Source organism: Theropithecus gelada, chromosome 7b (genome assembly GCF_003255815.1).
Source record: "Theropithecus gelada isolate Dixy chromosome 7b, Tgel_1.0, whole genome shotgun sequence".
NCBI lineage: Eukaryota > Metazoa > Chordata > Mammalia > Primates > Cercopithecidae > Theropithecus > Theropithecus gelada.
Genome location: NC_037675.1, coordinates 4,329,135 through 4,473,313, shown reverse-complemented (window position 1 = coordinate 4,473,313; position 144,179 = coordinate 4,329,135). Strand labels below are relative to the sequence as shown.

Genomic DNA, 144,179 nt, shown 5'->3' with positions numbered 1-144,179 from the left:
GAAACCCTGTGTCTACTAAAAATACAAAATTAGCCAGGCATGGTGGCACATGCCTGTAATCCCAGCTACTCGGGAGGCTGAGGCAGGAGAATCACTTGAATCCAGGAGGTAGAGGTTGCAGTGAGCTAAGATCACGCCACTGCACTCCAGCCTGGGCGACAAGAGCAAAACTCTGTCTCAAATATAAAATAATAATAAAAATAATACAAAATTTAAAAAATAAAAAATAAAGAAATCTGCTTCCTAGTCTCTGACTCCTCTCTCTTGGCCTGTCCAACTGCTTTATAAGCTGGATGTGGGTGATCAATACAGTGACTCAGAACTACCAGCTCTCAGACATTTCCCTCCCAGCCCTGCATAGGTGGTCTAGCATCCCACGCTGGGATCGGGAGGGGCTGCCCCGCCTGTCTGGGGCCTCAGCCAAGCCTGAGGCAGAAGGAGCCTGCTAACTACCATCCCGGTGCTCAATCGAAGCCCCTCTTCTCCTCCCCTCAGTATTCTTTCCCATTCCTATTTACTCAACCTCTCCCAACTAACTAGAACTTGCCCACTGACATTTAGACATATTTAAATCTCTCCTGAAATTAAAAAAAAAAAACAAAAAAAAAACAAACAAAAAAAAACTGCTTCGACCCCAAATCTCCTTGCAGCTACCTCCTAATTCTCTCCTCCCTTTCAAAGCCAAACTTGTGAAAAAGCTGTCTGCATCCACAATCTCCCTTTCCTCACCTCCCACGCATTCCAGTCTGGCTTCCCCCCTCATCAGTCCCCAGAAGCATCTCTTCCTGAGATGGTCAGCGATACTCAGAGTTCCAGGCTGAGCGTGGAGAGCAGTAAGCTGGCCTGGCCCGGGCAGGACCCTGGCCATGGGAGCAGCAGTAGGGGATAAAGTGGTTGGTGTTACCCAGGGTTGTCAATGGCAACTGCAGACGATAAACTAGAACTTCTGTGCAGTTCCAGAAAGAACATCTGGCCTTGAGTCCTTAGACTATGCCAACACCTACTTACCTTCATTGATTCATTCATTCATACATTCAATAACTCTTTACTGAGCACACTTGGGCCAGACCCTGAGGTAGGCACCTGTTATAAACTTGGTCTCTACCCTCATGGAGCTAACTGCCTGGGCATTGGTCAGAGTCATGAAAATACACAAAGATGATCGAGATGTTTGATGGAGAAGTACAGAGTGTATTACTGTGGGATCAGATCTGGCCTAAAAGGTCAAGAAGAGATTTTCAGGCTGGGATCTGGCCAATGAGTAGGAATTAGCTAGTCCAGGAGGAATGGGAAAAAATAGATGATAGGAGACTGGGGGAGAGGTCTCTTGGGGACAAAGAGGCCAGTGATTCCAGAATTGAAAAGGACCAGCAGGAAGCAAGTACAGAGGGGTGGGGAGAGCTGGATAGAAATTAGATTTTTCTCTTTTTTTTTTGAGATGGAGTCTTGCTCTGTCACCCCGGCTGAAATGCAGTGGCGCAATCTACACTCACTGCAACCTCCATCTCCGGGGTTCAAGCAATCCTCCCACCTCAGCCTCCTGAGTATCTGGGACTACAGGTGTGCACCACTACGCCCGACTAATTTTTTTGTACTTTTAGTAGAAACAAGGTCTCACCATGTTGGCCAGGCTGGTCTCGAACTCCCGACCTCAGGTGATCCACCTGCCTCAGCCTCCCAAAGTGTTGGGATTACAGGCGTGATCCCAACTGCACTCAGCTGAAATTAGGTTTTTCTCTCTGCCCCTCAGCCTTTGTGCCAAGCCTTTCTCCTGCCTCATTCTGAAGGACTTTAGCACCCTCCACTCCCTTGATGTGGTCGACCCTTTTATTTCCCTTTCTCCCAGGACTCTGTCATGCCCGAGCCCTTGCATGTCCCTCCTCTGACCTGAATGTGAATGTTCCACAGGAGCTCTACCCAGGCCTTACTCTCCTTCCCAACTCTTTTTCTTGACATTGTCTCCCACATTTATGGACTGTCACTTCTAACAGATCTCCAGTCCCAGAACTCTCAAGATCCAGGTTCAGAGATCTCCTTGCCCAGTGATCATCTTCACACAGATACCCTGCTCATTATCTTAAACACAGCAGATTGTAGAGTTAGAAAATGTTAAGTCTCACTTTTGCTGAGAAAATGTAGAAAGTAACATAAAGCAGCCAGGTGTAGTGGCACGCACCTGTAGTTCCAGCCACTTGGGAGTCTGAGGCAGGAGGATCACTTGAGCCCAGGAGTTTTGAGGCTGCATGGAGCTATGGTCACACCCTGCACTCCAGGCTGGGAGACAGAGTAAGATTCTGTCTCTTAAAAAAAAAAAAAAAAAAAAAATTAAAAATAACATAAAGCCTTTTTGTCCCCCAAAACTTGAATAGAAATAAATGAACTAAGACATAGAATCTTGAACAGAGCCTGAGCCTTCCACCTGAACCTATACACTTGACACAGATGGTGGGCTGTGAATAGCCTTTAGCCTTTCTTTTTTTTTTTTTTTTTTGAGACGGAGTCTGGCTCTGTCGCCCGGGCTGGAGTGCAGTGGCCCGATCTCAGCTCACTGCAAGCTCCGCCTCCCGGGTTTACGCCATTCTCCTGCCTCAGCCTCCCGAGTAGCTGGGACTACAGGCGCCCGCCACCTTGCCCGGCTAGTTTTTTGTATTTTTTAGTAGAGACGGGGTTTCACCGTGTTAGCCAGGATGGTCTCGATCTCCTGACCTCGTGATCCGCCCGTCTCGGCCTCCCAAAGTGCTAGGATTACAGGCTTGAGCCACCGCGCCCGGCCGCCTTTAGCCTTTCTTTATGCCGATAAGGAAACCGAAGTTAAACGAACCTTGATTAGTTGATTAATCAAGTTGAAACAAAGTCCCAGTAAAGCTAAATTTAACTGTAGCCTACCCTGGATTCCAAATTGCATGCTTCCTCTTTTACAGTTTTTGCCAACTCAGTGTAATTCGATTGTTGAGTCTGAGTAATGGGTATATGAAGAGTTCATTACACTTCTCTTTTGTGCACACTGAAATTTTTCATAATAAAAATCTAAAAGAAACAATGTCTCTCTCTTTTTTTCTTTTCTTTTCACCTGACTTGACTACTTGATTAGTGCTTGTCTACAATGTAACTCTTAAACTTACTGCTATGAGAGAATTGCCTGGACTCATGAAACATGCTTTTTGGAGGAAATTAGGTGATATGAGACATATAACTATACCCTGAAGTTGCAAATGACATCATTAGTGAATTAGTTTTCTTTTCGCTTTTCTTTGTTCTTCTAACCATATGTGTATGTAAATGTGTGTGTGTGTATACCCTGAGAATTTCTGCGCAGGGAGGAAGTGCTTCAATCTGCTTGTCTCTGAGCAGCCGTTGGCTTTTAGAATAAAGAAATGACTCTGCCTTGTTTCTGATTCAGATGCAACATGAGGCTTGCTTTCATCCATGAGGTCTAAATTTAAATGCCTGTCTTCTCCCCCTATAAAACTTAATCCTCTTTCCCCATAACATTGTAGAAAAAAAAAACCAAAACTTGGCTTTATGTGCTGTTTAGGTTAGATCTGTAAGAGGAGCTTAAGTTTTGATTACAAGAAACACTGAGAGAATGAAAACTAGTTTGGAAACCCGACGTAGCTCAGAAAACTCCATATGACAAAGATACCACACAGCTTATGTAGGCATCCAGGTCAGAAGGACAGGTGCATGGAAGCCTAATTTGTACAGGCCATTGTCATGTTGCATCTAAGGACTGACTCAGCCCTCCCATTCCTTCAACCATAACTTTTATTCCTTTCCACACCTCTCCCACTGCTGTCTTCATTTCAGCAGAAAAAGACAATCTCTCTTGACCAAAATATGAGGCCTACAATAGTATCATTTTGCACATTTCACCCACCTTGTTTAAATTTTTATTTTGATATACAGTCATCCCTGGATATCCGTAGTGGATCGGTTCCAGGGCCTCCCTCAGATACCAAAATCCATGGATGCTCAAGTCCCTGATATAAAATGGAGTAGTATTTGCATATAACCTATGGACATTTTCTCATATACAGAACGTTAAATCATCTCTACATTACTTATAATATCTAATAAAGTGTAAATGTTATGTAAATAGTTGTTATACTGTATTGTTTAGGGAACAATGACAAGAAAAAAAGTCTGCACATGTTCACTACAGACACAATAAAAAAATTTCTTTTGATTCGAGGTTGGTTGAGTCCACAGATGCAGAACCCATGGATATCGAGGGCTGACTGTTAAATTCAAACATAGAGAAATACCATCAGCACAGTGTAAGAAACCATCATATAGCCTTTACTCTGGCCCCACTTTTTTTTCTCTCCTTCTGTCTTTCTTTCTAAGTGCTGGAATTTATCAATTTTATTAATATTTTCGAAGAATGAAATTTTGTGAGCTTTTTGAAACAGGGTCATCTCCCACCTCAGCCTCCCGAGTAGCTGGGACTATAGGCATGCACCACCATGCCCAGCTAATTTTTGTATTTTTTATAGAGACAGTTTCACCACGTTACCCAGGCTGGTCTTGGACTCTTGATCTCAAGCAATCTGCCTGCCTCAGCCTCCCGAAGTGCTGGGATTACAGGCATGAGCCATCATGCCTGGCCTAACATATCTTTAAATTTCCTTTGTGATTTATTCTTTGACCTGTGAGTTACTTAGTAGTATGTTGTTTAATTTCCAATTACTGGGGGATTTTCTAGATTTGTTTTTGTTATTCTATCAAATATAATTCCATTGTGGGCAGAGAACATAATCTATAAGATGTCAGCCTCTTAGTATTTATTGACCTTATAGTCCAGCATATGGTCTATCATGGGGAATTTTTTATGTGTCCTTGAGAACAAGTGTATTCTGTAGTTATCTGGCATAGTGTTTTCTAAATGTCAGTTAGGCAAGGTTGGTTAATTGTGTCATTCAAGTCTTACACATACTTAGTGATTTTTGTTTTCTTGGTTAATCAGTGACTGACAGAGAGATATTAAAATCTCTAATCATAACTGTGTATTTGTCTAGTTATTGCTTTAGTTCTGTTAGCTTTTCCTTCATGTATTTTGAAGCCCCATTACTGTTATGGACTGAATTGTGTCCTCCCCCAAAATCTGTGTAAGTCTTAACTCCGAGTACCTCAGAACGTGACTGTAATTGGAGCTAGGGTCTTTACAGAGATGATTAAGTTAAAATGAGGTCATTAGGGTAGGCCCTAATCCAATATGACTGGTGTCCTTGTAAGAAGAGGAAATTTTGACACAGACACAGAAAGAGGGAAGATAATATGTAGACAAAGGGAGAAGATGGCCCTCAGAAGGAATCAACCCTGTCAACACCATTGTCTTGGATGTTTAACCTCCAGAACTGTGAGAAAATAAATTTTGATTGCTGACACCATCAGTCTGTGGTGGCTTTCTATGGCAGCCCTAGCAAACTAATAGTTACTAAGTGCACACATACAGGATTGTTAAATATTCTTGATGAATTGATTCTTTTTTTTTTTTTTTTTTGAGACGGAGTCTCGCGCTGTGTCACCCAGGCTGGAGTGCAGTGGCGCGATCTCGGCTCACTGCAAGCTCCGCCTCCCAGGTTCACGCCATTCTCCTGCCTCAGCCTCCGAGTAGCTGGGACTACAGGCGCCCGCCACCACGCCCGGCTAGTTTTTTGTATTTTTAGTAGAGACGGGGTTTCACCATGTTAGCCAGGATGGTCTCGATCTCCTGACCTCGTGATCCGCCCGTCTCGGCCTCCCAAAGTGCTGGGATTACAGGCTTGAGCCACCGCGCCCGGCTGAATTGATTCTTTTATGAAGTTTTTCTTCTTGTATCTGCTAGTACTCCTTATCTTGATGCCTACTTTGTTCAATATGAATATAACCATATCAGCTTTCTTATTTGTTCTTATTCTTGTTTATATTTCATCTTCTTACCTGTATTAAATATATATTTCTCCATCCTTTTACTTTCACTTTTTGGTCTCTATATATTCAAAGTGTGTCTCTTAAGACAGCATAGCCAGGTGTGGTGGCTCATGCCTATAATCCCAGCACTTTGGGAGGCCAAGATAGGCAGATCGCTTGAGTCCAGGAGTTTGAGACCAGTCTGGGTGACATGGTAAAACCCCACCTCTACAAAAAAATACAAAAATTAGCCAGACGTGGTGGTGCATGCCTGTCTGCATCCCAGCTACTCGGGAAGCTGAGGCAGGAGGATCACTTGAGCCCAAGAAGCAGAGGTTGCAGTGAGCTGTGATCATGCCACTGCATTCCAGCCTGGGCCACAGAATGTGCCCTCGTCTAAAAAAAAAAAAAAAAAAAAAAAAATCCCTGAAGCCAAAACAAAACAAAATAAAATCCAGCATAGATTCGGGTCATTTTTTACGCAGTTTGATAATATTTGCCTTTTTATTGAAGTGTTTAGTCCATTTATATTTAATGTAATGATTGCTAGGATTGTGTTTAAATCTACTGTATTGCTATTTGTTTTCTATTTGTGCCACCTGTTTTTCATTCTGTTCTCCTTGCCTGCCTTCAATTAATCAAATATTTTTATTAGTCCATTTTATTTCTTCTATTGGTTTCTAGCTCTACCTCTTTATATAATATTTTCAGTTTAACTCCAGGTGATTACAGTATGCTTTTTTAAAAAATTTATTTTTATTTTTTATTTTTTTTGAGACAGAGTCTCACTCATTCACTAGGCTAGAGTGCAGTGGCGCGATCTTGGCTCACTGCAACCTCCGTGTCCTGGGTTCAAGTGATTCTCCTGCCTCAGCCTCCCAAGTAGCTGGGACTAAAGGCGGCGCGTGCCACCACGTCCAGCTAATTTTTGTATTTTTAGTAGAGGCAGGGTTTCACCATGTTGGCCAGGATGGTCTCAATCTCTTGACCTTGAGATCTGCCTGCCTCAGCCTCCCAAAGTGTTGGGATTACAAGCATAAGCTGATTTATTACATTTTGCTTAGAATTAATTTATACCAATTTCCATAAAATGTATAACCTAAAGAGAGAATAATTTCATTTACCCTACCTGTCCTTCTGCTACTATTGTCATATATTTTACTTTTACATGTTTTATTTTTATTTTTAAGAGAGAGTCTCACTTTATTGCCCAGGCTGGTGTGCAATGGTACAATCATGGCTCATTGCAGCCTCAACTTCCCAGGCTCAGGTGATTCTCCCACCTCAGCCTCCTGGGTAGCTGAGACTGCAGGCACACACCACCAAGCCAGTCTAATTTTTTTTTATTTTTTGTAGAGAGGGAGTCTAACCATATTGCCCAGAGTGGTCTCAAATTCCTAGACTTAAGTGATTCTTCTGCCTCAATCTCCCAAAGTGCTGGTATTACAGGTGTGAGCCAGCCTGGCCTTACATGTTTTAAATATTATAATACATTATTTTTGTTTTTGTTTGTTTTTTAAAGAAGTTGTTTTTTAAAGAAATTATTCTTAAAATTCAAAAAATATAGGCTTTTATATTAGCCCATATAATATGTTCTTCATTCCTTTCTGTAGAATGTACCAACATTTATTTATCCATTCACCTACTGAAGGACATCTTGGTTGCTTCTAAGTTTTGGCAGTTATGAATAAAACTGCTATAAATATCTGTGCAGGGTTTTATGTGGACATAAGTTTTCAGCTCCTTTGGGTAAATACCAAGGAGTGTCGTCACTGGATATCTTTGCCTTTCAGCCTGATGAACAATCTTTAGCGCTTATTGTAGTGCAGGTCTGATGAAAATGAATTATCTCAGCTTTTGCTCATCTGAAATTGTCTATATTTCATGTTATGGCTTCCAGTAACTGTGAGTCCCATGTAAGCATAGCTGACAACAAAAGATACACAAGTTCTTGGCATGTTGCTGTGTCAAAGAATAGCATTGCTTTCTTAGTCTGGTGAGATGTTGAATGAGAAAATTATAGTTAAGCCAAGTGAGTGCCCAAGACTTCAGGAGGCAGTGAGTTTTTACAAACACGTTTGGATTGGTGAAGTATCTTTGTTTTGGGATTGCCAATTCCCTTCAACTGAAGAGGAAGTTAAAACAGAGATTCAAGGCCGGGCACTCAAGCTTGTAATCCCAGCACTTTGGGAGGCTGAGGTGGGCGGATTGCTTGAGGTCAGGAGTTCAAGACCAGCCTGGCCAACATGGCGAACCCTGTCTCTACTAAAAATAAGAAAATTAGCCGGGTGTGGTGGCAGGTGCCTATAATTCCAGCTACTAGGGAGGTTGAGGCAGGAGAATTACTTGAACCCAGGAGGCAGGGTTTGCAGTGAGCCGAGATCCCACCACTGCATTGTCCAGCCTGGGTGATAGCACAAGACTCTTAAGAAAAAAACAAACAAACAAACAAACAGACAGAGATCCAGGACCATTCCATAGCAAGAAGAACAGAATCACAACCAACAGCCCCTGGTGGCTGCTCCTCATGAAGCACAGATGATTGCAGTGGTTGTTTCCCTAGCAGCTCCTGTTTTTGTGTCAAGGGCAAAGCTCTAAGTAGCATTGCTCTGTCTCTTCACTCCCCTCCCTGCCTACATTACAGAAGTCTTTTTGCAGTTGTAGATTCAAGGCCAAAGGCCCCTATTAACAATGTTTCAGTGAAGTTTTTTTTCCTGGTGAACTTTGATGTGTATCCCAATTTTAGGCTGCACATGGCAGCATGGTTTATCAGGGATGGTTGGTTTCTTAGGTTGGGTTCCCGAAAACAAATTTTGAGACAGTAGCAATGTGCAAATGATTTATTAAGGAAGTGCTCCCAGAAGAAACAATTAAAGGAATGTAGAAAAGAAGTAAAGGAAGAGAAAGACGCCAAGCAAGGCTTTGATGCTGGCCATGTCCCAGCCTCAGCCTGATGCAGAGGTGAGTTCTGAAGGGGAAATTACACTTTAGAGTTTGTTCCACTGTAATGACGGAGCTGGGCTTTCACATCAGTGAAAGTGCAGGCTTTCCTGCACCAGTCAGTGGTTATGAACACAGGGAGGAAGGACACATAAACTCTCAAGCAACCCCAGCAGACCAGGTGTGATGCTCTCAGGTACAAGCCACTGGAAACAAAGGTCACAGAAGGTGGAGGATAACAGGACAGAAATGGTAAAAGGGATCCAGGGGGACATAGGTGAGGCACCAACAGCATCTGCCACAGTAGGACATGTGAAAAGAAGACCTTGACATGCTTTTTATAGAATGCTTTGTACTAATTTAGGAGGATATCATTTAATATATTATTGCTTTTAAGTGGGTTCCCCTGGGAGTATAGAGGGATGTATCATGGGCCAACCCATTAATATTTCAAGATGAGAACGTCTCTTTGATAACTGTGCGTCTTATACTTGCAAGAACTCTGGAACTATCTAGGCCATTTGAATCAGGTTTCTGCACACATCTTGACCAATTTAGTTTCTGAAATTCTATTTTGTCATTTTACACCCCCCCACCTGCTGATTCTATAGTGAAAGTCAGTAGTCAAGGTCTTGTTGCATCTGAAAGTCTTCACAGACTTCCTTTCCCATTTGACCTATAAAGTGTTTGTCTCACTGTATTAAAGGGCAAGGATATTTCTCTCTCCTTTTTTTTTTTTTTGAGATGAAGTCTCGCTCTTGTTCCCCAGGCTGGAGTGCAACGGCGTGATCTCGGCTCACTGCAACCTCCACCTCCCGGGTTCAAGTGATTCTCCTGCCTCAGCCCCCCGAGTAGCTGGGATTATAGGTGCCTGCTACCACACCCAGCTAATTTTTGTATTTTTAGTAGAGATGGGGTTTTACCATGTTGGCCGGGCTGGGCTAGAACTCCTGACCTCAGGTGATCCACATGCCTTGGCCTACCCAAAGTGCCGGGATTACAGGCATGAGCCATCGTGCCCAGACTCTTTTTTTTTTTTTTTTCTTTTTAAGAGATAGACTCTTACTTTGTTGCCCAGGCTGGAGTGAGTGGCGTGATCCTGACTCATTGTAACCTCAACCTCCCGGGCTCAAGTCATCCTCCCACCTCAGTCTCCTGAGTAGCTGGTATTACAGGTGCACACCACCACACCCGGCTAATTTTTAAATTTTTTTTTCTTTTTTTTTTTTTTGAGACGGAGCCTCGCTCTGTCGCCCAGGCTGAGTGCAGTGGCCGGATCTCAGCTCACTGCAAGCTCTGCCTCCCGGATTTATGCCATTCTCCTGCCTCAGCCTCCCCAGTAGCTGGGACTACAGGCGCCTGCCACCTCGCCCGGCTAGTTTTTTGTATTTTTTAGTAGAGACGGGGTTTCACCGTGTTAGCCAGGATGGTCTCGATCTCCTGACCTCGTGATCCACCCGTCTCGGCCTCCCAAAGTGCTGGGATTACAGGCTTGAGCCACCGTGCCCGGCCTAATTTTTTAATTTTTTAGTAGAGGCGCAGTCTCGCTATGTTGCCAAGGCTAGTCTCGAACTGCTGAGCTCGTTATCTGTCTGCCTCAGCCTCCCAAAGTGCTAGAATTACAGGTGTGAGCCACCACGCCTGGTAGATATTTCAAATTTGAGTAGGAAAACTTTTAACAACTCTTTGATGATGATAGTATATTTTGTATATGGTGATATTTCTACACTTCTCTAAACATACATTTCTATTTATGTGATCAGTATTTTTTCATCTGGATGAAATTAACAGAATAATACTGTTGTGAATCATGCCTTTCCATTATCTGCCAAAAAATGGCAGACACAGGCCAGGTGCAGTGGCTCATACCTATAATCCCAACACTTTGAGAGGCTGAGGCAGAAGGATTGCTCGAGTTCAAGAGTTCAAGACCAGCCAGGGCAACATAGTGAGACCCCCATCTCTACAAAAAAAAAAAAAAAAAGAAAAGAAAAAGGCAGACATGATAGTACTGTGGGCAACAATGGAACACACTGGAACACATCCGTAGCATCTAATGACTTTTTTTTTTTTTTTTTTTTTGAGACGGAGTCTTGCTCTGTTGCCCAGGCTGGAGTGCAGTGGCCGAATCCAGCTCACTGCAAGCTTCGCTTCCCGGGTTCACGCCATTCTCCTGCCTCAGCCTCCCGAGTAGCTGGGACTACAGGCGCCCGCCACCTCGCCCAGCTAGTTTTTTGTATTTTTTTTAGTAGAGACAGGGTTTCACCGTGTTAGCCAGGATGGTCTCGATCTCATGACCTCGTGATCCGCCCGTCTCGGCCTCCCAAAGTGCTGGGATTACAGGCTTCAGCCACCGCGCCCGGTGCATCTAATGACTTTTATCAAAAGTCCTTCATTCATCATACCCCCTCTATTTCATATGAGCCATTCCAGGAATCATGTGAACAAGAAGAAGATTCTTGGGTGCCATCAAGTGGCCATTTGGGGAAAACCAAAGGTGATCTGGGTGTAAGACCATCACCCTCTACATAATTTCCTCCCTGAATCTGGGGCCTGGTTTTGGAGCAGAGAAATGTTAAAAAAAAAAAAAAAAAAAAAAAAAAAAAAAAGTTGTCAGAGGAACCTAGTTGGAGGTTGAGGATGAAACCAAAGCCATGGCCTGAGAAGCGAGAAAATGGCTGAAGTAGCCAAAGATTATTTTTTTAAAGACTTTATTTTATTTTATTTTATTAGTTTTTTTGAGACAGAGTCTCACTCTGTTGCCCAGGCTGGAGTGCAGCAGTGTGATCTCAGCTCACTGCAAGTTCCGCCTCCTGGGTTCAAGCGATTCTCCTGCCTCAGCCTCCCAAGTACCTGGGATTATAGGCGTGTGCCACCGCACCCAGCTAATTTTTGTATTTTTAGTAGAGACAGGGTTTCATCATGTTGGCCAGGCTGATCTCGAAATCCTGACCTCAGGTGATCCGCCTGCCTAGGCTTCCCAAAGTGCTGAGATTACAGGTGTGAGCCACTGCGCCCGGCCAGATTTTATTTTTTTGAGAGCAGTTTTAGGTTCATAGCAAAATTAAGAGGAAGGCACTGAGATATCTCATATGTGCGCGCCCCCCCACATGCACAGTCTCCCCCATTATCAACCAGAGTGCTACATTTATTACAACTGATGAACCTACATTGACACACCATCACTTAAAGTGTATAGTTTATATTAAGGTTCATTTTTGGTGTTGTACAATCTATGGACAATGGAGAAATATATAGGACATGTGTCCACCATTATAGTATCATACAGAGTATTTTCACTGCCCTAAAACTCCTCCGTTCTCTGCCTATTCATCCCTTCCTGCCCTCAGCCCCTGGCAACCACTGATCTTTTTACCATCTCCACAGTTTTGTTTTTTCCAGAATGCCATAGAGTTGGAATAATACAGAGTATATAGCCTTTTCAGACTGGCTTCTTTCACTTAATATTATGGAATTAAGTTTTCTCCACATCTCTTTACGGCTTGGTAGCTCATTTCTTTTTAGTGCTGGGTAATATTCCATTGTCTGAATGTATCACGATTTATCCATTCACCTACTGAAGGACATTTTGGTTACTTCCAAGTTTTGGCAGTTATGAATAAAGCTGCTATAAATACCTGGGCAGGGTTTTGTGTGGACGTAAGTTTTCAACTCCTTTGGGTAAATACCAAAGAGTGCCGACATTGGATCATATGGCAAGAGTAGGTTTGGTTTTGTAATAAACTACCATACTGTCTTCCAAAGTGCCTGTGCCATTCTCCATTCCCATCAGCAATGAGAGTTCCTGTTGCTCCACATGCTTGCCAGCATTTGATGTTGTAAGTGTTCTGGATTTTGGCCATTCTAATAGGTATGCAATGACATCTTATTATTGTTTTATTTTGCATTTCCCTCATGAAAGGGAAATGTGGAACATCTTTTCATATGCTTATTTGCCATCTGTTTATCTGCTTTGTTAAGGTGTCTGTTAAGGTCTTTGGCATATTTTTGGGTTTGCTTTTGTATTTTGAGACAGGGTCTTGCTCTATTGCCTGGACTGGAGTGCAGTGGCACAATCATGGCTCACTGCAACCTCTGCCTCCTGGGCTCAAGCCATCCTCCCATTTCAGCCTAGCAAGTAGCTGAGACCACAGGCATGCACCACCACACCCAGCTAATTTATATTTTTTGCAGACACAAGGTCTCACTATATTGCCCAGGCTGGTATTGAATTTCTGGATTGAGGCAATCCTACTGCCTCAGCCTCCCAAAGTGTTAGGATTACAGGTGTGAGCCACCACACCAGGCCTTTGGCTCATTTTTAAATCAGGTTATTTGTTTTCTTATTGTCAAGTTTTGAGAATTCTTTGTATATTTTGGATAATGATCCATTATCAGATACATCTTTTGCAAACATTTTATTCTAGTCTATGTCTTGTCTTTTTGTTCTCTTAAGAGTGTCTTTTGTAGAGTAGAAAATTTTAGTTTTAATAAAGTCCAGCTTATTAATTCTGTCATGGATCATGCCTCTGGTGTTACATCTCAATAGTCATCATCAGCTAACTGCAACCTCCACCTCCCAGGTTCAAGCAATTCTCCTGCTTCAGCTGCCTGAGTAGCTGGGATTACAGGCATGCACCACCACGCCTGGCTAATTTTTGTATTTTCAGTAGAGACGGGGTTTCATCATGTTGCCCAGACTGGTCTCTAACTCCTGACCTCAGGTTATCTGCCCACCTCCAAAAGTACTGGGATTACAGGCATAAGCCACTATGCCCGGCTGGATCATCTCATAACACTTCTTCAGAAGATACTTGCAAGGCATGTAAAAATTATTAATCTAAAAACATTTGGTAATTTATTTCTCCTCATTGTTTTTCCATAAATGTGAACAACTCAAAAGTTATAGATGGGCCAGGAGCAGTGGTTCACGCCTGTAATCCCAGCACTTTGGAAGGCCAAGGCAGGCAGATTACTTGAGGTCAGGAGTTTGAGACCAGTGGCCAACATTGTGAAACCCCGTTGCTACTAAAAATATAAAAATTAGCCAGGTGTCATGGCGCACGCCTGTAATCCCAGCTACTCAGGAGGCTGAGGCAGGAGAATTGCTTCAACTTGGGAGGCAGAGGTTGCAGGGAGCCAAGATTGCACCACTGCACTCCAGCCTGGGTGACAGAGTGAGACTCCGTCTCAAAAAAATAAAAATAAAAAACAAAAGTTATAGGTGGAATCAAAAAATATTGATAGATTTATTAGAAGAGTAGATGTTTTGATAAAAACAATCACCTATCAGAATGTCAGACAAAAATAAAAATGGGCACATTATAACACTTCATGCTCTGAAACCAATGAACAAACTCACCTACATGAAAGATGATAGTAAAATGTCTTTAAAGACAGTAAGGGTTCATTCAGGTGAGCAGTAATTGCATCAGTTGCAAACCCAAGTATCAGTCAGGGTCCTAGTGGAAAAGAGTTGGCAAACTCATAAGAGGATTTTTTTTTCTTTTTCTGGGATGGAGTCTCACTCTGCTGCCCAGGCTGGAGTGCAGTGGCACGATCTCGGCTCACTGCAACCTCTGCCTCTCGGGTTCACACAATTCTCCTGCCTCAGCCTCCCAAGTAGCTGGGACTACAGATGCCCACCACCATGCCTGGCTAAGTTTTTGTATTTTTAGTAGAGACACGGTTTCACCATGTTAGCCAGGACGGTCTTGATCTCCTGACCTCGTGATCTGCCTGCCTCGAACTCTCAAAGTGCTGGGATTACAGGTGTGAGCCACTGCGCCCAGCCAAAAGAGGATATTTAAGAGATGCTAATGAAGAGATTACTTAGTAAAGTATAGGTAGGGTTCAGGGAACCACAAAGAATGAAACTAGCAACAGAAGGAAACCACCACTACACTTTTTAATTGAGAGGGCAAAAGGAAGGAGAGGGTCTTGAAATCTGATACATAGCTATAGCACAAAAGCCACCTGACAGGAGTTATGGCCTTGGGCAAAGGATGCAGCCATCAGTGAACCAGGGCCTGGCTCTGTACTCCCACCCTTTGATCTGCTGATACATGTCACAGGCCAAACCCAGCCTCCTGATTGACAGAGAGAAATAGGTCTGAAGGGCCAATCAAAAAAAGATCTAGTACATCCAACTTCAATAAGGCTTTAAAAAGTTAGGGCATTTTGGCTGGGCATGGTGGCTCATGACTGTCATCCCAGAGCTTTGGGAGGCTGAGGTGGGAGGACGGTTTGAGACCTGGAGTTTGAGGCTGCAGTAAGCTATGATGGCACTACTGCACTCCAGGCTGGGTGACAGAGCGCAACTCCATCTCAAAAAAAAAAAAAAAAAAAAAAAAAAAAAGCTTAGCATGGTGGCTCTCAAGTCTGTAATCCCAACACTTTAAAGAGGCCAAGGAAGGAGGATCATTTGAGTCTAGCATTTTGTGACCTGCCTGGGCAACGTGGTGAAACTCCATCTCTACAAAAATTACAAAACTTAAAAAGAAAAAAAAAAAAAAAAAATCAAAAACTAGCCAGGCAACACATACCTGTGGTTCTAGCTACTCTAGAAGCTGACGGGCGAGGATCATATGAGCCTGGGGAGGTTGAGGCTGCAGTGAGCACAGACTGTACCACTGCACTCCAGCCTGGGCCACAGAGTGAGACAATGTCTCAAAACAAAACAAAACAAACAAACAAAGAAAGTCGGGCTCTCCCTTGAGCCCAGGGGTTGAGGCTGGAGCAAGCCATGATGTGGCCACTGCACTCCAGCTTGGGCAACAGGGTGAGACACTGTCTCTGAAAAAAAAAAAAAAAAAAAAAAAAACTTAGGTAATTTTATTATTTCATTAAGAAGTAGGGCAGCTCAGCCACATGGTTGGTGGATTTGTTGATGTTGTGGAGGGCCCACAGTCTTTCTGTCTTTCTCTTCATTCCGTCCTGATCACAAGAAGGCTGCTGCAGCTCCAGATGCCACATTCAGCCTCAGCAAGAATTAGCAAAAGAGAATGAGTCTTCCCTGGGGTCTCTTTTAAAGAATGAGGAAACTTCTTGGAAGCCTCCCCATGAGATCGCTCTGTCTCATGGGCCAGAACTCCTTCACATGTCCACACTGGGCCAATCTTCATCCAGGGAAAAGGTGCCTAACTAATCAAGATTTGCCCTTGAGCTGGGGATGGTGTTGGTTGGCGGAGGGGAGCATAGATGTGCCTACAAAAACCAAGATTCGGTTGGGCGCAGTGGCTCACGCCTGTAATCCCAGCATTTTGGGAGGCTGAGGCGGGCAGATCACCTGAGGTCAGGAGTTCGAGACCAGCCTGGCCAACATGGTGAAACTTCGTCTTTACTAAAAATACAAAATAAACAAATAAATTAAATTAAATTAAATTAAATAGCTAGGTGTGGTGGCAGGCACCTGTAATTCCAGCTACTTGAGAGGCTGAGGCAGGAGAATCACTTGAACCCAGGAGGTGGAGGTTGCAGTGAGCTGAGATCGTACCATTGCACTCCAGCTTGGGTGACAGAGTGAGATGCCATCTCAAAAAATAAATAAATAAATAAAAATAAAAATTTTAAAAAACAAGATTCTGCTAACAGAAAACAGGGAAGAAAGGCTTTGTGAAGGCAAGGGTGTATGAAAAAGACTACAAGACAATTGTGAGGTTTTTAGTAGACTAGAGGTAGAATAAAGATGTTGGAGGCTGGGCACCGAAGCCCATGTCTGTAGTCCCAACACTTTGGGAGGCTGAGGTGGTAGGACTGATTGAGGCCAGGAGTTCAGAGACCAGCCTGGGAAACATAGACTCCATCCCTACAAAAAAACACAAGCAGGCGGCCGGGTGCAGTGGCTCACGCCTGTAATCCCAGCGCTTTGGGAGGCCGAGGCGGGTGGATCACGAGGTCAGGAGATCGAGACCATCCCAGCTAACATGGTGAAATCCCATCTCTACTAAAAATACAAAAAATTAGCTGGGCGTGGTGGCGGGCGCCTGTAGTTCCAGCTACTTGGGAGGCTGAGGCAGGAAAATGGCGTGAACCCGGGAGGCGGAGCTTGCAGTGAGCCGCGATCGCGCCACTGCACTCCAGCCTGGGTGACAGAGCGAAACTCTGTCTCAAAAAAAAAAAAAAAAAAAAAATACAAGCAGGCATGATGGCTCACACCTGTAATCCCAGCTCTTTTGGAGGTGTGTGAATCATCTGAGGTCAGGAGCTCAAGACCAGCCTGGCCAGCATGGAGAAACCCTGTCTCTACTAAAAATACAAAAATTAGCTGGGCGTGGTGGCGTGCACTTGTAATCCCACCTACTAGGGAGGCTGAGGCAGCAGAATTGCTTGAACCCAGGAGGCAGAGGTTGCAGTGAGCCAAAATCACACCACTGTACTCTAGCCTGGGTGACAGAGTGAGACTCTGTCTCAAAAATAAATAAAGAAATTAATTAATCTCTTTTGAGGGTAGGGTATGGTGGCTCATGCCTGTGATCCCAGCATTTTGGGAGGTGTGAAGATTGCTTGAGCCCAGGAGTTCAGGACCAGCCTGGGCAACAAAATGAGACTATGTCTCTATTAAAAAATAATTAAAAATTAGCTGGGCATGGTGATGCATGTCTGTAGTCCCAGCTACTCAGGAGGCTGAGGTGGGAGGATGGCTTGAGCCCTGCAGGTCGAGGCTGTAGTGAGCTATGATGGCATCACTGTACTCCAGTATAGGTAACAGAGCAAGGCCCTGCCAAAGGGAAGAAGAAAGAAGGAAGAAGAAGGAAGAAAGAAGAAGAAGAAGGAAGAAGAAGGAAGAAGAAGGAAGAAGAAGGAAGAAGAAGGAAGAAGAAGGAAGAAGAAGGAAGAAGAAGGAAGAAGAAGGAAGAAGAAGGAAGAAGAAGAAGAAGAAGAAGAAATCTCTTTGAGGCCCTTTAATGAGGGGGAGGCCAACAGAAGGCTGCTAACATATTGGATAAGAACACAATTTCCAGGCAACGTTCTGTTATTTAAATCACTCTTAAGAATTAGGAAGTACAGGAGCTCTGGGCTGAAATTGCAGATTAAACATGCTCATTTAGATCCATTTCCCCAAAAACCTACTATAGTAAAGCGACTGTATATATAGTAAAAACTACAGTAAGTCTACAAGAATGAGAACAGAAGAGATGACAGCAGGTCAGGCCAGGTGGCTCACACCTATAATCCCTGCACTTTGGAAGGCCAAAACAGGTGAATCACTTGAGCCCAGGAGTTCAAGACCAGCCTGGCCAACATGGTGAAACCTTGTCTCTACTAAAAATACAAAAAAAAAAGTAGCCAGGCATGGTGGGACACACTTGTAATCCCAGCTACTTGGGAGGCTGAGACAGAAAAATTGCTTGAACCTGTGAGGCAGAGGCTGCAATGATCCGAGATTGCACCACTGCACTCCAGCCTGGGCCACAGAGGGAGATTGTCTCAACAAAAACAAAACAAAACAAAAAAAACAAAAAAAGATTAGCCAAGCTTGGTGGCACATGCCTGTGGTCCCAGCTACTCGGGAGGCTGAGATCGGAGGATCACTTGAGCCTGGGAGACAGAGGTTGCCGTGAGTCAAGATGGCGCCACTGTATGCCAGCCTGGCCGGCAGAACAAAACGCTGTCTCAAAAAAGAAAAAAAAAAGAGAGAGAGAGGAGACAGAGAGACAACAGCAGCAAGTTTTTGGAACCCAGAAAGCAGAAGAGTGGTAACTGTCTTAGCTGACCTAAGAAGGAACCATTCTTGGGCCAGTAGTGGGCAGGGTTCTCCAGAGAAACAATAGGAGGCAATAAGGGGTGTATGTGTGTGTGTGTGTGTGTGCGCGCATATGTAGGAGAGACAGAAAGAAAGAGACAAAGAGAGTGAGAGAGAAAAGGAATCGGCTTGCATGATTATAGGCTGGTAAATCCAAAATCCATAGTGTGGATGAAGAGGTATTTTACAGCCTCTGGCTTGTAGCAAGACGGTCCTCACCAGAAGGCAAACTGCCTAGCACCATGACCTTGGACCTTCCAGCCCCCAGAACTGTGAGAAATGTTTCTGTTGTTTAACCAGCCTGTGTATGGTATTTTATTATAGAAGGCTGAGCAGACCAAGACAGAGAGCAATTGACTTCACTCAAGTCTACTGATTTCAATGCAAATTTTTTTATTTTGTTTTTGTAGAGACAGGGTCTTGCAGTGTTGCCCAGGTTGGTCTCAAACCCCGGGCCTCAAGTAATCCTCCCACCTTGGCCTCCCAAAATGCTGAGATTACAGGCATGAACCACCAGACCCCACCTAAATGCTAATTTCATCCAAAAACACCCTCACAGAAACACCCAGAATAATGTTTGTCCAAATTTCTGGGCACTTTGCCCAGTCAATTTGACATATATTAAGCATCACAGTATCCTAAAAAGGCACAGAAACTGACAGAACCAGGCATCTCTGGAACTGGGAGTGAAAGGACGTCCAAAATAATGAGAACTGGGTGAAAGCAGTTTGAGATGCAGCTAGATCTTGAGATCCCCTCACTCACTCCATACTTATTAGCAACTACCCCTCCCTTGTCTCCAAGAAGAGGCATTAGTACCTACAGATGGTAAAATAGAAGGTCTTTGGACTGAGGAAACCACTCATAGTTGAGGATATGAGTACTGCACCAAAAATAAGGGCTTAAGTGACTACTGCTATTGAATGTTAGATGCTGAGTCCAGCTCTATTCTCCCACTGGGCTCCCTAAGGTGGCAGCCACAGCATTACCAGGAGATTGGAACATTCAAAGAGGCTTCTCTGGGGAATCCAAGCAGCCTGAAACACCTAAATAAAGTGATCCTGGAGGTATCAACATAGGACCTCCTCAGAGCACATGATAGTGACAAGCAAAACCGTAAGCCCTACCTAACTTCCCATTGGCCTTTAGTCCCTCTCCTATAATGATAAGACAAGCAAATATATCCACATATTTGATATTGTTCCATGGATCTCTGAGGCTTGGTGTATTTTTCTTCAGTTCTTTTTCTCTCTGTTTTTCAGACTGGATCATTTTTCTTGATCTGTCTTTAAGTTGCCTATCTTTGTCTTCTGCCTTCTCTATAGAAAGTCAAGTCCTTCTTAAATAATTTTTGTTTCAGTTATTATACTTTTCAGTTCTAGAATTTCTAGACGGTACTTTGCTATAATTGACATTTATCTGCTTGGTAGTTTTTTTCTTTTCTTTTTTTATTTTTTGAGATGGAATCTCCTGCTCCTTTTTTTTTTTTTTTTCTTTTTTTTTTTTGAGAAAGAGTCTTGCTCTGTCACCTGTGCTGGAGTGCAGTGGCTCAATACCTGCTCACTGCAACCTCCACCTCCAAGGTTCAAGAGATACTCCTGCCTCAGCCTCAGTAGCCGGGATTATAGGCATGTGCCACCATGCCCGGCTAATTTTTGCATTTTTAGTAGAGACAGGGTTTCCATGTTGGCCAGGCTGGTCTCAAACTCCTGACCTCAAGTGATCTGCCCGCCTTGGCCTCCCAAGTACTGGGATTACAGGCGTGAGCCACCAACTTGTCTCCTTGGTTTTCTATTCATTCACTCATTAAGATCTTTCCTGGCTGAGTGTGGTGGCTCATGCCTGTAATTCCAACAGTTTGGGAGGCCGATGTGGGTGGACTGCTGGAGTCCAGGAGTTTGAGACCAGCCTGGGCAACAGGGTGAAACCTGTCTCTGCAAAAAAAAAAAAAAAAAAAAAATCCAAAAATTAGCTAGGCATGGTGGTGTGCACCTGTAGTCCCAGCTACTCGGGAGGCTGAGGTGGGAGGATCACTTGAGCCCTGGAGGTTGAGGCTGCAGTGAGCCAAGATCATGCCACCTGCACTCCAGCCTGGGTGTCAGAGTTAGAACCTGCCTCAAAAGAAAAGACCTTTCCTGCCAGGTGTGGGGGCGCATGCCTGTAGTCTCAGCTACGTGGAAGGCTGAAGCAAGAGGATCTCTTGAGCCCACGAGTTCAAGTTCAGCCTAGGCAATGTAGTGAGAACCTGTCTCTTAAAAAAAGAAAAAAAGACCATATTTTCCTTTTTTTTTTTTTAGAGACGGAATTTCACTCTTGTTGCCCAAGTTGGAGTACAATGGCATGATTTCGGCTCACTGTAACCTCCGCCTCCTGGGTTCAAGTGATACTCCTGCCTCAGCCTCCCGAGTAGCTGGGATTACAGGCACACACCACCACACCTGGCTAATTTTTTGTTTTCTTAGTAGAGACAGGGTTTCACCATGTTGGTCAGGCTGGTCTCAAACTCCTGACCTCAGGTGATCCACCTACCTCGGCCTCCCAAAGTGCTGGGATTAGAGGCTTGAGCCACTGCACCTGGCCTAATTATTTTAACATAGTTTTTTCTTTAATTCTTTAAACATATTTTCCTTTAGAATTCTGAACATATAATAATTTCCTTAAAGTCTTTGCTAAGTCCAACATCTGGACCATCTTGAGGTCAGCTTCTATTGATTGTTGTTTTTACTATGGGTCATATTTTTCTGTTTCCTTGCACGTTTAAGAATTTTAGATTGTGTAAAGGACACTGGATGATACATTGTAGAGGCTCTGGATTCTGTTATCAGACTGACTGTTTTGCTCTCAACTGGGTAGCAACCTCTTTCTGGTAACCCTCAGGTAGTCCTCCCCTACACATGTACATCCCAGTTTTCAGCCAAGAACTCATGAGAAAGCCGTGGCATGGATCTCTGCCTCCCATGTAAGCAGCTCCATTCTCTCCATGACTTACGGACTGCAGCGGTTTCGGCAGCCCTTCACTCTGATCGCTTCTCAACACAGCAGGGCATCCCTACTCTGCCAGAATTCCAGCTTGCTATGCTGCAATTGGAAAGCTGTCCCCAGCAGAGAGACAGAGAAATTGTGGGAAACATCTCATCAGTGATCTCAGGGATTACTGTCATGCACTGCCTGTTGTCTATTGTTTGAAAATGGTTGCTTATAGCTTTTGGGCAGTTTCATGGTTGTTTAAGGCACAAAAGCTAATCTGATAATAAAAATCTCATTATAGGCTGGGCCTAATGGCTCCCATCTGTAATCCCAACACTTTGGGAGGCTGAGGCAGGAGGACTCCTTGAGACCAGGAGCTCAGGACCAGCCTGTACAACATGGTGAAAGCTCGTCTCTACAAAAAATACAAAAATTAGCTGGGAGTGGTGGCACATGCCTGTGGTCCCAGCTACTTGGGAGGTTGAAGTGGAAGGATCACTTGAGCCCAGGAGGTCAAGGCTGCAGTGAGCTGAGATTGCGCCATTGCACTCCAGCCTGGGCAACAGAGTGAGATGCTGTCTTAAAAAGAAAAAAAAATTATATTATAGTTGGAACCCTTACCTAATATGTTTTTCTTTTCTTTCTTTCTTTTTTTTTTTTTTTCCTTTTTGAGACAAGGTCTTGCTCTGTGGCCCAGGCTAGAGTGCAGTGGCATGATCTCAGCTCACCACAGCCTTGACCTCCTGGGCTCAAGCAATCCTCCCACCTCAGCCTCCTGAGTAGCTGGGACTAACAGGTACACACCACCATGCCTGGCTAATTTTTGATTTTTTGTAGAGACAGGGTCTCCCTATGTTTCCCTGGCTGGTCTTGAACTCCTGGGCTCAAGTGATCTGCCTGCCTCAGGCTCCCAAAGTGCCAAGATTACAGCCATGAGCCACAGCGCTGGCCTTGTTTTTATTTTCTTCTTGTATCCTCCCTTCCCTGCTTCTTTAGCCATTTAAGCAATCTATGTGTCTATTGGCTCAGATGAGAGATGAAATGGTAACAAAAGTGGAAAACACTCCACAGCAATAGTTTCTGAAAGAAACTAAACCTATTCTTAATGATAGGTAATAATAGGTAAAGTTTTTTAGGGAGACCAGATTAAAAGCCCCTTAAGGCCGGGCGTGGTGGCTCAAGCCTGTAATCCCAGCACTTTGGGAGGCCGAGACGGGCGGATCATGAGGTCAGGAGATCGAGACCATCCTGGCTAACACGGTGAAACCCCGTCTCTACAAAAAATACAAAAAACTAGCTGGGTGAGGTGGCGGGCGCCTGTAGTTCCAGCTACTCAGGAGGCTGAGGCAGGAGAATGGCGTAAACCCAGGAGGCGGAGCTTGCAGTGAGCTGAGATCTGGCCACTGCACCCCAGCCTGGGTGACAGAGCCCGACTCCGTCTCAAAAAAACCAAAACAAAACACAAAAAAAAACCCCTTAAGGAGGGGGAGAGAGAAGTGAGGCACTGATATGACAGCAGTGACAAGGTGGCTCCAAGAAAGAAAGGCCTGAGGCCCTGACTCCTGGGCTGCATGCCAAGGAACAACATGACCCCAGAGATGGCACTGCATATAGGGTGTTTTGGTTGGCAGTGCCGCAGGCACTCTAAGATGTCCATGCCCTTGTTTGACACTGAAGCAACAGAAAGATTCCCATGGACCCCAGGCTGTAAATAGAAGTGGAGAGAGGATGCCCCAGACTTGAAGAAGGCATAGGCACAAGAACAGGTCACTTCTGTGTGACGTACGAAGAAAGATGATTATAAGGAACAAGTGCCCTCCAACTCACACCATCGCACAAGGTAAGACCCTAGAACCCACGCACCATCCAGCAGGAAGGAAAGAAAACTCCAAATTTTGGGCTGGGCATGGTGGCTTACGCCAGTCATCCCAACCCTTTGGGAGGCTGAGGCGGGAGGACAGCTTCAGGCCAAGAATTTGAGACCTGCCTGGGCAACACAGTGAGACCTCCGACTCTACAAAACAAACAAACAAATCTCACATATCTAAGATTAATTTGCTGTTATCTAGTAGACTGGGAACTCAAAACACAAGTGAAGTTGTTATGTTAAAATAGTTTGTTGCACACCTGATTTGGCAGACTGAGATTACGTCATTATAATAATAAAGGTCACCATTTACAAGGACTTTACTGAGAGAGTTACATCCATTGTCTCAATTAATCTCATCTCATTTAATGGGAGTCTATTCCCTCACACTCCCTGTGATGATTCCTGTGACATGGTAGATATGCATGCCTGAAGAAAAATTAATAATTTTTCATAGCTGGGTGCAGTGGCTCACATCTATAAACCCAGCACTTTGGGAGGCCAAGGCAGGAGGATTGCTTGAGGCCAGGAGTTCAAGACCAGCCCTGGCAACATAAAGAGAACTTGTCTCTGCAAAAACAATTTTTTTTTTTTTGAGACGGAGTCTCACTGTCTCCCAGGCTGGAGTGCAGTGGCGTGATCTCAGCTCACTGCAAGCTCTGCCTCCCGGGTTCACGCCATTCTCCTGCCTCAGCTTCCCGAGTAGCTGGGACTACAAGCGCCCACCACTGCGCCTGGCTAATTTTTTGAAGTTTTTAGTAGAGACAGGGTTTCACCGTGTTAGCCAGGATGGTCTCGATCTCCTGACCTCGTGATCCGCCCACCTCGGCCTCCCAAAGTGCTGGGATTACAGGCGTGAGCCACCACACCCAGCCAACATTTTTTTAAAATTAGCTGGACATGGTGGCATGTGCTTCTATTCCCAGCTAAACAAGAGGCTGAGGCAGGAGGATCACTTCAGCCTAGGAGTTCAAGACTACTGTGAGCCATGATTGTACCACTGCACTCCTGCATGGGTGACAGAATGAGACCCTGTCTCCAAAAGTAGTAATAGCAATAATAATGTATATTTACTCTGTACCAGGCATTATACCAAGGGCCTTATGTCACTTAATCTTCATACTAAACTTATGAGACATGTATTACTATTTCTATTTTACAAATGTAGAAACCAAAATTCAGAATTGTAAAGTAAGTGTGGTATTTAGATTCAAATCTGGTAGATGCTTTATTTTGTGTTACTTGCAATCTGTGAAGAAAAAACTAGATCCAGGATTCTAACAGGAATTTATATAATATGATTACAAAATGAGTTTATTTATAATTTAAATAAACAAATTCCCTTTTATTTTCTACAACAAACATGCTAAGATTATGTGAATAATCTTGGCTAAATATTGTATTCTAGGGAGACATTAAATAAGAACTTCGTAGTTAACATTGTTTTCTATTTTATCTTTCTGTCCTTATAGGTTTTCTTTCTTTTTTTTTGAGATGGAGTGTCGCTCTGTCACCTAGGCTGGAGTGCAGTGGCATGATCTCCGTTCACTGCAAACTCCACCTCCTGGGTTCAAGCGATTCTTCTGCCTCAGCCTCCTGAGTAGCTGGGAATACAGGTGTGTGCCACCACACCTAATTTTTGTATTTTTATTAGAGATGGGGTTTCACTATGTTGGCTAGGCTGGTCTTGAACTCCTGACCTCAAGTGATCCACCCGCCTCAGCCTCCCAAAGTGCTGGGATTACAGGTGTGAGCCATTGCACCCTGCCGACTAATACTTTTTTATTGTATGCCAAATATTGTGTATAAAAGAACCTTAAAGGTCGAAGTTAATAATATTTTCCTCTGAATGGTTGACTCTATTTTCTGTTAGCCAATGTAGCTCAAAAGAATGATAATTCTATCCAATCAGAAATCGAGCTGATTTCGGGAGAGTTGTGGCTTTACTTAGATGTCGTCCACCTCTGTTTTTAATTACCTTGAGAGTGAGACCTGTCATGTATTTGTTGCAGGCCTCTCCCTTCAGAGGGACTCCGTATTCCAAACAATGAGAGACTGCAGGAGACCTTACTCTGCCTTTCCAGTCTAGGTCCCGAGCTTAGCAGCCCTTGGCGTCCAGTCTACCCCAGTATTCTGCAAATATCCCATGGGGAAAAAAGCCTCTTATCTGGGCACCTTTAGACTCTAGTCTGTAACAATAGCCTGAGAGGCCATCAAAAGTTCACAGCAAACCACACTCAATCTTTGGCTTTGACAAATGCACCCAGGGAAAAAAATGACCAACAATCCCAGTTCACTTAGCAATGGGCCCTTCTTTCTCTGATCCCACTGCTCTCTGATGTTCTTATGTCTTTAAAAATGGGATTTGGGCCAGGTGCAGTGGCTCACACCTGTAATCCCAGCACTTTGGGAGGCCAAGGCAGTTTGAGACTAGCCTGGCCAACATGGTGAAACCCTGTCTCTACTAAAAACATAAAATTTAGCTGGGCATGGTGGCACACATCTATAGTCCCAGCTAGTTGGGAGGCTGAGGTGGGAGAGTTACTTGAACTCAGGAGGCAGAGGTTGCAGTGAGCTGAGATGGCGCCACTGCACTCCAGCCTAGGTGAGAGTGAGACTGTCTATAAATATATACATATATATGTGTGTGATTTGTATAATTTATCCTTTTTTTGTATGTGTGCATTTTTGTTTTTCTGGTTGTTGTAGCAGGAGTGACAACCTACTGATACCTACTACATCCTACTTGGAAGCAGAAGTTCCTTATGAATAACAACGTATATTCTCAGAAGAGCATGGTTCTTACCACTGAATATCTCAGACTGCTTCTAACATATTCTTAGAAAACATAACAAAAGGCAGACTATGTATAACTTTTAAGTTTAATTAAGATCTTTCTCCACCTACCTGGTCTCTTAACAGTGTTCTTTGTTTACTTTGCTCCTGAGTGGTTAGGAGTGTAAATATCTTACTAGCACAGTACATTGAAAATTCAATGTATTTGCTATAATAGGATTTGTTCTTCATAAGGGCTTTATAAAATAAACCTCAAGTTTTTTGTATTTTTAAAAGTCTGGGCTGGGCACGGTGGCTCACGCTTGTAATCCCAGCACTTTGGGAGGCTGAGGCAGGAGGACTGCTTGAGGCCAGGAGTTCAAGACTAACCTGGACAACAGCAAGACTCTGTCTCTACAAAAAATAAAAATAAAATATCTGTATTTCATATTATGAATAGGTAACATTCTCACATGTTCAAATGTCAAAAAATATGAAAGGGTATACAGTGAAGTATTTCTTTTCTTTTTTTTTTGAGACAGAGTCTTGCTGTCGCCCAGACTAGAGTTCAATGGCGCCATCTTGGCTCACTGCAATCTCTGCCTCCTGGTTCAAGCAACTCTCCCACCTCAGCCTCCTGACTAGCTGGGACTAGAGGTGCATGCCACCATGCCCAGCTAAGTTTTGTATTTTTAGTAGAGACGGGGTTTTGTCATGTTGGCCAGACTGGTCTCAAACTCCTGGCCTCAAGTGATCTGCCTGCCTCGGCCTCCCAAAATGTTGGGATTACAGGCGTAAGCCATCATGCCCGGCCACAGTAAAGTATTTCTACGACTCATTCCTCCATCTACCCAGTTCCCACTCCCAACAGGTATTCATGATTATTAGCTTCTTATTTATTAGAAAAGTTTAAATGAATATGCTAGCTGACACATATCTGAATCATTTTCCCTCTTGTTTTGTACATAAACATATCATTCTATGGCTACTGTTTTGCAGTTTGCCTTTTTTTTTTTAAGTATAAACAGGAATTAATTGGCTTATATGACTGCAAAGTCTAGGACGTGGCTGCCAGCACAGCAGGATCCAGGGCCTCAGACAATTAATTCTACCAAAACCCAACTTATCTCCTTATCTTGCCTGCACTCTCCTCTCCGGTGGCTTCATCCTCAGGCAGGCTCCCCTCCCAGTCCCACATCCAGGATGACATCTTAACAGTTTGGGAACTCCAACAGAAAGGGCACACCTATTACCACATTCCTGGTAAATTCTAGCCAAAGTCCTGGGGAGGGCTCTCATCGGCCCAGCTGGAGTCATCAGGCCAAGCCAGTAGGATACACTGATTGGCCAGGCTGAAGTCGCATGGCCACCCCTAGCGTTCCAGGCTTGAGAAGTCAGTCCCACATTGGCATGGGTTTCCTGGCTGAATTGAGAAAGGTGGCTCTCCAAAGCCATGTCAGGGTGCTGTAAGTAGATGATTTTCTCCAGGCAAAGATTACAGATGTCTACTGCAAAGGTAGTGTTTTTGATGTCTTTTTTTTTTTTTTCTTTTGGCTCTTTCATGCCTGGAAGCTGCTATTATGCCAAACGCATTTGTGGCTCAGGCCATACAGGACCAAATGAACAGCGAAAGTTGTTTACATCTTTCTTATGATCTTGCTTTTGTGGGCACCCAAAAAATTGTATTACAAACCCTCTAACTGGTCCCAAGTCCATACCTCTAACTACTCCCTTTATCTAACACAAAGCCAATACTTCCCCTGCCCTAAATTAACCCAAGGCTAGGTACTAGAGAACCCCTAGAGATACTGCTAATCTCCAAAACCTCCCAGAATTATTCAAACCAGCCAGTCCCCAACTTTCCCTGCACTGCCTTGCCTTTCCTGCTGAAATGCTAATAAAGGTTCTGGTTTAAGCTTTCCCTTCATTCCTTTCTGCCTCCTGACCAAACCTGGTGCTTCTTCTCCATGTGGCCCTGCATGGCGTGCTGTGCCCCTCCTCTCAGGAAATGTGGTAAATCATTCCTTCAAAGACACTAGTCTCTCTGTCATAATTCAGTTGCCTCTATAAATTAAAATCCCACAGGTACAACTGAGACAGGGCTGCTGCGACTGAGTTTTCAGTCCTGGAAAACCACACTTTCTTTTGTCTGTCTCTGCAAGGCTTTGGCAGTCTCTCCTCTCCACCCCTTTATTAATGCTGGCCTCTGTTCCACACGTACCTCTCTACCTGAGCAGGTGCAAATTGTCACTGATGGGGGAAACATGACACAAACTCAGATGCCTCCAGGGACACGTCAGAAGCCATGCTTGTTTCAGCCTATTGTTGGCTCAAGGGAATGTGGGCCCTGTAATGATGCTAGATCTTACTTTCTTTTCTTTCCTTCCTTCCTCTCTTCTTCCCTCTCTTCTTCCTTCCCTCTCTCCTTCCTTCTCTCCTTCCCTCCCTCCTTCCTTCCTTCTCTCCTTCCCTCCCACCCTCCCACCCTTTCTTCTTTCATCTTTTTTAAGAAAAACTGAAAATCTATTTCTGTTTTGACTGGGGCTTTCATGTGTGTGTAAAATATGTTGTGTTTTTTTTCACAGCAACTGCTTGTGTGTGTGGTAAAATATGTATGAAATAAACTGCCATTTTAACCTTTTTAAGTGTAGAACTCAATGGTATTAATTACATTCAAAATGCTGTACAGCCATTGCTACTATTTCTAACTTTTTCATCCCCCCAAATGGGAACTATGAACCCAGTAAGCAATAACTTCTCATTCTTCCCTCCCTCCTACTGTCAGTTCCTGAAACCTCTAATCTACTTTATCTCTATGAATTTGCCTATTCAAAATATTTCATATAAATGGAGTCAGATAGTATTTGTTCTTTTGTGTCTGGCATATTTGACTCAGAATGTTGAAGCATGTGTCAGAGCTTCACTCCTTTTCATGGCCGAATGATATTCCACTGTATGGATATACTACTATTTTTTTTTTGAGATGGAGCCTCTCTCTGTCACCCAGGCTGGAGTGCAGTGGCACAATCTTGGCTCACTACAACCTCCACCTGCCAGGTTCAAGCAATTCTCCTGCCTCAACCTCCCGAGTAGCTGGGGTTACAGGGGCATGCCACCAAGTCCGGCTAATTTTTTTGTAATTTTAGTAGAGACAAGGTTTCACTATGTTGGCCAGGCTGGTCTTGAACTCCTGACTTCAACTGATCCACCCACCTCAGCCTCCCCAAATGCTGGGATTACAGCTGTAAGCCACCACACCCAGCATATTAGATATACCACATTTTGTTTGTTCATTCATCTGTTAATGAACATGTGGGTGAAATATGTCAATTTTTACTTGTTGCAAAAACAAAACACATTATTATTATTATTTTTTTTTCGAGACAGAGTCTCACTCTGTCACCCACGCTGGAGTGCAGTGGCGCAATCTTGGCTCACTACAAACTCCGCCTCCCAGGTTCACACCATTCTCTGGCCTCAGCCTCCTGAGTAGCTGGGACTACAGGTGCACGCCGCCACGCCTGGCTAATTTTTTGTATTTTTAGCAGAGACGGGGTTTCACCGTGTTAGCCAGGATGGTCTTGATCTCCTGACCTTGTGATTCGCCTGCCTCGGCCTCCCAAAGTGCTAGGATTACCGGCATGAGCCACCGTGCCTGGCCAAAACACATCATTGTTAAATAACTCCTCAGGCTACCCTTCTCTATGGGAAAATGCAGAGTAAATCAAGCAGATTTTTAATAGCAAAATGGCCAAGGAAAAAGCAGGATAGAGACAACGCAAAGATACAAACAATCTACCAAATGAATAAAGCCACTAATGTTATTTAGGCTCAAACAGTATCCCCCAAAGTGAGAGGTTGGATACTCACAACTCAATGAAGGGTGACACTCAGTTAATATTGTTGCTGTCTCACATGGCCTTAATTATCTTATTGTTTTTGTCTTCACTGTTCTTCAATTTTGTGCCCTTCTCTAGTGCCAGCCATAGTGGTAGGCCCAGAAGAACACCCTCATGGAGAGCATATTCTGTAGAGGAAGACAGGCACACTAATAGTGTCAATACAACCAATACAAATGCTGACTCATGTTTTGGGAAAACCCAGGAGGGACACACAGGCAGATTTGGAGGATTAGGTAAGGCTTTCCAACTTCCCAACTTCTCCAACGACTTGCAGAAAAGTTGTCCTGAGACCTGAGATGAATGAGAGGTATGATTTGGAGGCAAAGGCCAGGAAACTGGAAAGACTATAAAACACCCTGAGGAAATGTCAGGAAAATGGGGATTAGGGACAGATGACACATGAGAGGAAGCAGGGACTCAATTGGAGTTTGGTCTTCACCTTGAAGGCAAATGGGAGCTGCTGGAAGGATTGTGTGTGTGTGTGTGTGTGTGTGCGTGTCTTTTTTTGTTTTTGAGATAGATTATTTTTGTCACCCAGGTTGGAGTGCAGTGGTGTGATCTCAGCTCACTGCAACCTTTACCTCCCATCTGGAAGGATTCTGTGGATGTTAGCGTAGGGTGATGAAAGGCTTGTGCACTCATATTAATCTTAAATACATACCTTGGCCAGGCAAGGTGGCTCACAGCTATAATTCCAGCACTTTTGGAGGCTGAGGCTGGCAGATCACTTAAGGCCAGGAGTTCGAGACCAGCCTGGGCAACATGGCAAAACCCCATTTCTACTAAAAATACAAAAATTAGCCAAGCGTGGTGGCATGTGTCTGAGGTCCCAGCTACTCAGGAGGCTGAGGTGGGTGAATTGCTTGAGCCTGGGAGGTGGAGGTTGAACTGAGTGAAGATGGTACCACTGCACTCTGGTCTGGGAAACAGAGCCAGACCCTGTCTCAAAAAATAAAAACAAATTTTAAAAAATTGAAAAAATACATATCTCAATGATTATATGTATATAATGATTTTTTATATAAATGATTTATATATTACTTTAAATATACTAAATGTCTATATAAGATAGATATGTAATTTCCAGCACTCCATAAGATTTCCTTGTGGAGCTTCCTAGTCTACCTCTGCCTCCAGAGGTAACCTGGTATGCACTATATACTCTTTTATCTGCCTCTTTTTGTGCTCAGCATAGTGTCTGAGCTTCACCTATATTGTATGTACCAGTAGTTTGTTCTCCTATTACTTTGTAATACAGAAAAAAACTGAGAAAAGCTTTGAAATGGTCTAAAAAAGATTACTGGGGCCAGGAATAGTGGCTCAAGCCTGTAATCCCAGCACTTTGGGAGGCCAAGGCAGGTAGATCACCTGAGGTCGGAAGTTCATGACCAGCCTGGCCAACATGGTGAAACCCCATCTCTACTAAAAATACAAGAAATTAGCCAGGCGTGGTGGCACGTACCTGTAGGCCCAGCTGCTCAGGAAGCTGGGGCAGGAGAATCGCTTGAACCCGGGAAGTGGAGGTTGCTGTGAGCTGAAATCACGCCACTGTACTCCAGCCTGGGTGACAGAGCAAGACTCCATCTAAAAACAAACAACAAAGAAATGATTACTGGGTGTCATTGAAAAACAAGGTGCCCAGCTGTCCAGCTTACCTTTCTAGGATGTCTGATTCTATGAGGACTGTAAACCTTTCACTGTCTTTGAGCTACAGAACAACTCGGAGGTTTTACAAACTATAGACACTTCTTGTCTATGGAAATGCAAATTGTTTTCAGTAGAATGCAATTGATTACTGAGCTGTGGATTTAATCAGTTCTGCCAGTTTTTGTATATATTTGTAGCTATTTCATTATTCCTCATTTGACTGTGTGTGAGGTACTTTGAATTTTCCATTGAAGCAGTTGTAATCTTTCTGGATCTCTCATTCATTAATGAGTTAGATAAAATGTCTAACATTTATTTTATATCTGTATGATTATATTTGATATTAAAATTACTCTTCAACAGTAGTATACAGTTATATGAATAAGCCGCAATGTATCTATTCATCTATTGGTGGACATCTGAGTTCTTTACCTTTGGCTATTATGAATAAAGCTGCTATAAGTCTTTTGGTGAACAAAGGCATTCATTTTTTGGGGTAAATATCTAGAAATGGGATTTCTGGGGTATAGGGTAGGAGTAAATTTAATTTCGGTAGAGACTGATGTTTCCAAAGTGGTTGTACCATTTTACACTTCCATCAACACTGTATGAGAGTCCCATTTCTGCATCTTTGCAACTAAGGGAATTGTCAGTTTTTTCATTTCAGTTATTCTATGCAGTGTTTAATAGCATCATATTTTGGTTTCAATTTACAATAGAAGATTTTCAGGAGGGTGGTAACTTGAACAGATTTTTACATTTTAGAAAAGTCTTTCTGCGTATTACGTGGAGAATGATTATTTGTATACCAAATTTCACAGCAGTATTATTCACAATAGCCAAAAGGTGGGAATAACCAAGCATCCATTTATATGGATGAATGGATAAACAAAATGTAGTATACATGTATAATGGACTATTATTAAGCCTCAAGAAGGAAGAAATTCTGATACATGCTACGACATAGATGCTCTTTGAAGACATAATGCTAAGTGAAATAACCCAATCAAAAAAGAGCAATTATTGTATGATTCAATTTATATGCGGTACCTAGCATTTACAGATAGAAAGTGCAATATTGACTATCGGGGTTGTGAGAAGCGGATAATGGGGAGATACTGTGTAATAGGCAGATTTTCTATTTGGGATAATGAAAAAGTTCTGGAGATGGATAGTGGTGATGGTTTCACAACAATGTGAATGTACTTAATGCCACTGAACTGTACACTTAAAAATGGTGAATTTTATGTTAGATACATTTTACCACACACACAAAGAGGAGGGAGGGCGGGAGGGAAGGAGAGAAGGAAGGAAGTAGAGAGGGGAGACGAGAGGAAGAAAGGAAAGAAAGTAAGATCTGGCACCACAGGGCCCACACTTCCGCGTGTCAGCAATAGGCTGAAACAGAAGCATGGCTTCTCACGTGTCCCTGGAGGCATCTGAGTGTGCGCTCCCTTTCCCGGTTCAATGACAATTTGCACCTGCTCGTGTAGAGGGGGTACGGGTGAAGAGACCAGCATTATTAAGGGGATGGAGAGGCAAGACCGCCAAAACCTCGCAGAGACACACCGTCGGAACCAAGAGACGGGGGTGAAGACGCCTGGCTTGGCCTGTGGGAACTGGCAAGTCTCGGCTCTCAGACGCCCGAGCTTTTCAACCCCGCCACAGCCGGGTTCTAGCTTCCTACTTCCTTTAAAGCCTTCACTGACTCTAAAACACCAAAAACAAAGACCCAATTAGCGCCGGAAGCCCGGGATGTAACCGTAGTCACCTGACCCTCCCGTCCGGACTCTGATTGGGGTTTGGAGATACGTTCCCCTCCCGGCGCCGCACGGCGACCCCGCCCCAGCAGCCTGCGGGGCGGGAACAGATGTGGGGGTACGACAGTATTGGTCGGTTTCCCCAGAAAGCAGCCAATCGGAATAGGCAGACTTCCGGCGCGAAGTGAGCGCGATCTCTGCGCGGCAGCCGTGGTCGCGCCGCGGGGAGTTTGGATCCTGGTTCCGCCCGCTTGGAGTCTGCGTGAGAGGTGAGTGCCGCGCGCGTAACTACGGGTCGATCCGCGCTGACCTAGCCCTGCTCTGGCTGTCCGGCCCAGAGCTGGAGGCCGCACGAGTTCTTCCGTTTCCTGCGCTGGTTCGCCTCGCCCCGCTGAGTCATCTAGTCTGGCGAACATCCTGGGAGGACAGCAGATACATAATACGTTCCCAGATGGGAAAACAGAGGCCCAGGGCAGGGGCGAACTCTGCCAAGGTCTCCCGGAGCGTCGGAGGCCGAGCATGGGCTAGGACCCGGCATGTTCTTGCCCATGTACTCCAGTGCCTAACATGATGCCCCGCACAGGGTAATCCCAGCCCAGACCTCTGGCACTATTACCTCCGTGTCCCTCCTGAGGAACAACGAAAACACTTTGTACTTTTTCTATGGCCTTCCATAATCACGAACTGGGCTACTCTTGTTTTTGAGTGTCTACTGTGTGCCGTGTTCCTGGCACCCATGATCTTACAACTGTAGCTTCACGATATCCCAGCAAAGCGAAGTGATTAAGAATACCGCATCAGATTGCTTGGGTTCGAATTCTAGCTCCTTCACGCTTAGCTGTGTCTACTGCACGTTACTGAAACACTACGTGTCTTGGTTTTCGTCTATCATATGGGGGAAATGGTCTCTTCTACTTCCTGGCGTTTTTGTTAGGATTAAACGACTTAATGTACGCAATAATAAATGCTTCGAAGACTACCTGTTACATAGTACACAGTAAGGGTTCTGTTATTATTACCCAGAGAAGCGGATGAAATTGTCCTCATTTTAGACATGGAGAATCTGAAGCATAAAGAGGTTGTCTCTGTACAGAAAGAGCATTTGGCGATTAAATGCTAGAGATACAGAATTTGAACTAAGAGCGCCTGATTTTAAATCATGTCCCACAACATCAGGCTTTCTCCATAATCCCAGTACTTTGGGAGACAGGCAGGCGGATCAGCTGAGGCCAGGAATTAGAGACTTGCCTGACCAACATGATGAAGCCCCCTCTCTGCAGTAAATACAAAAATTATCTGGGCGTGGTGGTGTGCGCCTGTGGTTCTAGCTACTGTGGAGGCTGAGGCACGAGAATCGCTTGAACCCAGGAGGCTGCAGTTAGCCAAGATTGCACCACTGCACTCCAGCCTGGGTGACAGAGTGAGATTCCTTCGTCAATCATTCTGAAATGTTTTATGCCTTTAAAAGAGAGGGAATAGGGCCCAATTTAACTTTTTAAATTTGGTTAGTGGGTACATGGGTGTAATTCTATTTTCTGTATCTTCATGTAAGAAATATTAAAAATTAAAAGATATATATATCTTTTAATTTACATATTTTTTTCTAAGATAAAAAATGGATCGAATAAAAGAGGTCCAAGATAATCGTAGAATAATCCTAGGACTTCAGTGCTGAAAGGCCGTGAGGGTCTCCATTACCTGTAGGATAAAATCTAAACTCCTTAGCATGATACTTGAGGCTTTTGAACATTCTGTTTCTCTAACACATACTATTCTACCTCAGCCTTTGTACCACTCATAGACTAGTCTTCTTCACAACCTCAGTCCTGTCTGTAAAGTTCCACTTGTCCTTCAAGATCCAATTCAGTGTTCTTTGAAAAGCTTCTCTATCTTTTGCCTGTTTTTCCTTAATCTGTGAAGCCATAGTCTTTTAAGAAAAGACTTGATTGTCGGACTTATCTCATTGCTTTGTAATTATTTGTTGACATGTCTATTTTCTGCTAGTCTATAAGCTCCTTGAAGGCAGTAATAATGACTTGCCCATCTCTGTACCTCAGTGCCTACCATGACTGGCACAGAGTAGTCACTGTAGATGTTAGCTGAATGAAAAATACAAGTCGAAGACCGAGAGTGAAAGTTCTTGGAGTTATGACGTACCGATTTTGTTCTCTGGAATGACAGGGAACTATTGAGTTTACTTTGTTTAAAAGTTCCTGTATTTTATTGAAACATATTCTCAATGTCAAGAAAAATATTCCGGTCATAATATTATCTTTCAAACACTTGAACTATTTTTATTTTCCATGAGTCCTTTCCAAATTTCAGCTATAAAATTAGTTATACAGATTTAGCTATACAGATTTCTTAGGTAGCTATAGCCTTAATGTATTCATAACTTAGTGTTTTTCTTTTTTCTTTCTTTTTTAACCTGACACTTGAGGAATTTTTTATTTTTATTTTATTTTTTAAGACAGGGCGCACTGCAGCTCCAACCTCCTGGGCTCAAGTGATCCTCCCACCTCAGCTGGGAGTACAGGGGTGTACCACCACGCCTGGCTAATTTTTGTATTTATTGTAGAGATGGGCTTTTGATTTTTTGTAGAGATAGGGTTTCGCCATGTTGTCCAGGCTGATCTCAAACTCATAGGCTCAAGCAGTTTGCCCACTTTGGCCTCTCAAAGTGCTGGGATTATAGGTGTGAGCCACCACGCCTGGCCTGCTTTTTTCAATATTAAATCATTTCTTGGCTGGGCGCGGTAGCTCATGCCTGTGATCCCAGCACTTTCGGAAGCCAAGGTAAGGGATTGCTTGAGCCCGGGAGTTCAAGACCAGCCTGGGCAACGTGGCAAAACTCCATGTCTACCAAAAAATAAAATAAAAATCTGAACAAATTATTTCTTTTAACAAATCAGTCTTCATGCGTGTCATTTATCTTATAAATTTTCGCAATATTCCTCTCTCTTTGGCTTAATAGGTATGAAATGATGCTCCATGTTATTAATTATTAGAAAAATTTGACAATTTTTTCATAAGTTTACTTAGTGTATATATATTCTGGTGAGCTGTTGTGTTTATATTCCCTGAACATTTGTTCATTGGAACTGGATATTCTTTATATGTTTTTAATACTAATTCTTTATCTGTTATTTGTTGCTAATTTTTCCTTTTTTTTTTGAGATGGAGTCTCATTCTGTTGCTCAGGCTGGAGTTCTGTGGCATGATCTCAGCTCCCTACAACCTCTGTCTCCTGGGTTGAAGCAATTCTCCTGCCTCAGCCTCCTGGGTAACTGGGATTATGGGCACACGCTACCGCGCCCAGCTGATTTTTATATTTTTGGTACAGATGGGGTTTCACCAAGTCAGGCTGGTCTCAAACTCCTGACCTCAGGTGATCTACCCACCTTGGCCTCCCAAAGTGCTGGAATTACAGGCATGAGCCACTGTGCCCAGCCTAATTTTTTTTTAATATATTTTTATTGGCCGGGCGGTGGCTCACGCCTGTAATCCCAGCACTTTGGGAGGCCTAGGCAGGCGGATCATGAAGTCAGGAGTTCAAGACCAGTGTGGCCAACATGGTGAAACCCCATCTCTACTAAAAACGTAAAAGTCAGCTGAGCATGGGGGCACACACCTGTAACCCCAGCTACTCGGGAGGCTGAGACAGGATAATCACTTGAACCCAGGAGGAAGAGATTGCAGTGAGCCGAGATTGCACCACTGCACTCCAGCCTGGCGACAGAGTGAGACTCCATTTCAAAAAAAAAAAAAAAAATTTATTATGAGACCAAGATACATTTGTAAAAATATACATAATTTGGCTGGAAACCAAGAGTTACAGTGGCTCACACCTGTAATCCCAGCACTTCAGGAGGCTGAGGCAGGTGGATCACTTAAGGGCAGGAGTTCGAGACCAGCCTGGCCAACATGGTGAAACCCCATCTCTACTAAAATACAAAAATTAACCGGCCATGGTGGCCCATGTCTGTAATCCCAGCTACTCGGGAGGCAGAGGCACGAGAATCGTTTGAACCTGGGCAGTGGAGGTTGCAGTGAGCCTAGATCACAATCATGCCATTGCACTCCAGCCTGGGCAACAGAGTGAGAATCTGTCTCAAAAAAATAAAATTAAAAAAAAAAAAAAACTTACATAATTTAAAGAATAGTTACAAAGAAATTATGAAGTTTAGTTATGCATAAAAATTATATTGTATCCATAGTAAACGTGAAGACTCAGTATAAAATTACAGTTATACATAATCATCATCTAGGTCAAGAAAGAAATAGAGTATTACCAGGATCCCAGGACCCCAGAAGTGTATCTTTCTCTTCATACCTCCTCCCTATGTTGGGGATAACTATTGTCCCAATTATTTATTTATTTATTTTGAGATGGAGTTTTGCTCCTGTTGCCCAGGCTGGAGTGCAGTGGCATGATCTTGGCTCACTGCAACCTTCACCTCCTGGGTTCAAGTGATTCTTCTGCCTCAGCCTCCTGAGTAGCTTGGATTACAGGCGCCTACCACCATACCCGGCTAATTTTTTCTATTTTTAGTAGAGATGGGGTTACACCATGTTGGCCAGGCTGGTCTCAAACTCCTGACCTTTGGTAATCCGCCCGCCTCAGCCTCCCAAAGCAGTGGAATTACAGGCATGAGCCACCGCGCCAGGTCCTATTGTCCCAATTTTTATGATAATGCTTTTCTTGTCTTCGTAGTTTGCCCTGATCTATGCATCTGTAAATAATACAGTTCAGTTTTGCATGGTTTTGAGCTCTATAAATGGGATGATACTATATGTATTCTACTGAGTCCTTTCTAGTTTGCATCATTATGTTTGTGAGATTCTTCCATGTTGTAGATATAGTTTTTCTTTTCTTTTTTTTTTAATAGTAATTTTGGCTGGGATGGTAGCTCACTTCTGTAACCCCAGCACTTTGGGAGGCTGAGGAAGAAAGATCTCTTGAGGCCGGGAGTTCAAGACCAGCCTGGCAACGACGGGAGACTTATCTCTACAAAAAATTTAAAAAAATTTGTCGAGCATGATGGCATGCACCTGTAGTTCCAGATTCTCCAGAGGCTGAGTCAGGAGAATCACTTGAGCCTAGGAGTTGGAGGCTGCAGTGAACTATAATTTTGCCACTGCACTCTAGCCTGGGTGACAGAGCGATACCTTGTCTCTAAAAAAATTTGTAATTGTTTTTCTTAACCTCTTAACAGAGTTTTACATGTATAGTACCACATAGCCACAGTGTTGTATGGCAGATCTCTAGAATGCATTACTGAAACTTTATACTTTTTGATTACCAACTTCCCATTTCCTGAAAGCCCCTACGCTGGCGACCACTGTGCCCCTCCTTGCTTCTATGAGTTTGCCTATTTTAGATACCTCATTGCAGTGGAATCTTGCAGTATTTGTCCTGTGACTGGTTTATTTCACTTTGCATAATGGCTTCAAGGTCCATCTCATGTTGCAGGATTTTTTTTTAAATTTATTATTTAATTGTATTTTATTATTTTTCAGACAGGGTCTTGCTCAGCTATACAGGGTGGAGTACAGTAGAATGATCATAGCTCACTGCAGCCTTGAACTCCTGGGCTCAAGTGATCCTTCTGCCTCAGCCTCCCAAGAAGGTGAGACTACAGGAGTGCACCACCATGCCTGGCTAACTTTTTTGTTTTTTGTAGATTCTGGGTCTCACTATATTTCCTAGGCTGGTCTTGAACTCCTGGGCTCAAGCAATACTCCTGCCTTGGCCTCCCAAAGTGCTGGGATTCAAGCATGAGCCACTGCATCTAGTCGATTTGTTTCTTTTTAAAGGCTGAATATTTCATTTTATGTGTATACCACTGTAAAGAAAACTCCATTTCCTCTGTACTCTGTACCCATATAATAATTCTTCACTTCTGTCACCAAATGTGTGGTGTTTTTTCCCCCACAATAGTTCAGTTCTTTAGCAGACACTGGGTGTCCTACATTTAGCTCAGTTCTGACTCTAACTGCCAGGAGTTAGTGCAGACCCCATATGTTAACTCCTCCCTGTCCACCCCCATTCCAGACCCCTCACTTCACACTACAATCACAAGTGGTAAGTCCTCCACATTCAGCTCACAGAACAGTTTCCTTACTAGATTATCAGCTTATTATAAACAACTCAGAAGCAGCCAGCTGCAAGAAATACACAGGACAAGGTATGTGGGAAGGGGTATGGCACTTCCATGCCTTCTCCAGGCACACCAGCCTCCCACCATCTCTACATGTTCTCACCAACCCAGAAGCTCCCTAAGCCCTATCCTTCTGGATTTTTATGTAGGCCTCCTTACCTAGACATGACTGATTAAATAATTGGCCATTGGTGATTAAGTCACTCCCCAGCCCCTTTGTCCTCCACAGAGGAAGTTTTGTTTTGTTTTTTGAGAAGGAGTCTCACTCTGTCACCCAGGCTGGAGTGCAGTGGTGTGATCTTGGCTCACTGCAACCTCTACCTGCTGGGTTCAAGAGATTCTCATGTCTCAGCTTCCTGAGTAGCTGGGATTGTAGGCGTGCACCATCATGCCTGGCTAATTTTTGTATTTTTAGTAGAGATAGGGTTTTGCCATGCTGGCCAGGATGGTCTGGAACTCCTGACCTCAGGTGATCTCCCTGCCTCGGCCTCCCTAAGTGCTGGGATTAGAGGCGTAAGCCACCATGCCCGGCCCCTAGAGGAAGTTTTTATTGAATTAATTACAAACTGATAGGTCAAAGAGTGTGTATGTTTTACCTTACTATGTAATACTAAATTGTTTTCAAAAGTGCTTGCACTCCCACCAGTGTATTAGATTTTCCATTGCTCTGCATGCTGGCTAATGCTTTATATTATATATATTTTTATTTTCCAATCTGGTATATTCACGTATAGTAGTATTTTTCTGGCAGCTTTAATTTCTCTGATTGTTAGTGAAGATGAGTACCTTGATGTGTTTATGGGCTATTTCCTCTTTTTTACTGTCCCTTTTTAAGTCTTCTGTCTTCTCTGTTGAGTTGTCTTTGTTTTATGTGTGTATAAATATATTTATATATAGTTATCTACATTTTTGTATGTACATACATACACATATGTATAGCAAATATCTTCTACTTTGGCTTTTTAAATGGATTTAACATAATTTTAGTCAATGATTTTTTTTCATTTTTACATTTCTTTAAATTGACATAATTGTACCCCAACAATTTATGGGGTTCATAGTGATATTTTGATACATATACTGTATAATGATCAGATCAGGGTAATTAGCATATCTGTCATCTTAAAACATTTATCATTTCTTTGTGTTGGGAGCATTCAGTATCCTCCTCCTAGCTATTTGAAACTGTATAGTACATTATTGTTAACTGTCATCCTGTAGTGCTACAGAACACCAGAACTTATTCTTCCCATCTAGCTGTAATTTTGTATTTTTTTTTTTTTTGAGATGGAGTTTCACTCTTGTTGCCCAGACTGGAGTGCAATGGTGCGTTCTCGGCTCACTGCAACCTCTGCCTCCTGGGTTCAAGCAATTTTCCTGCCTCAGCCTCCCAAGTAGCTGGGATTATAGGCATGTGCCACCACCCCTGGCTAATTTTGCATTTTGAGTAGAGACAGGGTTTCTCCATGTTGGTCAGGCTGGTCTCGAACTCCTGACTTCAGATCATCCACCCACCTCGGCCTCCCAAAGTGCTGGGATTACAGGCATGAGCCACCACACCCAACCAATTTTGTATTCTTTAACAAGTCTCCCCCTATGCCTTTCCCTCTACCCTTCCCAGCTTCTAGTGCCCTCTGTTCTACGTTTTACTTCTATGAGAGCAACAATTTTTAGGTTCCACATATGAGTGAGAACATGTGGTGTTTAACTTTCTGTTCTTTATTCCACCTAACATAATGTCTTCAGGTTCCATGTTGCTGTGAATAACAGGATTTTATTCTTTTTTATGGCTGAATAGTATTCTGTTGTGTATATGTACTATTTTTTTTTTTTTTAATTCATTCAGTGCTTGTTGAACACCTTGGTTGATTCCATATCTTGGCTATTGTGAATAGTGCTGCAGTAAGCATGGGGGTGCAAATGTCTCTTTGATATACTGACATCTTTTCCTTTGGATAAGTGCTCAGTAGTGGGATCGCTGCATCATATGGTAGGTCTATTTGTAGTTATTTGAGGAACTTCCATACCATTCTCCATAGTGGCTGTACTAGTTTATATTCCCACCAGCAGTGGAAGTGTAAGAGTTCTCTTTTCTCTGCATCCTCACCAGCATTTGTTATTTTCTGTCTTTTTGATAATAGCTATCTTAACTGGGGTAGGATGAGACTTCATTGTGGTTTTTTTGTTTGTTTGTTTTTTGTTTTTTTAATTTCTAAAATTTTTTGTAGAGACAGAGTCTTGCTGTGTTGCCCAGGCTGGTCCTGAGCTCCTGGTCTCAAGCAGTCCTCCTGCCTTAGCCTCCTAAAGTGCTAGGATTCAACGCATGAGCCACTGTGCCTGGCCCTAATTGTGTTTTTGATTTGCACTATTTTTTTTTAACATCTTTTATTGTGAATTGTTGTATGTTATATTTCATAGACATAACTTGTACATGAATGAGCTAATATAGTAGGCCTGAAACTGGTACCTTCAGAAAAGCCTGCTTGCACAATTGGTCCCTGGCTGTGTCTGGGAACTTGGCTTTCGAAACCTTTCCTACACTGATCAGGTTGTATTGCCCACTGTAGCTGCTAATACCTGTTTTCCTTGTGGGAGTCTGAAATTTTGGTGGGAGGAAGGTACCTAAGTGACCAGTCCTCAATAAAACCCCTAGATTCAGAGTCTCTACCCAGCTTCTTTGGGGCAGAAACAGTGCACACGCATAGCTGCATTTTCACTGAGAGAGCGTGCACTTTCTCAAGAGTTGGAGAGCATGGGAAGCCTGCACATGAATTCCTACAGACACTACCTGATGTGTTTTTTTTCCCTTGCTGATCTGGCTGTGTATCCTTAAAGTGTTTATGATATAATAAATGTTAGCTGTGAGTACAACTGTACGCTGAGTCCCATGAGTTCTTCTAGCAAAGTATTGAACTTAGCTATTAAGTTCCTCTAGGAAAAAAAAAGCTGGAATTTGGATTAGAAATGCATTAAGTTATAGATGAATTTGGGGAGAATTAGCATCTCAATATTGTCTTCCAATGTGAATATGGTTCATATGATTGTTTCCTCCCTCCTTGACTTCTCTTAACAACTTACAATTTTCTTTTCTTTTTTTTGAGACAGGGTCTTGCTCTCTCTCCTAGGCTAGAGTAAGTGGTGCAATCATAGCTTACTGGAGCCTCGACCTCCTAGGCTCAGGTGATCCTTCCACCTCAGCCTCCTAAGTAGCTAGGACCACAGGCACATGCCACCATGACAAACAAATTTTTGTATTTTTGTAGAGACAGGGTTTTGCTGTGTTGCCCAGGCTGCTCTCAAACTCCTGGACTCTAGTGATCCTCCCACCTTGGCCTCTCAAAGTGCTGGGATTATAGGCATGAGCCACTGTGCCCAGCCCAATTTTCTGAATAGATATCATGGACATAATTTGTTAGATGTATTTTTGGGTATATAATATTTAAAAAAAATTTTTTTGTTTTTTGAGACAGTGTCTCACTTTGTCGCCCAGACTGAAGTGCAGTGGCGTGATCTCAGCTCACTGCAACCACCACCTTCCAGGCTCAAGTGATTCTCCTGCCTCAGCCTCCCGGGTAGATGGGATTACAGGCACGTGCCACTACTGCCACCACGCTCAGCTAATTTTTGTGTTTTTAGTAGAGACAGGGTTTACCATGTTGGCCAGGCTGGTCTCAAACTCCTGACCTCAAATGACCCACCCAGTTTGGCCTCCCAAAGTGCTGAGATTACAGGCATGAGCCACCACACCCGGCTGGGTATTTAAATTTTTGATGTCATCGTAAATAAGTTTTCTGACATTTTATTTTTTGTTTATTGGTGTTATAGAAAAACAATTTATTTTTGTATATTGACCTTGTCTCCAGCAGTCTTCCTAAACTCACTGTATTAGTTTTCTATAGCTGCTGTGATAAATTACCATAAACTTAGTGGCTTAAAACAACATAGAGGCTGGGAACATTGGCTCATGCCTGCAATCCCAGCACTTTGGGAGGCCAAGGTGGGAGTATCACTGGAGCCCAGAAATTCGAGACCGGCCTGGGCAACACAGTGAGTCGCCATCTCTGTTTAAAAATAACAACACAAGGTGGCTCATGCCTATAATCCCAGCACTTTGAGAGGCTGAGGCAGGCAGATCACCTGAGGTCAGGAGTTTGAGACCAGCCTGGCCAACATGGCGAAGCTCCATCCCTACTGAAAATACAAAAATGAGCCAGGCATGGTGGTGCGCACTTGTAATCCCAGCTATTCAGGAGGCTGATGCAGGAGAATCGCTTGAGCACAGGAGACGGAGGTTGCAGTTTGCCGAGATCGTGCCACTGTACTCTAGCCTGGGCAACAAGAGTGAAACTCAGTTTCAAAATAAATAAATAAGATAAATAAAAACAACAACAACATAGATTTATTATCTTACAGTTGTGTAGTTCAGAAGTCTGAATGGGTTTCATTGAGCTAAAGTCAAGGTGTTGGCAGGCTGAGTTCCTTTCTGGAGGCTCAAGGGCAGAATCCATTTCCTTCCCCTTTTCAGCTTTTAGAGACTATTCATATTCCTTGACTCCTGGCTTTCCTCCTCCATTATCAAAGCCAGCAACTTTGAGTCCTCCTCAAGTTGCCATCTTTCTGGTCTGTCATCTTATTTTGTCTTCCACTTAAAAAGACACTTGTGATTACATTGGGTCCATCTGGTTAGTCCAGGATAATCTTCCTATTTAAGGTCGGCTTATTAGCAGTCTTAATTCCATATGACAGTAATTCACCTTTGTCATGTAACCAAGCATATTCACAACATCCAAGGATCAGGATATAGACATCTTTGGATGGGTGTGGGAGACGGGGATAGTGGTGGTGGTCACATTATTCTGCCTCCTGCACTCACTTAAGATTTTTTTTTTTTTTTTTTTTTTTTGAGACGGAGTCTTGCTATATCGCCCAGGCTGGAGTGCAGTGGCATTATCTTGGCTCACTGCAACTTCCGCCTCCCGGGTTCAAGCGATTCTCCTGCCTCAACCTCCCAAGTAGCTGGGACTACAGGCACGCACCATCATGCCCACCTAATTTTTTGTGTGTGTATGTGTTTTTAGTAGAGACGGGGTTTCACTATGTGACCAGGCTTATCTCGAACTACTGACCTCATGATCCACCCACCTTGGCCTCCCAAAGTGCTGGGATTACAGGCTTGAGCCACCGCTTCCGGCCAAGAATTTTAGTAATTTAATCTGAAGAGTCTTTTAGATGTTCCACACACAAAATTATAGCCTTTGTGAATATTAATGATTTTACATCTTTCCAGTTAACATGCCTTTTATTTATTGTTCATGCTCTGCTGCTCTGGCTTGTACTTCCAGTGTATATCAGGTAAAAGTGGTAATAGTGGCATTCTGGAATTGTCCCTGATCTAAAAAGAAAAGCTTCCTAAATTTCACCTTACTGTATTCTCTCTGTGAGGTTGTAGAAGTTCCTTTCTCTTCCTGTTTGATAAGAGTTGTGTGTTTTTTGTTTTTTGTGTTTTTTTTGAGATGGAGTCTTGCTCTGTCACCCAGGCTGGAGTGCTGTGGCGCAATCTCGGCCCACTGCAACCTCCACCTCCTGGGTTCAAGTGATTCTCCTGTCTCAGCCTCCCAAGTAGCTAAGACTAGAGGCTGTGCCACTGCGCCCAGCTAATTTTTGTATTTTAGGTAGAGACGGGGTTTCACCATATTGGCCAGACTGGTCTCGAACTCCTGACCTCGTGATTTGCCCGTCTCAGCCTCCCAAAGTGCTGGGATTACAGGCATGAGCCACCACACCCGGCGTGATAAGAGTTTTCATTGTGAATAGATTTCACTGTGAATGGATGTTTGATCTTATCATATGCTTATTCTGGACTTCTTGAGACAATGATATGATTGTTCAGCTTTAATGTTGTGGTGAGTTATATCAATTGATTTTTAAATGTTGAACCACTTCTGAGTCATTTTTGAGACAACACAACTTGGTCTTGGTATTTTTTATTTTATTTATTTATTTATCTTTCTAGACAGGGTCTCACTGTTACCCAGGCTGGAATGCAGTGGCATGACTTCAGCTCACTGCAGCTTCGATCTCCCAAGTCATCCTCCCATCTCAGCCTCCCAAGTAGCTGGGACTATAGGCAAGTGTCACCATGCCCAGTTAATTTTTATAAATTTTTGTAGAGATGAGATTTAATCACACTGACCAGTCTGGTCTCAAAATCCTGAGCTCAAGCAATCCTCCTGCCTCGGCCTCCAAAAGTGCTGGGATTACAGGTGTGAGTCACCATGCCCGTGGCTCTTGGTTTGTTTTATATGTGGCTAGATTTACTTTGCTAACATATTGTTTGGGACTTTTGCGTCTACATTTATGGATAAGAATTAGCCTGGAATTTTTCACTGATGAGCTGTCCTTGCAGGACTCAGTATCAGAGTTATGCTGGCCTCATAGAATGAGTTGGGGAGTTGTTTCTTTCTGTATTTTGGAATCGTTTATGTAAAATTGGAGTATTTTACTGCTATAAGTGCTCAGAAGAACTCACCTGCGACACTCTCTGGTCTTGATGCTTTGTAGGTGGATTTTTGACCATCAATAGGACTTCTTTAATGGCTATAAGACTATTAGGTTTTCTGTTTATTTTTGAGTGAGTTTTGATAAGTTAATTTTTAAGGAATGTGTCCATCTCATCTAAATTTTAAAATGTATTGATGCAAAGTTGTTCATAACAGCCTAATGTTATCTTTTAATGTCTATGGCATAGGTAGTTAAATCTCATCTTTCAATCTCTTCTTCTTTTTTTTTTTTTTCCACTGGAGACAGGAGGTTTTATTGATGCTGATGGGGGTAGGAAAGGCCCCCAGAAGCACGGGGGCTGAGTCAGTCAGCAAATGCATAAGGCCTGGGCACAGAGGAGCAGGTTAGGGCACATTCACCCTCTCAGGATTCTGTGGTTCCCTCACTGGAGAAGGGAGAGAGCATCTTGGGGGTGCAGTTCCAAGAGCAGCCAGGACAGAGGTTAGAGATGGCTGAGAGCCCCTAACCTGAGGAGTCACCACAATAGGCAAGCAACAACTGTGTGGAAAGCTGGATGAACTGGTCAGCAGCGGAAAATGGGAGGCAGCACTGGGTTGGCCTCTTGGGGAGGGGTCCAACCTTGGCTTGGATGAGTTCATGAGAATACCCAGTGTTCCCAACCAGAGAGGGGCAGAGCCCAAAGCTCCTTTCTCTGCAGGCCTCCTTAAGGGAAAAAGGCGCTCAGAGAAAAAAGCATTCAGGGAGCCCCCTGGAAAGGGGTGCCAGAATTAGTCCTTAAGGCACAGCTGGGGTGGACAAGGCACCAAGGTGCAACTGGTGGGGGAGGGCAGGGGCAGCCTCCAAGCCAAGTGCCAGGGTCACAAGAGGACGCAGGACCGCCCACACTTGATCGGCGTGGGGTTGAGCACAGCCGGGACAGCCTCGGCGAACACTTCCTTGACACCATCCTGTTGCAGGGCTGAGCATTCAAGGTAGCACACAGCGTGGATCTGCTTGACCAGTACCTGGCCCTGCTGCGGTGTGATGGGTGCCTGGCCCTGCTCCTTGAGGCGCTGTAGGGTGTAAGGCTGGGCTCTCAGGTCCTTCTTGGTGCCCACCAGCAGGATGGGTACATCAGGGCAGTGGTGGCACACCTCTGGAAGCCACTTGTGCCGCACTGTCTCATGGGAAGGCGGACTGGCAATGGAGAAACAGATGACGAAGACGTTGGTCTGAGGGTAGGAGAGTGTGGCGGCGGTCATACTCCTCCTGGCCCGCAGTGTCCCACAGGTTCAGGTTCACTGTGCGCCTGTCAACTGCGCTCTGCGCGCTGTAATTGTCGAACATAGTGGGGATGTACTCTTTGGGGAAAGCGTTAGTTGTGTAGCAGATGAGCAGGCACGTCTTACCCACAGCTCCATCACCCACCACCATGCACTTGATGCTCTGCATCGTGGGTGCAGTTGCTGTTGTGGAGGCAGTGCCTCCTCTCTCTTCCGGACCGCTCTGGCTGCAGTGACCTGGTGCCCTCCCCGAGCGACTCCGGGCTGGAGCTCAGTCTCTTCTTTTTATGTCTTTTCACAGAACAAACTTGGTTTATTGATCCTCTCTAGTCTATATTATTTTTTACTCTTAAATTTTTTAAAAATCTATTTATTTATTTATTTATTTTGAGACCGGTTTATGAAACTGGCTAATTTTTGTATTTTTGGTAGAGATGGGGTTTCACCATGTTGCCAAGGCTGGTCTTGAACTCCTGGGCTTAAGCGATCCACCTGCCTTGGCCTCCCAAAGTGCTGGGATTACAGGCATGAGCCACTGCGCCTGAGCCTCTTATCTTTACAACTTCCTCCTTTCTATTTTCATCAGGCTTATTTTTTCAGTTTCTTTCTTTTCTAGTAATTAGGATCATCCATTTTCTTTTTCTTTTTTTTTTTTTTTTTTTTTTTTGAGACGGAGCCTTACTCTGTCGCCCAGGCTGGAGTGCAGTAGAGGGATCTCGGCTCACTGCAAGCTCCTCCTCCCGGGTTCACGCCATTCTCCTGCCTCGGCTTCCCGAGTAGCTGGGACTACAGGCGCCTGCCACCACGCCCAGCTAGTTTTTTTTGTATTTTTAGTAGAGACGGGGTTTTCCCATGTTAGCCAGGATGGTCTCGATCTCTTGGCCTCGTGATCCGCCCGTCTCGGCCTCCCAAAGTGCTGGGATTACAGGTGTGAGCCACTGCGCCCGGCCTGGATCATCCATTTTCTTGTAACTACTTCTTTAGTTGCATGTTACATATTTTTATGTGTAGACTTACATTATACAGTTAAAAATATATTTGAATACTCACTATGATATCTTACTTGACGGATGGCTTATTCACAAGTATATTTCTTTATTTTCAATGCAAAGGGATTTTCTAGATCTCATTTATTTTGAAGTTTTAAAAATCTACAGGAAAAAAAACCCTACAGAAAAGTTGAAGAGTTAGTGTAGTATATCATCTTCCCAAGCAAACAATTTACATTCATAAAAATAGTTCATATATTAGGTCACAAGGAAGACATTAGTAATTTCATAAAGTAGAAATATTTTTTTTTTTTTTGAGACGGAGTCTCGCTGTGCTCCCAGGCTGGAGTGCAGTGGCGTGATCTCGGCTCACTGCAAGCTCCGCCTCCCGGGTTCACGCCATTCTCCCGCCTCAGCCTCCCAAGTAGCTGAGACTACAGGCGCCCGCCACCACGCCCGGCTAGTTTTTTGTATTTTTAGTAGAGACGGGGTTTCACCATGTTAGCCAGGATAGTCTCGATCTCCTGACCTCGTGATCCACCCGCCTCGGCCTCCCAAAGTGCTGGGATTACAGGCTTGAGCCACCGCGCCCGGCCATAAAGTAGAAATATTATAATTATGACCACCATGCAACAAAACTAGAAATTAAAAATGAAATTTATAAAAAAGCAGAAAGGCCCTTCCATCTGGAAAACTGAAAACAACTATTGGATGTAAGGAAAATAGAAACTGAAATAAAGGATTTCTGAAACTTAACGAAATGAAAGCACAGCATATCAGATTCTTAAAACAAAAAAAAGGTAAGGCACTAATCAGGGGAAAATTTATAATCTTCAGTACATATTATAAATGAAGAAAGGGAAATAAGTAAATTCCAAACTTAGAAAGTTAGAAAAAGAAAAACAAGTAAATCAAAGGAAAGCACAAGAGAATAAATAATAAAAAGAGAAATTAGTAAGAGAATAGAAAAACATCTGATTCAAAAATTAAGATTTTTATCTTGGCTGAGCGCCGTAGCTCACACCAGTAATCCCAACACTTTGGGAGGCCGAAGCAGGCAGATCACGAGGTCAGGAGATCAAGACCATTCTGTCTAACATGGTGAAACCCCATCTCTACTAAATACAAAAACTTAGCCGCGCATGGTGGCATGCGCCTGTAATCCCAGCTACTCGGGAGGCTGAGGCAGGAGAATTGCTTGAATCTGGAAGGCAGAGTTTGCAGTGAGCCGAGATCGTGCCACCGCACTCCAGCCTGGGCGACAGAGCAAGACTCTGTCTCAAAAAAAAAAAAAAAAGATGTGTATCTTGAATTGTTTAATGAAGCAAATAAATTAACCTAATAGAAATTACAAATATACAGAATAACAAATGATAAGTGGTAAGTAACCATTGACAAAGGGTAGTTTTTATAACAAGATTAATTTACATACCTTTACGTAAACAAATTTGAAAACTAAAATGAAATGGATAATTATGTGTGACAATATAGTTTACCAAAATTGACTCAAGTAGATATTGGAAGTTAAATAGCACAATTTCCATTGAATAAGTTTTTGAAGTTACGAAATAACTATCTCACTGAAAAATAAAAAACATGAAGTCCAAATGGTTTAACAGGAAAATTCTGCTACATTATGGAGTTCAAATAATCCTAATGCTAAATAAATTGTTTTAGAACATAGAAAAGAAGGAAAACTTCCAAATTATTTATTTTCTAAATGGCTTGGTATTGTAAATGCTGATTTAATTGTCTGTCTCCAGTTGTTGAAGGGCTAAAGTGAAATAAAGTAAAACATCTTAAAACACTTTTTAGTTCTTAGACCCTCTTTTTTTTAAAGTAGTTTTATTGATATAGACTGCACACATTTAAAGTATATAATTTGTGCAGTTTTGACATACATACATCATCACGATAATCCAGTTAATGAACATATCCATCACTCTCAAAAGCTTTCTGATGCCCATTTAATTCTGCCTTCTTGCTCTCTTCTTGCCAGACAACCGCTTATCTGGTTTCTGTCACTGTAGAATAATTAGCATGTTCTTGGACTTTTAATAAATGTAATAATACAGTATATATTCTTTTGTATCTCACTTCTTTTACACAGCATAATTATTTTATATCAGTTTTTATGAAGCAAGTATAAAACAAATATTTAACATACAAACTAAAGGGCCGGGCGCGGTGGCTCACGCCTGTAATCCCAGCACTTTGGGAGGCCGAGACGGGCGGATCACGAGGTCGGGAGACCGAGACCACCCTGGCTAACACGGTGAAACCCCGCTCTACTGAAAATACAAAAATTAGCCGGGCGCGGTGGCGGGCGCCTGTAGTCCCGGCTACTCTGGGGGCTGAGGCAGGAGAATGGCGTGAACCCGGGAGGCGGAGCTTGCGGTGAATGGAGATCGCACCACTGCACTCCAGCCTGGGCGACAGAGCGAGGTAGCACAAAGAAAATTACAGATGGATATTAGGATATTATATATAAAAATTATGTAAAAGTTCTAAATAAAATACCACCAAACAGAACAGAATCCAGCACTGTATTACAAAAATATTAGCTCATCACCAAGATGTATACTAGGAATGCAAAGATGGTATAACATTAGAATCATCAATGTAATTCACCATATTTAGCCTAAGGAGAACACTCATATATTTACTTTCATATATGCTGAAAAACCTTTGACAAGATTCAACACCAATATATAGTAAAAACTTAAGAAAGAAAGAAAAAAAAAAACTCTTAAGAAATTATATTATAATCAATACTTTTTTTTTTTTTTTTTTTTTTTTTTTGAGACGGAGTCTCACCCTGTCGCCCAGGCTGAAGTGCAGTAGCATGACCTCAGCTCACTGCAACCTCCACCTCCCAGGTTCAAGCCATTCTCCTGCCTTAGCCTCCCAAGTAGCTGGGATTACAGGCGCCCACCACCACTCCTGGCTAATTTTTGTATTTTTAGTAGAAATGGGGTTTCACCATCTTGGCCAGGCTGGTCTCAAACTCCCAACCTCAGGTGATCTGCCCACCTTGGCCTCCCAAAGTGCTGGGATTACAGATGTGAGCCACCATACCTGGCCAATCAGTACTTCTTAATGATGGTATTCGCTCGCTCTCTCTCTCACACACACACACCCCACCACATACACAGAGAGAGAAAGGGAGAGGGAGAGAGAAGAGAGAGAGACAGACAGAGACACTTTATTCCTAAATCTTGCATTTTATCTAATAGGAAAATACTGGAGGCATTTTTACTAAGATTGAGAAAAAGGCAGAGATACCAACTCCACTTGTATTTAACCTTGTACTGGGGGCTTAGGCAGTGCAGTTAGATAAATCAATTAGAGGCACAAGATTTGGAAAATAGAAAGTAATATTGTCCCTTCTTGCAGGTAATATGGTAGTGTATCTGGAATACTGCAGAAAATCAATAATGAAACTAAAACAAAAAAGGAATTTTATAAGAATATGCAAAAATCAGTGGTCTTCATATAGACAGATAACAAGTTTGAATATATAATGGAGGGTAAAATCCCATTTACAGCAACAAGAAAAAGAGAAAGTATTTAGAAGATTAAAAACATGTAAAACCTAGGTGAAGAAATCTTTAAAACACTTCTGAATAACAAAAGTAGCCTTAAACAAATGAAAAGAATCATTTATTCTAGGATAGGACAACAACATCATAAAAGTGCCAGTTATACCTAAGTTAATATATAAATTTAATGCAATCTCAATATAAATATCAACAGGGTTTTTTCTGGCACTAGACAAGTTGATTCTAAAGTTCATATAGAAAAATAAACATACAAGAATAGCTAGGAAAACAGAAGAACTACAAAGAGAAAGTAGACTTCCAGATATTGTAACATATTGCAAAGCTTCTATCATGAAAATATTGTGGTATAGACCAATGGTATAGAATAGAAAGTCAAGAAGTAGTCTCCTAAACACATAAATTTAGTGTATGATAAAGGTGGTTCTGAAATTATTAGGGCAGAGACGGACTTTTTAATAAATAGTGCGGGGACAACTTGTTAGCCACTTGAAAAAACAAAATTATATCTATACTTTATATCAGATACAGGAATAAACTCCAAATGAACCAGAAATCTAATTTTTTAAAAATTATCTACTAGAAGAATACATAGATGAGTTTTCTATAACCTGAATGTGGGGAAAGGCAATAAAAGAGGGGGGAAGAATTGGCTACATTGAAAAGCAAATTCTTGATTACAAAAATGAAAAACACCATAAGCAAATTTAAAAGATAGATGAGAAACCAGGAAAAAATATTTGCAAAATACGTTTTAAAGACCTACTATCCCTAGTCTAAATTGAGAGAAAAAAATACCAAAATTGGATTAAAAAGGCAGAATACATGAGCAGATACAATTTTTTAAAAATATTTAAAAATAGAATAAAGTGTCTCTGTTAAATATATGAAGAAAATATTCAATTTCACCTAAAATAGGTAGTATAAATTTAAAGCTGCACTGAAATACCACTTCTCACCTATCAGCTCTGCACTAATTAGAAAGCTTCACAAGAAGCCCCACTGGTGAGGCTGTGAGGAATGCAAACTTGTAAAACCCCCTTTGAGGGAGAATTTGGCAGTCCAGCAGACTACACATGCATTTGCCCTTTGACCCAGCCATTCCACTTGTAGGAATATTCCCTAAAGATACATTTTCTTTTCTTTCTTTCTTTCTTTTCTTTTCTTTTCTTTTCTTTTCTTTTCTTTTTCTTTTTTTTTTTTTTTTTTTTGAGACAGGGTCTTGCTCTGTTACCCAAACTGAAGTGCAGTAGTGTGATCTTGGCTCACTGCAGCCTCAGACTCCCAGGCTCAATTGATTCCACCTTGGCCTCTGGAGTAACTGGGACCACAAGTGCATGCCATCACGCCTTACTAATTTAAAAAAATTTTTATAGAGACAGAGTCTCACCATGTTGCCCAGGCTGGTCTTGAACTCCTGGACTCAAGCAATCCCGTTGCTGCCTTCCAAATTGCTGGGATGACAGGTGTGAGCCACCATGTCATCCCAGCCTTACGTTTTCAACAGTAGGGAAATATGAATGCACAAAGTTATTTGTTGCAGCATTATTTGTAATTGTAAAATATCGGCCTTACGTTTTCAACAGTAGGGAAATATGAATGCACAAAGTTATTTGTTGCAGCATTATTTGTAATTGTAAAATATCGGAGAATACTTCAAATGTCCATTCAGGAAATTTGTTGATAAATATCTACACAACGGAGTCCTGTACAGCTGTGAAGAAAAATGAGGAAAATCTTTACAAACGGGTATAGAGTGATTTCTAACATATGAATGGAAAGTGTACATACAGTGTGCTATTTTTTATGTAAGAAAGAAGGGAAAGAGACTAATATCTGCTTATTTTGCAAAAAGAAAAACAGGAAAGATAAATCAGAAATTATTGAAATCGATAACCCACAGGAGGTAGATGGCAAAGGATGGAGTGGGAAGAACACTTCTCTGTGGGAAAAACAGTCTTTTATGTAGTTTTAACTTTTAGAACTATGTAAATGTTTTATATATTCAAAAATCAAATCCACAAGAACAGTACAAACACAAACTAATGTATTTCAAATGATGAATGTAATCACCCTGAAGGTGAGGTGGGGATAACCAATCAAGTAACTTGAATATAGTACTTTAATTATGTACCCTTAATCTAAAGAAAGAAATGCAACTGCATTTTGAACTCTTTTTAGTAGGTTTGTTTTGTTTTGTTTTGTTTTGTTTTGTTTTGTTTGTTTTGTTTTGAGACGGAGTCTCACTCTGTCGCCCAGGCTGGAGTGCAGTAGCCGGATCTCAGCTCACTGCAAGCTCCGCCTGCCGGGTTTACGCCATTCTCCTGTCTCAGCCTCCCGAGTAGCTGGGACTACAGGCGCTCGCCACCTCGCCTGGCTAGTTTTTTATATTTTTTAGTAGAGACGGGGTTTCACCGGGTTAGCCAGGATGGTCTTGATCTCCTGACCTCGTGATCTGCCCGTCTCAGCCTCCCAAAGTGCTGGGATTACAGGCTTGAGCCACCGCGCCCGGCCTAGGTTTGTTTTTTTAGTGACAGGAGTGTAGCAATTTGAAATTACTTCCTGTAGTTTCAGATTAAATAAATGAATAAATATATGATGGTTTTTTTTCTATGAGTTTTAAGATAGATGGTTACATCAATGGATGTATAGATGTAGATACAGAAATAGATAGAAGTGTTTATATTTCCTAGATCTGTCTACTAAAAGGGCCTAGGAGCAATGATATGCAAGTAGCAGATCATATCTAATGGCCAGGTCTTAGATTTTAAATATTTTTCCTCATTAAAATAAATGAAGGCTATTTGGGGAAATGGTGATTCTATGGCTGAAGCAGGGAAAGTACAGGAAGACCATGAATGTTGTGCCAGGTAGTAAGAAAGTACCTGATGGGAAGGGCAGAGGAACCAATGGGTTAAAGAAGAAAACAAGAGACATTAGAGTATATCTTGAGACAAATGAAAACGAAAACACAACATGCCAAAACTCATGGAATACACTGAAAGCAGTACTAGGAAGGAAATTTATAGCTACAAATGCTTACATTAAAAAAGAAAGATCCGAAATCAACAACTTAACTTTACACTTAAAGGAACTGTAAAAAGAACAAACCAAACCCAAAGCTAGCAGAAACAAGAAAATAATAAATATTAGGGCAGAGATAAACAAAACAAGAATAGAAAAGCAGCAGAGAAATTGACAAAACAGAATTGATTCTTTGAAGTGATAAAAAAATTGATAAAACTTTAGCCAGATGGACTAAGAAAAAATAAGAAAAATTACTGAAATCAGAAGTGAACACGGGGACATTATAACTGATTTACAGAAGTAAAAAGATTTATAAGAGAATACTGTGAGCAAATGTATGCCAACAAATTTGATAACATAAAAGAAATGGATAAATTCCTCAAAATACATAACCACCAAGACAGAATCATGAAGAAACAGAAAATCTGAACAGACCTATAACTAGTAAGGAGATTCAGTTAGTAATCAGGAATCACCCAACAAAGAAAAGCTCAGGGCCAGATGGCCTCACTGGTCATTTCTAACCAATATTTAAAGAAGAATTAACCCCAGTTTTCCTCAAACTCTTCCAATTAATGATATATTTGATAAAGGGTTAATACCCAGAATATATAAAGAATTCTTCCTCAGCACTTTGGGAGGCTGCCAAGACAGGAGAATTTCTTGAGCCTAGAAGTTGGAGACCAGCCTAAGCAACATAGTGAAACCCTGTCTGTACAAAAAATTTAAAAATTTGCCAGGTGTGGTGGTACACTGCTGTGGTCCCAGCTACTCAGGAGGCTGAGGTGGGAGGATCACTTGAGCCCAGGAGGTCAAGGCAGCTATTAGCTGGTGCACTCCAGCCTGGGTGACAGAGTGAGACCCTGTCTCCAAAAAAAAAAAAAAAAAAAAACTCATACAGCTTGACAAATAACCCATTTAGAAAATGGAGAAAGGATTTGAATAGACACTTCCCCAAAGAAGATATACAAATGACCAATAAGCAAATGATGCCCATTATCACTAATCATTAGAGAAAGGCAAATCAAATCCAGGAGATAAGACCTCACACCTGTTAGAATGCCTGTTACAAAACAAAACAACCAGAAAATAACAAGTGTTGCTGAGGATGTGGAGAAATTAGGATGTGGAAAAATGGGAAGCCCTGTGCATTATTTATAGCAATGTGAAGTGGTGCAACCACTGTGGAAAACAGTATGGTGGTTCCTTAAAAATTAAAAATAAATTACCATATGATTCAGCAATTCTCAAAAATATATTTGTACACCCATGTTCATAACAGCATTATTCACAATAGCTAAAAGGTGGAAGCAACTCTAATGTCCTTGAATGGATAAGCAAATGTGGTATGTATCTACAGTTAGATATTATTCAGCCTTAGGAAGGAGCGGCCAGGCGCAGTGGCTCACACTTGTAATCCCAGCACTTTGGGAGGCCGAGACAGGTGGATCATGAGGTCACAAGTTCAAGACCAGTCTGGCCAACATGGTGAAACCCTGTCTCTACTAAAAATACAAAACAAAAATTATCTGGGCTTGATGGCAGGCACTTGTAATCCCAGCTATTCAGGAGGCTCAGGCAGGAGAATCACTTGAACCTGGGAGGCGGAGGTGGCAGTGAGCTGAGATTGCGCCACTGCACTCCAGCCTGGGCAATAGAGCAAGACTCCACCTCAAAAAATAATAATAATAATAAAAAAGGAAGGAGCCTCTCATGGTGACTCACACCTGTAATCCCAGCTACTCTGGAGGCAGAGGTAGGAGGATCATTAGAGCTCAGGAGTTTGAGGCTGCAGCGAGTTCTGATCTTGCCACTGCACAAAAAAGGAAGGAAATTCTGACACATGTCTCATAACACAGATGAAGCTTGAGGACATTGTGCTGAGTGAAATAAGCCAGTCCCAAAAAGGCATATACTGTGTGATTCCACTTACAGTGTGAATATAGTATGATTCCCATACTGTATGAGTCGGCTGATGACAAACTTGTTTTTTTGATAATCTGGAAGTGTCTTTATTTCTTGTTGCTTTTTAAATAACAGCTGTATTGTTTTTAAATTAGTATTTGTGATTTTTTTGAGACAGGGTCTTGCTCTGTTGCCCAGGCTAGAGTGTAGTGGTGCAATCACAGCTCACTGCAGCCTTGACCTCCTGATTGAGCTGTTCTCCTACCTCAGCTTCCCAAGTAGCTGGGTCAATAGGCATGCACCATCATTCCTGGCTAATCTTTTGTATTTTTGGTAGATGAGGGGTTTCACCATGTTGCCCAGGCTGCTCTCCAACTCCTGGGCTCAAGCGATCCCCCCACCTCAGCCTCCCAAAGGGCTGGGATTACAGGCATGAGCTACTGTGGCCTACCTGAATGACAGGTCTATTGAAGTACATTACACATATAAAATTCACCCATAAACTGTACAATCCAATGGCTTTGAGTATATTCAGTTATGCAGCCATCACCACAATCAATGTTAGAACATTTTCGTCAGTCCACAGAGAAACTTGCATACCCCTTGCCATCATCCCCAAATCCTCTCATCTTTCCCAACCTTAGGCAATCACTAATCTACACTATATCCATGGATATGCCTATTCTTATACATTTCATATAAATGGAATCATGTACTATTTCATCTTTTGTGACTGGATTCTTTCACTTAACATAATGGTTTCAAGGCTCATCATTTTTGTAGCATTTATCAGTACTATATTTTTTATATGACCAAATAATATTTTGTTGATATACACATTTTATTTATCCATTCATCACCTGATGGACATTTGAGTGGTTTCTGAACTTGGCTATTGTGAATAATGCTCCTGTAAACATCTGTGTACAAGTATTTATTTTGAATACCCATTTTTCACTCTTCATGCATATATAGCTAGGAGTGAAATTGCTGGGTTACGTGGTGATTCGGTTTGCCTGTGTCCCCACTGAAATCTCATCTTGAATTATAACTCCCATAATCCCCATGTGTCATGGGAAGGACCTCGTGGGAGGTAATTGAACGTGGGTTTTTCCCATGCTGTTCTTGTGAGAGTGAATAAGTCTCACGAGAGCTGGTAGTTTTATAAAGGGCAGTTCCCCTGCACACACTGTCTTGCCTGCCACCATGTAAGATGTGCCTTTGCCCCTCCTTTGCCTTCTGCCATGATTGTGAGGCCTCCCCCGCCATGTGGAACGGAGTCCATTAAACTTCTTTTTCTTTATAAATTACCCACTCTCAGTATTTCTTCATAGCAGTATGAAAATAGACTAGTACACATGGTGACTACGTTTTGCTTTTTGAGGTACTGCCTGACTGTTTTCCAAAGTCGCTGTGCCATTTTAGAATCCTACCAGCAGTGTATGAGGGTTCTGATTTCCCCACATCATTGCCAACACTTACCTGTTGCTGTTATTATAGCTACTTTTTAAAAATAACAACTTTATTGAGATATAATTCATATACCATGAAATTCACCTTTAAAAACCTAGTGTACAATTCACTGCCCTTGATTTGTAAAGGATATTTTTTCTGGGAAAATAATTCTGGGTTATTTTCTATCAGCACATTGAAGTTATCATTCCACCGTCTTTAGATTTTCATTTTTGCTAAAGAGAAATCAATTTTTTGTCCATATGGTACACAGTGATATATTTTGATGTGGATTTCTTTTTATCTCTGCTTGGAATTTTTTGGCTTTCTCAAATCTGAAGGTTAGTGTCTTTAATTAGTCCTGGGAAAGTCCCAGCTGTTATCTTTTCAAATATTAATTCTTCCCTATTTTCTCTTCTTTCTGGAACCCTGGCTAGATTTATGTTAGACTTTCTTACTCTGTCTTCGATGTCTCTTAACTTCTCATATTTTCCATCTATTTTCTCTCTCTCTCTCTCTCTGCATCTATTAAGTCAAAAACTATGAAGGGTCTGAAGTTTTACCCTACATTTATCCTACATTTATAGCTATATTTATCTTTAACCACTTTTCTGAAGTTCTAATTATCTATTGTTATGACTGATTTTCTTTGGATTGTTTTGGTATATAATCAGGTTGTCTACATGTAATGATAATCTCATCTCTTCTAGTATTTTCTTTTTCAAATATTTTTGCATTGGCAAGAGCATCCAATATAGGAGTGAAAATGAGAGAACAACATTGTTTTTGCTGTTGTTTTTAATGGATTCACCCCTAGTGTAAAATATATGGTATTTGTTGGTTCCAGATTTTAAATACTTGTAATTTTGTGTTTTAATGTGTTTGTTAGACATGGTTTGAGTTTTATTAGATGCCTTTTCAAAAATGCATTGATAATACATACTGTATGATTCTATATATATGAATCAAGAAGTTTGAGAAACAATGAACGAAGAGAACATATGACATAAAATTCTGTCAAAAATCTTTGTTTAGAAATTGTGTTTGATGTTTAATTTTATCAGAGAACAGAAAGTTGCTTGCCCTAGTTCCCCAGTTAAGATGAAGTTGAGGTTCATAAATACCTCAACTTCAAAAAATACAAAAATTAGATTTTTTTATTTTTCTTAGTTAGACTCACCACCTTTGCCCCAGGGAAAGTAACTCCTCCCCTTTGAACAGTCACTGAGTGAGGCTTACAGAGCGACGCTCTGTTTTTCAGGAACCACCCCCTAAAATCTCCACTTTTAGCAGAAGACTGGAAACAGAAACATCTAAATGTTACTTGGCACTGAATGTCTTAGAGTAGTCTTTTTGGCAGTCTATCCCTTGATAGACTGAAATAGCCATCTCTGACAACAAAATGAATAAAAAGTCAGGTTTGACCTAGTCTTAATTTTGATAGATCCCTAACCAGTAACTTTAGTGTCACTTATTTCAAAGAAAAGGCACTCTTTTTTTTCACTATGTTTTTCTCCATCCCATGTCTCTCTCTCTCTCTCTCTCTCTCTCTCTCTCTCTCTCTTTAAAGGTTTATTGTGTTTACTTTTATTCTTTTTTTATTTTTGGGACAGGGTCTCTGTTGCCCAGGCTGGAGTGCAGTGGGGTGATCATGGCTCACTGAAACCTCGACCTCCCGGGCTCAAATGATCCTTCCCACCTCAGCCTCCTGAGTAACTGGGACTACAGGCACGTGCCACCTCACCCAGCTAATTTTTGTATTTTTTGTAGAGACAGGTCTTACTTTGTTGCCCAGGCTGCTCCTCCAACTCTTGGGCTCAAGTGATCCTCCTGCTTTGGCTTCCTGAAGTGCTAGTATACCAAGTGTGAGCCACTGTGCCCAGCCTACTTGAAAAATTCTTTTTTTTTTTTTTTTTTTTTTTTTTTTTGAGACAGAGTCTCGCTCTGGCGCCCAGGCTGGAGTGCAGTGGCCGGATCTCAGCTCACTGCAAGCTCCGCCTCCTGGGTTTATGCCATTCTCCTGCCTCAGCCTCCCGAGTAGCTGGGACTACAGGCGCCCGCCACCTCGCCCGGCTAGTTTTTTATATTTTTTAGTAGAGACGGAGTTTCACCGTGTTAGCCAGGATGGTCTTGATCTCCTGACCTTGTGATCCGCCCATCTCGGCGAGGGATTACAGGCTTGAGCCACCGTGCCCAGCCGAAAAATTCTTAATAGCCAGTTTTAAAGGTAATGCTTGAAGCTTACATTTCCTGTGACTTTTTTTAAACACAGGGTCTCACTGTCACCCAGGCTGGAGCAGTGACACAGAATTACTCACTGCAGCCTCAAACTCCTGGGCTCAAGGGATCCTCCCGCCTCAGCCTCCCTGAGTAGCTGGGACTGTAGGTGTGTGCCACCGTGCCTGGCTAAAGACAGGATCTCCCTATGTTGCCCAGGCTTTTCTCAAACTCCTGGGCTCAAGCCATTCTCCCGCCTTAGCCTCCCAAAGTGCTGGGATTATAGGCGTGAGCCACCGCTCCTGGCCTGCTTATTTATATGCTTTTGTAATGGCATGATAGCTTCTTTCATATATGTAGGAGAAAATTTTAATCGTTTTCCAGATTGAACTTGTGATTTTTGTGGTCACTCTAATTCATAGGTTTATTTTTTTGGTTTCTGAGTGCTCATTGTACCCAGAAATTGTTCCTTTTTTTAATATTGTGAAACTTCATTAGCCTAAATTTATTTGTTTTCAGTTATTTTTTCTCCTTTATCACTGATCTTTGTTATTGTGAATGAACACTTTTTTTAAAGAGATGGGGTCTCACAGTGTTGCCCAGACTATAGTGCAGTGGCTGTTTACAGGTGCGATCATAGTGCACTACAGCCCTGAACTCCTGGGCTCATACAGTCCTCCTGCCGCAGTCTCCTGAGTAGCAGAGACTACAGGCATGTTGGTGAACAATTTTCTTTTTGTGTCAAACAATTGTATTGATATTTTAATGGACTATGTACAGAAGAGACACTCTTATAGTTCTTAGTACTCACCAACTTCTTAAAAGCATTCCCACTGAGGATTTTGAGTAAGAAAATTATGTACTCATTACCATACTTCAGAATGTGATTCTGCTGGAGGGTGCTACCTGGAGAGGAATAACCAAAGAGCTGTGCATATCAAAAGTAGGAAGAGGTCCTCTCAGAGTTAAGGTTGACTGCATGCTAGCTGTGAATCCATAGTGTAATCACTACAGTTGTAAAATAGTTAATCAAACAATTGTTCTCCTGGGATGGCTAAATAAACATAAAACCATGCTGTGCAGTAATGTAGGAAATCTCTGTTATTAGAATACCATGACTAGTTTTGATCCAAAAATAAATTAAGTTATGGAAGGAATGTGAGAAAAGGGTAAGTAATGATGCCATGGACCACTTTGTTCTGCTTAGTGTCATAAGACTGAAGATCTGTGTACCTCCGCCTCCTTGTCAGTAGTCTACTTTGTTGATGTTGAAATTCTGAGAAGGCAATAGTCTGACTTCACTCTTTATCACTTCACATCATTTATTAATGTGGGAAAGACTTCCACATTGTACAGCACCTTGGAGAGAGGACACCTTAACAAAAGATCAATAATTTTATTATTTATTTATTTATTTATTTATTGAGATGGAGTCTAGCTCTGTTGCCAGGCTGGATTGCAGTGGCGCAATCTTGGTTCACTGCATCCTCTGCCTCTCTGGTTCAAGCAGTTCTTCTGCCTCAGCTTCCCAAGTAACTGGGATTACAGGCACATGCCGCTATGCCCAACTAATTTTGGTATTTTTAGTAGAGATGGAGTTTCACCATATTGGCCAGGATGGTCTCAATCTCCTGACCTCGTGATCCACCCACCTCGTCCTCCCAAAGTGCTGGGATTACAGGAATAAGCCACTGTGCCCAGCCAAGATCAATACTTTTAAACTGGATTCCAAATGGTGAGGTGCCCTAGGAACTGCAGAGATCAAGGTCTTAAAATATTTTCCATTAAAAAGAATCAGGGAAGCCGGGTGCGGTGGCTCACACCTGCAATCCCAGCACTTTGGGAGGCCAAGGCAGGAGGATCCCTTGAGCACAGGAGTTCGAGGCTAGCCTGGGCAACATGGTGAAACCCCATCTCTACCAAAAATACAAAAAAATTAGCGGGGCATAGTGGTGTGCACCTGTGGTTCAGCTGTGTGGGAGGAACACTTGAGCTGGGGAGGCAGAGGCTACAGTGAGCCACCACTATACTCCAGCCTGGGCAACAAAGTGAGATCCTGTCTCAAAAAAAGAAAAAGAAAACAAGAATTAGGGATGCTTGAAGAAATGGCTGATTCCAAATCTGGTGCAAAAAAATGCACAAGGTAAGCCTGGAACATCTTTTCATGCCATATAGGAAGGAAGCTCTCAATGACTCATAAGGTTAAGTCATAAGGACTGAAGCGCCCACCTGAAAACTCCCACTGGCAAAACATGAATCAATTTGAGAATCAATAAGGATGATCACTGTATTGGATTGAAACACACCTAATATGTTTAATCCGTGAGTTCATAATGATACTGAAAAAAAAATTCACTATTTGAAGGTGGTGAAAGAATGAATATCATTTCTTATTTATTATTATTAATATATTTAAGGGATACAGGTGTAGACTTCTTTTTTGTTGTTTTTTTTTTTGAAACAGAGTCTTGCTCTGTTGCACAGGCTGGAGTGCGGTGGCACAATCTCGGCTCACTGCAACTCAAGCAACCCTCCCACCTCAACCTGCTGAGTAGCGGGGACCACAGGCCTGCACCATTATGCCAGGCTAATTTTTTTGTAGTTTTTGTAGAGACAGGGTTTTGCCATGTTGCCCAGCCTGGTCTCAAACTCCTGGGCTCAAGCAATCCGTCCACCTCAGCCTCCCAAAGTGCTGGGACTACAGGCATGAGCCGCTGCTGCCAGCCACGTGCATATACTGTATAGTAGTGAGGTATGGGCTTTTAGTGTACTGCATCATTATTTTGAAACTTATGATAAAAGTCTTATAGCTGGCTAGGCATGGCTCATACCTGTAATCCCAGCACTTTGGCAGGCTGAGGTGGGATAATGACTTGAGCGCAGGAGTTCAAGACCGGCCTGGGTGACATGGTGAGACCCTGTCTTTACTAAAAATTTAAAAATTAACTGGGTTGTGGTAGTGTACACCTGTAGTCCCAGATACTCAGGAAGCTGAGGTGGGAGGATCACTTGAGCCCAGGAGGTCGAGGCTGCGGTGAGCTGTGATTGAGCCAGTGTGCTCTATCCTGGGCAACAGATCAATACCCTGTCTCAGAAAGAAAACAAACAAACAAAAAGTATTCCTGCTAATGAATGAAAGAAGTAATAACAGAATCTAAATGTCACTATTTTGGGAGGTGGCCTTCCAAAATGGTGGAGTAAGGAACTCAGGGTGTATGTATAGCTGTAACAATATTGGATGAGTTGACAAGTGTTGAATCTGGGTGATAGGTATGTAGGGATTTATTCCTTCCATCTACTTTTTTTGGGGTAACAAGATATAATTCACATGCCAATGTGAATTATTCAATGTTTATTAAATAACTAGCTATATTACCTAAAGCAGGTTAAAGAGGAAAAAGCAGCAGAAATAATTCCTTCTGGAGAAGGTGGGACAAAAGCTGTATTATGATCATGCTTATAAACATGAAGATTTCTCAATTGAGTGTAACTTAGTTTCTTCTAAATTCTGCTTTTCACTGTTATCTAAAGTCAAGATGGTTGATAGATATAGGTTAATGAGTGGAACATGGCTTATGTGAAACTTCATATTTCTAGAAATATCATCTAGCGTTAACCCTGCCTCCTAAGATATATGCTATAAAATGATAAAAGTAGATGTCTGGTAAAGGTAGGGAAAAGGGTTTATGGGGTTATAACTATCAGCTAAAGTGAGGATTTTTTAATGCATGGATTACAGCTAGGATCTTCCTTTAGCCCCAGTAATTTTAAGGTGGTTAAGCCGAGGAGGGCTATAGCTCAGCATTACCACAGCTTGTTACACAGGGATATAAATGTGCTTGGTAAACGTATTCTTTCAGGTTGCAATTAGGTGATTATGAAGCATAGTATCTTGCTGGTAAACCTTTGCTCTCATTGGTGGTGGCGTTCCTCCTTTCCCCAATTTTGCCCTTGCACAGAATTCAGTTATTCATTTGTTCTTTGGGCTTTCTGTGTGCTTTGATCATTTCCTCCCATCTCGCTCCCTTCCAGCTTCCGTTTATCCTTCTAGGCCAGGTCTCATTTTTCTAAAAGCCCTTTCCTAATAATCCCCTCCCTAATGTCTTTTGTACTTATTTTAGTATTGTGGAGGAAGAGAGGGGGAACCTGGTTATTGCGTTATTCAAGTGAGCCTTCAGTTAGTTGAAGATTATATATTTCAAGTGTCACTAGTTGTAAATGTCAAAACAGTCTATTGACCCAAAAAAAACAACAAAGTCCTATTACTCTGGGCACACTTGGAACAATGCCTGTTTGAATCAAATCCTTCCTCCCTTCAATAAACATTGTGATTAATGCAAAATACCTAACTTCACTGAATTTTTTTCCCCTCACTTTTTAGGATTATGGCTGCTGTTCCTCAGAATAATCTACAGGAGCAACTAGAACGTCATTCAGCCAGAACACTTAATAATAAATTAAGTCTTTCAAAACCAAAATTTTCGTAAGTGTTTTTATTGGTTTGCTGTCACATAGGCACTAACTTACCACATTGTACACATGAGATATCTTCTCTTTAAACTCTGTCATTGTACAGATGAAGAAATGAAGCTGAGAGATTCATTGATCTTCCCACTTTGTCAATTAATGGTAGAGTATGTTTTAGTAGCACCAGGTGAGATTGTGTCTCACCTTTGCATGCTTCCTGGCACATAATATTTGCTCAATAAAGATTTGTTGAGTAAATGAATAATCTTGTAAATTTGGGCAGATAAGTGTTTTTTAAGTTTTGTGGGTTTTTTTGTTGTTTTTTTGTTTTTGTTTTTGTTTTGTTTTGTTTTTTGAGGCAGAGTCTTGCTGTGTGCCCAGGCTGGAGTGCAGTGGCGCGATCTCAACTCACTGCAAGCTCCGCCTCCCGGGTGCATGCCATTCTCCTGCCTCAGCCTCCCAAGTAGCTGGGACTACAGGTGCCCGCCACCACACCCAGCTAATTTTTTTTGTACTTTTTAGTAGAGACGGTTTCACTGTGTTAGCCAGGATGATCTCGATCTCCTGACCTCATGATCTGCCCACCTCGGCCTCCCAAAGTGCTGGGATTACATGCATGAGCCACCATGCTTGGCCTTTTTTTTTACTTTTTTGAGACGGAGTTTCACTCTTGTTGCCCAGGCTGGAGTGCAATGGCGCAATCTTGGCTCACCACAACCTCTGCCTTCCAGGTTCAAGCGATTCTTCTGCTTCAGCCTCCCCAGTAACTGGGATTACAGGCATGCGCCACCATGCCCGGCTAATTTCATATTTTTAGTAGAAATGGGGTTTCTCCATGTTGGGCAGGCTGGTCTCGAACTCCTGACTGCAAGTGATCTGCCCTCCTTGGCCTCCTAAAGTGCTGGTATTACAGGCATGAGCCACCACGCCTGGCCAAGTATTTTAATATAATTTTACATCCTTTCGAACAACAGTTTATAAGGAAACTACAGCTCTCCAGTTCTGCCTCTCCTCTGAGCTATCCTCCAGACTCCTAATGATATCTGATAATAATTTATATTATAAGTGATGCTTTTACTAGGTTGTAGACTCTGTCTGGGGTGCCTGGCTTTGAAGTCACCACTGACTTTTCAGATCATTAAATCCAGCAGACAGCCATGATTCCCGCCTCTTTTACTTATCCTGCAGATTTTAACAGAGTTAGCAGTTTTTAACTCTCTTTCCCCTTAAAATTCTTATCAGAGTAGCAAAAAGTAGCCACATTTGAATCTCCTCCCTTTTTCTTTTTCTTTCTCTCTCTCTTTTTTTTTTTTTTTTTTTTTTGGATACAGTCTTGCTCTGTCACCCAGGCCGGAATGCAGTGGCACAGTCTTGGCTCACTGCAACCTCCACCTCCTGGGTTCAAGCGATTCTCCTGCCTCAGCCTCCTGAGTAGCTAGGGCTTTAGGCATACATCGCTATGCCCGGCTAATTTTTTGTATTTTTATTAGAGATGGGGTTTCACCATGTTGGCCAGGCTGGTCTCGAACTCCTGACCTCAAGCAATCCACCTGCCTCAGCCTCCCAAAGTGCTCAGATTATAGGCATGAGCCACTGCGCCCGACCTCTTCCCTTTTTCATTTATGCTGTCAGCCCGCTCTGTAGATGCTATTGACTAAGGACTACTAGCCTGAGAAATAAAGTAGTGGGAATGGACTCTCAAAGCCAAATATAATTAGCCTCTGAATGGGAAGGACCAGAGAACAAATAGAATTTAAGTTACCTGATAAATTTAAAATCAGAGAGAGATGGATTCTTTGCTCAGTTGGAGTTGGGATACAATTAATGTAACCTGTGTGAATTAGTTTTAAAAATTACAGTTTTGTAGAGTTGGGGGGGTTGTTAATATGGATCTATCTAATCCAGTTTTTCCATTATTTTTCAGAGGTTTCACTTTTAAAAAGAAAACATCTTCAGATAACAATGTGTCTGTAACTAATGTGTCAGTAGCAAAAACACCTGTATTAAGAAATAAAGATGTTAATGTTACCGAAGACTTTTCCTTCAGTGAACCTCCACCTGACACCACAAATCAGCAGAGGGTCAAGGACTTCTTTAAAAATGCTCCAGCAGGACAGCAAACACAGAGAGTTGGCTCAAAACCATTATTGCCAGATTTCTTGCAGACTCCGAAGGAAGTTTTATGCACTACCCAAAACACACCAACTGTAAAGAAATCCCGGAATACTGCTCTCAATAAATTAGAATTTAGTTCTTCACCAGATTCTTTCAGAACCATCAATGATTGGGATGATATGGATGACTTTGATACTTCTGGGACTTCAAAAGCATTTGTTACACCACCCCAAAGTCACTTTGTAAGAGTAAGCACTGCTCAGAAATCAAAAAAGGCTAAGAGAAACTTTTTTAAAGCACAGCTTTATACAACAAACACAGTAAAGGCTGATTTGCCTCCATCCTTCTCTGAAAGCGAGCAAATAGATTTGACTAAGGAACAGAAGGATGACTCAGAATGGTTAAGCAGCGATGTGATTTGCATTGATGATGGCCCCATTGGTGAAGTGCATATAAATGAAGATGCTCAGGAAAGTGACTCTTTGAAAACTCATTTGGAAGATGAAAGAGGTAACAATTATTTTATCTTCATTTTAGTATGTTCATTGTACTTTCTTATTCAAAGCTAGCCATTAGGAATAGTCATGAATATACAGAGTTTTTGTCCTTAAGGTTGTTAGGGTCTTTAGTGGTGCTTTTTGAATAATCTGTTGGCCACATATCTAAGGCAGGACATACTGATGAAATGGAAGGTTTTACTCTGCTAATATAATTTCCAGGATAGCTCTGTGATTTTATACATGAAGAAAATGCAGTAGTTTCCCCTTGTCCACAGCTTTGCATTCTGAGGTTTCAGTTACCCGCAGCCAGCCGTGGTCTGAAAATACTGCATATCTTCTCTTGCGCTTTGGAACCATTATTAAGAAAACACAAGCCCTGCCATACCACGACAGTCAATCTGATAACTGAGACCACTACTAAGTGATTAACAGCAACTCAGGTGGACAGATCAGGTCGGGGCAAGATTTTATCACACTACTCAAAACAGCTTGAAACTGAAACTTTATGAATTAATTTATTTCTGGGATTTTCCATTTACATCACAATGCCTACATTATTCACCTCTCTTCATCTCATCATGTAGGCATTTTTTATCATCTTACATCTTTACAAGAGGAAGGGTGAGTACAGTACAGTAAGATATTTTGAGCGAGAGACCATAGTCACGTAATTTTTATTGCAGAATATTGTTATAATTGTGCTATTTCATTGTTCATCTTTTTGCTGTGCTTAATTCATAAATTAAACTCTATCATAGGTATGTATGTATAGGAAAACACACAGTACTTATAGGGTTTGATACTGTCCGAGATTTCAGGCATCCACCGGGGTCTTGTCACATATTTCCCGAGGAAAAGGGGGGTGCTGTTGTAAGATCCATAGAGGTTAAATAGTGGTCAGTGGTAAATTGGAAAATGAAACTAAGCCTTTCTACTGTAATTCCTTTATGGCTTGTTGCCACCTAATATTGATGAATAATGTATACTAGTTGTACTATTAAAGTATTATAAATTACATTCAAAGTTTTTCCTGGCTAGATCTTGTAATTATTAAGTGTCCAAAATTGAGTAATTGAGATTACCTACATGTGGAAGTAACCACCTTATGAAGCAGTTGCAAATATGAGAGTAAAATTGTTAAACACCTGAATCCCATTAAGGTTACTCTAGGGTGAGAGAGCACTGAAAAGTGATTGATAATAAGCAAAACTATAGTCTCATCAATGATGCTTCTGTTTCTGAAGGGAAAATTTGTTAAAAGATAGAGAGCAACAATTTGGGTTGTGTTTTCCCCCATAGTCCAAAAGAGAGACTTAAATAACTAGGAAACTTTGTGGTAAAGGTGGTTTGTACAAGCAGCCATGTTTATCTTATTATCAGACTTATCTGTTACACTTTACCCTTATTTAAATATGAGTGAAAAGCTGAAAACTAGAAACGTTGATACCAAATATGTGTCTCGTAATTAACCAGAGACAGACATGAAAATCCCTAAGCAAGTCTTTGGCCTCAGTCGAGCATTCACTAGACTTAATCCAGTTGACTCAATAATAATCATTTATGAATAAATAAGCCAGCATTAGTGTGTGAAGGGAGAGGATCCATACAAAGTGGTGTGATTGTTTGTGACTTGCCAGAAGCACTCATTCTTTTTTTTTTTATTATTATACTTTAAGTTCTAGGGTACATGTGCACAAAGTGCAGGTTTATTACATATGTATACATGTGCCATGTTGGTGTGCTGCACCCCTTAACTCGTCATTTACATTAGGTATATCTCCTAGTGCTATCCCTCCCTCCTACCCCCTCCCCACAATAGGACCCGGTGTGTGATGCTCCCCTTCCGGTGTCCAAGTGATCTCATTGTTCAGTTCCCACCTATGAGTGAGAACATGCGGTGTTTGGTTTTCTGTTCTTGCGACAATTTGCTGAGAATGATGGTTTCCAGCTGCATCCATGTCCCTACAAAGGACACGAACTCATCCTTTTTTATGGCTGCATAGTATTCCATGGTGTGTATGTGCCACATTTTCTTAATCCAGTCTGTCACTGATGGACATTTGGGTTGATTCCAAGTCTTTGCTATTGTGAATAGTGCCGCAATAAACATACGTGTGCATGTGTCTTTATAGCAGCATGACTTATAATCCTTTGGGTATATCCCCAGTAATGGGATGGTTGGGTCAAATGGTATTTCTAGTTCTAGATCCTTGAGGAACCACCACACTGTTTTCCACAATGGTTGAACTAGTTTACAGTCCCACTAACAGTGTAAAAGTGTTCCTATTTCTCCACATCCTCTCCAGCACCTGTTGTTTCCTGATTTTTTAATGATCGCCATTCTAACTGGGTGTGAGATGGTACCTCTTTGTGGTTTTGATTTGCATTTCTCTGATGGCGAGTGATGATGAGCATTTTTTCATGTGTCTGTTGGCTGGATGAATGTCTTCTTTTGAGAAGTGTCTGTTCATATCCTTTGCCCACTTTTTGATGGGGTTGTTTGTTTTTTTCTTGTAAATTTGGTTGAGTTATTTGTAGGTTCTGAATATTAGCCCTTTGTCAGATGAGTAGATTGCAAAAATTTTCTCCCATTCTGTAGGTTGCCTGTTCACTTTTGCTGGAAGCACTCATTCTTACGCATTCATGCCCTGTTCTTTCTGTCTCATTAGTGGTTAACAAATCTACGTTTATCAACTGTTTTACTGTAGATAATAGCGAAAAGAAGAAGAATTTGGAAGAAGCTGAATTACATTCAACTGAGAAAGTTCCCTGTATTGAATTTGATGATGATGATTATGATATAGATTTTGTTCCACCTTCTCCAGAAGAAATTTCTGCTTCTTATTCCTCTTCAAAATGCCTTAGGTAAACTAGCTAAATAATTAGCATTATTATTTGTTTCTGAGATACTTTAAATAGTTTAATTTAGTTATATAATATCATTTCTATATAAAAGTATTTTGTGTTTTGTGTAATTATTTTACATTCAAGTGAAAGTCTCAATAAAAAACCCTATTTATACATTTAATTGGTTGCATTCTAAAGATGAAGTCCCATTATGATTAATTACATGAACCTTCCAAACAATTTTATGTAGTTGATTTTTTTTTTTTTTTTTGAGACAATCTCGCTCTGTCGCCCAGGCTGGAGTGAAGTGGTGTGATCTCGTCTCACTGCAGCCTCAACCTCCTGGGTTCGAGTGATTCTTGTGCCTCAGCCTCCCAAGTAGCTGGAGCTACAGACACACGCCACCATGCCTGGCTGATTTTTCGTATTTTCAGTAAAGACGAGGTTTTGCCATGTTGCCTAGGCTGGTCTTGAACCCCTGAGCTCAAGCAATCCTCCCGCATTGACCTCCCAAAGTGCTAGGATTATAGACATAAGCCACCTTGCCTGGCCTTATATAGTTGATTTTGACATAAGGAATATATTTCTGAAAATATTATATTTCCAAACCTGACCTGAAATGACACAAAGCTAACCCATTATATGGGAAGTGAACTGGGACATTAGTACTTTTTAAAAAATCCTACAGGATAGAATTGGCCATTGTATTTGTTATTCACTCAATTTTAGCAAATTGGTGACATGATGATTGTTAATTGGTAGTATTATAAGAAAAATAGATACTCCATATGACTCATCAATAGCTTAAATTGCTAAGTGTCAATGTTACCTTCATCCTCATCCCAGTCTCACTCTCAGACCAGTTGAGTGGTAGAGTATAATATATACTAAACTGAGCAAAAGTTTGTATGGGGTCTCAATTCTAAACCAGCATTCTCATTTACTAGGTGGAACAGCTGAAGCCCAGGGAGGAGCAAGGAATTGCCCAGGATGATAAAATGAATGAGAGATGAACTCAGATGCAGTGTAGTGCTTTCCCGGTGTCATACTGATTCCTTGTTGAATGCCTGGCTTTTTTCTTTACTTATTAAAAATATGTATTACACAAATAATATAATCATTTTAACAAGTATTCTAAATAAGAAAGAAGGAGCACTGCTGGGTGTGGTGGTGTGGTAGTGGCCTGTAGTCCCAGCTACTCAGGAGGCTGAGGCAGGAGGATCCCTTAAGCCGAGGAGTTCAAGGCTACAGCATGCTGTGATTACGCCTATGAATAACCATTGCACCCCAGCCTGGGCAACATAGCAAGACCCTCATCTCTAAAAAATTAAGAAGAGAGAGACAGAAGGAATACTAGTAGTCCCACAATTCTGACTATTTTCTTTATCCATCTTCAGTTTTGATCCTTTTCTTTTTTTCTTTTTTTTTTCTTTTTTTTGAGACGGAGTCTCGCTCTGTCACCCAGGCTGGAGTGCAGTGGCATGATCTCCACTCACTGCAAGCTCGCCTCCCGGGTTCATGCCATTCTCCTGCCTCAGCCTCCCGAGTAGCTGGGACTACAGGCGCCCGCCACCACGCCCAGCCAATTTTTATGTATTTTCAGTAGAGACGGGGTTTCACCGTGTTAGCTAGGATGGTCTCGATCTCCTAACCTCATGATCCGCCCACCTCGGCCTCCCAAAGTGCTGGGATTACAGGCGTGAGCCACCACGCCCAGCCAGTTTTGATCGTTTTGTACATGTGTGTTTGATTTCTGCATTGTTATCAACATGTAATTATAATTTTATATTCTGCTTTATTTCTCTTAGCATTATTTCTAAATTATTTTCCAATTGCTAATATTTAATTCCTTTTAGTGGCTACATAATTTATCAAATTGTCATACCATAAATAAATTTACCTAGAGTCTTAACAGTTAAAAAAGCTTATTTTGCAAAGTATTTCCAAGGTAGACTCTTTTTGTACATTTCCCATTGTAACTTAGTATACATATGTGTATATATTATAAAAACTGAAATAGAATTTTCACAATATTTTTTGTGCAGTGCACAGCTTAAATTCTGTGCTACATTTTATTTCAGTTTTAAAAAATACTAGTTGTATCCTCTGAATTTCAGAAGTCAAGTGGTCAGACAGTATATAACAGAGAAGAGAGACCTGTTTTTCAATCTCCTCTTTTCTAAAACCTCTGTAGCTGGCCCTCAAGATTCTGCATCTTCTGGCCACAATTTACCTTTTTCAGCTTTATTTCCACTTATGCCCTTGCAGTAATCCAATGGTCTTAATGAGTCAAACCAACAATCTAGAAAGCATTATCATTTTCTTTAATTATAATGTTATTGTTTAAAAACCAATATAAAAAAGTTACACTGTTTTGATTTAGTTAGAAAGTTGCATTCCAAAATTCTGCTTTAGGAAAATATGGTTGATTCCCAGATGTCAAGCAAATAGAATTGTCCTTTTTAAAATCTTTCTTTCATAGTCTGGCACTTTCCCCATACTTGTCATTCAAAGTTTGCTTAAATCTTATCTCCTTGGGAAAGCCTTCTCAAGTTCCAAAAAATGTTACCTTTCTTTGGATTTCCACTGTATCCTCTCTTTTTTTTTTTTTTTTTTTTTTGCCAGGAAATATTTTATTGACAACCAGGGACACAGCCATAAAAGAAGGAAGCACACAGGACTGCAAACTAACACCCAATAGCCAGCAAGGGCCCTCTGGGCCAGGAATACTGAATCCTGGGGTCCTCACAGTCTCCCACCAGTAGATGTACAATACTGGGCATCCAGGGGAGGGGGCAGTGGCTCTGGTGTCCCAGAGAGTGAGAGGATATATGATGCCTCATTATGAGCGACACGGTACGGAGGTAAAATGGAGGGTCCATCACTGCCTAAGACCACCTCCTCCTCTCAGAGCCAACACCAGGTGAAGAACTGAACCACCTAAAATCTTGTAATCAGCTGCTGTCTTCTCATCATTCATCTGTTTGCCACTGTAGATGAGCCTCTGCTGTTGTGGGGGGATTCCCTCTTTCTCCTCCACACGCTCCTTGATCCGCTACACCTTGTCTGTAGGTTCAATGTCAATCTCAGTCTCCTTTCCGGTCAGCGTCTGCCTCAGTCAAGGAAGTGAGGCTGGTCCAGGATGCCAGGCTCAGAAAGGCAGATGCTGACTGAACACACTCCCTGCTTTGGTTCCTTCACTTTAATTAGCATCTTCTTTCCAGTTTGGGGCTGCACACGGATAAATTGCTGCTCCTACTGCTCCGGTCGCCGCTGCTGCTCTCCAGCACTCTGCCTGCTGTATCCTCTCTTTAACACTCATTCACTACTAATTTATTTTGTTATTTGTAAAGTATTTTTTCTGTCTAATCAGACTGACCAGGTTTGTATGTTAATATGTTTTTGTATAATCTGTGTGGTGAGGTAATTGTATATACAGACACACACAAACACATATACATATATTTGCATAATAAGAGAAGTCCAGAAAAAGTGCTTTGAAATCTCAGAAAAAAGAGACATTAATGATCATTTGCTGGAGAAGTAACGCTTGGGCTGGGGCTAGAAGAACAGGTGTAATTTGGGTAAAAAGAGATTGGAATGGCAGGTTTTCCAAATTGAGGGGATCAGTAGCAAAATCCCCAAAATAGGCAATGCAGGGCTTATATGAAGAATGTAAGTGGTACAGTATGATTGAAGCCTTGGGTTACTGAAAGGACATAATTGGAGATAAAGTTGAAAAGGGCTCTTGGGACCAGAGGAGGGACAACTTTGAGGACCAGCTAAAGAAGTTTTATAATTGAGGAAATTAAAAAAACTACTTCTCTTTTCTGTTATATATTGTCTGATCAGTTGTAGAAAAATATTAAGGGTTTTGAAATTATACATTTATTGGGTCTAGCCTGTAGTATGATTGGCTTAACATTTTTTTATTTGCAGTATGTTAAAGGACCTTGACACCTCTGACAGAAAAGAAGATGTTCTTAGCACATCAAAAGATCTTTTGTCAAAACCTGAGAAAATGAGTACACAGGAGCCGAATCCAGAAACCAGCACAGACTGTGACGGTACAAACAGTATTTTAGACATATCATGTATTTCAACTACTACTTTTGAAAACAACGTAACACAAAGATTGTGTTTTCAACTTGTGGCTGTATGTTATAAAATGGCAGATTTGTAGTCTCTTCTAATGTTATAACCCTGTTCACTGGTTAGCCAGCATTTACCTGAAGAACTCATGAACTCATGCTCTCACAAGGGCGTTCTTTCCATATTTTGAAAACGCTACTTGTTAGAAATCATCTCTCATACTCAACTTTAAATTCTAGGAGGTTTTTATATATTTATTTATTTATTTATTTATTTAATCTTTCACAAATGAGAACTTCCACAAAATCATGTGTTTTAGAAACATGGACCACAGAGCGTAATCTCATAATAGAGTTTTTCCCCACCTTGACTAAATATTGTTAGGTCTTTTAACTCTCCTTGCTAGAAATTGCTTTCTTGACCTTTTATCCTCTGGTTCTCCCTTGTATATACTCTGAGTCTGAGTCTGGGTCTGGGTCTTGATGTTCATTTAAAGCTAAATACTTGTTTGCTTGTTTGTTTTGTTTCTAATTCATTTTTTGTTTTTTATTAAATATCTAGTGTAAATAATCGGATAGCAGTGCAAGTCTTTGACAGATGACCCTCCCCCTTCCCACCCTTGGTGTCTGCTTCTCAGAGGCACCTTCAGTCTGAAAATTTACATCCTCTTGTAGACATTTTTCTGGCATTATTTCTTTTTACTTTCTTTTTCTCTTTTTCACTCTTCCTGGAACTTCTGTGATTTGCATGTTAGACTTCCACTAATTATCTTTTCTATTTTTCATCTCTTGATTTTCTGCCTTTTAGGATATTTCCTCGATTTTATCGTTAACTCTTCTATGGAATTTTTTAAGTTCTATCAAGGCAATTTCCGAGAGCTCTTTTTTGTTCTCTGAATATTTCTGTCATGCGTTCGAGTCTGAGGGCTGCTGGACTTTTTTAGCGATGTCTGCATGCATGTGCAGGTCATGTGTGTAGTGTTCTCTGTTGTTTTTGTTTCCTCCAGTTATTTTGTTGTTTATTTTGGACTCAATTTATTTTAGAGATGTTCATGAAATAACTGATGTGCTAGGCGCTCTTATAAAGTGCCTTACAATATTAACTAATTCACTCATCACAATAAACTACGTCAAACTTTAAGGTAATTTCTTTTCTTTTTTTTTTTTTTTCCTGAGACAGAGTCTCGCTCTATCACCCAGGCTGGAGTGCAGTGGCAGGATCTTGGCTCACTGCAACCTCCGCCTTCCGGGATCAAGCAATTCTCCTGCCTCAGCCTCCCGATTAGCTGGGATTGCAGATGTGTGCCATCACACCTGGCTAATTTTTTGTATTTTTAATAGAGACAGGGTTTCACCATGTTAGCCAGGATGGTCTCGATCTCCTGACCTCGTAATCCGCCTACCTTGGCCTCCCAAAGTGCTGGGCCATGGCACCCGGCCCACTTTAAGGTAGTTTCTGTTATCCCCATTTAACAGATAATGAAACTAAGGTACAGGAGCATTAAATAATTACACACCGTCATAGAATTAGCCGCAGAGCTAGGATCTGAACACAGCAGTCTTGAGGCTTTGAGTTTTCGTTAATAACAACTGCATTATACTGTCTCTGTATCATTAAGTTTCACTAATAAAATGGTTAGCCAGAACAGGGGCAAGGACAGAGTTCTCCAGCATGTCAGTAGAGGCTTCCCTCTTGGCTTACATCAGTCCATTCATTACCACTTCTTGTTCAGCTAGTTACATATCTGTCTTCAGCCCACGTTTCTGTTCTTTATCCATGGAGACACAAAAGACTTGGCCATGTGACTCCAAAAAGTTTGAGGTGTGAGGCAGCAAGAGGAATGGGTGGGACATTGACTCTAGAGTGCTACAGACCTGTGATAGAAACCTGTCTCCTACTCTTGGCTGTGTGACTATGGCAAATAGTTAAACTTCTCTGGACTTCAGTTTTTTCTTCTATAAAATGAGGAGAATGATATCTACCTTGCTGGGTAGTTGTCAGGATTCAAGGTAAAGTGCCTAGTACACTGCAGGCCTTTCATAAATGATAGCTATTGTTATCTGCCAGTCTAGTAATCCTTATAAAGAAGGAAATACGTTAAGATGGGTGGTTTGTCTTTCTGACTCTATAATTGTTTCTTCCCCCTTAGAGCTCACAAAGCAGCTATTTGATAACAGACTCTAGAATTTTGCTTTGAATTTACATCAAATCCCCAGCCTGTAGTTTTTGTCAATCACTTTCAAATTTTTTGAAAATTAGACCAATGTTTGTCCTCACTTTCCATTATTTATCTTATTCACTAGATGCCTCACATACGTGTCAGTGACAGGAGCTCTGAGATCCTGTTTGCAGGTTTCCTTTGTACTCTGAGGTATAATCTGTCTAGACAAGGAGTCTTGAGCTAGTTTCTGATAGCTAGGTACTCTCTTTTATCTCCCTCTGAGCCTGTCTTGGCTTTCAGTTCCATCAGACCATTGTGTATTCTCTTTCCAATCAGATGCTTGTTTTTCTTGCAGAGAAAACAGAAGTAACATAGGAATTCAGCAATTCCAGTTTTACGTCTCACACCTCACATTTCTCTCAGTCACCAGCAGAAGTCCAAATTTCCCAGGCCATTCTTGTGCAGATGCCCTTCCCCACCCTGCCATCTTCACTCCCTGTTCTGTCCTCACTTCCTGTCCTTCCTGGCTTGTAAACCATTTAACTGACTGCTCCATCAACAACTTCCCGGTAGCCTCATCGTCTTCTCTGATCATTTTCTTCCCCTTCTTTCTCTAATCATTTTCTGAGAATATACACTGTTTCCCCTGCAGCCCACCTAAACTGTTTTTTTCTCCTGCAGACTTTAGGCCTGAGAGGTGGCAGAGGCATCTGTTGTCCTTGCTTCCTGTTGCCATTTTTTTTTTTTCTTTTCTTCATTTTTTTTTTTTTTCTTGCTCTGTCACCCAGGCTGGAGTGCACTGGTGCAATCTCTGCTCACTGCAACCTCCGCCTCCCAGGTTCAAGTGATTCTCCTGCCTCAGCCTCCTGAATAGCTGGGACTACAGGCGTATGCCATCATGCCCAACTTTTTTGTATTTTTATTAGAGACAGGATTTCGCCACGTTGGCCAGGCTGGTGTCGAACTCCTGACCTCAGGTGATCCTCCAGCCTTAGCCTCCCAAAGTGCTGGGATTACAGGCGTGAGCCACCATGCCCAGCCACAGTTGAGATTTTAGGTGAAGGAAAGGGCCGGCACAGTGGCTCACACCTATAATCCCAGCACTTTGGGAGGCGAGCTGGGTGGATCATTTGAGGTCAGGAGTTCGAGACCAGCCTGGCCAACGTGGCAAAACCCCATGCTTAATAAAAATACAAAAAAGCCGAGCGTGGTAGCGTGTGCTTGTAGTCCCAGGCACTCAGGAGGCTGAGGCAGGAGAATCGCTTGAACCTGGGAGATGGAGGTTGCAGTGAGCCGACATTGCACCACTGCACTCCAGCCTGGAAGACAGAGCGAGAATCTGTCTCAAAAAATAAAATAAAATAAAACCTCAACTGCTTTGAAATTCTATTTATTAGTTATGGCTTAATTTTTAAAATGGGAGTGGGCTGGCAGGATTCAGTTGTTCCAACATCGTATCAGGAGTTGCTCTCTCTCTCACTTGCCTTCTCTCTCCTCTCTTCTGTCCCATCTCTCTGGGTCAAGCCTCCATTTCTTTCTATCTGCTTTCTACTTTTCCTTTGTATCAATCTTATTTGAAATCTGTCTTTCTTTATAAGGTGACAGAAATGGCCACCAGAATCATATTAAACTTGGAAAAAGAGAGGTAGTTTTTCCCAGTCAGTCCTAAGTATTTCCAGAGTTAATTTTCACTGGGCTGCCTTATGTCAGATGCCTACTGAGGGAGTGGGAAGGGTAGGTCTAATAGGAAATCTCGGTGCTATACTGTTACCATTAAAGGGAAGCCTGGATTCCAGGCCGATCAAAACAATGGGTAGGGCTCTTGCCTGTCCAACGCTTAGCAGTACACTTTGTGTTGGCACAGTGAGCTTTGCACATGAAGTTAGTTTAAAAAAAAAATCATAGCTAACTGATAAACCTTTGTTCCAGCCAATGACCTTGCTTACCCCGAGAAATGTTTATTAAATATTATTAAATTAAATGAAAACAGTTATGAGCTCTTATGATAAAGCATAGAGACAACCTAATTTCAAGTTAATTCACAGGAAGATAATAGGACAATATATGGTTGTTTATGATCTTGTTTTTACACTGCTTCACATTTTACCTATGTGGCTTTCAAAATCTTAAGACTTGACTGGGCACAGTGGCTCACACCTGTAATCCCAGCACTTTAGGAGGCCAAGGTGGGAGGATCACTTGAGCCCAGGAGTTTGAGACCAGCCCGGGCAACATGGCAAGACCCTGTCTCTACAAAAAATAATTAATTAAAAAAAAATGAGATCACCTGGACTCAGGAAGGGGAACATCACACACCGGGGCCTATCGTGGGGAAGGGGGAGGGGGGAGGGATTGCATTGGGAGTTATACCTGATGTAAATGACGAGTTGATGGGTGCAGCACACCAACATGGCACAAGTATACATATGTAACAAACCTGCACGTTATGCACATGTACCCTACAACTTAAAGTATAATAATAATAAATAAATTTTAAAAATAAAATTAAAAAAAAAAATGTGTTGTGTTGCTGGGCACAGTGGCATACGCCTGTAGTCTCAGCTACTTGGGAGGCTGAGGCAGGAGGATTTCTTGAGCCCAAGAGTTTAAGGGTTCAGTGAGCAGTGATTGCACCACTGCAGTTTAACCTGGGCAACAGAGCCAGACCCACTTTCTTTCTTTCTTTCTTTTATTTATTTATTTTTTTTTGAGACAAAATCTCACTCTTGTCCCCCAGGCTGGAGTGCAGTGGCACGATCTCAGCTCACTGCAACCTCTACCTCCCAGGTTCAAGCGATTCTCTTGCCTCAGCCTTGCAAGTAGCTGGGATTACAGGCACGCACCACCATGCCCGGCTAATTTTCTTATTATTAGTAAAGACGGGGTTTCACCACGTTGGCCAGGCTGGTCTCGAACTCCTGACCTCAGGTGATACACCTGCCTCAGCCTCCCAAAGTGCTGGGATTACAGGCGTGAGCCACCATGCCCGGCCCACTCTATTTAAAAAAAAAAAAAAAAAAAAAAAAATCCAGATCTTAAGACTTTTTTTTTTTTTTTTTTTTTTTTCATTTTAGTGACAGGGTCTCACTGTGTTGCCCAAGCTGGTCTTGAACTCCTGGACTTAAGCAATCCTCCTGCCTTGGCCTCCCCAAAGTGCTGGGATTACAGTCATGAGCCACCACGCCTAGCCAAGGCATTTTGTTTTTTGTTTTTTGTTTTTTTTTCAAAGAAAAATATTAACAACATAATTACTTTATAGCTAGACAGATAAATTTACAGCAGCAGCTTATTCACGTGATGGACCACATCTGTAAATTAATTGATACTATTCCTGCTGATAAACTGAAACTTTTGGATTGTGGGAACGAACTGCTTCAGCAGCGGAACATAAGGTATCTTGATTTTCCTCCTTCTGGAATATATCCGATTATATTTTTACCACTCTCAAGTAAAAAAATGGACAAGGCAAAATGTTCAGGCTTTCTGGCCTGGAAATGGCATAAAGATGCTCATCATGCAACTATTTTTTAAATTCATTTACTTTTCAAACTACTCCTTTACCATTCGTATTCATATTTTTAAGTTAGAAAAAAACAAATGTATTTTGCTACAATTTCTATTTGGTATGAAAACTAAAGATTCGCTTTTGTGGCCTACCAGAGTAAACTACTTATATTTAATACGTTGTTCTGTTTTCTCTCTTCAGAAGGAAACTTCTAACAGAAGTAGATTTTAATAAAAGTGATGCCAGTCTTCTTGGCTCCGTGTGGAGATGCAGGCCTGATTCACTTGATGGCCCTGTGGAGGGTGATTCCTGCTCTGCAGGGAATTCTATGAAGGAGTTAAATTTTTCACACCTTCCCTCAAATTCTGTTTCCCCTGGAGACTATTTACTGACTACCACCCTAGGAAAGACAGGATTCTCAGCCACCAGGGAGAATCTTTTTGAAAGGCCTTCATTCAATACCCCTTTACAGAAGTCCTTTGTAAGTAGCAACTGGGCTGAAACACCAAGACTAGGAAAAAAAAATGAAAGCTCTTATTTCCCAGGAAATGTTCTCACAAGCACTGCTGTGAAAGATCAAAATAAACATACTGCTTCAATAAATGACTTAGAAAGAGAAACCCAGCCTTCGTATGATATTGATAATTTTGACATAGATGACTTTGATGATGATGATGACTGGGAAAACATAATGCATAATTTAGCAGCCAGCAAATCTTCCACAGCTGCCTATCAACCCATCAAGGAAGGTCGGCCAATTAAATCAGTATCGGAAAGACTTTCTTCAGCCAAGACAAACTGTCTTCCAGTGGCATCTACTGCTCAAAATATAAACTTCTCGGAGTCAATTCAGAATCACACTGGTAAGTTTAAAATAAATTGAATGCTTATATGAAAACAAAACTGTCCCAAAATAGAAATTATATAAGAAAAACCATAGCAAATCATGATTGCCTGAAAACCACATTGTTGCTATGCAAATTTCTACTGATGATATGAATTACAAATCACAATTTCAAAAGCAAGTTGCTCTTTTGTCTCTATAGCAGCTGTAGTTTTATAAAATGTGTAATTATAACCTATTGTAGTAGGGCTCTAAAGTCATTACAAATGTGCTTTGCCTTTGAATTAACATTTTTTAGTTCCTAAAACAATAAACTCATGAGGGCCAAGTTTTTAATGATTTTGGGATGAGCAAAAGCAAAAATGAATTCGCATGCTAAAAATGTACTTTAGAATTCTGTACTGATGAGAATCAATTAATACAAAGTAGGGAAGCATGTTTTATGTCTTAAAATGTTAAAATATAGGGCAGTCTAAAAAGGATGTGAAGTCAGAAGTGTCTTACATTAGTCAAACTACTTCTTTGGGCCTATGTGCTCACTACATGCCATGTGCTATGCTGGGCACTGGTCATTTAAAGATGAATAACAAATACTAAGTAGTTCCTGCCCTCTTGGAGCTCACAGCTTAGTGAGAGAGAAGTTTTGAGAGGAATGAAATTAGCCACTATTAAGGCTCCAGAGAAAAGCCAAAAATAATTTTAAAACCTTACATCAACTATATAAAGTTATCAAAAGTATTTTTTAGCTGAAAAAAGTTTATAAGGTACAGCCCTCCCTATTTTTGTCATTGATGACTTAATACCACGGAGGTTGTTCTTACAGTTACGCTGCTGACCTTTAAAACAACCATTAATGGATTTATTTTTGTATCATGTTAGAATGTGTCATACTTGATATTTGCAATTATCTTGAGACAGTTGAGTGTTGGGGTTAGCGTAACTGCCAGAGCTGAGTGAGTACCTCTTGTTCTCTGTGCTGAACCGGAGTTGCGACAGCCAGGCTGCAGAGCAGGGGCGCGTGTGAGAGGTGTTATGAAAGAAGAGCCTGAGGAAGCTCAGATGACTCTAAGGTTTCAGACGCTGATGACTGGGAAAACTGTGACAACAGTAACACAAACAGGGGAATCAGGAGGCAGAGTCAGATTTGGAGAAAAGCTGAGAAGGGCTATTTTAAGACTAGAGGTTAAAGTGCTGGTAAGTCATTCAGGTACCAATGCCTTGCAGACAACGGGAGCTGTGCGCAGGACTGGAACTTAGGAGGGTGTCATTTGGGTCTTAAGAGAGGTGTAGACATTTGCTGCACACAGGTCATGTGTGCAGCTAAGTGACTAAGCTATGATGTGACTAAGATCATAGGACTAGGAAAGCTCCAAAAAAGAATGTCTACAGAGCCCAGTCCCAAATATCTGAAAGACTCCCCTGTTTATGGGGCAGATGGAGGAAGTAGAGCCAGGAAAGGGAATTTAAAGTGAGTAGAAAACCATGATTGTCTTGATGATCGTGGTTGGAGGAAGGGAGAAGAGGAAGGAAGGAATAAAAGTAGTGGTAGGTGCTATAGAAAAAGTCAAGGAAATACTTGATTTGGGCCTTTGGCAAGTCTTTGGTGGCTTTGAGACTTGTAGGGAAGGAAAGCCAGTAAACAGTTTAGGAACTGTGCCGCAGGGAAACGTGTGCCAGTGATTCTACAGGCCAAGGGAAATGCTAAAGCTGTACTTTCACTGTATTCATGCACTGATTTTTCTTAATGTTGATTATTTTCCTAGACAAGTCAGCACAAAATTTAGCATCCAGAAATCTGAAACATGAACGTTTCCAAAGTCTTAGTTTTCCTCATACAAAGGAAATGATGAAGATTTTTCATAAAAAATTTGGCCTGCATAATTTTAGAACTAATCAGCTAGAGGCGATCAATGCTGCACTGCTTGGTGAAGACTGTTTTATCCTGATGCCGACTGGTATGTATTTTTAGAAGTGAATTGGCAGGAATCCATTGGCAGATGTTAAATGAAAGCTCTTTAATAGAAATAAAAAGACCACCTACACACTATTTCTATCATTTAGGGACCTCTTAAACCTCCCATACCGTAGTAAGAAAGTATATTACTTTATATCCTCTGGTCTGGTTGTTGACATGATGAAGTTTATAGCCCTGTAAAATTTTCTTCTTTTTTTTTTGGGTGGAGGGGGGATGGAGTCTCGCTCTGTCGCCCAGGCTGGAGTGCAGTGGCGTGATGCCTGCTCACTGCAAGCTCCGCCTCCTGGGTTCACGCCATTCTCCTGCCTCAGCCTCCAGAGTAGCTGGGACTACAGGCGTGCGCCACCACGCCCGGCTAATTTTTTGTATTTTTAGTAAAGACGGGGTTTCACCGAGTTAGCCAGGGTGGTCTCGATCTCCTGACCTCGTGATCCGCCCGCCTCGGCCTCCCAAAGTGCTGGGATTACAGGCATGAGCCACTGCGCCCGGCCTCCTGTAAGATTTTCAACTTGAAGCTCATTGTGTTGAACTGATCTAGAATTTTTCATTGGGAATTTTTCTTTTTTCTAGTGTAAACAATTTTGGAAATCAAACAGAAAAATCACTGTCAGAGACCATGACCATTTCTGGCAGTCTATTTGCAACAATCTAGTGTTGCATAGTGGTTAAATCATGTATGCATACGTGCATAGTGGTCCATCAGCTGTGGACCAAAGGCCTGAACTTAAAGAACAGCTCTGCTGCTCACAGCAGTGTGGCCACGTGCAAGGCGCTTTACTCCCTGGACCCGTTTTCTCATGTGTGCAATGGTGATAGCAGTGAAGTACCTGGTTCACAGAATGGCATGAGGATTAAATGAAAGTCATTTAGCACAATATTGTGTTGGCGCCACTTTAAAGAGTCTAGGACATTCATTGTGCTGTTAAAGCTTATGATAGCTGTTCAATGATTTATAGTCATTCACATGAGAATATTAAATAAACAGGGCAGAGCGCATGGAGAATTTGCAGTTTCAGTACCTACGTATCTAGACCTCCCTCTGTCTATCACTTGACTTGTGACCTTTAGCAAGTTAGCTAGTGCTGTCATTATTGTATAAGGTTGACTGGGCATCTGAACTTTTTCAGCCTGGTTTTTAGATTCAGATAGCCTTGGCTTAATAATCAGCATTTCAATTTTTATTAATTTATTAATCACTCTGTGCCTTCCTTTCAACCCTATTTTGGTGTTCCAGAACTCTAAAGCTGGAAAAAACCTTGGCGATGATCTAATCCGTTGATTTTTTTTCAGGGCTTTCCATTGTCCTTTAGGGTTTCAAGAGGGCATTTTTAAGGTCCTTCTACCCCAATTTTAACCACTTGAGATATATACATATAAAAAATATAATTATGTATACTATGTATATTGTATTATAGATAATATGTCTATTATATGTAATTATAATATGGATATAGTGTGTGTGTATAAATATTCCAAGTAAGGTTTATTTTTATTTATTGTTTTTGAGATAGGGTCTCTTGGTCTGTCACCCATGCTGGAATACAGTGGTGCTGTCATAGCTCACAGCAGCTTCAACTGGGTTCAAACAATCCCCCCCACCTAAGCCTCCCAAGAAGCTGGGACTATAGGCATGTGCCACCACACCTGGCTAATTTTTAAATTTTTTGTAGAGATGAGATCTCACTGTGTTGCCCAAGCTGATCTCAAATTCCCTGGGCTCAAGCAGTCCACCTGCCTCAGGTTCCCAAAGTCATGGGATTTATAAATAATAAAAATAAATAAACATTATATAGAAAGTAATTATTTTAATCCTAGCATCATTTTTAGAGACTCTTCTACTACTAGAAATAAAAAGTTTACTGTATTCCATTACATTTTAAGTTTCCTGCCCTAATTCTTGCCTTTGCTATTATATATGTCTGTGTAAGATGTCCTAGGCACAGTGGCTCTTGCCTGTAATCCCAGCACTTTGGGAGTCCAAGGAAGGTGGATTACCTGAGGTCAGGAGTTCAAGACCAGCCTGGCCAGCATGGTGAAACCCATCTCTACTGAAAATACAAAAACTAGCAGGGTGTGGTGGTGGGCGCTTATAGTCCTAGCTACTGGGGAGGGTGAGGCATGACAATTGCTTGAACCTGGGAGGTGGAGGTTGTAGTGAGCTCAGGTGGCACCACTGCACTCAGAACGAGACTCTGTCTCAAAAAAAAAAAAAAACTTTTTTTTTTTTAAATCATTTTTAAATTGTCTAAATGTAATAGTTGGAGTCATTTGAGTGTGGCAAATTGTTGACACCAGGGACAATATGCCTTGGTGTCCTATTAAAGATATGATTTCTTTTGTAACTTTTACATTCATGCTCTCAAGACAGAACCTGACAGATATTTTTTCATTGTTTCTCTTTCAGGAGGTGGTAAGAGTTTGTGTTACCAGCTCCCCGCGTGTGTTTCTCCTGGGGTCACTATTGTCATTTCTCCCTTGAGATCACTAATAGTAGATCAAGTCCAAAAGCTGACTTCCTTGGATGTAAGTTGTAAAAATACTAATAAAAACATGCCTTAGAAACAATTAAATTTCAGTCCTCTGAATAACCTTTTTATTAAATAGTTCATAATTTGTAAAAATAAAGCACAGCAATTAAATTAAGTTGTGCAGTTAAACAGAAGCCTGAAAATTTGATACAGATAACCTGTAGTTCAATCTCATTTTATTCTACAAGAATGTATTTTAGTAAGAACTTTTAACCAATGCTATTTTTTGCTGATGTAATTTTTTTTAACTAATAGAAAATCATTTCTTTTTTCAGTACTGCCAGGTCAGCGTAGTTCTCTTTCCCTTATATCTTAAAATGCATACACACATGCATGCCTGCACACATACGTCTTTTTTCCTCATGGCTGAGTTTAAGGAAGTAAATGAATGCATTCTACCTAACTCTTCACAATGTTGGTGGGGGTGGTGGCTCACGCCTGTAATCCCAGTGACTTGGAAGGCTAAGGTGGGAGGATTGCTTGAGGCCAAGAATTCAAGATCAGCCTGGGCAACACAGCAAGACTTTTTCTACAGAAAAATAAAATAAGCTGGACATGGTGGTGAACACCTGTGGTCCCAGCTACTTAGGAAGCTGAGGGTCACTTGAGCCCAGGAGTTTGAGGCTGCAGTGAGTCATGATCATGCCACTACAATCTAGCCTTGGTGAAAGCAAGACCCCAACTCAGTCTTCACATTGTGATTAAAAAGAACTGTTTTAGGAGTTAAAGTAACCACTCCTCGATAAGACCACTAGTTTGGTTTGCTTCCAAAGAATGTCTTAGTGCAGTGATGGTAGCCATTATTCAACCATTTGTGATATTATGGCCCCTTCCTTGTCATTAATCTTTAAAACCCTGAAATACATTTATCTAAAAAAAAAAAAAAAATGACACCATACAGTAGGATTGGAATATCTTGTATACCAAATTCATATTTATCTTGTTTACAAAGATGAAAAATAAAGCAAGAAAAGGAAATAAACAATGAGAAGACCATTTTGTGTTATGCTTTTTTTTTTTTTTTTTTAAAGACAGAGTCTTGTTTTGTCGCCCAGGCTGGAGTGCAGTGGTGCAACCTTGGCTCACTGCAACCTCTGCCTCCCAAGCTCAAGCAATTTTCCTGCCTCAGCCTCCTGAGTAGCTGGGATTACAGGCACCCAGCACCACGCCAGGCTAATTTTTGTATTTTCAGTAGAGATGGGGTTTCTCCGTGTTGGCCACACTAGTCTCGAACTCCTGACCCCAAGTGATTCACCTGCCTCAGCCTCCCAAAGTGCGGAAATTACAGGTGTGAGCCACCACGCCCTGCCTGAGTTACACTTAATAAGGGTTTTTAAAAAATGTATGTATTTACATACTTGTTATATTGAGATATGTATTTCCTTTGATAGATTTGATATGTGACTAATAAAGTATTTATAAAACCTAAAGACAAATGTAATTTTGTCAGGTTAATGTATAAAATTGAAATTGTTTACTACTTTTATACTTAGATTCCAGCTACATATCTGACAGGTGATAAGACTGACTCAGAAGCTACAAATATTTACCTCCAGTTATCAAAAAAAGACCCAATCATAAAACTTCTGTATGTCACTCCAGAAAAGGTTTGTATTTATATCATTATTTTAAAATATATTAAAGACCACTAGGATACATATATTTTTAAAATTTTAACAAAATTTTTTATATGTAGTGCAAAGAATTTTTGTATAACTTTCATCCAGAAACCCTAAATGGTAGCATTTTACTATAATTGCTTTGTTATTCTCTCTCTGCATATATTTTCCTGAAACATTTGATTGAAAATTGCAGACATGGTATCCTTTTAAACCCTAAGTACTTCACTGTGCATTTCCTAAAAACAAAGTATTCTCTTATATAACCTCAGTATAATGATCAAAATTAGGAGATGTATATTGATGCAGTACTATTACTTAATCTGTAAACCTTATTCCGGTTTCACTAGTTGTCCCAATAATGTCCTTTATAGCAAAAGAAAATCCCAGATCTTGCATGCTTTCAGTTGTCCTTCTCTGTAATCTTGTAAACAGTTTCTCTCTCTTAATGTCTTTAATGATTTTGACATTTTTGAAGGCCAGTCGTTTTGAGAACTATCCCTCAATTTGAGTTTATCTTGCTTCCTCCTGCTTAGATTCCTGTTACTCCTTGAATATCACAGAAACGGTGATATGTTCTCATGCCCACTGTCAGGAGGCACTTGATGTCGATTCGTCCCATTACTGACAATGTTAGTTAACTGATCGCTTGGTTATGGTAGTGTCTGATAGACTTCTCTGCTACAAAGTTATCCTTTCTTTTCGGCCTTTGTAATTAGTAGATATCCTGTTGTGGGATGCTTTGAGACTATGTAAATACCGTTAGTGATCAGAATTTTACCCACAACTTTTAGCATCCATTGATGATTCTTCCTCAAATCAATTATTACTATAATAGATATAAAATTATTTTTTAAATGTAGTTGGCGTTTTGCTGTAAAAAGAGTTTTCCCGTTGATTACACTTTTTTTTTTTTTTTTTTTTTGGAGGTGGAGTCTTACTCTGTCACCCAGGCTGGAGTGCAGTGGCGCAATCTCAGCTTACTGCAACCTGGGTTCAAGCAATTCTCCTGCCTCTGCCTCCCAAGTAGCTAGGACTACAGGTGCGTGCCACGACACCTGGCTAATTTTTGTAGTTTTAGTAGAGATGGGGTTTTGCCATGTTGGCCAGGCTGGTCTGGAACTCCTGACCTTAAGTAATCCACCCGCCTCGGCCTCCCAAAGTACTAGGATTACAAGCGTGAGCCACTGTGCCCAGCCCACATATTTATTGATACAGCATGAACTCATGACTTCTTAATTTATTCAGTGAGTTACAATCAATTATCAAGTATTTTGATGTTCTAATTGTCCTAGATGTGACCAGTGAGACATCTCTATCAAGCTGGCTTCTCTGTCCTTTTGACATGTCCGTCAAGATGTGAGTGCTACATGTGCTCGTTGCTACTGAGATGTCCTTGCTTCTAGGCCCTGTTATGAAGAGAGCTATAAAATATATAATTTCTTCCCCAGCCAACATGCATCCATATAACCCAGATATGGAACCGTGTTGCCAGTGTAAATGTGTGGTGGCCCTCAGATGTCTTGAAGCAGACAAAAGTTTTAGAACCACTAACCTGCTAAATAAGTTGTTTGCTTAATGTTGGTGAACATTCTAAAATGTGATCTGCTATTTTCTGTTACTTCTGCTGTTCTCTTCATAGATTGAAATAAGAACCAATTTTATATGGAGGTGTTTTTTTTGTTTGTTTTGTTTTTTCTTGAGACCGAGTTTTGCTGCTGTTGCCCAGGCTGGAGTGCAGTGGCGTGATCTCGGCTCACTGCAACCTCTACCTCCTGGGTTCAAGCAATTCTCCTGCCTCAGCCTTCCTGAGTAGCTGAGGTTACAGGCATGCACCACCACGCTCGGCTAATTTTGTATTTTTAGTAGAGACGGGGTTTCCCCATGTTGGTCAGGCTGGTCACAAACTCGCGACCTCAGATGACCCGCCTGCCTCAGCCTCCCAAAGTGCTGGGATTACAGGCATGAGCCATCGCACCCGGCCTTATATGGAGGTTTTAATACAGCTTAAGTTGTAATGGAATTCGAAGACAACAGAATCATAAGGTGATGTGTTTCAGTGTTTTTAAATGTCTAATATATTTCTGGCCTAGATCTGTGCAAGTAACAGACTCATTTCTACGCTGGAGAATCTCTATGAGAGGAAGCTCTTGGCACGTTTTGTTATTGATGAAGCACATTGTGTCAGTCAGGTAAATATTGTTTTTTATATCCGGAAATATCAATAAATACATACTACCAACAATATATGTATTTTCAATACTGAAGACAAACCCACGTTGAGTGAACTAGTCTGCTATTTTACTGAAGAATAAGGTGGTTCTTAATATATTGAGCAGTGTTGGCTTTTTTTTTTTTTTTTTTTTTTTTTTGAGACGGAGTCTTGCTCTGTAGCCCGGGCTGGAGTGCAGTGGCCGGATCTCAGCTCACTGCAAGCTCCGCCTCCCGGGTTTACGCCATTCTCCTGCCTCAGCCTCCGGAGTAGCTGGGACCACAGGCGCCCGCCACCTCGCCCGGCTAGTTTTTTGTATTTTTAGTAGAGACGGGGTTTCACTGTGTTAGCCAGGATGGTCTCGATCTCCTGACCTCGTGATCCGCCCGTCTCGGCCTCCCAAAGTGCTGGGATTACAGGCTTGAGCCACCGCGCCCGGCCCAGTGTTGGCTTTTTATAGAGGGAAGCTCCAAATAGTCTGAAAAGCATTTTTTTTTTTTTCCCAACTAGTGGGGACATGATTTTCGTCAAGATTACAAAAGAATGAATATGCTTCGCCAGAAGTTTCCTTCTGTTCCGGTGATGGCTCTTACGGCCACAGCTAATCCCAGGGTACAGAAGGACATCCTCACTCAGCTGAAGATTCTCAGACCTCAGGTGTAAGTTGTTGCACATCATGTATTTGAGAACCCTGGGGCAGTGATTGCCAGAGCTGCTACACATTAGAATTACCTGTGGCGCTTTAACACCACCTCCCCACCCCACCCCCATGCCCAAGTTGTACCCGATGGCAGCTAAATCAGAATGTTTGGGGCTGAGAGCCAGTAGTTTTTTAAAAATCCCCAAGTGATTACAATGTGCAGCGGAGTTTGGGAACCAGAGTCCTAGGGCTTTTCTTCACTTACTGAAATTAAAACTCCATTTCAGTACCTACTTTGGAAGTAGGGATAAATTGCATACCATACCTATCATCCCTGGTATAGTCCCAGCAATAAATAAATTTTTACTTATCTAATTTTGGCGTCCATATATCCTAGAGTATATTTCGTGAAGTGAAAGATGACCCTGCTTTGTCATTTCCCCCTAAGGTCCCAATTGAATCCACGATGTTGAAAATGGTCCAGATACTATGTCGAATAGTTTTTTTACTTTGTTTTCTTCTCAACAACAAATTGCTTCTTGTTGCCACCACATCCATAGCTCTTCAGTAACAAAACCTATAAAAGAAATCCCCGCATATGTATCTAGGCTGTACTGGATTATTTTATACTTCTACCTGAGTTTGTAGAGATACGGATTTTTGGTAGGTTTATTCACTCAGCAAATATTTAACAACCGTTGTGTGCCAAGGTTAAAGTATTTTTTTCTTCTAGTTTGTTAGTGTGCGCTTGAGTTTGAGATGTAAACATTAACATGGTATGCCTGAAGGAGTAATGACGGAACCGGATACTGGGGTGAATTTTTGAAGCACAGCTTTTGTTCATTTGAAAATAAAGGGCCGGGCGCGGTGGCTCAAGCCTGTAATCCCAGCACTTTGGGAGGCCGAGATGGGCGGATCACGAGGTCAGGAGATCGAGACCATCCTGGCTAACGCGGTGAAACCCCGTCTCTACTAAAAAAAAAAAAAAAAAAAAAACTAGAGGTGGCGGGCACCTGTAGTCCCAGCTACTCGTGAGGCTGAGGCAGGAGAAGGGCGCAAACCCGGGAGGCGGAGCTTGCAGTGAGCTGAGATCCGGCCACTGCACTCCAGCCTGGGCGACAGAGCGAGACTCCGTCTCAAAAAAAAAAAAAAAGAAAAGAAAAGAAAGACAAGCTGGCTCTGTAAATATTATAAGCAGTAAGAACAGCAACAGTATCTCTTAGAGGATTATGAGAAGAACTGAAGGTTCCTTATGAAGGATATGAATGGGTCATTAGATTAAGATAGCTACAAAGGCTTTTGCAGGTTAAACTGGCAGCTTCTAAATTATCTGATCTAAATCAAGGAATTCCAACATTTTGGGTTTCTTCCAGCCTTTAAGTTGTTTGGTTCCGGCCTAGAATATTTTATTGCTAGTAGCACTGTTATATAGCACTAATGACCACACTCAAGTGCAAGGATTTTAGAGTCCTCAGAATTTTGCGTGTGTGATCACAAAGTTTGGAATGGAATATTTTAATTTAATCTCACTTGCAGAGGAGTATTTGTATAAAAATTGGGGGAAAATATTTTGCTTCTATAATTGATATGCATTATAATGCTATATTTAACGTGTCATATTAGGCTAGGCATAGTGGCTCACACCTGTAATCCCAGCACTTTGGGAAGCCAAGGCAGACGGATCACATGCGGTCAGGAGTTCAAGACCAGCCTGGCCAGCGTGGCAATACCCCATCTTTACTAAAAATACAAAAATTAGCCAGGCCTGGTGGCATGCGCCTGTAATACCTGCTACTCAAGAGGCTGAGGCAGGAGAATTGCTTAAACCCAGGAGGTGGAGGTTGCAGTGAGCCAAGATCACGTCACTGTACTCCAGCCTGGGCAACAGTGTGAGGCTCTGTCTCAAAAAAAAAAAAAAAAAAAAAAAAAAACACACACAAAAAACAAAAAATTTATATTATACTCTAGATTCTAATAAATAGCCTATTTGCAAGAACTTTGCTTCTATAAGTACTGCATTGATCCATAATTTTTTTTTTTTTTTTTTTTTTGAGACAGATCTTGCCATGTTGCCTTGTTACCCAGGCTGGTCTCGAACTCCCGGGCTTAAACAATCCTCCCGTCTCAGCCTTCCTAAGTGCTGGGATTTTTCTGTCTGCTTATGCCAGATGCAATCTACTGTTCTTTTGGATCAGTTACATTAATGACAAATGCCCATAGTTAAATGATAAAAAAAATTTCTTTTCCTTTTGAATGACTTTTTGTAAGTATAGGATTTGTGATTTATGTTTGAGTAAACAGTGCACATATTTATTTATTTATTTAGGGGCAGGCACCTTGAATCTCTTTTCTTAGTACTGTGGAGAAGAGATCTGCCTGAGAAAGCAAGGTTGTGGATTTTCAGTCTCCAGCACTTGGTACATAATTGGTACTCAGTAGTAATCAATAAATGAAAAACATGGAGGAATTTGGGTAAATGTAAAAATTTAGGTATGTCTGTTGACTCCTTAATGTGTTTGGCCCTTCCCTGCATTTGGAAGTAGGAAATTTTAAGGAACACTTTCTGGGACTCTGTTTCCTGATGTCTTCTGCCAGTAGGCCCCTGGTTTGGATTAACTTTGCTCAACTGCTGCTATGTCGTGACCCTGGTGAAGTCAGGTATTCCTAAGGTTGAAGCCACAGCCCCTGTGCTGCTCTCCTCCTGCCAGTCTATAATAATATCCTTCCTCTTTGGGAAATACAAGGCACATAAGAAAGGCTATATTCCATTTCCTTAGGGCCTTCAAATGTGAACTGGAAGAGAGCAAAGAGACAGGCATATAGAGTTAACTATAGTAGAACAATAACAATAGCTAACACTTACATATCCAGCCTACTCAGTGTGCCAGGCACTGTTGTCATTTTATGTGTATTGACCCCCTTGTCCACACAGAAGCAAGGTAGGTACTCCTATTTTCCTCATTCTACAGGTGAGGAAATTGAGGCACAAAGAGACTACATAACTTCATATGCCTAGCAAGAGTTGGAGTGAGAACTTAAAACCCCAGAAAGCTGGTTTCAGAATCCTTTAAATACTAGGTCAAATTGCAGAAAGAAGAAAGCAGTGATTTGAGATGTAAATTACAACTGCAGAAACTGAAGAAGACAAGATAAGCTAGAACCCCCAGTAACAGCTGTTATGAGGAGGGGTCAGATCAAGTTTCATAAAGGAACTGGGCATTGTAGGAGGAGTAGTTTATTTAAAAGCGTAGGCTGGGCGTGGTGGCTCACGCCTGTAATCCCAGCACTTTGGGAGGCCGAGGTGGGTGGATCACCTGAGGTCAGGAGTTCAAGACCAGCCTGACCAACAAGGAGAAACCCTGTCTCTACTAAAAATACAAAACTAGCCAGGCTTGGTGGTGCATGCCTGTAATCCCAGCTACTGGGGAGGCTGAGGTGGGAGAATTGCTTGAACCTGGGAGTCGGAGGTTGCAGTGAGCCGAGATTGTACCACTGCACCCCATCCTGGGCAACAAGAGTGAGACTCTGTCTAAAAAATAAATAAATAAATAAATAAATAAATAAATAAATAAATAAATAAAAGTGTAAATAGCAGCCTAGCGCAGTGGCTCACACCTGTACACCTGTAATCCCAGCACTTTGGGAGTCCAAGGCAGACAGATCACCTGAGGTCAGGAGTTCAAGACCAGCCTGGCCAACATGTTGAAACCCCATCTCTACTAAAAATATAAAAATTAACCAGGCGTGGTGGTGGGCATCTGTAATGCCAGCTACTTGGGAGGCTGAGGCAGGAAAATTGGTTGTACCTGGGAGGTGGAGGTTGCAGTGATCCGAGATCATGCTACTGCACTGCAGCCTGGGTGATAGAGCAAGACTCCGTCTCAAAAACAAACAAACAACAACGAAAGCTTAAACGGCTGTATTGAGATACAATTTACATACCATAAAATTCACCTAAAGTTGACACTTCAGTGGCCTTTTTTTTAGTTTGTTTATGGGGTTGTGCAGCCATCACCATTATCTAATTTTAGAACATGTTCGTCTCCATTGAAAGGGAGAGCACACCCAGTAGCAGTCAATTCCTACTTTCTCACTCCCCTATTCCTAGGCAACCCCTCATCTACTTTCTGTCTCCGTAGATTTGCGCCTATTCTGGACATTTCATATAAATGGAATTAAATGGAATCACATAACATGTGACCTTTTGTGACTGACTTATTTCACTGAGCATGTTTTTAAGGTTCCTCCATGTTGTAGCCTGTTCCAGTATTTCATTCCTTTCTATTTTCAAATAATACTCCATTTTATGGATCCTACTCTCTGTTTTATTTACCCATTCATCATTTGATGGATGTTCAAGCTGTTTCAATTTTTTGGTTTTTTTGAATAATGCTGCTGTGAACATTTGTGTAGAAATTGTCCTGTGGTCATAAGTTTTATTTCTCTTGGGTTGCTGGGTCTGTGGTAACTGTACGATTAACCTTTTCAAGGACTGCTAAACTATTTTTCAAAGTGCCTCCATCTTTTTTTTTTTTTTTTTGAAACGGAGTCTCACTCTGTCACCCAGGCTGGAGTACAGTGACACAATCTTGGCTCACTGCAACCTCCACCTCCTGGGTTCAAGCGATTCTCCTGCCTTAGCCTCCCGAGGAGCTGGGAGTATAGGCACGTGCCACCACACCTGGCTAATTTTGTATTTTTAGTAGAGATGGGGTTCTACCATGTTGGCCAGGCTGTTCTTAAACTCCTGACCTCAGGTTATCCACCTGTCTCGACCTCCCAAAATGCTGGGATTACAGGTGTGAGTCACCGCGCCCGGCCGCCTCTATCATATTATATTACCTTCAGCAGTGTATGGGGGTTGCAATTTTTCCACATGCTCATCAACATTTGTTACTGTCTTTTTTTTATTACAGCTATATGAAGTGGTAGGTGAACGGCATTTTAGCAGGCAAAGAGTGAAAATTCAGGGCTGACGTTTCTGTTATAAAAATACTGGTCAGGCCAGGCTCGGTGGCTCACGCCTGTAATCCCAGCACTTTGGGTGGCTGAGGCGGGTGGATCACCTGAGGTCAGGAGCTGGAGACTAGCCTGGCCAACATGGTGAAACCCCATCTCTACTAAAACTACAAAAATTAGCCGGGCGTGATGGTATGCACCTATAGTTGCAGCTACTCGGGAGGCTGAGACAAGAGAATTGCTTGAAACTGGGAGGCGGAGGTTGCAGTGAGCCAAGATCACACCACTACACTCCAGCCAAAAAAAAAAGTACAGGTCACGCCCAAGGAATGGTGAATAATCCATTGGATAAGTGGGGAAACATAGAGAAGGGATGACCCTGACAAGGTGGCTTGAGGCCAGATCATGGAGGGCCTTGCATATAACGATGGTAAAATGTTTGGACTTTATTCTTTTGGCACTTTAACCTGGGAAGTGGCTTGATCTGAACTGTGTGGATGAATGATAACCCTGGCAAGAGAATAGAGGAGAGGATGAGTGGGAGAACAGAAAGTTAGAGGTAGAGCAGCCCTTCAGGAACCTGTTGCAGTAATTGAGGAGAGCTGATGCTGGTGGTAACAGCAGAAGTGGAAGGAAGAAACGGAGTCAAGAGAGAGGGCAGGAATGGCAACTAAATGGAATGAGAAAAGTGGATATGGTTGAAGTTTATAGTAGTTCCTGGGGCAGGTGACTAGTACCATTGACCATAAATGGAAATGGAGGAAGTAAGATGAGTAATAAATTTGATTTTAGATGCATGGTGCCTGGGATGTTTAAGGGATGAGTGGATGACCAAGATAGCTATCTTCAACCTTCTTTGGTCACATGTACCTCCTGAAAGAATCCTGGAAAACTGTGTACCTCCTGCATACATACATACATACATACATATATATATATATGTTTTAGACTGAGTTTGGTTCTTGTTGCCCAGGCTGGAGTGCAATGACACAATCTCTACAACCCCCACCTCCCGAGTTCAAGTGATTCTCCTGCCTCAGCCTCCCGAGTAGCTGGGACTACAGGCACTTGCCACCATGCCCGGGTAATTTTTGTATTTTTAGTAGAGACAGGGTTTCACCGTGTTGGCCAGGCTGGTCTCAAACTCCTAACCTCAGGTGATCCGCCCGCCCCAGCCTCCCAAAATGCTGGGATTATGTGAGCCACCACACCCAGCCATAAGCAAACATTTTGATTGAGAATGGATCTCTTAATGAGATAGGCCTTTAGTTTGTTTAAGAGATGAGATCTCGTTATATTGTTCGGGTTAGTCTAGAATTCCTGGCCTCAAGTGATCCTCCCACCTTAATCTTCTAAATAGTGGGGACTACAGGTGAGTACCACCACACCCAGCTAGGACTTTTTGTTGTTCAGTTAGTTCACATGTCTGGACGAATTGGGGTCTGTTCATATTTCTTATTTTTATGGATGTAAGCACTAAGAAACATTGCTCACATAAACATGTAGATGAGAATGGAAGGCATTTTTTGTAGCTGTAACAATTATTTGAATTCCTTCTGACATATATGCCAAGATTACATAATGATCCATCATCAAAAATTATTTTTAATTATCTGTCAACCTAATTCAATTAGGTCCTTCAGATTCGTGGTAAGCAAAGAATTGGAAACTCTCTGACTGGGAAAATAAGCAAGATCAATGGTTATTCACTTTATTTTTTTCTAGGAAAAATACCCTAAAAAAAGCTTTACCAATACTTACCTAATGACTATTAAGTAGTCTTATTATTCTTTCAACAAGAATCCTGTTCCCTGTATCCAATATGTATGGAAGAGTTAGAGAAATCAGAATACTGTTAGTTTCAGTATACCTTTCCAATATGATATTTTTGACAAAATATTTTATTGTGTGATGTGCTTCTCTAATAACTTTTTTGTTGTTGGTTTTTGAGAAAGGGTCCCAGTCTGTCACCCAGGATGGAGTGAGTACGGTGGCGCAATCTCGGCTCACTGCAACCTCCACCTCCCAGGCTCAATTTCTCCTCCTGCCTCAACCACCTGAGTAGCCGGGACTACAGGCGTGCACCACCATACCTGGCTAATTTTTATGGTGTTTGTTTGTTTGTTTGTTTGTATTGTTTTTTCGTAGAGACAGAGTTTCACCATCTTGCCCAGACTGGTCTCAAACTCCTGAGCTCAAGGGATCTGCCTGCCCCAGCCTCCCAAAGTACTGGGATTACAGGCGTGGACCACCATTTCCAACCATATTATGTGATATACTTTTAAATACAGTTTTGTCAAAACTTTGTGGCTATAGATTAGCTCTTTCCAAAAATGGGAAATGACTACCATATAACCTAATTGGTAAAGCCAGTCTTTACTGCTAAATTAGACTTCTTTTCTTTGTGGGTTTTGTTTTGTTTTGTTTTGTTTTTGTTTTTGTTTTGGAGATGAGGTCTTACTCTCACTATGTTGCCCAGGCTAGTCTTGAACTCCGGGGCTTAAGTGATCTTCCTGCCCTAGCCTCCTGAGTAGCTGGGACTACAGGCACATACCACCATGCCTGGCTGACTTCATTTTTCTTTTCTTTTGAGTAGGGGGAGGGGAGGATGGAGTTTTGCTCTTATCACCAAGGCTGGAGTGCAGTGGCTCACTGCAGCCTCCACCTCCTGGGTTCAAGTGATTCTCCTGTCTCAGCCTCCCGAGTAGCTGGGATTACAGGCTCCTGCCACCACGCCCAGCTAATTTTTTGTATTTCTGGTAGAGATGGAGTTTTGCCATGTTGGGCAGGCTGGTCTTGAACTCCTGACCTCAGGTGATCTGCCCGCCTCTGCCTGCCAAAGTGCTGGGATTAGGCGTGAGCCACTGCACCTGGCCTCATTTTTCTTTTTTTTTTTTTTTTTTTTTTTTTTGAGACGGAGTCTCGCGCTGTGTCACCCAGGCTGGAGTGCAGTGGCGCGATCTCCGCTCACTGCAAGCTCCGCCTCCCAGGTTCAGGCCATTCTCCTGCCTCAGCCTCCGAGTAGCTGGGACTACAGGCGCCCGCCACCACGCCCGGCTAGTTTTTTTCGTATTTTTAGTAGAGACGGGGTTTCACCATGTTAGCCAGGATGGTCTCGATCTCCTGACCTCGTGATCCGCCCGCCTCGGCCTCCCAAAGTGCTGGGATTACAGGCTTGAGCCACCGCGCCCGGCTCATTTTTCAATTCACATTAACTATTTAGTATACATCACATGACAACTATTGTCAATTCCAAAAGCAGCAAGCTGAGCTCTAGTTGACTTTGTTTCCTCACACAACACTTTGAAAAGACATGAGTTTGACACCTCAAACATGATAATATTTACCATTTTAATGGTAATATCCAGCAGAACCTTAGACAAGAAACAATAGAATCTAACTTTTAAGAAAACTTTATTAAAATGTAATTCACACACTATAAAATTCATCCGTTTAAAGAGTACAATTTAGTAGGTTGGTTTTTTTCTGTATTTTCACAGAATTGTACAACCATCCCCAATATCTAAGTTGAGAAGATGGGGAGCAGCTGCTATTTTCACAGAATTGTACAACCATCCCTAATATCTAAGTTTAGGGCATTTTTATCACGCCAGCAAGAAACCTGGTATCCATTAGCAGCTGCTCCCCATCCTTTCCCTCTTGTTTGTGCCTGGCTTCTTTCACTGAGCATAGTTTTCAAGGGTCATCCATGTTGGTGCATTGGTCAGTACTTCATTCATTTTTATAGCTGAATAATATTCCAGTGTATGAGTGTTTTGCATTTTATTTATCCATTCATCAGTTGATGGGAACTGTCTGTAACTAGATATTTGGTAATTCCAAACATCTTATTTTCCAACAGGCAGAGTAAGATTTGTTACATGTAATAAACTCCAGGGGTCTATTAACTTTTTCATTATAACAAATTGTGTAAATATTGCTTTTAGTTAGTTACCCACAGTCCTTTTGCAGAAGAGATAGTTGTCTTGGTTTTAATTGGATTTGTGATCTACAACTTTATGTTCTAATCTCATGTCATTTTTATTATTTTTAGTAAAAGTAATTTGTTTGACTAAATTAACTGGTAAACAGTTCTGAGCTTTTTCAATTGTGTCTACAAATTTTAAGAAATTCAGATCATATGCCAGATGTTTTTAGTAACAGCTTTGTTGTGGTATAACCCACATACCATACAATTCCCATATTTAAAAAGTACAATTCAAAGTTTTTAGTATATTCAGAATTGTACAACCATTGCCAGAGTTTTAGAACATTTCATCACCCTCCAAAAACACCCAAACCCATTACAGTTCAATCTCCTTTTCCCCTCACATCTCCACCCTGCCAGCCCTAGGCAACCACTAATCTACTTTCTATGTATAGATTTGCCTGCTCTGGGTATCTTGTGTAAACAGAATCAGAATCATCCAGTATGTGATCTTTTGTGACTGTCTACTTAATATAATGTTTTCATGGTTTATTGGTGAATAATATTCCATTGTATATGTATATGACATTTTATTTATTCATCAGTTGATATTGGGTTATTTCCATTTTTATTTTTTACTATTATGAATAATGCTAGTATAATCATACATGTATAAATTTTTGTGTGGACATATGTTTTCATTTCTCTTAGGTATATACACCAGGAGTGAAATTATTGGGTCATATAGTAACTCGATGTTTAACCTTTTCCTTTTTTTTTTTTTTTGAGACGGAGCCTCACTCTAACCCAGGCTGGAGTGCAGTGGTGCAATCTTGGCTTACCACAACCTCCGCCTCCCCAGTTCAAGTGATTCTTCTGCCTCAGCCTCCTGAGTAGCTGGTACTACAGGTGTGCACCACCACACCCGGCTAATTTTTGTGTTTTTAGTAGAGATGGGGGTTTCCCCATATTGGCCAGGCTGGTCTCAAACTCCTGACCTCGTAATCCGCCCGCCTCGGCCTCCCAAAGTGCTGGAATTACAGGCATAAGCCACCGTGCCTGGCCTATGTTTAACCTTTTAAAGAACTGTCACACTGTTTTCCAAAGTGGCTGTGCCATTTTACATTTTCACTAGTGATGTATGAGGGTTCCACTTTTTTCATATCCTCCCCAATGCTTGTTTTTGTCTCTCTTTTTGACCCAAAGATTTTTTTAAATTAATAAAACACTTTTCTGAAAATAAAGTGTATTTTTTTAATGTGGGAAAAAGCAATAAGGCCATTGTTGTGCCTAGTCACAATAGCATTCCTATCGGTGGGGAGACTCATGCACCATTTCCAAATCGAGTCAAATAAATTTTAAGATTTTCTTTATCATTTGTATTCCTAGACAGTTCTTAAATCTACTACCTTTTTTGCCACAGTCTGCTATACATTCTTCCTTTTCAAGCACTAAAAGGACTCTAGGTGTTTTTTGCAAAGAAATGCTGTCATAAGAGAAGTGGTATCAAAGTATTTTTTAATGGTAGTCTCAAAGACTTTCAGGGTAATGCATTCTGTGATTATAGAGATGAAAGAAACAACATCATGAAGTGAAGGCCATCTTCATTCCCACCGCCTTATTCTCAGTATATCTGAATTCAGAACATCCTAATAAGGGCCAAAATACTTTGTTCCTAGTTACTCTTCACCCTTAACAGAAATAAGTAAAACACCTAAAGATATGAGGCCCTCCTACCAAGGATTTCTAGTGCTTTAATTAAAGAAAATTTCACCTACACCCATACTATATTTCAATTTGCTTTGTTTGGTGTCCTGGAGGTTTTTACATCCTGAAACAGTGCACAGTGGTAAAATTCAGAATGGATGAAAAGTAGGATTGGTTTGTTTGTTTTCAGAAAGTGAGACAATTGTAAAAGGGAAAAATGGGAAAGGTGAAACAAGCAGGATGTCTTTTTTCTTTCTTTCTTTCTTTCTTTCTAGACAGAGTCTCGCTCTGTTGCCCAGGCTGGAATGCAGTGGCATGATGTCGGCTCACTGCAACCTCCGCCTCTCGGGTTCAAGGGATTCTCCTGCCTCAGCCTCCTGAGTAGCTGGGATTACAGGCATGTGCCACCATGCCTGGCCAGTTTTTGTATTTTTAGTAGAGACAGGGTTTCACCATGTTGGTTAGGCTGGTTTCGAACTCCTGATCTTGTCATCCGCCCGCCTTGGACTCCCAAAGTGCTGGGATTACAGACGTGAGCTACCGAGCCCAGCCAGGATGTCTTTTTTTTTTAAATAGAGACAGGAGTCTCACTTTATTGCCCAACTGGTCTTTAACTGCTGCGCACAAGTGATCCTCTTGCCTTTGCCTTCCAAAATGTTGAGATTGTTGATGTGAGCCACCGCCCCTGGCCAGAATGTCTTGTCTGTGGGAGCATTCTCAGATCAGTCTTAGGGAAAAGGACAGCCAGCCCTTCGTATCCACAGTTTCTGCATCTGCAGATTCACCCAACTGTATATCAAACACAGTTGAAAGAAAAATAGTTTCTGAAAGTTTCAAAATGCAAGATTCAAATTTGCTGAGCACCAAGTGCTATGCTGTGTCCACATGAATGAAGGGATGTGTAGGCATACTCTGCTGTATCCTGCCGCCATGACAGAAGAAAAGTGTTACATAATTACTGACGGTACAGTGTAGCAACTATTTAGATGGCATTTATTTAATACATTGTATTGAGTATTATAAGTAATCTAGAGATGGTTTAAAATATACAGGAGGATGTGCATAGGTTATATACATATACTACACCATTTTATATCAGGGACTTGAGCATCCTTGGATTTATGTATCCGAGGAGGCCCTAGAACCAATCCCCCGTGGGAAACCAAGGGATGCGAAAATTGAGGGTCTGAATTTGTTTAAGACTATCTTTGCTCATGTATACACAGAAAGTCTTTGTGAACCCCTAGGAATGTATGCTTCCCAATTTTAGACCACTGGTCTAAAAAGATATTGAAATGTGGTTTAGGACTCTGAAAAGAGGTCTAAGGTGAGGGCAAAAGCTGGGACACATGGGACTGAAATTTGGGTGCTGTTTAAGGCAGTGAGAGTGCTGAAGGAGATGATGGAAGAGAAGAGAAGAGAGCCAGATGTCTGTGGGGTGATTCTCACTTAAGGAGTGAGCAAAGGAAGAAGAGGTGGAAGTGGGGAAACCAGAGATGCAAGGGAGAAAATCCCATGGGAATATAAAGTTGTAAGACATAATAGAGAATTTTCATTAAGGGTAGCCAACAATGTAGAATACAGGCCAGGCGCGGTGGCTCACAACTGTAATCCCAGCACTTTGGGAGGCTGAGGCGGGAGGATCACCTGAGGTCAAGAGTTCAAGACCAGCCTGACCAACATGGTGAAACCCCATTTCTACTAAAAATATGAAATATTAGATGGGCGTGGTGGTGAGTGCCTGTCGTCCCAGCCGCTCAGGAGGCTGAGGCAGGAGAATTGCTTGAACCTGGGAGGCAGAGGTTGCAGTGAGCCGATATCATGCCACTGCACCCCAGCCTGGGGGACAGAGTGAGACTGTCTCAAAAAAAAAAAAAAAAAAAGGTAGAATACAGAGAGGCCAGAGAGAGTGAAGTCTGAAAGAAGACCCATCTTTGCATATACCAAATGCAGCAAGATCACTGCTGCCTATTGTGTGGGCCCATCTAATTGGATTTAGATGCAAAAACAGAAAGCCAGTGGTTTTATTCCTCATCTTTTCTTCCTCTGATCCTGTATATAGGCAGCCCCCGCGACACAGGTTACTGCAGTTTATGATCTTTTCTTCTGTCTACCCAGGCATGGAGATGTCTTTGTGCTCTATCCTTACCATGTTCCACAGTGTTCTCTCTCCTCCTGTGGGTTGGATATAGTTGAAATGTGGAGCAGTGGAGGTACCTGGAGGGCAGGACCCTATAACAATTCTGTCACCTCTCTTTAGTTTTAAAAGCCTTGGAAAAAAAAATTGGTAGAATGGTAGAGGCAAAATTGAGAATAGAAAATAATGATAATTGAAATTGAATGTGTAGTTAGTTGGTTGGGAACATAAGTATCTTCTGAGAAACTTGCCATTGGAGGAAAAGAGACAAGTTGATTACAAGATAGATCAACAGAGGCTTTTGTTGGAAAGGGTGGTCCTAGAACATATTCAGAGACAGAAGAAAAATTCACAGAACAGACTGAAAATACAAAAGAGGAGATAATGGAGAGAACAAGCTCACTGAGGAAGTGGGAGGGAGGAAATGGGACAAGAATAGTAGATCAGAGGAAGAGGAGGAGCCCATCTGTCTCAGAGTTAGCCACATTTTATTTGGGGTCAAGAACAAAAATAAAGTGACCATGATCAGTAGGGCTTTAGCAACTTCTGCTATCCTGCAGTTAGCTCTTTATATATCCCAGGGGTGTCCAATCTTTTGGCTTCGCTGGGCCATATTGGAAGAAGAAGGATTGTCTTGGACCACACATAAAATACACTAACTGGCTGGGTGCGGTGGCTCACACCTGTAATTCCAGCACTTTGAGAGGCGGAGGTGGGCAGATCACCTGAGGTCAGGAGTTCGAGATGAGTCTGGCCAACATGGTGAAACCCCGTCTCTACTAAAAATAACAAAAATTAGCTGAACGTGGTGGCGGGCACCTGTAATCCCAGCTACTCAGGAGGCTGAGGCAGGAGAAGTGCTTGAATCCAGGAGATGGAGGTCGTAGTGAGCTGGGATTGCACCCTTGCAGTCCAGCCTGGGTGACAAGTGCAAGACTCCCTCTCAAAAAAATAATAATAATACACTAACAGTAACAATAGCTGATGAGCTTTATTTAAAAATTGCAAAAAATCTCACTGTTTTAAGGGAGCTTATGAATTTGTGTTGGGCCACATTCAAAACTACCCTGGGCTGCATGTGGCCTGCGGGCTGCGGGTTGAATGAGCTTGAGTACCTGGTCAAAATTTGGGAATATTGATGGCCTAAAAATACGCATATTTCCAGCCGGGCGCGTTGGCTCACGCCTGTAATCCCAGCACTTTGGGAGGGCAAGGCGGGTGGATCACGAGGTCAGGAGATCAAGACCATCCTGGCTAACACAGTGAAACCCCGTCTCTACTAAAAATAAAAAGTTAGCCAGGTGTGGTGGCGGGCGCCTGTAGTCCCAGCTACTTGGGAGGCTGAGGCGGGAGAATGGCTTCAACCCGGGAGGTGGAGCTTGCAGTGAGCCGAGATCGCCCCACTGCACTCCAGCCTGGGCCAAAGAGCGAGACTCCGTTTCAAAAAAAAAAATGTATATTTCCTGTATGAGTTCCTTAATATTTTAAATAATATTCTAACCATCTCTGCTTATAGTCAGCCTCATCTTGGAGTCAAGAGACTGGGCTCCTGCTTACTTTGTCTTTTCTATGTGTTTTCTCTTCTACAATCCTAATTTTTTGTCATCTAGTCCCATAAACATTCCCTCTTTATCACCATTTTTTTCTTTAACCCTTAGCCTAACTTCCATTTCAGTGTTCTATTATGTAAGCTGCTAATGACAGTATTCAACTGAAGACTACTTGATAGGCTGGGCCCGGTGGCTCATGCCTGTAATCCCAGCACTTTGGGAGGCTGAGGCGGGTGGATTGCTTGAGGTCAGGAGTTCGAGACCAGCCTGGCCAACACGGTGAAACTCTGTCTCTACTAAAAATACAAAAATTAACCGTGCGCGATGGCAGGCATCCGTAATCCCAGCTACTTGGGAGGCTGAGGCAGGAGAATGGCTTGAACCCAGAAGGCAGAGGTTGTAGTGAGCCAAGATCGCGCCACTGTACTCTAGCCTGGGTGACAGAGTGAGACTGTCTCAAAAAAAAAAAAAAAACAAACTACTTGATATTAGCTTGGGCTGCTATGACAGAATACTGTAGACTGGGTGGCTCAAACAAAAATTTATTTCTTATGGTTCTGAAAGCCAGGAAGTCCAAGATCAAGATGCTAGCAGATCCCATGTCAGATGAGGTCCCTCTTCCTGGTTTGTAAATGGCAGTATTCTCTTTGTATACTCACATATGAGGGTGGGGAGAGCCAGCGAGGTCTCTGCTTATTTTTGAGCACTTACCTCATTCATAACTCCACCTCTCATGACCTAATTATCTCCCAAAGGCTCCAACTCCTAATACTATCACATTGGGGGTTAGGATTTTAGGGGGACACATGTAGTCTATAACAATACCGAAAGTTATACTTTCTCATAATAACTAAATTTTATGTTTGGGACTTTTTTAGGTTTAGCATGAGCTTTAACAGACATAATCTGAAATACTATGTATTACCGAAAAAGCCTAAAAAGGTGGCATTTGACTGCCTAGAATGGATCAGAAAACACTACCCATGTGAGTACAGCCATGTGATTAACTGTCTAGAAGTAACAAATAAATGTCTTTTTAGTACCACAATAGGATATATAAAATTGCATATTAAACATTCCTTTTTGCATTATGACAGCACTAACTTGCTATTTATAGAGCAGACTATTGCAACTCTCTCAATTCTGGAAATTGTAAAATCTCGTTTGGTTTGATAACAAGAAATTCTAACAAAAATATATTAAATACTCCCTCCTGCACACGTGTATTATAACTTTTGGTTTCAATGTCTTTCCTGAGGCTTCAATCAGTGTTTGAATTATACAGCTTTTTGTTTTAGTTCCTTGTCCCAAGCCTGCCTGCCTTTGAGTTTTACTAACTAAAATGAGATTCTGAATTCATAGTAGTTTTCCATGTAACCCCCTTTCCACTTTTCCATGGAGAATATTTTTGGTATTTCTATTTTATTTTTTAGAAATTAATATATATGTTTGTGTGGACAAATCAGTCAGTAGAGGTCCACCAAGAAAAAGTCAGTGATTTCCCTGCTCAGGCCCACCTCTTTCAGGCAGCTAATGTCAATAGCTTCACGTGTATATCTAGACCTTTGGCTCAGTCACAGAGAGATGACTTTTCCTTTAATATCTTTTAATTTCCATTTCTAAAAACAACACACATGGCCAGGCGTGGTGGCTCACGCCTGTAATCCCAGCACTTTGGGAGGCCAAGATGGGAGGATCACGAGGTCAGGAAATCGAGACCAACCTGGTTAACACAGTGAAACCCCGTCTGTACTAAAAATACAAAAAAATTAACTGGGTGTAGTGACGGGCCCTTGTAGTCCCAGCTACTCGGCTGAGGCGAGAGAACGGCATGAACCTGGGAGGCGGAGGTTGCAGTGAGCCGAGATCACGCCACTGCACTCCAGCCTGGGTGATAGGGTGAGACTCCATCTCAAAAAAAAAAAAACACACACACACACATAATAATAAATATAATACATGCTCATTAAAGAAAATTTAGATGGCCAGGCACTGTGGCTCACACCTGTAATCTCAGCATTTTGGGAGGCCAAGGTGGGTGGATCACTTGAGGTCAGGATTTCAAGACCAGCCTGGCCAAAATGGTGAAACCCCACCTCTATAAAAATTAGCCAGGCATGGTGGCACACACCTGTAATTCCAGCTATTCTGGAGGCTGAGGCAGAAGAACTGCTTGAACCCGGGAGGCAGAGGTTGCAGTGAGCTGAGATCGTGCCACTGCACTCCAGCCTGGGCGACAGAGCAAGACTGTCTCAAAAAACAAAAAAGAAAATTTAGAAAGCAACAAAAAGAAGAAACAAAAGACAAACATCATTCAATGAGCAAAATCACTGTTATCATATTATTAATTTCCAGTATTAATCTACTTTATATCATGAGCATTTTCCCATGTGTTTTAAAAATTTAGAAAACACTTGATAGTTATAGTATATTTTATTTCACAGTTCCCTTTACTTATTTCCCTAATGTTGCTATTAAAATCTTTGTGATTTTTCAAGTTTGAAGTTTTGCAAGGATGGCTTTTTTTTTTTTTTTTTTTTTTTTGAGGCTGAGTCTCGCTCTATCTCCAGGCTGGAGTACAGTGGTACAATCTTGGCTCTCTGCAACCTCTGCCTCCTAGGTTCAAGTGATTCTTCTGCCTCAGCCTCCTAACTAACTGGGATTACAGGCGCCCACCACCACACCTGGCTAATTTTTTTTGTATTTTTAATAGAGATAGGGTTTCGCCATGTTGGCCAGGCTGGTCTTGAACTCCTGACCTCAAATGATCTGCCCTCCATGGCCTCCCAAAGTGCTGGGATTACAGGCATGGAGCCACCTCACCCGACCAAGGGTGGCTTTTTGATGCCCACATGTATCTAGTGTGAAGTAGAACCCAGAGTTCGTCCAGGTCCAACTCACGAGTCATTAGCAGCAACAGGATGAAAAGCCACATCTCATTTCCAGTGCACATGAATTCCTTGCTTGAATTATTCACGTGTGTGGTCTTCCAGCAGTATAAGAACACTATGGGAGATCTATTTATGGTTCATGTATTTCTAAAAACATAGTGTAAATTGTGTTGTTGTTTATGTTAAAAATTCTTGTTTCTCAGTACTCTTGGTTTCTTGGCAGATGACTCAGGGATAATTTACTGCCTCTCCAGGCGAGAATGTGACACCATGGCCGACACATTACAGAGAGATGGGCTCGCTGCTCTTGCTTACCATGCTGGCCTCAGTGATTCTGCCAGAGATGAAGTGCAACAGAAGTGGATTAATCAGGATGGCTGTCAGGTAACATTTTTAAAGATAAACAAATAATAGAAATAATATTTTATAGCATATAACCAAACATGCATGTGTAGAATGCAAACTTTTACCTTGAAGGTAGTAAACATCAAAATAAGACTGAAATTTAAAAACTGATTTTCCTTTGATACTTCTAATGTTGCTTTTTCTTTCATAAAAAAGTATTGCTTGAGATATAATTCACATATCATAAAATTTATCCTTTCAAAGCAAATAAGTTAGTACTTTTTACTATATTTGCAAAGTTGTACAATCATCATCACTATCTAATTCCAGAATTTTCGATCACCATAAAAAGAAACCTCATACCCACTCGCTTCCCCCACCCCCTAATGCCAGGAAACCACGAATCTACTAACTACTACTAACCTGTTTCTAGAGTTTATTACTCTGTACATTGCATGTAAATAGAATCATACAATATGTGGTCTTTGTAACTTTTCTTTTTTTTTTTTTTTTCCCGGAGACAGAGTTTCGCTCTGTCTCCCAGACTGCAGTGCAGTGGAGGGCTCTCGACTTACTTCTACCTCCACCTCCCAGGTTCAAATGATTCTCCTGCCTCAGCTTCCTGAGTAGATGGAATTAAAGACACGCACCACCATGCCCGGCTAATTTTTGTATTTAATATTTTTAGTGGAGACAGGATTTTGCCATGTTGGCCAGGCTGATCTCGAACTCGTGGCCTCAAGTGATCCACCTGCCTCAGCCTCCCAAATTGCTGGGATTATAGGCATGAGCCACCTTGCCTAGTCTGTTTGCTTTTATTTAGCATAAGTTTTTCAAGATTTATCCATATTTTAGCATATATAAGTACTTCATACCTTTTTATGGTCAGATAATATTCTGTTATATGGATATAACACAGTTTGTTTATCTACTCATCAGCTGGTTAGACATTTGGCTTGTTTCTTTCTTTCTTTCTTTCTTTCTTTCTTTTTTTTTTTTTTTTTTGAGACAAAGTCTTACTCTTTCATTCAGAGCTGGAGTGCAGTGGCATGACCTCTGCTCACTCCAGACCATACCTCAAACAATCCTTCCATTTCTCAAGTTGCTAGGACCACAGGTGCACCACTATGCCCAGCTAATTTTTTTATTTTTTGTATAAACGAGGTCTCCCTGTGTTGTCCAGCTTGGTCTTGAACTCCTGGACTCAAGTGATACTCCTGCCTCAACCTACCAAATTGCTGCAATTATAGGTGTGAGCCACCATCCCCGGTGTGTTTCTGCTTCTTGACTACTATGAATAATGGCTTTGTGAGCATTCATGTACAAGTTTTTCCATGGACATATGCTTTCAGTTCTCTTGGGTAGACACCTGGGAGTGGACTTGCTGGGTCAAATGGCAACTCTTTAACTTTTAGAGGAGCTGTCAAACTGCTTTTCCAAGTGGCTCTGCAGTTCTGCATTCTCACCAGCAATGTATGAGGTGCCAGTGTCTCCACATCTTCGCCAATATTTTTTACTGTCCAGCTTTTTTAATGTGTTCATCCTTGTGGGTGGGAAATGGCATCTCTTTGTGGGGTTTTTTTCTTTTTTGAGACAGAGTCTTGCTCTGTCACCCAGGCTGGAGTGCAGTGGCGCGATCTTGGCTCACTGCAACTTCCACCTCCCAGTTCAAGCAATTCTCCTACTTCAACCTCCCAAGTAGCCAGGACTACAGGCATGTGCCACCACACCCAGCTAATTTTTGTATTTTTAGTAGAGATGGGATTTCACCATATTGGCCAGGCTGGTGGCAAACTCCTGACCTCATGATCCGCCCACCTCAGCCTCCCAAAGTGCTGGGATTACAGGTGTGAGCCACTGTGCCTGGCCCTCTTTGTGGTTTTGATTTGCATTTCCCTAGTAACTAACAATATTGGGCATCTGTTTCTGAGATGAGAAATTTTCCATCACCCAGGTGGGTGGGGAGGAAATACTGAGAATACTTTAGGCATCTCTTATTGTGATGAATGCCAGCCTTGGATAGATCCCTCTAAATGTAAGGATGAATTTGAGCAAAACAACTAATAATTACTTGAAGCCAATGAAAAGTTTTGGTGTAGGAAAAAGTATTTACTTTGAAGATTCAGAGGAAAAATACCTCTCAAAATTGTTTTCTCTGGGAAAACAAAATTTTAGAGGATATCAGTTTAGTATCCTGAGAAAGATATAAGAAGACTTGAAATACATGAACTAGCAACAACTTCCATAAGAAGATCACAGGGTGAGATGAAGGGAGAAATAAAAATCCAGTTTATGGCCAGGTGCAGTGGCCCACGTCTGTAATCCCAGCACTTTGAGAGGCCAGTGTGGACGGATCACCTGAGATCAGGAGTTTGAGACCAGCCTGGCCACTATGGTGAAACCCTTTCTCTACTAAAAATGCAAAAATTAGCCAGATGAGGTAGTGGGCATCTGTAGTCCCAGCTACTCGGGAGGCTGAGGCAGGAGAATCACTTGAACGTAGCAGCCGGAGGTTGCAGTGAGCTGAGATCATGCCACTGTACTCCAGCCTAGGAAACAGAAACGAGACTCCATCTCAAAAAAAAAAAAAGAAAGAAAAATTCGGTTTATCCAAATAAGAAAAACAAAACTAAGAGCAGAATTATATATTAAGACACAAATGGAATGACTCAGTGGAGACAATAGAATCAGTGATGTAGTGAATAACTTGAGAATGCAAGGGAAAAAAGAGATTAAAAGGGGATGGGGGTAGAAATTATCTTTGTTGACAAAAGGAGGTAAGGATTCAGCCTAAGAACAGTGAGTGTACCCAAGCAAGAAAGCAGGATAATTGAAACAGATAAGTGCGTTATAAATAAATACATAACAAATATATAACAAAAATAATAGAAGACTGTCTTCAGAATTGGAAGAAGGAAGACTGGGACTGAAGAATTTCATACCCAGCTCATTATGAAAGGTCATTTTCAGATATGCAAAAAGTTCAGAAATATATCACTGATTTGTCTTCACTGAAATACTGATTTCAGTCTTCCCAAATTAGTTTATATTTTAACCCAAATGCCTGTGTTTCCGCCCCCCCCCCCCCCTTTGATAAACTTTTTCTAAAGTTTGCCTGGAAGAATATTCAAGTGAAAATAAGAGTTTGGAAAAAAAAAACAAAACAACTAATAACGCAGGAACACTAGTTTGCAATACATTATAGGCAGATCAGTGGGACAGAACTGACCAGAAAACATGTAAAACAATGTATGATAAGGAAAAAGTTTTCAGGAAAGGGCCAGGCATGGTAGTTCACACCTGTAATCCCAGCACTTTGGGAGGCCAAGGGGGGAAGATCACTTGAGCCTAGGAGTTCGCTACCAGCCCAAGCAATGTGGTGAAACCCTGTTTCTACAAAAAAACACAAAAATTAGCCTGGCATACTGGTGCACACCTGTAGTCCCAGCTACTCGGGAGGCTGAGGCAGGAGAATCGCTTGAACCCTGGAGGTGGAGGTTGTGGTGAGCCAAAATCGCGCCACTGCATTCCAGCCTGGGCAACAGACTGAGACTCTCAAAAAAAAAAAAAAAGATTTTTTTCAAGTGCTTTAAATTGTTATATATAGTATAAATAATCTACAGTGGAGATATACATATAACTTTGATGAAAAATATGGTTTAAAAATAGGGGTTTATAAAAATCTAATTATTTCTGCTCTCAGACTAATTAATCCTTACAGTCAGAATATAATATTAGCCTACACCAGCTCGACAGACTTGATCTTGTTAGATTCATGAGAATCTAACAAATAGAATAAAACTTGGCCATTATTCTTCACAAAGAATGATGTGGTTTGAAGTTTTAAAAGCACAGAAATAAAAAAGGAAATCACAATTAAAGCCACTTTTCCCAATTTCAAGAAATAAGAGCTTTCAGAAAGAGTTGGCAGCATTGCATCTTCACCTGGAGGCTGCAGGCAGTGCCTCACAGCCCTGTGCCCGCCCTGATAGTGGGAGATGCACCTGGACTTCATGGAACCCTGTGGGTCATGCTTCCGGACCTTTCGGCTGACATCTTGCTGTGCAGCCTCTCCACCTGCTCTCCATCACTAGAAGCTACAGTAGTCTTTCTGTTTCCAAGGAGATTTGCCTTTGATCAGAGTGCCATAAATGTAGATGGATGACTAATCGAGAGCACAGGCCACTCACTGCCATTCCTGGTGTTGATAAATGTACCCCTTTATTGTCCACATACTCCAGAGCTTGCAGTTCCTTCCGCTGGTACTCACAGTTACTGAAATCATGTCATTAGCCTCAGTCTGCCTGCCAGATACTTCAGATGCCTTTGAAATACTGTTCTTGCAGTAGCAATTCATTTTTTTAAGTGCTAAAAAAAAACTTGCAGTTTTATTTGTGAAATGTAATTTTGCCTGGAGATATAACATTTTGGTCTGGGTTAAATAGCTCCTAAATTTGCAACTGAAATGGATATCCTTGAAAACTGATTTATCAAGCTCCTGAGAGTGAACTATCACCTTGCTTCCACTAAGTAATTTGTATGGGCTAAGATCCACAGTTCCTGGTGTTTTTCCTTTTTTTGGTATAAGTAGCTCTCAGACTTTTACCCACATGAGTTTCCATTAAAATTGTACAAGCTTTGACTTGAAATCAGCTGATGAATCGAAGGAGTTGGTGTGTGATCAGCTGGTGCCATTGGGAAAACTGATGATAAGCAGTGGAGCAGGTAAGAACGCATTGTTCCTGAGCCATTGAGGAACTAGCAGCAGTGACCTCTGAGGAGCCCTGGGAACACCCTGGAGCTCCTGAGCAACATGTTGCTTATGATCAGTGACCTGGATATCATGACTGTGTGAACAACACCCCCCACACCTCAGTAGCAAAAACAGAGAACAGTGACAGCACATCGTGGGCTGACTGCAGTTGATTCTGGCTCTCTTACACGAGAATGCCGAGTCATACAAGAAAGTGCCTGCCATGCTAAGCTTCTCTTTACCTTCTTGGGTTTTAATGGAATTGCAGGTTATCAATATAAAAACCCATATCAGTTATACTAAATAGTGGGACCAAGTTAAGATATTAGGTTGTTATGTAGTGTGCATTTTAAAGTAAACAAATGATAGAGCTTTTAGAAGCATCTGTTATTAAAAATGTTCCTTCAAGTCTGTGCTTTATGAATCTAATAAGCTTTTGCTTTTATATCAGGTTATCTGTGCGACAATTGCATTTGGAATGGGGATTGACAAACCGGATGTGCGATTTGTGATTCATGCATCTCTCCCTAAATCTATGGAGGGTTACTACCAAGAATCTGGCAGAGCTGGAAGAGATGGGGAAATATCTCACTGCCTGCTTTTCTATACCTATCATGATGTGACCAGACTGAAAAGACTTATAATAAGTAAGCTGGGCTCCACTGCAGAGACATTCTATCATCTTTGGTCTCATGATAGTAATCTACTCCTGCTATTGTGGTACTTCTGGTCCAGTTTTCCTTAAATAATCGTAGAAAAATAGAGGTGTTTATACAGATTGGCAATTTTATTTTAGTTCATTTTTATTATAAAAGTGGTAAGTACTTATTATGTAAAACTGAAATGATATAGATGTGTACAAGGCAGAAAATTTACAAACTATGCCTTATAGTTTTGCCCCAAAAATAACTCTAGTTATTGGTTTCCTTTGTATCCTTTCAGACCCAATTTCTGCATGCATTCTTGCATGTAACACATATTTCAAACATGCAGGAAGATAAAAAGGAGAAAATAATGAGCTGTCATATACCACCATCTGGGTTAAGAAAGAAAACACAATCAATCGAGCTAAACCCCTCCCCACCACCCCATAGTCTGTCTTGTCTCATTCATCCTCTCCCATTAGAGGCAGGCAATATCTTGTATTTGGTATGTACCTTTTCCAAATGCACATCTTTTAAAATGTAAATGGAATTATATAATGACCCGATTTTTTTCAGTCAACAATAGGATGTAATTATTCCAATGAATACATATAGCCTGACTACCTAGAATTCCATAGTGTGGTTATTCCATGGTTATTAAACTAGTCCCCTCTTACTACATCTTTTTTATTGTTTTTCACTGTTATCAACAATGCAGTATTGAACATCCCTATACAAATATCTTTGGGCATTTTTGCAATTATTTATACAAGATAATTTTTTTTTTTTAAGACCGAGTCTCACTTGGTCACCCAGGCTGGAGTGGCACAATCTTGGCTCACTGCAACCTCCACCTCCCGGGTTCAAGCAATTCTCTCACCTCAGCCTCCAGAGTAGCTGGGATTACAGGCATGTGCTACCACGCCCAGCTAATTTTTGTATTTTTAGTAGAGACAGGGATTTCACCATTTGTCCCAGCTGGTCTCGAACTCCTGACCTCAGGTGATCTGCCCACCTCAGCCTCCCAAAGTGTTGGTATTACAGGCGTGAGCCACCACGCCCAGCCTCATAGGATAAATTTCTAAACTTTAACTTGTTGGGTGAAAGTGAATGCACATTTTAGAATTTTATTACATTCTTTGCTCATTTTTCTCCTGGGTTGTGAGAGTTAAATATATTTCATAAATATATGTATTTCTTTTGAGACCACTTTTTTTTTTCCTGCTCTTTTTTTTTGAGACGGAGTCTTGCTCTTGTTGCCCACGCTGAAGTGTAGTGGCGTGATCTCGGCTCACTGCAACCTCTGCCTCCCAGATTCAAGCAATTCTCCTACCTCAGCCTTCTGAGTAGCTGGGATTACAGGCACCTGCCACCACGCCTAGCTAATTTTTTTTTTTTTTTTTTTTTTTTTTGAGATGGAGTCTTGCTGTGTCACCCGGGCTGGAGTGCAGTGGCCGGATCTCAGCTCACTGCAAGCTCCGCCTCCCGGGTTCACGCCATTCTTCTGCCTCAGCCTCCCCAGTAGCTGGGACTACAGGCGCCCGCCACATCGCCCGACTAGTTTTTTGTATTTTTTAGTAGAGACGGGGTTTCACCGTGTTAGCCAGGATGGTCTCGATCTCCTGACCTCGTGATCCACCCGTCTCAGCCTCCCAAAGTGCTGGGATTACAGGCTTGAGCCACCGTGCCTGGCCCAAATTTTTGTATTTTTAGTAGAGACAGGGTTTCACCACGTTGGCCAAGCTGGTCTTAAACTCCTGACCTCCAGTGATCTGCCTGCCTCAGCCTCCCAAAGTGCTGGGATTACAGGCATGAGCCACCGTGCCCAGCCAAGACCACTTTTAAATTAACTCTGGCAGAAGTACTGAGCATGGGAAATGGCACTTACCAAGCACTGTGCCCAACGCTGCATATATCACCTCATTACCTTATTTGTTCAAAACAACTAACTTGTGATGTAGAGGTACTCCCATAAAAAGTGAGCTTCAGAAAGGTTTTGTAACTTTTCCCCAAGATCACTGAGGTAGCAGGAGCAATAGGAGTAGTTGTAGTAGTAGTATAACAATGGTAATTATTATAGATGGTATTTATTTAGCACTTCCTGTGTGCCATTCTAAATGCCTTACATACATCATCAACTAATTTCATCTCCACAATAACCCTCAGAGATAAGACCTTTGCTTTCCTCATTTTACAGAGGAGGAAAATGAAATGCAAAACTAGTAAATGGTAGAGCCCTGACAGAACCCAAGTGCATCTGATTCCAAAGTCCATGTTCCTTGCACTATACCAAAGTGATTCTCAGTGAAGAAAATGAAATATTTACACTTGGTTTGCCCATTTGTGTGTTTTTTTAATCTATATTAAAGCTAGGCCCAAACATGGCCAGGCATGGTGGCTCACACCTGTAATCCCAGCACTTTGGGAGGCCAAGACCAAAAAAAAAAAAAAAAAATTTAGGCCCAGACAATTTAATAGATATTTAAGTCCTGATGACAGCAACTATTTGGGGGGGAAATACTCATAAACTGGAAGAAAAAATAATATTTTTTAAAAATTATTTTTTTTCTTTCTTTTTTTTTTTTTTTTTTTTTTTTTGAGATGGAGTTGCGCTCTTGTCGCCCAGGCTGGAGTGCAGTGGCATGATCTCAGCTCACTGCAACCTCCACCTTCTGGGTTTAAGCGATTCTCCAGCCTCGGCCTCCTGAGTAGCAGGGATTACAGGCTCGTGCCACCACACTCAGCTAATTTTTATATTCTTAGTAGAGACAGGGTTTTGCCATGTTGGCCAGACTGGTCTCGAGCTCCTGACCTCAGGTGATCCGCCCACCTTGGCCTCCCAGAGTGCTAGGATTACAGGCATGAGCCACCATACCTGGTGTTAAAATTCTTAAGTAACGACAGTTGCTTACTGATGGAAAGTATGCCACTGCTGTTCTCACACATTCGAATCAAATCAGACACTGCCACCCTCATTTCCTGTTTCACACTGATTTTCTTGAGATTCTTCTTTTTATCATAACAACTACCAAAAACCCAGCTTTGCAAAGATAAGATATTGCTAATAGGAATGTAGCACAATCTAATGTTAATACCATTAACTACCTCAAGCTAATAATTTGGGTGATGTTCAACAGATGTTAGGCATTGCTGTGTTTCCCTTAAATTTAAAATATTCTGTCTCTGTGAGTTCACCACAGCACCCCAGGGCTTGTTGGCGCACAATTTTGGAACCATTGCTGTAACTACTTTGACCTCAGATACTCAGAGAAGTGCATGGCCACTGCCATAATCTCAGGCTCTGCTTCCTCGGGATGTTCAGTTCAGTACATGCTCAACTGATAAATACAGCAAATATAAGTCAAACCATCATCATTGGGGATAATGAAGATTTGAAAAAAAAAAAATCTAACATTTATTCCTATAATACTAAAATCTTGAGGATGAACATTAATACTCAGTTAATTATAATATAGAATGCCATGTTGACATAATGCTGTTAACAGTAATTTTCTTATTTAATATTTAAAGTTATATGAATCTATTCTAAATATTTCTGTGATGTTCTCTATTTTTCCCCTGTAAGTATGTCTTACTATACTCTTCATCTCTTTCAGTGGAAAAAGATGGAAACCATCATACAAGAGAAACTCATTTCAATAATTTGTATAGCATGGTACATTACTGTGAAAATATAACGGAATGCAGGAGAATACAGCTTTTGGCCTATTTTGGTGAAAATGGATTTAATCCTGATTTTTGTAAGAAACACCCAGATGTTTCTTGTGATAACTGCTGTAAAACAAAGGTAAAAAAAAAAAAGTTTTAAAATTATTTATAATTAAAATGTTTTTTAATTTTAAAAATGTAGGTACAAATTAGATTGCAAAAGGTGGTCTCCGACAGATTAACAGGGGAAAGACAGCTTCCTTCCAGTAGTAATTTGGAATGGAAACATTTAAAAAGTAATTTCATGCAGTATCTTTTCTTTATAATTAGAACCCTGTTAAAAAATATACTGGACATCTGCATATCCAAAATATTGAGTTTATATATGTGCACTGATGATTACAAAATATTTTAGAAATATTAATATGCAAACACCCAAAAAGATTCAACATGGGCAGGTAGAATATTTTAAATTTAATATATTGATGTTATTAATATATTACATTATATTAACGTTTTAATTGATTAAATTAAATATATTTAAATTGATGTATTAGTATTTAATTTTTTTAATATTTAATTAATATACTAAAAGAGCTCATTCTCAAAAGAATAATAACTAGCATACTGTATGTTTGAATTCAAATCAATGACATTACTCTTTTTTTTTTTTTTGAGACGGAGTCTCGCTTTGTCGCCCAGGCTGGAGTGCAGTGCCGCGATCTTGGCGCACTGCAAGCTCCACCTTCCAGGTTCATGTCATTCTCCTGCCTCAGCCTCCAAGTAACTGGGACCACAGGTGCCCACCACCACGCCCGGCTAATTTTTTGTATTTTTAGTAGAGACGGGGTTTCACCGTGTTAGCCAGGATAGTCTCGATCTCCTGACCTCGTGATCCGCCCGCCTCGGCCTCCCAAAGTGCTGGGATTACAGGTGTGAGCCACCGCGCCCAGCCTACATTACTCTTTTTTTTTTTTAACTATAAAGAATAACAGTAAGTGCTTGTGGATAAATTCACTATTATCTGTCCTAAAATACCCTTGGGAATTGTTAAATTCAATCATTAGGTACCTATTTACCTATTATGGTAATTCTACATTTTAATGTCTACTGTATCTTACTGCTTACTGAGCATTTTCACATTTGGTATATTATTTACCTATCTGGGAGTATTAAACTTATATGTGCAAGATGCTGGAGAGCCACAAGTGAACATGGTGTAGACCAATTCATAGACTAGAGTGGAGACTGACATACATGTGTTCATAGAAGTTTAACACTCTGGCTGGGCACGGTGGCTCATGCCTGTAATCCCAGCACTTTGGGTGGCCGAGGCGGGCGGATCACCTGAGGTCAGGAATTCAAGACCAGCCTGACTAACATGGTAAAACCCTGCCTCTACTGAAAAAATACAAAATTGGCCAGGCGTGGTGGCCCATGCCTGTAATCCCAGCTACTTGGGAAGCTGAGGCAGGAGAATTGCTTGAAGTTGGTAGGTGGAGGAGGCTACAGTGAGCCGAGATCACGCTATTGCACTCCAGCCTGGGCAACAAGAGCAAAACTTCATCTCAAAAAAAAAAAAAAATGTTTAATACTCTCAGTAAGTATAGTTAAAAAAGACAGAGCACTGGCCAGATGCAGTGGCTCAAGCCTGTAATCCCAGCACTTTGGGAGGCCGAGATGGGCGGATCACAAGGTCAGGAGATCGAGACCATCCTGGCTAACACAGTGAAACCCCGTCTCTACTAAAAAAATACAAAACACTAGCCGGGAGAGGTGGCGGGCGCCTGTAGTCCCAGCTACTTGGGAGGCTGAGGCAGGAGAATGGCGTAAACCCGGGAGGCGGAGCTTGCGGTGAGCTGAGATCCGGCCACTGCACTCCAGCCTGGGCGACAGAGTGAGACTCCGACTCAAAAAAACAAAACAAAACAAAAAAGACAGAGCACGAGGCAGAGCAAAGGGTCATCTCTTTCAGTGTGGAATTGGCAAATTCATGCCATCTCCTCCCACCCCACGCAATCCCGTAAACATTGCTAATCACTTCCCTCATTCAACAGATATTTGTTGGGCTGTGTAACAGGCACTGTTGTAGGAATTTGGGATACATCACTAAACAAAATTAAAATCCCTGCCCTTGCGGAGCTTACACTCCAGCAGAGGGAGGCCAGTTACAAACAATATACACAATAAATATATGTGAAAGGATAAGAACTGTGGTGAATGACACAGCAGAGTAAAGAGACAGGAGGAATGGGTAGAGTACAGTATGCAGTATTAGACAGGGTGGTCGTTGGAAGTCTCATTGAGAAGATGGGAGCTGAGCAAAATCTTGAAGAAAGGAGTTAGCTGGCAGCTCTCTGGATGTGAGCTTTCCTGGAAGAAACATTGGCTAGAGCAAAGGCCCTAAGGTGGCGGTGTGCCTGGTGTGTTCGAGAGATAGCAAGGGAGCCCCATGTGGCTGAGCAGGATTAAGAGCCAGCGAGAGGAAGAGGTGCTGGAGAGCCAGAGCAGTCACTTCAGGGCTAGAGTCCCAGAGTAACTAGAGGCCTGAGTAACTGGAAGGGTGGAGTTTTCCTTGGCTACAATGCAGAAAGCTGGTTGGCAGAGAAGATCAGGAGTTTGGTTTGGGTTACCTAAATTGGGAATCTAATGTTGAGTTACATATTAGATTCAAAAATTCTGAAAAGAGACTGAGATGGCACATGGGTGATATTTAAAGCATGGCCATTAGCTGACAGTTGGGATAAGAGAAGGGACAGAAGAGAAGGGAGAAAGTATGAAATAGTTGTCTAGGACAGGGGTCAGTAAACTTGCTTTTAAAGGGCCACAGAGTAAATGTTGTACACTTTGCAGCCACAGTCTCTGTCACAACGACTCACAACTTTGCCATTGTAGGCTAAATGCAGACATAAACAATAAATACACGGATTTTCCAGTCATCTTCCATGGCTGTGTTCCAATAAAATTTTATGCACAAAAGCAGGCATCCAGCTCCTGGGCCATAGTTTGCTGACTTCTGTTGTGAGAGAATGGAGGAATGATAGGCAGGGAAGTATAAAGATAATGATTGCCTATAGCATTAACAGTCCATTCGAGCTTTGTGACCATGTATTGACTGTGAAAATGCCAAGTTCAGCCACATAGGTACAGGGATAGTGTAGATGGAGAATTGGGTCCACTATGTTTTGCCAGGTAATATGGTGAAGTGACCTAAGGGCAAGAGAGCTGACGCTCTATGAGAGGTAGTGATTATAATGATTGACTGTGGAATTTCAGCTGAGTTAGGAGGACATCTGAGGGTGAGGGTCAGCAGATGGGCATTCCCAGGGGATTGTTGGAGTCAGAATACCAGATGGCATGAGTTAGAAAGATATGATGTGGTCTTCTGAGAATGAAGGAGTTGCCATTATTAGCAAGCTTAAGGTAGGAAGTGTGAGTGGCTGATGTATGTGGAGGACAGGATCATTGGAGCAGAGGAGATCAAGAACCAAAAGGTCAAAGTAGGATCAGCTCTATATACCCAGTCACCAACAATTAAGGTAGGTGGCCAGGTGCAGTGGCTCACACACCTGTAATCCCAGCACTTTGGGAGGCTGAGGCCGGCGGATCACCTGAGGTCAGGAGTTAGAGACTAGCCTGGCCAGCGTGGTGAAACCCCATCTCCACTAAAAATACAAAAAAATTAGCCTGGCATGGTGGCAGGTGCCTGTAACCCCAGCTACTTGGGAGGCTGAGGCAGAAGAATCGCTTGAACCTGGGAGGTGGGAGTTGCAGGGAGCCGAGATTGCACCATTGCACTCCGGCCTGGGCAACAAGAGCGAAACTCCATCTCAAAAAAAAAAAAAAAATTAAGGTAGGAATGGAGTGACAGGGTACTTTTTTCAATGATTCTAGATAGGGCTTCAGAATTGCTTCCAGTTGTTAGTGTAAGACCAGAAACCTATTCATCTCCGGGTTATTGGTGTGTGCAAATGACAAGGATTAGAAGGTAGGGAGAACTGCATGCACACAAGCACCAAGCATGATGCAACTTTTTACACTTGTGAGTGGTCAGTATTGCTGGTAGAGAGAACTAGGAGAGAGGAAGGCAAAAAGTCATCTAGTAATGGGGGCTCTAAAAAGTGGGCAAAGTTTGGGGATAGCTGAAGGAAATGAGAAAGGAAACTCATAGGAGATGATGAAAGAGCATTGACTGTGGCACCAAAGACCCCAGAGGGGTTAGAATTCGTGGATATACGTGGCTGGACAGTATTTTTCATCCCACAGGTTGCCACCCAGTATGTAACAGAGCACTATTCTAGGAGGTATGAAGGATTTAAATTGTGCGTGTGTGTCTGTATGTTATATATGTTGGTTGGTCCATGCCACTCAGCCTATCATTAGCTAAACATCTACCCACAGAGTGCTATCAGGTAGTTGAAAGACAAGCTGTATCTCTGTGAAACAGTAACAACATAGAGTGGTAATTGTTCTAGAACTTAGATAAGAATGAACATTTGAAATTTAGTAGTTTTTAGTCTTGGTATTGCTCTGGAAATGGGTTATGATGAATCTACCATAGTTAATATTAAACCCTAGCAATCTAGGCATTGTTACCTTAATTATAGCAGAAAGTATTCTCTCTTTATTCACAGGATTATAAAACAAGAGATGTGACTGATGATGTGAAAAGTATTATAAGATTTGTTCAAGAACGTAGTTCATCACAAGGAACGAGAAATATAAAACATGTAGGTCCTTCTGGAAGATTTACTATGAATATGCTGGTTGACATTTTCTTGGGTAAGTCATCTGTTTTGAATGTTTGAGTTACGTCAATTGAAATTGAGCATCTAAAGAATTTATTACAAGTAAATAGAAAAAAATCACTTTTGTCTATTTTCTTATAAAACTTGAGTTTCTGAATAAAACTTTTGAGTAACAAAAGGAAGTCAATTTTATTATACTATTTTATATAATGTATATGTCACTAAGTTGAGATGGTTTCACATACAAAAAAAGAAAATAATAAAGCTTATGCAAGTTCATCTGAGTGAGTGGAATGTAACTATTAAAATGTTAGTAAGGAAATAAAATGAGGATTAGACCCATAATAGCATAGAGAATAGGAGAGAAACTATGATCAGATTAGAGCCTTTAAAAATCTCTTAGGGGCTGAGCATATTAGCTCACACCTGTAATCCCAGCACTTTGGGAGGCTGAGGCGGGTGGATCACCTGAGGTCAGGAGTTCGAGATCAGCCTGGCCAACATGGTGAAACCCTGTCTCTACTAAAAAATACAAAAAATTAGCCAGGCGTGGTGGCAGTCGCCTGTAATCCCAGCTACTCGGGAGGCTGAGGCAGGAGAATCACTTGAACCCAGGAAGTGAAGATTGCAGTGAGCTGAGATCGCACCATTGTACTCCAGCCTGGGCAACAAGAGTGAAACTCTGTCTCAAAAATAAATAAACAAACAAACACAAAAATTAGCGGGGTATGGTGGTGTGCGCCTGTAATCCCAGCTACCAGGGAGGCTGAAGCAGGAGAATCACCCGGGAGGCAGAGGTTGCAGTGAGCCGAGATCACACCATTGCACTCCAGCGTGGGCAACAAGAGCAAAACTCTGTCTCAAAAAAATAAAAAAAGACTTAGGAAATGGATGGAAGCATGTTGACAAATAGAACAAAATGCAATAAAGCCATAACCCAAAATGAATATAGGGAAGATTTATAACAGAAAAGGGACTATCAGCCAGGCAAAACCCCAACACTAAGCATCAGTCTTGAAGTCTAGAGGTACAAGAGGACAGGAGTGAAACCAAGGGAGCCAAAATTAGGAAGCAGGGCTAGACATGGTGGCTCACACCTGTAATCCCAGCACTTTGGGAAACCGACATAGGAGGATTGCCTAAGCCCAGGAGTTTGAGACTAGCCTGGGCAACATGGCAAAATACCGTCTCTACAAAAAAAATTACAAGAATTAGCCAGGCATGGTGGCACATGCCTGTAGTCTCAGCTACTCCCAGGAGGCTGAGGCAGGTAGGTTGCTTGAACCCAGGAGGAGGAAGTTGCAGTGAGCCGAGATCACACCACTGCACTCCAGCTTGGGCGACAGAGCAAGACTCCGTCTCAAAAAAAAAAAGAAAAATAGAAAATGTGCCCACAAAAGAACTGCATAGAATGCCTGGAATTGACTCAAGAACAACAGTAAATGAAGTGATTGCCTAAAGAGTAGAAGGGCAGCTGAATTAGGGGTCAGAGCCCCTAAGTGGCATTTGGGAACTGCCTGGCCTACCTAAAGTCTGGTCCCACCTACTTACCCTAAAGCAAACCTGACAATTAAATATCCCCATTCAGGGAAGGAATTTGGGAGGAAGTAAATCTAGATAGAAAATAACAGAAGAAACCCACCTAAAAAGTTTCACCTAGTCCCTGAAATTTACTTAGAAATGAACAGTAAAGGCCAAGCACAGTGGCTCATGCCTGTAATCCCAGCACTTTGGGAGGCCAAGGCGGGCAGATCACGAGGTCAAGAGATTGAGACCATCCTCACTAACATGGTGAAACACTGTCTCTACCAAAAATACAAAAATTAGCTGGGCGTGGTGGTGCACACCTGTAGTCCCAGCTACTCGGGAGACTGAGGCAAGAGAATTGCTTGAACCTAGGAGATGGAGGTTGCAGTGAGCCGAGGTGGCACCACTGCACTCCAGCCTGGTGACAGAGTGAGACTCCATCTCAAAAAAAAGAAAGAAACCCGGGAGGGGGAGCTTGCAGTGAGTTGAGATCGCGCCACTGCACTCCAGCCTGACTCCGTCTCAAAAAAAAAAAAGAAAGAAAGAAATGGACAGTAAAGAGGAAGACCAAATAAATAGAACATTTGACGCTGGGTAATAGAGATCATTGAATATAGTAGTTTGGGAGAGAGGGGAGAGAAGACTCCTTAGTATCATCTTAAAGATTTTTTAAAATAAAGAGATAATTGAATAATGGAAAAGAAACAAAAATGAGAAACAGCTGTCAATTTTAAATGATTGACAAAGTAAACTTAGTGGAGAGGTTGGAAAATAAAGTCAAGAAAATTTAGGAACTGATCAAAATGATGTATGGAAAATAGAGAAAGCATAGAAAGGATTAATCCTCAGCAGATGTAAAATCTGACAAAAATTTTGGAAATAGAAAATAAAGGGAATTATCAAACCAATGATATAGGAAAACTTCCTAGAGTGGAAGAGATAAAAGTTTTGGATTAAAATGTTCACTGAATGCCAAATAGGATGCCTGTAAAAAAAAAACAAAAAAAAAAATTAAGACATATGGCCATGAGATTTGAGAATACTAAGAGTTAAAGACATGTCAAAGAGGAAAACCTTTTCCTCAACCCTTCTTAGATTCAGTGATGGGGCCTGCAAATTAAACCAACAAAAGACAGATTAGCAAGGGAAAAGTCAGATTTAGTCATGTGTGGATAGGAGTTCACAGAAAAATGTGGTTCAAAGGGGCGGTTAGAATGTGGGGCTTATATACCATCTTAATAGAGGAAGGGGAGGAGGAGGGGGGCACTTACAGAAAACAAATGACTGTTAGGAAAGACAGATGGACTGTTAGCAGACCAGATGGGAGATACAAGGTTTTTATGACAATGTCTGTTTAAGTGTAGTGTGAAGTCTTATCTCTGTTTAAAAGGGTCAGCCTTCCCTGGTTTTTCCAAGGGAGGGAATTTATGACAACTGAGTTCTTTTGGGAGGCCCTGCTTTTTGGCAGATAAGAGATTTCAGATGCCTTCTGCTCAAAATAATTTTTATGCCACAGTGGCATATTCTGGACCCCTTCAGAGACAATCCTGAAAGCTCTGGAAAGAAAACAGGAACCCAAACCAGACTGACATCAGCTTAATATCAGCAATCCTGGAGACCAGCAGGCAAAGAAAGTAAGCGCACATCATGATTTGATAAGCAGTGGAACCCACCCATGGGTCCAGTGAAGAAAACCCATTGTCACAGTCAGGCAGTAGGGCCAGTAAGCAATCCATGCAGACTAACAAAAGTCAGGAGGAGGCTGCGCGTGGTGGCTCACGCCTGTAATCCCAGCACTTTGGGAGGCTGAGGCAGGCGAATCATGAGGTCAGGAGTTCGAGACCAGCCTGACCAACAAGGAAAAACTCCGTCTCTACTAAAAATACAAAATAAGTTGGGTGTGGTGGCACGTGCCAGAAATCCCAGCTAGTCACGAGGCTGAGGCAGGAGAATTGCTTGAACCCAGAAGGTGGAGGTTGCGGTAAGCCAAGATCGCACCATTGTACTCCAGCCTGGGCAACAAGAGTGAAACTCCATCTCAAAAAAAAAAAAAAAGTCAGGAGGAACAGGACCCACCCAACATACAGAGAGAGTAAGAAAGAAATGGCTTTATTGGTAACAGTGAAGAATGCAAACGTTACTTCTCAACAACAACAACAAAAAAACAAAAAAAACAAAAAAAAAAAAGAGAGAGAGGCCCTTAGAAACTCCAGGGAAAAGATTATACAAGAGAGCAAGATCAAATATAAAACAAAGGAAGTTGTGGCCAGGTGCAGTGGCTCATGCCTGTAATCCCAGTACTTTGGGAGGCCAAGGTGGGTGTTTCACTTGAGGTCAGGATTTCCAGACCAGCCTGGCCAACATGGCAAAACCTCATCTCTACAAAAAAATACAAAAATTAGCCACGACTGATGGTGTGCGCCTGTAATCCCAGCTACGCAGGAGGCCGAGGCAGGAGAATCGCTTGAATCTGGGAGGCGGAGGTTGCAGTGAGCTGAGATCGCACCACTGCACTCCAGCCTGGGTGACAGAGCAAGACTCCATTTCAAAAAAAAAATTGTAACATGACTTTGAAGAATTAGTAAAATGTACCAAAAAAAATCCATTTGACATGGATGTGATAAACATTCTCCTTTTGGTTCCATAAGAGTCATGACATTGTTCCAATTAGGGAAGGAAATTTGTCATCATGTAAACAACGATTGAAATCAACATATAGACCTAAATGTGGTTACAGGACAGAACAGATGTAAATGTTAATATTGATGATGTAAAAGTAAAAGTACAATCACTAAAAATAAAAGAAGGCATATACAGGGAAGGCTTGGGTACTAATAACATCTCACATTGTGGGGCGGGATAGTGGTCAGAAGTTCTGTCTAAAGTTAGAAACATAATTAGTACATGACCCAATAGTATCATATAACTAGCAAAATTCAGAGAAGAATGAAACAAAGTGGGGGTGGTATGAATGAGATAAATCCTCATCTTTCATAGTAAAGGGGCAAGGGCAATAGATAAATATCAGGCTATTGGACAGAAGGCAAGATTTCAGGTCCTTCTGTGTGTAGGTAACCACCTGAAGAGCTGAAAACAAAAACTGTTTAAAAAGTGATTCCCTTGGGGAAGGGAAGGATAAGTCAGGGGAATATTGCTTTTAATTATAAACCTTTCTGGCTGGGTACAGTGGCCCATGTCTGTAATTCCAGCACTTTGGGAGGCCAAGACAGGTGTGTTTCTTGAGCCCAGGAGTTCAAGATCAGCCTGAGCAACCTGGTGAAACCCTGTCTCTATCAAAAATACAAAAATTAGTCAAGCATGGTGGCACGCACCTGTAGTGCCAGCTACTCCAGAGGCTGAGGTGGGAGGATCACCTGCGCCCATGAGATTGAGGTGGCAGCGAGCTGTGATCCCGCCACTGCACCCCAGCCTGGGCAACAGAGCAAGACCCTGACCAAAAAAAAAAAAAAAAAAAAAATTGCATTTCAGCCAGCTTTCTTAGTTGTCCTTAGCAGTAAGGTTGGTCCATGCCACTCAGCCTATCATTAGCAGAACAGTAGTCCTGTTTCTGTAATGTGACCTTTCAGGGACATACACTACTTAAAGAAAAAGTTGAATAATTCAAGATATATGGCCAGAAGCCATTTGAAATTGACAATAATATAATTATTTGGAACTCTTTAAAAACAGAGCTAAAGCTTTACATAATAACCATTAATTCTGATTATTATAAATGTCACAAGGTCTCTTAAGTAGATCGTTACAATAAAATTGTGTTTATAATGAAGACATTAACAGTTACAGCAGCTTGTGAATGAAACAAAGGATCCAGCCAACTGTGGCTCTCGGCTGGTAAGAGAAAGAGGGAAATGTGTGTTCATATTCCTGTCTTCATCTCTCCCTTTGAGCACCTTATAGGGTGTTGTGCTTTTCTTTGAGAATTTGAATAGGCTTCATTAGTGAGGGTGACAAAAAGAATAGACTTAAATACTTGGATTATCAACTAGTAGCAGTTTTGATAACAGGGCCAGGGATAGTATTTATAAAACTGTCAAAAATTTTTTGTAGCCAGGTGCAGTGGTGGCTCATGCCTGTAATCCCAATAGTTTGAGAAACCAGGGTGGGAGGATTGCTTGAGGCCAGGAGTTACAGACCAGCCTGAACAACATAGTGAGACCCTCGTCTCTACAAAAAAAATTAAATATTATAAAAGGACATAAAGAGTGTCACTGGATTGTTTGCAACTCAATGGATAAATACTTGAGGGAATGGATGGCCCATTCTCCATGATGTGCTTTTTTCACGCTGTATGCCTGTATCAAAATATCTCATGTACTACACAAATATATACACCTACTATGTACCTACAAAAATTAAAAAATTAATAAATACTAGATGCAGTTAAATATTTAAAATTTTTAAATAAGTGGGTGTGATGGACTGCACCTGTTATCTCAGCTAGTCAGGAGGCTGAGGCAGGAGGATCACTTGAGCCCAGGAGTTTGAGACTGCAGTGAACCATGATTGCACCACTGCACTCCAGCCTCCACAATAGAGTGAGAACCTCTCTCTAAAAAAAAAAAAAAAATTGTAACTAGATAAGTAATGGATAGTTACCCTAATACATAGCACAGTGATAGAAAGCTATTACGGTTTATGTAAACTCTTTCTTTGATTTATTTGCTCCAATATAATTTTGCTGCTGTTTTTTGTCCATGTGTATTGTAAAAAGATAAGGAAAAGTACATACAACCATAGAAATTTTAGCGTTCGGCCGGGCGCGGTGGCTCAAGCCTGTAATCCCAGCACTTTGGGAGGCCGAGACGGGCGGATCACGAGGTCAGCAGATCGAGACCATCCTGGCTAACACGGTGAAACCCCGTCTCTATTAAGAAATACAAAAAAAAACTAGCCGGGCGAGGTGGCGGGCGCCTGTAGTCCCAGCTACTCGGGAGGCTGAGGCCGGAGAATGGCGTGAACCCGGGAGGCGGAGCTTGCAGTGAGCTGAGATCCGGCCACTGCACTCCAGCCTGGGTGACAGAGCGAGACTCCGCCTCAAAAAAAAAAAAAAAAAAAAAAAAGAAATTTTAGCGTTCTACTCAAATATTCTCATTTTACAGAAATGAGTGTCTGTGCCAGGGGTTTGTGATCTATTCCATCTGTCCAAACCTGTCCATAAATGACTTTTTAGCCTCTTCTGTTTGAGGGTGATGATATACCTACATTTACTCATCTTACTTCCTGAACCTTCTTATCAGGGAGTAAGAGTGCAAAAATCCAGTCAGGTATATTTGGAAAAGGATCTGCTTATTCACGACACAATGCCGAAAGACTTTTTAAAAAGCTGATACTTGACAAGATTTTGGATGAAGACTTATATATCAATGCCAATGACCAGGCAATCGCTTATGTGATGCTCGGAAATAAAGCCCAAACTGTACTAAATGGCAATTTAAAGGTATGGTATTTTTCATGTTTATTTTATTATCTCACAATGAGTTGAACCAAAATATATTACTGTGAAGTATAGTGTCTTTGTCCAAGCTTATAGATACTGAATTTATATGTACTGTTCTATATGAACATATTCTGTTCTTCTTAAATTGGAAAGAGATCTTAAAATTCAACCCAAGTAATGTCAAAAGTAATTTAGTGGGTTATCAGGTCACTAAATTTTTATATATTCATTAAAGAAACATTTATCAAGAGGCTATTCTATGCTTGACACTAGAGATACAAAGATGGAGAATGCACAGCCCCTGTTCCCAGGGGGCTCACTCTCTGCGTGACAGAATAGAATTACCCCCAAAAAATGCAATTATGCATTAAATAAAGCCCCTGTATGGGTACAAGTGCACATATACCCACTCCTATCATTTGTTTCTCTCTCATAAAAGGTAGACTTTATGGAAACAGAAAATTCCAGCAGTGTGAAAAAACAAAAAGCGTTAGTAGCAAAAGTATCTCAGAGGGAAGAGACGGTTAAAAAATGTCTTGGAGAACTTACAGAAGTCTGCAAATCTCTGGGGAAAGTTTTTGGTGTCCATTACTTCAATATTTTTAACACCGTCACTCTCAAGAAGCTTGCAGGTGAGTACGCATGTATCCTTTGTTACGTGGCACAGATTAATAGGCCGAAAGTTAATCTTGCTAGGAAACTCCTTAAGTGATAAATATATCTCAGTGGTTTGTTTCTTTTTGGGGTTGTTTGTTTTGAGACAGGGTCTAGCTGTGTCACCCGGGCTGGAGTGCTGTGGTGTGATCATGGCTCACTGCAGCCTCAGCCTCCTGGGCTCAAGTGATCCTCCCACCTTAACTTCCCAAGTAGCTGGGACTACAGGTACATACCAGCATGCACAGTTAATTTTTGTATTTTTTCGTAGAGACAGAGTTTCACCATGTTGCCCAGTCTGGTAACTCTTGGCTTCAAGCCATCCTCCCGCCTCAGCCTGCCAGAGGGCTGGGATTACAGATAGGCATGAGCCACTGAGCCTGGCCTCAGTTGTTTTTATTTAATCTCTGGATTAAAATCTCAGAGAAACAATTGAAACTTACTCTTTTTCTGTTTGTTTTTGAGATGGTGTTTCACTCTTGTTGCCCAGGCTGGAGTGCAGTGACGCGATCTCAACTCATCACAACCTCTGCCTCCCGGGTTCAAGTGATTCTCCTGCCTTAGCCTCCCAAGTAGCTGGGATTACAGGCATTGCGCCACCATGCCCAGCTAATTTTGTATTTTTAGTGGAGACGGGGTTTCTCCATGTTGGTCAGGCTGGTCTTGAACTCCCAACCTCAGGTGATCCACCTACCTCAGCCTCCCAAAGTGCTGGGATTACAGGCGTGAGCCACCACGCCCGGCTGAAACTTACTCTTTTTTTTTTTTTTTTTGAGACGGAGTCTGGCTCTGTTGCCCAGGCTGGAGTGCAGTGGCCGGATCTCAGCTCACTGCAAGCCCCGCCTCCTGGGTTCACGCCATTCTCCTGCCTCAGCCTCCCAAGTATCTAGGAGTACAGGCGCCCGCCACCTCGCCCGGCTAATTTTTTTTTTTGTATTTTAGTAGATACGGGGTTTCACCGTGTTAGCCAGGATGGTCTCGATTTCCTGACCTCGTGATCCGCCCGTCTCGGCCTCCCAAAGTGCTGGGATTACAGGCTTGAGCCACCGCGCCCAGCCTCTTTTTTTTTTTTTTTTTTAAGGATATCTAAGACTGTTGAATATTAATCTCATTCTTAAGATAAAATATGTTCTTTAACATATATACAGTACTTTGTTATATATGGTATAATAGTACTCTATATATGTTATATATGGTATAATTGTAATTATAGCTCTGTGCCTGTATGAAAAACACATATAATCAAAGTAAATTGTGGGCCATGCCTATAATCCCAGCTACTCGGGAGGTTGAGGCAGGAGAATAGCTTGAACCCAGGAGACGGAGGTTGCAGATATTCGTACATAACACAGCTGAACACTATCAGGCAGGCAAATAATCAGCAGCACAAATAATGAAGTGATGTCTGGTTTTGGAAATTACAATGATCCGGCCAGACGCGGTGGCTCAGGCCTGTAATCCCAGCACTTTGGGAGGCCGAGGCAGGTGGATCACGAAGTCAGGAGTTCAAGACCAGCCTGCCCAACATGGCAAAACCTGTCTCTACTAAAAATACAAAAAAATCAGCCGGGCGTAGTGGCGGGTGCCTGTAATCCCAGCTACTTGGGAGGCTGACGCAGGAGAATCACTTGAACCCGAGAGGCAGGATTTCACCATGTTGGCCAGGCTGGTCTCAGACTCCTGACCTCAGGTGATCCACCCACCTCAGCCTCCCAAAGGGCTGGGATTACAGGCGTGAGCCATTGCGTCCGGCCGGATTATTGTAATTTCTAAAACAAGACATCACTTCATTATTTGTGCTGATTATTTGCCTGCCTTATAGTGTTTAGCTGTGTTATGTACAAATATCTTCATCCTCCACCTCCTGGGTTCAAGCTATTCTCCTGCCTCAACCTCCCAATTAGCTGGCATAACAGGCATGCACCCACCATTTACTTTGATTATATGTATTTTTCATATAGGCACAGAGCTGTGGATAATAAAAATCAATGTCCAAATCACTAAAACACAATTCTTTCAAAAAAGCATTGTGTCATAGTTTAATTAGCAGAATTTTTTCTTCCTTAATAGTCCATAAAATAACGGTATCTTAATATAGTTGGCATCTTAGAGTCAGTGAAATATTGTAATGACCAATTGTAATATTGTAATGGGTTGGGTGCCGTGGCTCACCACCTGTAATCCCTACACTTTGGGAGGCTGAGGTGGGCAGATTACCTGAGGTCAGGAGTTAGAGACTAGCCTGGCCAACATGGTAAAACCCCTTCTCTACTAAAAATACAAAAATTAGCTGGGTGTGGTGGCGGGCACTTGTACTCCCAGCTACTTGGGAAACTGAGGCAGGAAAATTGCTTGAACCCAGGAGGTGGAGGTTGCGGTGAGCCAAGATCACGCCACTGCACTCCAGCCTGGGTGACAGCGAGACTCCATCTCAAAAAAAAAAAAAAGTCTGCAGTGAAGAGATTGTGTTTTATGCTTCTTTGAATCTGGATCTAGCACACTGCTATGTCTTTAGTTAATAAATACTTACTGGTCTGAGTTATTTCCATGGGCAGATAGCCCAACCCAGAATTTCAGTAGTAGAGTTCCTAGAAAACAACGTCTTCATATAGTTGACCAACTGGGCTATATTACCTTCCATGTTCTTCCTCATAAAATCTCATAATCATCACCTTCTGTCTTCTTCATTCCCTCTTCTACCATAATCGATCATTACAATATTTCACTGACTCTAAGATGCCAGCTATATTAAGATACTGTTATTTTATGGACTGTTAAGGAAGAAAAAATTCTGCTAATTAAACTATGACACAGTGCTTTTATTGAAAGAACTGTTTTTTACTGATTTAGACATTGATTTTTATTATCCACAGCTCTGTGCCTATATGAAAAATACATATAATCAAATTACTGTAGGTACCTATAAAAGTTCACATTCAAAGCCTGACTCTTCTGAGTCACTTTTTAACTGAGTTGTCCATGTCTTTGTTTTTCCCTGTGTCATCACTAACATTCTCATTAGCCATAAGGCATTTCCAGAGTGTTCCACTATTTTCCCCCAGATTTAATTGAAACCTCTGTTATCAGTTCTATTTTGAAGGTGGTGGTTTCTTGATGATACCAGAAGGTGTCAACAGAAGGTTGTACATCTCTCAGTAACAAAGATGTAATGCTGCCTCATCTACTTTAGGTGTCTTCTTTCTTAGGTCATGTAAAGCACTTGGTTGTACTTGCAAGAAACTATGGAATTGTGGGCATGTGTCCTCAGAGACAAATAGTGCTTGGGTTTTTTTTGGTTTGCTTTTTTTTTTTTTTTTTTTGGAGATAAGATCTTATTCTGTCGCCCAGGCTGGGTGCAGTGGTTGAACACGGCTCACTGCAGCCTAGACCTCCTGGGCTCAAGTGATCCTCCTTACCCCAGCTTTCTGAGTAGCTGGAACTACAGGCATGTACCACCATGCTTGGCTAGCTTTTTCAGTTTTTTGAAAAGACACGGCCTCACTGTTACCCAGGCTGGTCTCATACTCTTGGGCTGAAGCAATCCGCCCTGTCTCAGCCTCCCAAAGTATTGGGATTACAGGCATGAGCTACCGTGCTCAGCCAGATAGTGCTTTTCTTAATGCCAAATGTGTTCCTTGCTACTCTGTTTCAGAACTTTTCGGCATTCACAATCACTTTTTTAATGCTAATCACAGTAGAGTCTTTTTGAAGACATGTCATGGCAGTTAGACTCAATACATGAGGTACAAACAGTGCAGTGACTTTGTTGACATGCTGACAGTACTAATAGCTGTGACTAAGTTCTCACAAGCGTGAGCAGTAACAACCGCAAGGCAGCTGCCATTTAGCCATCAGCAGTTCTAAGACACATCTTGACCTCAGGAATGCTAAATTGTGAAAAGGTGTGTATCTTGGAATTGATGAAATATGGTATTTTATGGTATGTTATTTCTAGGCTCTTAGTGTAGTTTCTTAACTGTCCTCCTTACCTCCTGCTGTGAATGTGATGTACATTTTAATCTTTCAAAACCTAGTAAAACTACAACAGCTGCCCAGATAAAGTATACATTTTATCAAGGGTCTACATTTCTTCCTGCCTCTCCCACTTTATCTTCCATTAAACACCCTTCATAAACCTTCTGTTCTGTCCACAGTCTGTTGCTTTTCCTCTAATCATGGGAATGATGTGAAAATCACAGATGGGAAAGGATTCGAAATCTACCCTTTGCTCAGCTCAAATACATAGGAATGATTACTCCCTCGCTACCCAGAGCCAGTGCATCAGTCAGTCCTCCAGAGCCAGCCTCCAAAACTCACCCAAACCTTGCTTCACTGTGTCTCCACTACTGCATTCCAGTTCACTCCATCCTCACTCGCTCCTGCAACGGCTTCCACCAGGCTCCCGGATTCTACTGTTTCCTTTACAGTCAATTTCTTATACAGCAGCCAGGGTGACCTTTAAATGACAGGCTTGTCTAGCTGCAAGACTGATATGCAATCTCTATGCAGAGGACTCAGCTGGGGAAGAGTGGAGGAAGAAAAGTTTGTGCTGGAGGAAGTAACAATTTGGTTATGCCATCTAGGGTGGGGTGTACAAGTCTGGAGTGCAGAGAAGAGGCTGGAGCTGGAAATAGAAATGCAGCCTTCTCAGTAAAGACAGGGCATGCCAGTCTCAGCTAGATGAGTATTGGCCATGGGAATAGTGGGCAAGAGCAGGTCTGCTCCACTCTGCGCACATGGCACAAGTCCCACCCTCAGCCTCCTCCTACCCTGGCTCTTGCCCTTGCTCTGCCCTGGCCTGTGCCGCTGGAATTGGATGGTGGGTTCCTGCCCTCTGCGCCCGTCTGCTGCCTCTGAGGTGCTAACTTTGCCCTTTACAAAATTGGCCTGTGTTCCCAGTACCCTGCAGTTAGTTGGCACTTAGCAGACATGTGCTGAATGCGTGAATGAGCATGAATTCAGTGGGTTTTCTATGGGTGATAATTTAAATTCCTAATTTTATGCCTCTGCACAGAATCTTTATCTTCCGATCCTGAGGTTTTGCTTCAAATTGATGGTGTTACTGAAGACAAACTGGAAAAATATGGTGCGGAAGTGATTTCAGTATTACAGAAATACTCTGAGTGGACATCGCCAGGTTAGTATACAGCCATGTGTGTTCTCTAAAAGCCTGTTTAATGTGAAGCGACGCATCTCACTGAATTAGAATGATGCAGTTTCCGGGTCGTGTGAATGCTTCCTACACCTCGTCACACTGACATCCAAGTCAGCCCCCAGTGATGTGCCAGTCATCTCTGAGAGGACACTAGTGTTTTGCCCCCTGCGGGTGCCAGTTCTGAACTTACTCATAGGATCCAAAAGGGGACCTTTGGGCCCAGGGGTTGCTAGTTCCTGTAATGCAAGTGCTCGAGGAATCAGAGCCCTGGGTGCCAGTGCCAGATCTGCCACCGTGTCATGCTGTGTGATCTTTGGCAGGCCACCAATAGCCTCTTTGTGAATCAGGTTCCTCCACCAAGGAAGGAACATGTTATCTGACAAACATGTCTAAAGATAAAATTTAAGACTAGTGTTTAAATGTTTTGGAGAAATGAGCATGAAACTAGAATGTTACTATTGTTAGTCATCGACAGAACCTGCCTGAGTGCATCATTATCAGACATTCCCAGAGTCACGTTAGGCCTGTCCTGTGGCACCTCTAATCATGAGCTTCATCATCATTACAGCTTTAGAAATCATTGACCAGGGGGGAATGAGAACAACGAAGTATTTTGTTGCAGGCGATATTGAGAGCACAGAAGTCTTCCGCCCTCTGATAACATCACCATGTAATAGGACACAACAGACAAGCCCAATTCAGTGTTCTTCCTGCTTCCAGACAGGCAGTGTGGGGGTCTTCCCAAGGGTGATGGAAATGATGAGCAGGATGAGATGGTTCAAGTTCTTTCTTTCCCCAGTCACCTTTTTTTTTTTTTTTTTAAACAGAGTCTCATTCTGTCTGGAGTCTCACTCCAGGCTGGAGTTCAGTGGTACAGTCTTGGCTCACTCTGCCTCCCAGGTTCAAGCATTATCCCACCTCAGCCTCCCCAGTAACTGAGACTGCAGGCACGCACCACCATACCTGACTAATTTTTGTATATTTTGGTAGAGATGGGGTTTCACTATGTTGGCCAGACTGGTCTCAAACTTGTGACGTCAAGTGATCCGCCTGCCTCAGCCTCCTAAAGTGCTGGGGTTACAGGCATGAGCCACCACACTTGGTCAGTTTCTTATAATTCTTCTATATGGTAATTCATCCATTAAAAGCCTTGTTCCGAATACATTTTGACAGTGAGCCAGGTTTGGAGCAGCCACGGTGGAGTCCTGTGCCCTCCATGTTGCTCCTGTAGGACAAACCAGACCAGCCAGGAAATGGAGACTGGGTCTCCGTGTGACCTATCTATAGGGAGGTTTCGTGCTTTTTGGGTGCCTTGGGACGCAAATACTTATGGAAATTACCATCTTCTTTGCAAATGTGTGCTTTCATGCAGTCCCACCTCCCGCATAATATGTGACATGTTCAACCATTGTGCAAAGACAAGTTTTTTTGTCTGTGAAGAGTAAAATAGGGTCTAGAATTTTCTTATGCTCATTTACTAAGAAACTATTGTTCAAAGATGAGATACAGAACCGTTTGTTTCCCTTATATTGAGCTAATTTTTTCAGCACATTTAAAATAAGTAAAATTGCCTGCCATCTTTATAGCACTTGATATTTTTTGAATTGCCTACCAGAACTAACTGCCCGATCAACAACAGGAATACAGGCCGTACGCGACAGTATGAGCTAAGCCTCATGTCTCTAGTTAACTTCAGGAGTATCACACATTTTTTAAATGAATTCTGATTCTCTTTTGTTAAAAATGAATTGCCATTGAACACTTTGGGGCTTTATGAAGTCAAAAAAGGTTTGGTTCTTACTGAATTGTTGAATCCATATGGCAGGGAGGAAGCCAGGTTATCTGCTAAAACAGGCCCCTGCAGTGTGTCCCTTCATATAGACTAAAAACACGTGGACCAGTGCGACATCACCGGTAAACATCTGCATTTTCCATTTGTAGCTGAAGACAGTTCCCCAGGGATGAGCCTGTCCGGCAGCAGAGGCCCCGGAAGAAGTACCACTGAGGAGCTCAACGAGGAAATATCTGTATCTTCCCACTACTTTACAAGTAAAACCAGAAATGAAAGGAAGAGGAAAAAGATGCCAGCCTCCCAAAGGCCTAAGAGGAGAAAAACTGCTTCCAGTGGTTCCAAGGCAAAGGGGTAGGTTTTGTGACATCTTTGCAATATAGAGAACAAGAGAAGAAAGGACAAAAATGTAACAGCTCTGCCTTGCTTTGAAGTATTTATTAAAATAAGCCATTATTAAATATTGCCTCCCCAGTTAATAGAGTGACAATTAAGGTTTGATCCAAAGCAAAAATATTTGCTTCAAGAAACAACAAAAAATATTTGCTTCAGATGTTTAAAACATCTACTGACTAACAGTTATGACTAAAGTTTTCTTTCTTTCTTTTTGTTTTTTTATTCGGGGGCAGAGTCCGGCTCTGTTGCCCAGGCTAGAGTGCAGTGGCGCAATCTCGGCTCACTGCAACCTCTGCCTCCTGTACTCAAGTGATCCTCCCACCTCAGCCTCCTGAGTAGCTGGGACTCCAGGTGTATACCATCACTCCTGGCTAATTTTTGTATTTTTTGTACAGATGGGGTTTCCCCATGTTGCCCAGGCGGGTCTCAAACTCCTGAGCTCAAGTGATCAGCCCACTTTGGTCTCGCCAAAGTGCTGCATTACAGACGTGAGCCCCCACACTCGGCCTGACTAGTGCTTCTTGTTTGCAAAGATGTCTTCCGTGTTGATCTTCCCTTAGATATTTGTTTGCTTGTTTGGAATGATGGCTCTTCTTAAGAGACTTTTCCACCTAAAATACTATAAATCATACACCAGCTGAATAAATAACAAAGGGTTTTGTGTCCTCGTGACTTTTACGATTCTGTCAGTACTTGCTCTGCTGCTTTTATTGCTGCAGAATCCCATGGATCTCCACCTTGAGGCCGTGCACACTCCCTGCCTTTCATTAACGCCTGGGAGAATCGACCTCCCAGCCTTTGCAGGGGTAGCGAGAAGAAGCCACAACAGAGAAACCAAAAGTTCAGTCAAGCCAGGCCTCTTTAGGGTTGCATAAATGGCTTCTGTCTTCCCCTTCCCACGTTTGCCTGGGCCGCTCGTCTGGGACATGTCTGTTCTGGGTGCTTTCTGCACACCAGGGGAACAACAAAGATAGCACGGTCTGATCTGTGTGATGATCTTGGCAGTGTCCTTCTTTCTAAATAATTGCATTGTTTCCGACAGCCCCTTTTTGGTTTTCTGCCAGGGCACCCTCTGCCTTCTGGCAAGTAGGTAAGGCCTGGCAGGAGGGAGACCATTCCATCAGTCTTGAGAACGTGACCCCAAAGTAACTGCATATTGTAACAGAATTGCTTGCAGAAAAAAGAAACCAAAAAAAAGCCCACAGTCAACTTTGCAAGCTGTTGTGTTTTCTTTTGCAGTTTTTCTACCTCTTGTCCTTCTGGGTAATAAAAAACAAAAATTGAGTGGGGGAAGAGAAAGGAAGGCAGACATTACCAAATTGTCATTTTCTTGTTAAGTCCATAAACAAACATCTTGTATGTGCTAATTCTGCCAGAGTACTGAAATTAAAGGCATTAGAAAACGTTAGTTTAATTTTGTGGCTTTGAGTGCACAAGCGATCAGTAAATGTTCTTAAGTGAAGACATTTTCTTATTTCCATCATTTATTCCTCCGCTTTGGGAAATACTCATTTCCTCCGTAACACAGAGCCAGAGACCTTAAAAGGCATCTGGCTCAACACCCTGGGTTTTTGAAGAGGAAGCTGAGGCCTGGCCTGGGGAGGGCTTATCGGAGGCCAACCCTGTCTAGTATCAATTTCAAAGATAGAAGCGGACACTGGCCTGCCCACACCTGCCCGGAGCACGTCCACTTCTGCATGTTGCCTGTGGAGACTCCTAAAAAACACACATGGTCTCCCATCTCATTTTTATGTACTAGAACAAAGCAAACCGTATTCCAGTGTTCACTGCTATTGGCTCCCTTATTTAATTTTCACAACTTTTGTTTGTAAGAGTGAAGCACTTTGCAGCATCACCTGGAACCTAAACTGATAAGAAGCAGTAAAGCTCACACTCGTGCAAAAGCCAGTACCAATTTCCATGCTTGTTTTCAGTGAGCCTGGGTGTTTAAGATGGAATTATTTGTTGTTGTTGTTGTTGTTGTTACAGAGTTTCACTCTTGTCACCCAGGCTGGAGTGCAGTGGCACTGTCTCAGCTCACCGCAACCTCTGCCTCCCGGGTTCAAGCTATTCTCCTGCCTCAGCCTCCCAAGTAGCTGGGATTACAGGTGCATGCCACCATGCCGGGCTAATTTTTATTTTTATTTTTATTTATTTATTTATTTTTTTTTGAGACGGAGTCTCACTCTGTCGCCCAGGCTAGAGTGCAGTGGCCGGATCTCAGCTCACTGCAAGCTCCGCCTCCCAGGTTTACGCCATTCTCCTGCCTCAGCCTCCGAGTATCTGGGACTACGGGCGCCCGCCACCTTGCCCAGCTAGCTTTTTTTTTTGTATTTTTTAGTAGAGACGGTGTTTCACCGTGTTAGCCAGGATGGTCTCGATCTCCTGACCTCGTGATTCGCCCGTCTCGGTCTCCCAAAGTGCTGGGATTACAAGCTTGAGCCGCTGTGCCCGGCCTAATTTTTGTATTTTTAGATGGGGTTTCACCATGTTGGCCAGGCTGGTCTCAAACTCCTGACCTCAGGTGATCCACCCACCTCAGCCTCCCAAAGTGCTGGGATGACAGGCGTGAGCCACTGTGTCTGGCCAAGATGGGATTCTTTTTTAAGCCCTACCAGCTAAAGCCAGTGCGCTGTGTGACTTTGTGTTACCTTTGGAGCAGCCTCTTTGTGCTCCACTCCCCTTTCCACCAACCCAGTCTGCTCCCTGGATTGAGAGTCCCTGTGCAGTGAAAGAATAAATGTGGCTCTCTGCCAGCAACCTCACCTCCCCACCCTACCCTCAGAGTTTTACATCTTCAGAGCAACATACAATGAACCAGTTGTGTTCTGGGCTCTCTGAGCGGGAGTAAATAGATGGCCCAGGTGAAATGGAGGCTGCTGTTGGCAGATTCATTCTGTAAATCAACATAAACAGCAGGTTTTCGCTCCGGGCTTAATTTCTCAGCAGGAAATCAGCATAGGGAAACTTCAGGCTGCATCTCTGCCGGTTTAGCAGATCTTTGCCAGTTCTGCAGGAAAATTGCCCTGGAGCCAGAGTTGAAGTCATGGAGCTCCCCCAGAACGTCATTACCCACAGGCTGTGGCCCTATACCCTCAATTCAGACGGGAGGCTGCTTGCATGCCCTGGTGCCATGGAATTAATGTTGGGCCTGACATCAGCCTGGTTAAAAGCAGCAGGAAAGGCTTCTGTGGGTACTGCTGCCCACAGTCATCACTGTAAACATGCCGGCCTCATGGTTTTGTTTTTTATTTCATTTAGGGGTGGGAAGGGAGCTGTTATCTTAAGGTCTGCAAGGAAAGTGAGATGCTGGAAGGACTTTGGAATCGGCTGTGGCGGCTTCTTCCTTGGCTTTAGAAGGCAGCGAGTGGGAGGGCGAGCGGGCAGATCTCCGGGTGTAGGCAGGTGAGCCAGGGAGCTGCAGACGCGGCCCTGACAGAGACAGGCCACACCCTTGGATAAGGCAGCTCAGCCTCCCCAGGAAGCTGCTTCTGCAGCCCTCCTGGGGCTTCCTGGGGCTGGCCAGGAAGACGCCCAGCTCTGCCAGTCCTGGCCACCCAGCTCCACGCCACACGTGCTCACCCCACAGCTGCCTTGCTCTGGACCGTACAAATCCAGTCGTTCCGGGGTGCCTGTCAGCAGGGAGCTGAGGCCTTGCAGCAAGGTGTTTCACTTCCTTTATTTGGTCAGAATGGATGAGGGCTTGTGAACCTCAGCTCCTCTTGTTGTAGGGCTCTGGTTGTAGGCTGCCGAAGGTGTGGGTGGAGAGAGGGGCGGTGGGTTGGTCACAAGTCAGAAAATTAAGAAACGGTCCTTCACATTTCAGAAGGGCAAATCCAGGACAAATTTATATGAAGGGCAGTGGTCCTTTATTCCTTAAGTAGTAAAGGAAACTTACCTTACCTAGGGGGTTCATAGGCAGAAAATGCACAAGGACACATTAGGCCCAGGAAAGTCGTAGTGTAGCTCTGTGCAGGTTGAGAGGAAGAAGGTCATTCACTTTTGGTTCCATTTAACATTTTGATTTTTTCTTTGTCACATTTCAGGGGGTCTGCCACATGTAGAAAGATATCTTCCAAAACGAAATCCTCCAGCATCATTGGATCCAGTTCAGCCTCACATACTTCTCAAGTGACATCGGGAGCCAATAGAAAATTGGGGATTATGGCTCCACCGAAGCCTATAAATAGGCCATTTCTTAAGCCTTCGTATGCATTCTCATAACAACCGAATCTCAATGTACATAGACCCTCCTTCTTGTTTGTCAGCATCTGACCATCTGTGACTATAAAGCTGTTATTCTTCTTATACCATTTGAAATTTTTACTCGTCTCTATTAATATTTAAATAAATGCTGGGGGTGATAGTTCTTTTTAAAATAAACATTTTCTTTTGAATAAGCATGTTTTGCTGCCGCTGCAAGTGTTGTGGCCGTTGTTTCTCAGAACGTCTGAGGCAGCAGCTGAATCATCTCAGTGCAAGAGATTCTGAGCATAACACGAAACCCAGAAGCCAAAGGAAGAGCCACATGTGGGCCCTTGTGAAACTAAAGCTTTTTGTATGAGACAACACAAACAAAATTAAAAGACAAATGACGGGGAAAAGAGGAGAAAATATATTACAAAGGATTAGTATCCATCATATACCAAATACCTGTGAACCAGTCAGAAACATCCCAGTGGGCAGGTGAACCAAGGATGTGAACAGGCTAGTCTCAGAAGAAGAAATACACATGCCCACGGCTGGGTGCCGTGGCGCACGCCTGTTATCCCAGCACTTTGGAAGGCCGAGGCAGATGGATCATGAGGTCAGGAGTTCGAGACTAGCCTGACCAACATGGTGAAACCCCGTCTCTATTAAAAATACAAAAATTAGCCAGGTGTGGTGTACAGACACGACTGTAGTCCCAGCTACTCGGGAGGCTGAGGCAGGAGAATCGCTCAAACCCGGGAGGCAGAGATTGCAGTGAGCCAAGATCATGCCGTTGCAGTCCAGCCTGGGCAACAGAGTGAGACTCCGTCCCAAAAAAAAAAAAAAAAAAGGAAAGAAATACACATGCTCTGCAAATACGTGAAAATGGTCAATCTCCCTGAATAAAAATATGATAAAACCACATGAGTTCATTCTTTTGCCTACAAATTTACACTGGATAATATCCCAGTATTTGGGGTCAGCGAGAAAGGTTGGCAGGTTGTTTGGGTGGCGTGTGTGGCAGTTCCTCTAGTCCTTTGGTATCGTGGTGGCCTCGCTTTTCAGGATGCTCCATAATGGGCTGATTGGCCCCAGCATCCTAGGTAGGATTTTGGCCTCTCTTGCCTCAACTCCAGTGGCCCCGTTTTTGCAGACATGGGTTTCTCAGCTCTAGGTCACCTTTGGGTCCCACACAGCGAGGAAGTGGCATAAGTCGTGAAACACACACCTTGGCCTGCCCTTTGTGTGGTGTTACCTGTGACCTCACTCAGGAGGGTATAGCCGGGAAGACCCTGCCTGTGCCAAAGCCAAAGGTGTGAAGAAGGGGTTGATTGGAAGCCATGTGGCCTCCGCCTGGTGACTCAATCCTGAGAGGGACCCTGCACCCACCCTGAGGACCCACCCTGGTGGTAGCACACCAACTTCCTGCCTCCTGGGCTGTCTGTGAGCCCCAACTGCGGCCTGTGGGCTTTTGGCTCCTCATTTAATGGGGTTGACTGGCCAGGCGACTTTGCTGAGGGCTGAGCACCGTTAGCACGAATGCCTTCCGGATCTGACATTTTCAGAGGCCATCCTTCTGGCCAGAAGAACCTTCTCTGGGGATGAGGAGTGGAAAGGAGACAAAGTAGCCAGAAGTTGAGGCACCTGGGGTAATGTCCACAGCATGAGGCCACCTTGGAGAGTTGCTGATCCAGCCAGCGCATCTGGCAGGAGGCATGTCCGTTCCACCTGCTGCAGCAGCTCTGGCCTTGTTGGGGATGGACCCCAGCACAGACAGGTCACTGCTGGGCTCTGACCTCATCCACTCGTTCCTTCTGGAGATGGAGCTTATCCCTCAGGGTCGCAGGCTGTGCCTCCAGGGGCTCCCAGGGCTGTGGGGGAACAGATGAAAATAACATGTGCAGGGCCTGAAGGTGGAGAACAGAGGCCATGTGGGGCCCACACTACCTACAGCCCTTCCCCATGTCCTGGGAAGATGACAGGGTGGCTCGCCCCTGCCTCCCAGCAAGGAACCTGAGGCTTAGAGACCTCTGATTTGCCTAAGCTCAAATGACCACAAGTGGCAGAGCCAGGCCCCACACCCAACTCTTGAAAACATTCTGGGTTGGAACAGGCTCCGCGCAGTTTCTCAGGACCTGGGAACAGGCACAGAAAATGCAAGCAGCCTCCTTCCTCCAGCTCATCTTCCAGCCCTCCCAGACCCCCAGGGAAGGCTCTGCATTCGCCCAGCGCAACCCCAGGAGGGCAGAAGCAGGCAAACTTTCTCTGAACTGATGCCAAGGCCTTGAACCCAAAGACAGGTCCACGGTGACAGCAAAGCTTCTCTGGGCTGGGCCCTGCTGGTGCCCCTCCATGGGCACAAATTGCCACCATCTGGGATAGGAGAGGGCACAAGTCCACCAGGGAGTGCCAGCCTGGGACCCATCACGGGCCCATCCTTCCCTAGGTACAGGAAGGCCCGACTCTCTCACACTCACTTGTCACTCTTCTGAAGGGCACAGGCAGGACTGGAATCTGGCTCTGCAGCTGCACATACGCCCTGCTGAGGCCCTCACACTGCAGAACGCTGGCCGGCAGGCCCTTGCTCACCTCCAGGGACAGAACCAACCACTCTCAGAGGAAAAGAACAAGCATGGGGAGCCCCCCACCCCACCGGCACTGTGCCAAGGGCTGTTTCGGGAACTCAGGTAATTCACTTCTTCCATCCCTCCTGCAGCCCTGGGAGGCAGGCACATGATGTTGGCCTTTTTTATGCAGAAACCAGAATTCAGAGAGGTTATGTAACTTGCCCAAATCCACGCAGCTAGGAAGTGGTAGTAAGTAGGGTAATACACATCTCGATGTGCCCTGAAGAGTCCCAGTTTGCATCCGTTGTCCCTGTGTGATAATTAACACAGCTCACTTTCATTCTCAGAAGTGCTCCAGTTCAGACAAGTTCAGTGGCATCAAGAATCTAAGCTCTTTCCCTGAACTATCCAACCTCCTCTCCCAACCCCACTTTCCAGCCAGAGCCTCAGGGGCCACCTGCTGTCACCTGTTCGAAACTCCTGGCCTCTGCTGCAGGCTCCAGGCACAGAGGCTGCACAATTATCAGCCAGCATCGCTGAGCTGCGGCTTTTCTCCAGAAGAGGAAGCGGAGGCTGTGGTCCAGGCCCTCTCGTTCTTCTTGAGAAACTGCTGCTTCTCCCACTCCTGCAGCCGTCTGGAACTGCTCTGAGGCCCCGAGGCCCACCCTGTCCTTTGGAGGCTCCCAGAGTCCCAGCCCGGCTCTTTCTGTGGCTCAGAGCTGCTGCCTGGGTGGGGAGCAGCAGGCAGCAGCTGTCAACCTCCCCCAGCCTGGGACCCCCTGCTGGCAGAGGCCTCTGGGCAGAGACATGGCTGATGGGTCTTCTGTAGCAGCTGGAGTGAAATCCCCAGTGGCTCCAGCAGCCACTTCTCCCTCAGTGCAGCTGCCACAGCCCCATGTGGCCTCAAAGCCAGGACTCAGAGAAGCCAGCTGGTGGGCACACCCAGGGGACCCAAGCCTGGCCCAGAGCCTGCTAGGTGCTCCAGTTCATGAGTGCAGCAACCACTAGTAAGCAGG

At 42.3% G+C, this 144,179-nt stretch overlaps 1 protein-coding gene and 2 pseudogenes across 5 annotated transcripts; 1 reads left to right on the top strand and 2 right to left on the bottom strand.

Annotated features, from left to right (window-relative positions):
- The first annotated feature begins 33,650 nt into the window (after positions 1–33,650).
- BLM (Bloom syndrome RecQ like helicase) lies at positions 33,651–140,805 on the top strand. 4 transcript variants are annotated; one of them, XM_025392645.1, is made up of 23 exons: positions 33,651–33,764; positions 39,016–39,125; positions 64,972–65,073; positions 66,982–67,682; positions 70,381–70,537; positions 74,459–74,586; positions 80,032–80,164; positions 80,479–81,140; positions 82,885–83,076; positions 85,501–85,619; positions 87,118–87,231; positions 89,337–89,435; positions 89,966–90,114; positions 105,255–105,361; positions 107,491–107,651; positions 112,817–113,012; positions 116,627–116,817; positions 121,313–121,460; positions 128,212–128,411; positions 128,851–129,043; positions 134,080–134,202; positions 136,162–136,363; positions 140,452–140,805. In XM_025392645.1, the coding sequence occupies exons 3-23, from the start codon at positions 64,976–64,978 to the stop codon at positions 140,627–140,629; spliced, it is 4,251 nt and encodes a 1,416-aa protein (XP_025248430.1). In that variant the 5' UTR covers positions 33,651–33,764; positions 39,016–39,125; positions 64,972–64,975; the 3' UTR covers positions 140,630–140,805. The 4 variants fall into 4 exon arrangements, with proteins under 4 accessions (XP_025248430.1, XP_025248432.1, XP_025248429.1 ...); XM_025392647.1 differs by lacking the exon at positions 39,016–39,125 and having other exon boundaries at positions 79,853–80,164; XM_025392644.1 differs by lacking the exon at positions 39,016–39,125 and having other exon boundaries at positions 33,657–33,764.
- Positions 47,036–47,609, bottom strand: LOC112629171 (annotated as a pseudogene).
- Positions 73,118–73,811, bottom strand: LOC112629172 (annotated as a pseudogene). Its single transcript, XR_003120544.1, has 2 exons — positions 73,715–73,811; positions 73,118–73,628 (listed from the first exon to the last, which is right to left on the bottom strand). The product of XR_003120544.1 is annotated as an NEDD8-like (transcript).
- Positions 140,806–144,179: the final 3,374 nt, after the last annotated feature.

Excerpts from the sequence above, each read along its gene's own strand:
- BLM (XM_025392645.1), top strand. The coding sequence starts at position 64,976 with ATGGCTGCTGTTCCTCAGAATAATCTACAGGAGCAACTAGAACGTCAT. Across the intron at positions 81,141-82,884 it reads GTCAATTCAGAATCACACTG|ACAAGTCAGCACAAAATTTA; the intron begins GTAAGTTTAAAA and ends TTATTTTCCTAG. Across the intron at positions 121,461-128,211 it reads GCTGGTTGACATTTTCTTGG|GGAGTAAGAGTGCAAAAATC; the intron begins GTAAGTCATCTG and ends CCTTCTTATCAG.